A 118307-nucleotide genomic window follows, 5' to 3' on the forward strand; every position below is an offset into this window, starting at 1 on the left:
ACAAGATTAGTTAGTGTTTAAATATAGAATTAATTAGTTTATAGGTATTTTTTGTTGATTGAATGATGGTATATGAGACAACTGGTGAGTGGTGATAAATTGGTGATAGTCATGTTATTCATTCAATTAGGCTTTGTCATTGGTCCTAATTTTATTTGTTTTCAACGAAACAAACATCATTAATTATTTTCTGAAGCTAACTCCATATACCAAATGAAGATTGATGTTCAGAGAGTTATTTGACTAAGTACTTATAAATTGTGATTAACCCAAAATTTAAATATTTTATTTGAAATTACACGTGTATGACTTGGTGGCTTATTATTTAGTTCCTTAATTAAAAAATTTAGAGTTAGATTCCACCTTAAATATGAAAATATCTTGTGACTGCTGACAAGTCCTTGTTTATGGATCATCCTTGATTGAATGACCTGAATGAATAAAAGTAATAGAAATATTTACTAATATAATTTGTCATTATATTTTTTTATAATTTAATTTTCACACATTATCACTATTATTGTCATAGACAATGAATCATATATTATTATTATATTATAAAAAATAACTAACTTTTAAATGTATTACTTAAAAAATAATCTAAATAAATAAATTTAATTAATTGTTAGTATATTAAAATAATTTTTCCCTAGACAAAAGAAAAAGGATATACAACCCCTTGATTCAAATTTTTAATCACGAAAAACATGAAATATCGTACCATCCAACTTGTTTAATTCTAATTTTTAAAAAATAAGCTCTATATTAAAAAAGAAAATTCCAAAATTGATAATATTATTGGATTACACGTTTGTAATCTATAAAAAAATGTCAATTTTCCGATATCAAATTTGCTTTAACTTTTCTTTTAAGATAAATTTTTAACATTTTAAAATTATTTATATTATTTAAATTAAATATTAACTTTTATTTTTTTCAGTAAATTAAACATAAAAAATTTAGGTACAGTACTAGCAATCACTATAAAAAAAAGAAAGACTAAATAACTAATAATTTTTTTGAATAATATAAATAATTATTAATTAAATTAAAATACATTATATTTTTAAATTATTCACCTAAATTTTAATATTAAAATAATTATCCACACACCTAATAAAATAAATATTCGATATATTCATTATTTATATTATTTAGCATTTTTATTGTCTACTTATACTTTTCCATAAAAAAAACCTAGATACTAAACATTTTTTTTCTTGCAAGCAAGTCCTTATGATTAATTCACGTGCAGAACACAAATAAATTGAGAACATTTTTTATTTTTTTCTTTATAAATTTATTTAATAAGATTCGACCTCAATACTTTTAAATAAAAAAAATTATACCATTTAAATTATAACTATTTTTTTATAAATTTTTTTTAATTAAAAGTAAGATTCGAATCCAAAACTTTTAAATAAAAATAAGAGGAATGTTAGGGAACTAGCAATTTTGGTGTTTTGTAACTATCAATTGGTCATCAATAATATTTTTAATGGTATGAGATTACATCTAATAATAAAAGATCATTCACTTTTATTTTGATAGTTAAGTGCTGGTCAGAAAATACAAAAGTTAATCGTTTAAATTATAACTAGTTAACTTATAAAAACCCCTCCTACCTTCACTTTCTTCAACTCATTCCTTTATCATCTTTCTTTCTCTCTCTCTGTCTCATGGCTGCTAGCTCGAGAAGAAAGCTTACTCTGAACAATGTTTCTGTGAAGCTTGGTTGTGGAAGCTGCAGAAGAAGAAAACCCAAGCTTCTTCTTCACTTCCTCTTCAATCGAAAACCAAACAACCACCACCATAACCATTCTTCTTCTTCTTACGACACAAGCACCACCACCACCACCACCACCACCACATTCTCTCCTTTCTACGACGACGACAACAACAACATGATGAAGACTCATCATCATCAGAAGAAGAAGCAGCATTCTACTGTTAAGGGTTTCGGAAGAGTTGGAAGTGAAGGTAGTGTTGCTGTTGAGAAAGATTCTGAGGATCCTTTCTTGGATTTCAAGCATTCAATGCTCCAAATGATTCTTGAGAATGAGATTTATACTAAGCAAGATCTTAGCGAGCTTTTGAACTGTTTCCTTCAGCTGAATTCGCCTCATCACCATGCTGTTATTCTTAGAGCTTTCACTGACATCTGCAATGGCGTCTTCTCTAATTCACTTCAAACCTTTCATCATCACTTCAACCGTAAGTCACGTGACTTCTAGCTTCACCTCACGTGACTACCTACCATATCCCATTATTAGGAAAATATGTCATGTAGTCATGTGTTTTATAGATTATTACATAATAGAGACGAAAATATGAATATAAATATTATATTTTTGTCTCTATTTTTTTTTATTGTTTTTAACTTTTTAGGTAGACTAATTTCACTTGAATTAAAAAAGAAAGATATTTTTTTATGTAATTTCTTTCTTTTGCATGTTATCTGTAATTTAGGATTTAAAGTTTAATGTTTCCATATTTCTAACTTTGTTTAGTAATGTGCTACCAAATGTATAAAAGGAAGTTCTCTGTTTCTAGTTATGTAAGATCAAAGTGTATTAATTAGTTTCTTCTTTATTTTTTTTTTTCTTTGGAAGAAGTATTTCTAGATGCATTATATGAAAAATATTAGCAGATTATTAAAATTTATTATTTTTTATTAAATTAATTTTTTAATTTAATTTTTTTAGTTTAATAATTTAACAATATATTTTATTTATATTTTTAAATATTAATAATTAAATAATAATAAAAAATAATAAATTTTGATGATTTTAAAATTTTTTTTTGTTATGTCTAAAAGAGCTTTAACTATTGGGCATTGATTCTCTTAATTAGTTTTAACTATCAAGTTAGATAGGTATGAAATGGAAGACCAATGATTCAGGATAAATTAAACCACTATCCAATGAATATAATTTTTAGAAATATAATTATTTATATTTTTTATCAATTAAAGTTTTTATATAAATAATTTTAAAATATAATATTAGATATTCTATAATTAAAAGATATAGAAATGAATTTACCATTTTCAATCTTTTGTTTCTTATTTAAGAATGATATTGAAAATGAACTCTTTCACTATGACAAGTTTCTAAATTAAACAAATCTTGGAAGGTACCAATAATTTTTAACAAGCTAAGAAGCTAAGATATGTAAGGAATTGGTAAAAGTTATTTTTCAAGTGTATATATAAGATGTCAGTTTTATAATGGTGGTAAAATATATGCATTGGGATTTGAGTTATGATAATGAGTATGGTCCAAGTAAGGAGGGACATTTGGTCTTGGTTTGATGCCTTTTGATGGAAATCCATTGTGAATTTTTCATGGTCTTATTTTTTTTGCTTCTCCCAATATTGAGCATTAAAGTTTTGAGTAATCCGTACTCTTTGTTTTTAGTATACTTGCCAGTTGTGAATTATGTGAAATTTATTTATTTATTTATTTATTTATGCTTTGCTTGTTCATAGTGAATAATTAATTAAGCACCTGCACTTTCTTCCATTTATTTATTGATGATTATTTCAACAGTCTATTACTCTATTCTTGTGCATGCATGAATGCATGATGGGTTAGTTTTGCTTCTATTCAATTGTATGTATTTAAATCCCTCAAAGGAAGGTAGCTAGGTTTCATGATGATTTAAGGTCAGCAAAGCATTTATATATCTGACAGGAAAAGACTTCTAATGTTTTATTAATATTCAGATTTAGATTAGGTTAATCAATTAAAATATCAAAAATATTTTATAATAATAAAAAAAGTCAAAAACAGTTTTAGTTTTATTTAAAATTTATTAATTCTAACGATAATTATCAAATATATATACATCAATTTGTTTAAAACTTAAATTGTACAACATCACTTGAAAATTAGTAATAGTTTTTAATAAATAAAAAATAGTTAAATTGGCTCAAATATTCTAGTATAACTTAAAATACCAAAGTTTAATCTTTATATCTTCCTTTTATTGCACAATAATTTTTAGTTTTAAATATTCAAAACATGTTGGATTTAGACTGAATTGAGTGTATTCGCATTTCGCAACTCTCTATTCAATAAGCAACATTCCATCTACATTTGAGTTCAAATAAAAAATTAGGTATTTTTATTTATATAATTTAATATTATTTTATATTTGACTGTTTATTTAATTTAATTTTTTATATGATAAAAAATATTAGAATATTCAATAAGTATTGATACTACTGTATTTGTATAAATTGATAAAAAAATTCAATAAAAATTATAAATTTTAATATTTGTCCTTCTAACTTCTTTTTTACACATTTTACAGGATATATATTCAAATTTTTATATAAAATAATCATGAAAAATTAAAAAATTAATGCATTTTTTAAGAGGAAGGTTAATATTTAAGAAGGAGAACATATAACTTTTACAATATCAACACTTGTAGATAGTTCTTCTATTTTAATGAATCACGAAGAAAGTGAGATATAACCTTCAAAAGTTCAAAGAGTTGCTTTTGATTAGTTTGACCTTAATTTTTTGAAACGAGACCCTGAAAAAAAGCTTCAAATTTGGCAATATCACCCAAATCAGATAGATAGAGTTAGATGAACTTATCTTAAATGAAGTCTATATCAAAATTATATTGACAATTATTTTTTATCTGGCCTCCCCAAAATTTTATTTCAAACTCCGCCATTGATACTTTTATATTTTATAAAATAAGGTGATATTAATCTAATCTACCCTACAGATATTATATTATTGATTTCCCGATGTTGATAACCTAATCATATATAAAAAAGGTTGATGTTTTAAGTTAAGACAACTAGAACAAAATAAATCACAAAAATTTCTTGATTCATACCGATAAATTACTGTTTTATTTATTTATTTATTTTTATATTAATACATTAGGGTTTTAGAAAATAAATTAAAAGCACGTATTCATATTTTTGGCAGCAATTTTGAGTGAGTTCAATGTTGAAATGACAAAAGCAAAGCCCATAAAGAGATGCTTTTAATAATCTACTATGTTTGCCTTTATACTCCAAAATAATATATATTCATGATTAGATTATGGACTTTAGTGTGGCCAACTTTTAAGGGATGGTCAACTCTGTAACACTCAGAATTCATGATGGTGGATGCATAGTGGGCCATTATTATTCCTAAATCTGAACAGAGAAAAATATGTCATTATTCCAAAAAAAAAAAATTAATTAGCAAAATTTCCATCTCAGCCTTATATATAGAGAGAAATTTGGAAACTAATATGTTGATTTCTTCCATGTTATGTATTTCACTAATAATGTTGAATTCGTGCAATGATGAAGTATGATGAGTATCAAAATCTCACACTTGTGAGGAGATATGTTACTATCAAAATCTTATACTTGTGAATACGTAGATTTTCTAATTAATTTTACTTGTCTATTGCTTATCAAATTTCAAGATGTGTATATTGCAATCAAACTTTTTTTCTGAAAGCACAAAATGCTGTTAAAAAAATGGTGAATTGGGTATAACACTACAACAAACTTGTTTTTAGTGGCTTTTCTTAAAATTTGAGTGGGTTTATATTACACCCAATGATCATATGAAGTGCGAAGTTTTCCTTCATAATAAGCATTTAATAACCAACTTGAATTGGTGGAGTGGTCAATTCACTCATCCGTTTAAATAAAGTATGGAAAGTTCGAATTTTACTTTGTGCACGCAATAACTCATTAATCAGCAGTAAACTCTTAAATAAAATTTAGTTTCGCAACAGATTAATATAACTTAGAAATATTTTTTAAAATTTTGAACAAATTTAAAAAATAAAAAGTATATCTTATTCTTTTAAATATTTTTCTTAAAAAAAATATTATGAGAAGCCAATGTAATTAGTGACTAACGTGTATAATAGAAGTATTTTTAAAATTAACATTAAATAATAATTAAATTAATTAATTATAAAATTATTTTTAATTTTAAATACAAAGTAAATAGGAATTCCAAACAGTCACCAACACCTTCAACCGGTCTCCCTCTTCATTTCTCTCTCCCTCTCCATCCTCTCTCATCACCAAACCGGTGCACGGTTGCTACTCAACATCCATTGCCACGGCGCCACATGACCTCAAGTCTTCATCAGCACCGATCAGAACTGCAGCGGTCAACCCTTTTCGCGCGCGTCTTCCCCCGCTGGCAGCAACTGCTTCGGTCGGCCTCGGTTCTGCACTGCTCACCCATTGCGCCTGCTCGTCTTCCGGCGCCGACCTGTCTCCGCGCCAGAAACACGGTGTGCGCACCCTGCATCTGCCTGGCTCTTGCCTCCTTCATCAGCCAGTTGAAGGCGTGACCATTGGATGGGTCACGGTCGCATTGGTGTTACGGCCCTCTCACACCTACCGTCGTTATCTTCTCCTCGTCTTTTCAAGTTTTTTTTTTTATTTTTTCATTTTATGGTTACATCAAATCATAAGACTCACGTGGCAAATTATACATTTTTTCTTTTTTTTAAATAAAAATTAAATTGTTGGATGATCATAATTGCTTCTTCTGTTTATTCATCTCCTTCTTCTTTTTGTTCTATTTTAATGGTTTATTTAGGATGGTCATTTTATTAGGTGTGCGGATGGTTATTTTAATTTTTATGTAGATAATTATTTTGACTGGATTGAGTTTAGTTATATATAATTAAAATATATTGGATGTTCAATTCATTAAGTAAGCTGATGATAATGATGATTATTTTTATTCTTACGTGGTTATTTTTATTAAGGGTGAGTGGCGTGTGGCAAACCAATCAGCGAAGGTGAAATGGGATGATCATTGATAAAGGTGGGATGGTCGTTGTCGGTTGAAAAAAAAGAGAGTATTAGAATAAAATAGTTTGGTAAATTAAGATTTTGAATGGTTATTTTTTTAAAATAATTAATTATATTTTTTAAAAATTTAAAATTAAAAATTAAAAAATTTTAAAATTGAAATTTAAAATTTGATGTAAAATAATTGAATGAGAATTTTTAAATTTAAGATAATTTGTAAAAGAATTTTTATTATTTATTTCTGTTAAACTAAATAACTAATTTATTATACACATTATTAAAATTTTTTATTATTGTGTTCCTAACGGAATTCTTTTCTTAATTACCTTGTATGTGTTTTCTTCTTATGATGCGGTCCCCAAAGACTAGGGTAATAGAATTGCTCATGCAACTTACTAGCTAGGCATGGCTAGCATATGAAGCCACTACTCAATGTGACTATATTTTACACGCCACTCGTGGACAAAACATTTAACATTTATTAAAAGAGTTATTGATAACACAAATATAGAGGCCCTCAACTTCATTCAATATCCACATCATTATTAGATGTATGCATTTGTTCCCTTCAAGAAAGAGAGAAAAAAAAAGTCCATGTTTGTTGCACACTTGAACCATATAAAATAAAATATTAAAATGTATTCTAAGACTATTTTTTAAAAGTGTAGTTATTTGACTGTGAAGATATGCTTTGATTGGAGTTTTTTATGCAACTTTGATTTGTTATCAAAATGTATTAAAAATTACATTTTCGAGACAACAATAAGCTATATATACCTTTTCATTGCTCATGTGCACTATAATTCAAAAGAATAAACAACAATTATCATTACGTAATGCATTATCTTTTAAGTTTTTAATTATAGCAATATGCCAGTATTGCATACCTATAATTAATAACTATCATACAAAAACGAATATGTATGTTTATGTTGTTCAACCTCTTTTTTAAATTTTTGGAAAAAATATATATTTTATAGTATTTAAATTTACATCTAATACGTTTCAGTTTTACACCTAAAATTTTATAATATTACAATTTTACTCTTTCATTTAATTGTAAAAAGTTAGCCAAATTTTTTATACTCTTTATCTTCTTTTATATATTCCCTAACCCTTCACTGCCACTGTATCATTCTCTCTCAACTCTAGCTTCTATATTATTCCAACATACAACATTGCTTTTCGAATTTTGTTAGATAAACAATTTAAAAGGTTTCGTATGTATCTGTTTTTTTAAAAAATCATTCATATATGATAAATTTAAAAATAATTACTTTTATTGAGTTATCAATAAATAACTAAATACACTTAAAATAAAAATTTTTTATGCATCAAAATTAGTGTGTTCTATATACAAAATGACACAAGAATCCAATTCCATGGAATGTAACAAAAAAAATAACCAAATGAAATTGGCTTTTCTCTTCCTTTCTAAAGCAATAATCATAATCATGATCATATTTCTATTTCTGTTTCTATTTCTGTTTTTGTTTCTGTTTCTATTTCTGTTAGAAAAATATCATGTTTTCTTTTGTCACCACCTTCTATAATAATGTCTCGGAAAACATGAAATCCGTACCATTCATTAGGATCTTCCTTCAAGGTATAGAAAGATTTACTAATTACATTAACGATTAAGAAATCACGCTCTGCTGGGGGATATTCCAAAAGATTAACTTCAACTCCCTCTTTCATGGCAAGACTAAGAACCAAGACACATAAGAATCTATCTCCACAACCATGTTTCCTTTCAAAGCCACATAACATGACACAAACCTTGCCGTCGCCGAGATCAAGAAGAATTGGCTCGACTTTTCGAAGAAACGATGGGATTTCGTCGAAACATCCTTTAATCTCTTGAAAGTACTTAACACCAAGTCGAGTCACCAGTAAGGCGTGGATTGTAAATTCTTCTTCAAGAAAGAAGGAAAGCGTCACGCAACAATCAAAATCAAAACCTGTAATAATTAAGAATTGTTAGATAATTTAACAGATTCAATTAACCTGTAAATATCAATTTTAAACAATTGTATGTGAATTTTCAATTATCACTTTTTTGTAAATGTACTCGTTATCAACAATCATGTTATGTGTACATAAAAAATCAGTTACTCAAATAGAATACGTATTGAAATATAAAACATACATTAGAAAATAAAATAAACAATACATACATTCATATACAACTACATGGTAATTGATTTTTTGTGTGCACATAATATTTTTGAATTATCAAAGTAATGAAAAACTTGATGTGTTTGATACCTGGTAGACATGGAAAGGGAAGAATATGTGGAGTGAAAAATCTACGTTGATCATCAATTGTAAGCCAAAAAGAACTCGTAAAATCATCTTCATCATGATGCAACGTCCACCCCTTCTCTGGATCGTCTGATTCATAATATAAAACAAAAATTCTACCATCTACCAAAGCAATTCGAATGTAGAGAATATCGTAGAAAACAAACCAATGAGTTTGGGCCCCTATACCGGCTATTCCAGGATTCGGAGCAGCCGGCAAAGGTTCCCATTCTCTTGTCTCGGATCTCAGAACCCAAAAATTATTATTAGGTACGGATGCAGGTGCAGCGTCATCTAGTATTAAAAAGTAATGATCCCCTCTAATTTTTGTAACTAAACATTTATCTTCACCAAAGTATGTAGGAGTTTGTGGGATTAATTCGGATTCATTTATTTGCGGTTCTTCTTTGTTATTGTCGTCGTCATCGTCGTCGTCGTCATCGTCCGTGAAATCAAAGTCAAGTTTGTAGACTTTGTTTGATGGTTTATATGAACCATCTTCAGAGTTACATTTTTGACCTCCTATAAGATGAATCTTAGAATCCAATTCCAATGCATGCATGTATCTTAACGAAAGATCTTTGGAAAAATCAAAGCAAAAATTTGGTAGATTTTTCCAATCCTCCACTTCTTTGTTTTGTTCTTCGTTCTCGTCCTCGTCCTGTTCCTCTTTTTCTGGTATTAATTTCTTGAGATTGATACCATAAATCTTATCTTCCGACATCATGCAAAGATATTGTCGGTGTTCCGCCATTGTACTTTTTCCTTTCTCTCTTTTCTAAAATTATTTTTTTTTTCATTGGAACTAAATTATTAATGGCCTTATACAATACATGCAATCAAGGCAATTACCATGGATAGTAACTTCACTGGATCGAGCTGGTGATGATTTCCATGCTCTCTTATTTTGGAGTTTATTAAAGAAATTAATTCAATTTGTGTTGTACTGAATATATATATATATATATATATATATATATATATATATATATATATATCGTTTCTCGTCAGATATGAAAGAAATTACTTCCATTCTCTCTTTTGCTAATTGAGTTTTAACTAAAAAAAAGAGAAAAAAGAAAAATAGTACTTACTTAATATATATATATATATATATTTTCAACAACAAAGAAAATATTAAAAACGTTCATGAGAAGAAAATTACGTTCATACAAAATAAAAATTTCCGTACTTTTTCTCTATCTATGCATAATAGTAAATGGTCCCGCGCAAGAACAAACCGGAAATTTTAATTATGATCTTTAATCTTAATTTTTTTGTATTAGTTTCTTATAGAATCGATGTCTAAATAAGAACATTTGGAACTGAAATTGGAATTGGAAAATGATGATTGTTAACATTCAGATTCCATGTTTGTTTCTTTTGTGATCTCTAAGTATGTTCAAAATTCAGTCTGACTTGCAATTCGATCTATATTTAAGATATATTTTGTCAAATTTAAATTTATCATTTAAATTGTGTTATTTTTAAGTTGAATTCAAATCATATTTCAGGTAGGCTTTTTGATTCAAAATTATATTTTATACTTAAAATATATATTTTAGTATGAAATTAATACTAATAATTTAAAATAATTTATTTTGACCTAAATATAATATAATATTTGTTAAATTTTATTTTAAAATAAAATTTTAAAACATTATTATATAAAATTTATAGATTATATATATTAATTTTATATTAGATCGATCTGATTTATTTTTGAAATTTTTTCAGAAATAAAATAAAAAAATTTATATTTTCTCTAAAAAAAAACCTTTATTTTCGTGTCAACTTAAGATAAATTATTTAAAACAGACCTGATAAAAATTTAGGACCGGACCCAAATCTAATTAATCTAACTCGGCCCGTACATGTACACCCCTAAGGAACTCTCGTTCATGTTTAAACTTGTTTCTGCATCAAGTCCAAAAAAAAAAAAACTTATTTGTGCCTCAATTTTTTTAAGGATTGGGTTGGACAATAAATAGATCTCCATACTTGGTCTGGTCTAGGCCTGGAGGACCCGACCCACACCGGAAACAAAACCACTTTACACCCCAACGCTACAAACATTCCCTACTTTCTTGACCAAAAAAAAAAAATCCCCTACTTTGAAATTAATACCCACATAATAACATTGATATAAGTAACAATAAAACAAAACGCCACTGAGGGAGTGAGCAATAGGGGTGGGAAAAAAAATTACTAATAAGGAAACAGGTGTGATGCAGTAATTTATATTTTTTATATCCCTACTTATCACTCCTCGCCGGTAGTGTCTTCGTCCAGCCGGCAGTGTCGTCCTTTGTTCGGTTTCACCATCGCCGAGCAGCTTAGGTGGCGGTGGAGTTGCAGGCGTCCACGGCTACACACACGAGCGAGGTTAACGGCTGCGGTGGAGAAGGAGCGACGAATCAGGCGCATCTGGGAGAAGGAGATTCTTCTCGCCGGGTGAGGTTTCGGAGATCCGGTTATCGTTCGAAGATGCTGCCGTCCACCTCGTCAGAGCTCTTCCGGTCATCTAGTCGTGTTTGCTGAGGGAAACCCGCTGCAATGGAGGCGGCGTCCACTCTGAGGGAAACACAGGTTTGAATTTCGGGTCGGGTTGGGGGATTGGAGCTCCGGATCCCTGACAAAAAAAAAAAAAAAAGATCTCCATTACTTCTCTGTACCACCTTCACCTACTTTCTGAAAACCTCCATTACTTCTCTGAACCACCTTCACCTACTTTCTGAAAACCTCCATTACTGATTCTCCGTTTTTGGCTTCCATAAATTAGTGTTCAAATTACTGATTCTCCATTTCTGTACCACCTTCACTCCCACCCACCTCCTCGGCTACACTCACTTTCTAACCTTCTTTTCTTTAACTTAGTTTCAAAGAAATGGAAGATTTTTTTAACCGAGTCCATTATGGAACGGTCTTGTACACTCAAACATGTGGTACCAAAGAATCCGGTGACCAATTCGGTTTTATTCAAACGGACGAACCTAGACTCCCTATCTACTTTCACCAAAGCCACGTAAGTCGATCAAATAGACTTGAGCCATTTGATGTAGTCAAATTCAAATTGTACCAACACCCAAATTACCTTACAGAAGCGGTAGAGATTTGTTTCGAGAATGAACAAGTTTATGAAAAAGCAGAGAAACGGCTTACTTACCCACAATATCATTGTGATCGATGCGGTTTTGACGGCCATCTTAAAAACCTCTGCATGCCTCCCCCAGAAAGTTATCGTTTTCGATCGAAAATTGAATTATTTGAATCATAAAGACGGTTGGAGATGCATGTGTGTTGGCAGGTAAATATTAATACTTAATAATAATAATATTATTATTATTATTATTATTATTATATTTTAGTTGGAGATGCAAGCATGTGTTGTTTGTTAACTTGTTATGTGAAAAAATAAAAATCATAGAGAGGTAAATGAACACAGAACTAGGATAGTAGTATAATAGATTTACTTGGTATTATTCCTATTCAAACTTTGAACAAGTTTTTTTCTTTAGAAAAAGAAAGGGAAAAAAAGACAATAAAAGAAACTCTTGAAAGAATACAAAGAACTGCATAATGTGAGCATGCAGTAATTTGATTGTTATTTTGGAATATTATATGGAATCTAGCCTTTTTGATATTTTAGATTGTGATCATTCCCATATCTTGTTAAACAATCACACAAAGCTTGTTTATGTTTGTTGAAATTGCAGATCAAGGACTGAAATCTCTATTATTAAACCAAGTAGGATCTGTACCGAACCATGTCAACTGTCAAGGGCGACTATGTTAGTTTTATTGAATTCTCTAATCTAGCTTATATAGATTCTTAGTCTCAAAATATGTACTCTAACTTTTTAGCAAGATACTAAATATATGTATTTGGTGCATTGTTGTGTGACTGTTATTCTCAAATTAGTAAGTGCTTGGTACTTTTAATCAAGACCTCTTTCTTCAATTCATTAACTATCTCAAAAATGAATCCTGCAATTTTGTTCTGTTTTGCTAATAAGAAAGATATATTAAATCGGTATTGTGATCAATTGTAAGAATGAGAAGAGTAAATCTTGACCATCTAAGATGTTGATTAAATATACAATAATACCATTCTAAGCTATTACATGGTAAGCAAGACTTTAATTAGTGGCATGTATCGTCTTCAGATTTTAAAATTGGGAGAATATTAGAGGACCAAAAGGAGAGTTAGCTAATGTCATTTCAAATCTAAGGCAAAAAATAAAGAGTGTTGGTCATCTAAAATTTCTTTTAAAAAATTCCAAAAAATTTCAGATAGACAACCATATACTGGTGCATAACATTGCTTGATCAACACCCACCTGCAAAAATTAATAAAAGAATTCATATCAATTAGGCATTATAGAAAGGGTTGCCTCATAACATTAGACACAAATTGTTGTTGATGAACTAGCTGAAAATTCAACGATGCCTCAAAAGTCATCCTCTATTTGGATTTTAGTGCCTAACAGAGTAACACCCAATGATATGTTGCAGGCTACAAATCCTCATAAGGCTACCTCTCTTTACATAACACGATTCACAACCAAACAAAGGATGACATTCATGATATCACAGTCCAAATAAGAATAAAGAAATTTATAAGGAAAAACATCTTGAAATAAGTTTGAGAATAAAAGAGAAATTAATTACGGAAACACAACTCAGCAACTGCCAAATTGGCTACAGAGTTCAAAATTAAAATCACAGAAAATCCAAAACATAAACAAATCATCATTCAAAATGTAGTTCTCTTCCCATTAGATTAGAACAAGGCAGAAGTTTACAATGTTGACATCATAATCTATTATAAGCTAGACTAGAGATTTCAAGAAAACTACCACAGTTGTCCTTGACATGAATCTATATAATATTCCAAACTAACAATCAAATCATCGAGAAGAACCTTCATCTATTCATGAATTGAAACAAGAATGGCCTGGATTGACAAATTTACTCACATCAATATGGGCCAAAAACAAATAACAAAGCTACTTTAAGGCACATAAGAAAATGATGACAAAAAACAGAGGCAAGCATTACCTTTGAAGCAAGCAGGCATATTTGGAACTCAAATTTGGCTGCATTTTCTTTTACCTCTCCTTGGGACCTCGTACGCAATGGCTTCATCACAGGGGATGCCAGGGAAAAGAGAGACACTAATCCAATCATCAAAGCCACCTTTTCTGCTGTACATGTTCATGCTAAGGACTTTCCAATCTAAGAACTCACACTCCATTGGTGACCTCACAGAGCTACGGAGGACACGGGAGGGATAGGATACAACCTTCTTTGCAATGAGTTGAAGAACCAACAGGCAGAGGACTGGATCCTGTTTCTGTTCCTTTGCAAAGCCAGGTAACATAACAACAAAAGTGCCTTTGCCATCAAGATCAACCATCACAGGCGTTTTCTCATGAAAGAAGGATGGCATTCTATCTAGGCAGCCTTCAAGCCTTTGGAAGATAACGACACCCAATTCATCCACCTGGAAAGCGCACACCAAGTGTTTTTCTCCAATCCGTTCGCACGAAAGTGCTAGGTATTTCCCAGGATCAACCAAATCTGTAATAATACCAATAACAGAATGATGAAGAGTGATGTTGAGTTAAGAGTGAAAATTGCACATTTCACAATAAGAAAAAAGAAAAACATGTCCAATGCACACTTCTCTAATACAAATTAACTAGAATCTTCACTCTTCATCAAAGAAATTCCCTAACAGAATACGAGTTAGGGTTTAGGGTTTATACCTGGAATATGCACCCTTGGAAGAAAGAAGCCATCGGAATCCACTGGGACACAAAAAGAACGCGTAAAACTATTGTCACCCTCACTGGTTGTCCAATGTGAGTTATGGATATCATACGAGTGGACGAAAACTCTTCCATCTTCGAAACGCATTCGGAGGTATAGCTTACCATAGAAGTCGAACCATGAACTGTGAGCAAGTGAGGAATGTGAGTGTTGGTCAGGATTACCAGGAGCATCAGGCAAGCATTCCCAAACCTTGGTCCCAGAGCGTAGAACCCAAAAATTCTGAGGAGCATCCGCGGGTACGAGACCACCCATCATTATAAAATAATAATCACTTCTGATTTTGTGAAGAGTATAGAACCCGGTAGCAATAAACTTTGGAGCATCATCCATTGATTTCGACTCCTCCACCTTCTTCTTGTCAAGGTCTAGTTCGTAGACTGTTTTGGAAGGATCGGAAGGACCAGCATAATAATGATCAAATTTCATATGAGTGAGTTTGAGACCTCCAACAAGATACATCTTGGGATCCAACTCCAAAGCGTGCATGCGGGCCAGCGGAAGAACCACGCTGAAATCAAAGAGAAACGGAGGTAGATTTTCCCAATCCACAGCCTCCTCCTCCTTCTCGGGTGTTATCAGTTTCATGGGGTCGATGCCGCAGATCCTTTTATGCATTAGCACCAAAAGGTGTCGTTGATTCTTCTCCGCGGCCATCCCTTTCTTCTCACACCACAAGTCAAGCAATGGCGCCAGAAAAGGGAACAAACCCTAGCTTTTAAAAAGAGAGTAACGTGGTAAGAAAAGAGAGTAAGTGTGTAACGAAGGTGTTGGGCTGTGAGCCTGGTAAGAAAAGAGAGTAACGTGGCAGAGGGTTTCATCTTTTTCTTTTAAAAAAACATTTTTATATAATTATAGGGGGACTGGGAGAGTGTGAGAGGGGTGCATCTGGTGGTATAGATTCTTAGTTTCATATTTAATATTTGTGTTCAAACTTTTCAGCAAGATGTATTTTGTGTATCGCTGTTTGACCGTGTTATTCTCAAATTTGTATCTTACTAACCAAAACAAAATATCATTATTCATTAGTAAGTGCTCGGTAAAAGTTATAACCAAGACCTCTTTCTTCATTTCATTAACTACTTTCAAAATGAATCCTGCAATTTTTTTCTGTTTTGCTAATAGGAAAAATATATTAAATCACTATTGTAGTCAAATGTAAGAATGAGAAAGAATAAATCTTGACCATCGAAGATGTTGATTAAATATACAATATTACCATTCTAAGCTATTATGTGGTAAGTAAATGACTTTAATTAGTGGTATGTATCCTCCTCTTCAGATTTTAAAATTGAGGAATATTAGAGGGCTAACACTTCTAGTATTAAGAAAAAAAAAAAAGGAGTTAGCTGATGTTATTTCAAATATAAGGTAAAAATAAAGAAGTGTTGGTCATCTAAAATTACTTTTAAAAACATTCCAAACATTTAAGATCATTAGACAATCATATCTGATTGCTTCAAAATATATTCGTGCACAACATTACTTGATCAACAAACACCTGCAAAAGTCAATAAAAGAATTGATATCAATTAGGCATAATAAAAAGGGTTGCCTCATAGCATTAGACACAAATTGTTGTTGATGAACCTAGTTGAAAATTTAAGGATGCCTCAAAAGTAATCCTTTATTTGGATTTTAGTGGGTAGTAGAAGTAATCCGGATATGTTGCAGGCTACAAGTCCTCAAAAGGCTACTCCTCTTTACATAACATGATTCAGAACCAAACCAAGAATGACAATCATGATATCACAGTCCAAATAAGAATAAAGAAATTTATAGGGAAAAACATCCTAAAATAAGTTTGAGAATAAAAGAATAATTAAAAAAACACAACTCAGAAACTGACAAATTGATAGAGTTCAGAATTAAAATCATAGAAAATCACAGAAAATCCAAAACATAAACAAACCATCATCCAAAAAGTAGTGCTCTTCCCATTGGATTGGAACAAGAAGGCAGAAGTTTACTATGTTGACATCATAATCTATACATAAGATAGATTAGAGATTTTAAGAAAACTAGCATAGTTGTCCTTGACATGATTCTATATAATATTCCAAACTAACAATCAAATCACCAGGAAGAACCTTCATAAACTCATGCATTGGCAAACTTATTCACAGCAGCCGATTATGTGTGTTAATGTTTATTGGGCAAACAGAATTATAGTACAGAATGGTCGAGCACAAAAGCATTCACATTTCACAGCCAACCAATCAATATAAATAATAAAGCCGCTTTAGGGAACATAACAAAATGATGACAAAAACATAGGCAAGCATTACTTTTTCGAAGCAAGCATGTTCTAAATTCAAATATGCCTATTTCTTTTTCCTCTCCTGGGCATTCTCTTCTTCCCACTGGATGTCAGGGAAAATAAAGACAGCAGACAAATAATCTCTTATTCCCCACTTCGGGACCTCCATGCTGTACATGTGCATGCTAAGGACCTTCCAATCTAAGAACGCACACTCCGTTGGGGACCTCACAGACCTACGGAGGACCCGGGAGGGATGGTTGACAAACTTCTTTGGAACAACCTGAAGAACCAACACAAAGAGGACCTGGTCCTCTTTTTCTTCCTTTGCAGAGCCAGGTACCATAACAATAAACTTGCCTTTGCCATCAAGATCAACAAGCACAGGCGTTTTCTCATCATACAAGGGCGGCATTCTATCTAAGCAGCCTTCAAGCCTTTGGAAGAAAAGGACACCCAATTCATCCACCTGGAATGCATATATCCTTTTTTTCCCTTCAATGCATTCGCATGAAAGTGCCAGGTATTTGCCAGGATCAACCAAATCTGTAACAATATCAATAACAGAATGGATAATACTACAATGAAGAGCGAAAATTTCAAATAAATTCAATAAGACAAAGAAAATCATGTGCAATGCACACTTTGGAGAGTAATTATGAATACCTGGAATATGCACCCTTGGAAGAAAGAAGCGACGCTGGCCATGGGATGCCAGTGGGACACAAAAAGAACGCGTAAAACTATTGTCACCCACAGTCGTTGTCCAATGTAGGTTATGGGTGTCATAAGAGAAGAGGACAACTCTTCCATCATCCAAACAGAGTCGGATGTATAGCTTACCATAGAAGTCGAACCATGAACTGTGATCAATTATGGAATGGTAGAAAGGAATATCAGGAAGATCAGGAGCATCAGGCAAGTGTTCCCAAACCTTGGTCCCAGAGCGTAGAACCCAAAAATTCTGAGCACCATTGTCGGGTAGGAAACCACCTAGACCACACATCCTCATAAAATAATAATCACTTCCGATTTTGTGAAGAGTAGAGTACCCGGAAACAGATAACTCTGGAGCATCATCGATTGATTTCGACTCCTCTACCTCCTTCTTGTCAAGGTCTAGTTCGTAGACTTTATTGCAAGGAGTATAGAAAGCATTATCAAAAGAATAATCATAGCTGGACATATATTTGACACCTCCAACGAGATGAATCTTGGAATCCAACTCCAAAGCGAACGTGCGGCCAAGTGGAAGATCCATGCTGAAATCGAAGGGTAACGGAGGTAGATTTTCCCAATCCACAGCCTCCTTCTCGGGTGTTATCAGTTTCATGAGGTCGATGCCGCAGATCTTTGTACGCATTAGCACCATAAGGTATCGTTGATTCTTCTCCGCCGTCATAGCTTCCTTCTCACAGCACAAGTCAATTAACGCAATTAACTGCCCAAAAAAGGGAACAAACCCTACTGTAACTCGATTAACAACGTACTACAATGCAATGTGCAAATTCTAGGAGAGTATTCGGATTTGGCAAATCTTCTTCAAAGGATATATTATATATATACTCGTAAGATTTAAGACTGTGTTTGGAAACTTTTTTTTTGTTTTAATATCAAATCTAACCTTTCTATTAATATTTTTCTCTTAATTCATTGTCTAATAAATATTAAATATGTATCTGTTATCAATTATATAATTCAGAATATTTTTTTTTAATTTATTAAAAAAATATAATTTTATTTTTTTATTTAACTTATTAATATATTTTATAACTTATTTACAGTAAAAAAAATCATATATCCTAAATGAAAATTTTAAGCTATTACTCTTCTATTTGATAATACCTTTTTTTATGATGGATTATTTCTACTCTTTGATCTTTTTATAAATTATAAATTTTATTATTTTATTTTATTCTTTTATTTTATTCTTATTTAATTAAGTTTCTATCAATTTTTATTAAAAAAATTATTATTTTTATCTTATACAAATTAATTTATCATAATTCTTCATATGTTGAGTTGGACCACAAATTATGTATAAATCAAATTACTCATTTGATTTATTACTATTATAGACAACATATATGCATAAATCGAATCAGCTCAATTCAATTTGCACAAAACCTGAAAAATCGACTCACTTTCATTCCATTTACTACCAATCTCTTTAAATCGAATATAGCTCATTCGATTTATATAGAAATGTGGTTATAAGAGATACACCAAATGTTTTCAACTTTGAGGGATCTACGTAATTTTTTTTCTTCAACTAGTTTAATTATGTTTTTTATGTATAAAAGATAAATATAAACTTGATCCTATCTTTTCTTAGACTTAGTTTGGTAAAAGTCTTTTCAAAAGTAGTTTATAAAAACTAATTTTTAAAAAATAATTTTTAAAAAGTTGTAGTATTAATATTTGGTAAATCAAATTAAAAATAATTTTCAATAAGCATAAATAACATCAATTATATTTGATTAAATAACTTTTAAAATATACTGTATTAGACATAACGTAAGAATTAAATTTAAAAATTAATATATAAAATTATATTAGACTTTTTAATTTTGATAAAAAAACAACTCATCATCTTTAAAAGAAACTCTATCTTAAATGCTTTCAAGAACATCCTTATCTTTTAAAAACTGCAAACATAAATACATAATCTTTTTAATTTACCAAATATCAAATAAGAAACTTGTACTTTTAAAAATATAAGCACCTTTTTAAAAAATTTCACCAAGCTAAATCTTAGAAAAAATTTTATTGTCTATCCTAACAAAAAATATTGTAAATTACTTTAGATTAATAAATTTCTCATCATTATAGACATAAGTAAAATTTTGAAAAAAATTATAAAACATTATTATTTGTTATTATACTCTATTTCTTTTATTTTGTTCCTATTTAATTAAATTTTTATAATTTTATTATAAATTTTATTACTTTTTTATTCTATACAAGTTAATTAATTTATTGAATCTTCTCACGTTGGATCAAAACTTTTTCTACAACACCACCTAACATTGCAGACTATAAAATTAGGGACAAGTTATTAAGACAGGTTTGTAAACGACAAGACACAACAGTATTATATAAATATAAAATATCATTAGTAAGTGCTAGGTACTTATAACCAAGTAAGACCTCTTGCTTCAATCATTACTGCCTCCAAAATGAACCCTGCATTTTTGTTCTATTTTGATAATCAAGATGTTGATTAAATATACAATATTACCATTCTAAGCTATTATGTGGTAAGTAAATAACTATATGTATGTATCATCTTCATATTCTAAAATTGAGAATGTTAGATGACCAACATTTTTAAGGGTAAAACAAGAGAATTAGCTAATGTTAATTAAATGTAAGGTAAAAAAAAATGTTGGCCGTCCGTATCCGATTGCCTCAAAATATGCTGGTGCATAACATTACTTGATCAACAAACACCTGCAAAAGTCAATAAAAGAATTCATATCAATCAGGCATAATAGAAAGGATTGCCTCATAGCATTAGACACAAATTATTGTTGAAAATTAAAGGAAGCCTCTTATTTAGATTTTAGTGCCTAATAGAAGTAACCCGAATGATATGTTGCAGGCTACAAGTCCTCATAAGGCTACTTCTCTTTACGTATATGTTGTGAGCAATGCTACATCAGAATTCAACACATCTTATTAAGAATATCTATGGCTACTTTACTATGGAACTCAGTATTTTGATGAATATTGGCTTTGTCCAGTAACCTTGGATCAGCAATATAATTGAAGTTTCTTTGTTTGGTGGATAGGGTTCTAAATAAGCTTGAACATGTTTTGAATTTTTGATGCACTACATATTTTAAACCTTTCTAATATTTTTATTAAACAACAAAAAAAAAAGACTAATTTCTGCATAACATCATTCAGAACCAAACAAAGAATGACAATCATGATATTACAGTCCAAATAAGAATGAATGAAATTTATAGGAAAAAGACATCTTTTGAGAATAAAAGAGAAATTAAAAACTGACTATTGGATTCAATATAAGTATATAACACAATAGTTCAGAATTAAAATCACAGAAAATTCAACACATAAAAAAATCATTACCCAAAAAGTAGTGCTCTTTCCCATTGGATTGGAAAAAAAGCAGTTTACTTTGTTGACATCGTAATAGTTGTCCTTGACATGAATCTATATAATATTCGAAACTAACAATCAAATCGTAATAGTTGTCCTTGACATGAATTGAAACAAGAATGGCATGCATTGACAAACTTACTCACATCAATATGGGACAACAACAAAAAACAAAGCTACTTTACTTTAAGGTACATAAGACAATGATGACAAAAAACAGAGAGGCAAGCATGCATTACCTTTGAAGCAAGCAAGCATGTTTGGAACTCAAATTTGGCTGTATTTTCTTTTCCCTCTCCTTGGAACCTCGTACACAGTGGCTTCATCGCAAGGGATGCCAGGGAAAATAGAGACAGTAGACCAATCTTCGATGTCTTCCTTCATGCTGTACATGTGCATGCTAAGGATCTTCCAATCTAAGAAATCACACTCCATTGGGGAGCGCACAGATCTCCGGAGGATCCTGGAGGGGTGGGATACAACCTTCTTTGCAACGACTTGAAGAACCAACATGCAGACGACTTGGATCCGGCCCTTTGCAAAGCCAGGTAACATAACAAGAAACGTGCCTTTGCCATCAAGATCAACAAGCACAGGCGTTTTCTCACAATTGCAGGATATCATGCTATCTAACTCACGATAGAAGGATGGCATTCTATCTAAACAGCCGTCAAGCCTTTGAAAGATAAGGACACCCAATTCATCCACCTGGAAAGCACATATCACTTTTTTTCCTCCAATCCGTTCGCACGAAAGTGCCAGGTATTTGCCAGGATCAACCAGATCTGTAACAATACCAATAATAGAATGGATAATGCTATGTGAAGAGCGATGCTGAGTGAAGAGTGAAGATTGCACATTTTACAATAAGAAAAAAAAAATCATATGCAATGCATACTTCTTTAATAAAAATTAACTACAATCTTTCTTCTTCATTGGAGAAATTCCCCAACAGTTGTTGAAACGAAAATATATTATGGAGAGAGTAATTATCAATTAGTGCACCCGAACAAATACCTGGAATATGCACAGTAGGATGAAAGAAGTGACGCTGGCCATCGGAACCCACTGGGACACAAAAAGAACCCGTAAAACTGTTGTCACCCTCACTCTTTGTCCAGCCCTTGTGTGGGTTATCTGTGTCATAATAGTGGATAAAAACTCTTCCATCATTCAAACAGAGTCGGAGGTATAGCTTACCATAGAAGTCGAACCATGAATTGTTAACTACCCAGGAACCCGACCAAATGTCGGGATGACCAGGAGCATCAGGCAAGCATTCCCAAACCTTGGTTCCGGAGCGTAGAACCGAAAATAAATGAGGAGGATGCTCCACGGGTGCGAAACCACCCGTCGCTATGAAATAATAATCACTTCTAACTTTGTAACAAGTTATGAACTGGGTATCAAAATTCCTTGGAGCATCATCGATTGATTTCGACTCCTCCACCTCCTTCTTGTCAAGGTCTAGTTCGAAGACTTTTTTGGAAGATTGAAAAGCACCACGATGACATGGATGATATTTGAAGTAATATTGGCAACCTCCAACGAGATGAATCTTGGAATCCAACTCCAAAGCGTACATGCAGATCCGTGGAAGATCCACGCTGAAATCAAAGGGAAACGGAGGTAGATTTTCCCAATTCACAGTCTCCTCCTCCTCGGGTGTTATCAATTTCATGGTGTCGATGCCGCAGATCCTTTCAGGCGTTAGCACCAAAAGGTATCGTTGATTCTTATCCGCCATCATCCCTTCCTTCTCACGGCACAAGTCAAGCAATGCAATTAACTGCGCCAGGAAAGGGGACAAACCCTAGCTGTAACTCAATTAACAAGGTGCTAAAATAAAACAATTAAAATTGAGAAACGAGAACTCGTAAGTATGTGCAAATTCTTCTTCGTAGTATATATATGCTCGTAAACTTAAAGACTAGTTTTTAACGTAATGAGTAAAAGAGGGCATTATAAATTGTAACCCTAGTTTAGCAGTTACAAGTAGATCATTATGCTCTGAAATTACAATCTCTTTCTCAAAATAGATTAGATAAAAACTGGCAGAAAATTCCAGTACAAAAACATCAGAAATGTACCCACCACAGAACAGAATGGCGGAGCAGATTCACAGACGCGAGCGACGATGATGCCGAAGCATAAACGAAGCAACCGGGGCAGAGAGAAGACGAGGACGCGAAGAAACGCAGGCAGAGCAGACGAGGTGATCACGGCAGGTGAGGTTTTGAGTTTTAGGCTTCAGAAGAAGAGAGAGTAACGTGGAAGGGGGATTGACCTTTTTCTTTAAAAAAAAAACCCTTAATTATTCACATAACAGGTTAAAAAATGAATTCCGTTACAGAGTTAATAAAGGATCCGTACATATGAAAAAAAAAATAAAATCTTTTTATATAATCATAAAAACTTTTAAGTGTCATTCATTTTTTTATACCTTTTTTAACACTACTACTGATCTAAAAAGAAATGAATGAAAAAAAAAAAACAGTATGTGGTATCAAATAGCAAATTCTAAAAGTCACCAAAAAAAAAAAATAGCAAATTCTAAAAAGATCTCATTTTTATTGGATGGGATTGTTTTTTTTTCTTTTAAATTCGTACAAAAAAAATAGATTCAGTTGTATAATTAGTCATCAATAGTATATTTAATGGTATGAGATTTTATCTAATAATAAAAAATTACTCATTTTTATTTTGTTGACAAAATACTGGTTTTAACAAATTTGATGACACCTTAGACTTTTTCTTTAAATAACGAACAACGAACTTTTAATTTTTTTAATCAAATAATTATCTCACCTAATTGGATGTTAAAAATATATTAGTGTTTGATGCAAAAAAAAACTTTTTCGTAAATAGATTATTTATTTTTGTTATGAATCCTAATTATTAACTATTTTCCATTATGGAATGAGGATAAATGTGTAGAGAAGAGAGTATATTAATAAAGATATTTTTTTTTTCAAAATCAAAAAAATAATTAGGCTGATAAAATAAAAGATTTTTAACTAATTTGTTATCCTAAAACAATTTGGTAAAAAAAGCAAGTGGAGAGAATAGGAAAGGTATAGTAAATTAGTAATACTATGAATAATTCAGTATCAAATACTGGTAATAATATCAACAAAAGAATCCATATATTATTGTATAGTCAAAGGGGATCGATTCCATAAAAGATAAGAGCCGTTGGTAGAAATTTACTGAAATTCATTCTTGTTAGATCGTCAATATAATATTCAAGGTGTCTTTCGAGTATTCCAAATCAGTATAGTTATCTTTCTTCGAACACAGCAACAAAATTAAAAGATTCATACTGAAATCAAGTACTAAATTCTGTCTAACTTGTTTGTTGTATTAATATAATGCACTCAATACAAAATTCCGCCAAATTTAAATATCTAAGGAATCTTTATAGAATAAAATAAAAGTTCTCTACATATTAAATAAATTAAATAGAAGTATTTGAATATAATTTGTAAAACAAGTATTTTATTAAAAAGTAATTATTCATATCAACATAGTTAATGTGATATTGAGAAAATCTTTAGAATTAGTTTCTCAAAAGAAAATCTTCCTTTTAAACAAATGATCATTTTTTACTGATTTAGTATAAAAACAAATCATATAAATCTCTATTTATTGATTTGTTTTACTTAATCGATAAAAAAAATCATAAACAAATCTATCCAAAACTTTTGCATTCCAACGTCCCTTTCCTTTCATTATATTTTCATTTTTAAAAATAAAAATTGTTGAAATAATTTTATCAAATCTTAATATTTAGAATTAACTTTGAAAATCAATTTTTTCTTAAAGATAATTTGAAATTCGAAACTCATGTCTAATATTAAATTATAGAATAAAAGCTCCACACGAAACTCAACTCTATTGTTTATGCAAAACAACAATTTATACAAATAATCTATATATAAAAATATAAGAATATTGGTAATGAAAAAACATAAAATAAAACTTTGACAACATATTATTTTCACAACGGTTAATAAAAAATCAATCCTAAAAAAATAGACAATATAGCAATGGTAAAAATCTTAATGTTTGTTGGCAAGCAAAAATCATTACAAATTTTTCTTAAACTGCGTGTTAAATTTTTCTAAAAAACTAGGTTTTGATCCAACTACACCCAAAAATAAAAATGCTTTGTTTTCCAAGTTTTTATAATTTGAAAGAAATTGTTGGGATCATGTCGCTAATACTAAAAAAATAAATATAATTAGTAAATTTTTCTATTATTAAATTTTGATTTATTTTTATAATTCATCTGTGTTTACAAGTATTTTATTTTTGTAAACAATAACAACTAAGAAAAAGAGTGCTGTATTAGACATTAGCACACACTAGATTAAGAATTAAAAAAATCTCTGGCCATATTTCTTTGAAAAGCTTCATGAACTATTGTTTCGTCATTTTATCCCTCTATTAATCTCTATCCTTTATATATCTTATTAATATTTAAAATTTGTTATTGAAATTTTATTATTATTATTTTATTTAGTAAAATATTGACGCAGATTCTAATAGAAATTACTATCCGGATATCTCAACAATTCACCATATTTATTTAAGATAAGGACTAACTTGAACCTATTTATTTGTAATTCCATGTTTTTACTCTTATAACTAAACCAAGACATTACATATTTGTTAAGATATTTGAGAGTTTCATTAAATAGAACTGTTCTATATATTTACTGAAATCTTCTAACTCACTATATTTTATTCAACGGAAACAAAATTTCTAATATTCTATTTAAACCCGACACACTCTTAATTGCTTAATCACACTGAAATTAGTGAAGGAGAATGCTATGTAAACAATGACTATTTTAAACAACATAAACTACCAATTAAATAAAAATAACTACACTCTAATTTAATGTTATTGATTAAATTTACTCTTTTAACCTTATTAATTCGCATTATACACACATTGTTCAAAAAATTTGTTAGTTATCTATTGTTCAAAAAAATTGTTAATTATCTATTCTTTTCCGTTAGTGAATTACCATCAAATGACATCATTTGTTCTCATTGGATGTGGTCTATCTATCATTTTATGTTTGTCATTATATTATTTTATTTGCTAATATCTTATTTAAACATGAAATAGAAAATATTGTATTTATTTTTCATATATGTTAGTCATTCTTATAACAGGTTGCAGTATCTTCTTTCTTTCTTCTGTTGAAATTTCAGCTTCTAGAGACTTTACAACACCACCCAACAACAAACAGCTTCGATTATCACATATATAACAAAATTGTCGCATTTAAATTTTTTAACATATATATTTGTATTACAACATATATGCATAAATCGAAATAGCTCAATTCAATTTGCACGAAACCTGATAAATCGACTCACTTTCATTCAATTTACTACCAATCTCTTTAAATCGAATATAGCTCATTCGATTTATATAGAAATGTGGTTATAAGAGATACACGAAATGTTTTCAACTTTGGGGGATCTACGTAATTTTTTTCAACTAGTTTAATTATGTTTGTTATGTATAAAAGATAAATATAAACTTGATCCTATCTTTTCTTAGACTTAGTTTGGTAAAAGTCTTTTCAAAAGTAGTTTATAAAAGCTAATTTTTAAAAAATAATTTTTAAAAAGTTGTAGTATTAATATTTGATAAATCAAATTAAAAATAATTTTCAATAAGCATAAACAACATCAATTATATTTGATTAAATAACTTTTAAAATATACTGTATTAGACATAACGTAAGAATTAAATTTAAAAATTAATATATAAAATTATATTAGACTTTTTAATTTTGATAAAAAAAACAACTCATCATCTTTAAAAGAAACTCTATCTTAAATACTTTCAAGAACATCCTTATCTTTTAAAAACTGCAAACATAAATACATAATCTTTTTAATTTACCAAATATCAAATAAGAAACTTGTACTTTTAAAAATATAAGCACCTTTTTAAAAAATTTCACCAACCTAAATCTTAGAAAAAATTTTATTGTCTATCCTACCAAAAAATATTGTAAATTACTTTAGATTAATAAATTTCTCATCATTATAGACATAAGTAAAATTTTGAAAAAAATTATAAAACATTATTATTTGTTATTATACTCTATTTCTTTTATTTTGTTCCTATTTAATTAAATTTTTATAATTTTATTATAAATTTTATTACTTTTTTATTCTATACAAGTTAATTAATTTATTGAATCTTCTCACGTTGGATCAAAACTTTTTCTACAACACCACCTAACATTGCAGACTATAAAATTAGGGACAAGTTATTAAGACAGGTTTGTAAACGACAAGACACAACATTATTATATAAATATAAAATATCATTAGTAAGTGCTAGGTACTTATAACCAAGTAAGACCTTTGCTTCAATCATTACTGCCTCCAAAATTAACCCTGCATTTTTGTTCTATTTTGATAATCAAGATGTTGATTAAATATACAATATTACCATTCTAAGCTATTATGTGGTAAGTAAATAACTATATGTATCATCTTCATATTCTAAAATTGAGAATGTTAGATGACCAACATTTTTAAGGGTAAAACAAGAGAATTAGCTAATGTTAATTCAAATGTAAGGTAAAAAAAAAAAATGTTGGCCGTCCGTATCCGATTGCTTCAAAATATACTGGTGCATAACATTACTTGATCAACAAACACCTGCAAAAGTCAATAAAAGAATTCATATCAATCAGGCATAATAGAAAGGATTGCCTCATAGCATTAGACACAAATTATTGTTGAAAATTAAAGGAAGCCTCTTATTTAGATTTTAGTGCCTAATAGAAGTAACCCGAATGATATGTTGCAGGCTACAAGTCCTCATAAGGCTACTTCTCTTTACGTATATGTTGTGAGCAATGCTACATCAGAATTCAACACATCTTATTAAGAATATCTATGGCTACTTTACTATGGAACTCAGTATTTTGATGAATATTGGCTTTGTCCAGTAACCTTGGATCAGCAATATAATTGAAGTTTCTTTGTTTGGTGGATAGGGTTCTAAATAAGCTTGAACATGTTTTGAATTTTTGATGCACTACATATTTTAAACCTTTCTAATATTTTTATTAAACAACAAAAAAAAAAAAGACTAATTTCTGCATAACATCATTCAGAACCAAACAAAGAATGACAATCATGATATTACAGTCCAAATAAGAATGAATGAAATTTATAGGAAAAAGACATCTTTTGAGAATAAAAGAGAAATTAAAAACTGACTATTGGATTCAATATAAGTATATAACACAATAGTTCAGAATTAAAATCACAGAAAATTCAACACATAAAAAAATCATTACCCAAAAAGTAGTGCTCTTTCCCATTGGATTGGAAAAAAAGCAGTTTACTTTGTTGACATCGTAATAGTTGTCCTTGACATGAATCTATATAATATTCGAAACTAACAATCAAATCGTAATAGTTGTCCTTGACATGAATTGAAACAAGAATGGCATGCATTGACAAACTTACTCACATCAATATGGGACAACAACAAAAAACAAAGCTACTTTACTTTAAGGTACATAAGACAATGATGACAAAAAACAGAGAGGCAAGCATGCATTACCTTTGAAGCAAGCAAGCATGTTTGGAACTCAAATTTGGCTGTATTTTCTTTTCCCTCTCCTTGGAACCTCGTACACAGTGGCTTCATCGCAAGGGATGCCAGGGAAAATAGAGACAGTAGACCAATCTTCGATGTCTTCCTTCATGCTGTACATGTGCATGCTAAGGATCTTCCAATCTAAGAAATCACACTCCATTGGGGAGCGCACAGATCTCCGGAGGATCCTGGAGGGGTGGGATACAACCTTCTTTGCAACGACTTGAAGAACCAACATGCAGACGACTTGGATCCGGCCCTTTGCAAAGCCAGGTAACATAACAAGAAACGTGCCTTTGCCATCAAGATCAACAAGCACAGGCGTTTTCTCACAATTGCAGGATATCATGCTATCTAACTCACGATAGAAGGATGGCATTCTATCTAAACAGCCGTCAAGCCTTTGAAAGATAAGGACACCCAATTCATCCACCTGGAAAGCACATATCACTTTTTTTCCTCCAATCCGTTCGCACGAAAGTGCCAGGTATTTGCCAGGATCAACCAGATCTGTAACAATACCAATAATAGAATGGATAATGCTATGTGAAGAGCGATGCTGAGTGAAGAGTGAAGATTGCACATTTTACAATAAGAAAAAAAAAATCATATGCAATGCATACTTCTTTAATAAAAATTAACTACAATCTTTCTTCTTCATTGGAGAAATTCCCCAACAGTTGTTGAAACGAAAATATATTATGGAGAGAGTAATTATCAATTAGTGCACCCGAACAAATACCTGGAATATGCACAGTAGGATGAAAGAAGTGACGCTGGCCATCGGAACCCACTGGGACACAAAAAGAACCCGTAAAACTGTTGTCACCCTCACTCTTTGTCCAGCCCTTGTGTGGGTTATCTGTGTCATAATAGTGGATAAAAACTCTTCCATCGGTCAAACAGAGTCGAAGGTATAGCTTACCATAGAAGTCGAACCATGAATTGTTAACTACCCAGGTACTCGACCACATGTCAGGATGACCAGGAGCATCAGGCAAGCATTCCCAAAACTTGGTTCCGGAGCGTAGAACCGAAAAATAATGAGGAGGATGCTCCACGGGTGCGAAACCACCCGTCTCTATGAAATAATAATCACTTCTAACTTTGTAACAAGTTGTGAACTGGGTATCAAAATCCGTTGGAGCATCATCGATTGATTTCGACTCCTCCACCTCCTTCTTGTCAAGGTCTAGTTCGAAGACTTTTTTGGAAAATTGAAAAGCACCATGATTATGTGGATGATATGGGAAGTAATATTGGCGACCTCCAACGAGATGAATCTTGGAATCCAACTCCAAAGCGTACATGCAGATCCGTGGAAGATCCACGCTGAAATCAAAGGGAAACGGAGGTAGATTTTCCCAATTCACAGTCTCCTCCTCCTCGGGTGTTATCAATTTCATGGTGTCGATGCCGCAGATCCTTTCAGGCGTTAGCACCAAAAGGTATCGTTGATTCTTATCCGCCATCATTCCTTCCTTCTCACGGCACAAGTCAAGCAATGCAATTAACTGCGCCAGAAAACGGGACAAACCCTAGCTGTAACTCAATTAACAAGATACTACAATAAAACAATTAAAATTGAGAAACGAGAACTCATAAGTATGTGCAAATTCTTCTTCGTAGTATATATATACTCGTAAACTTAAAGACTAGTTTTTAACGTAATGAGTAAAAGAGGGCATTATAAATTGTAACCCTAATTTAGCAGTTACAAGTAGATCATTATGCTCTGAAATTACAATCTCTTTCTCAAAATAGATTAGATAAAAACTGGCAGAAAATTCCAGTACAAAAACATCAGAAATGTACCCACCACAGAACAGAATGGCGGAGCAGATTCACAGACGCGAGCGACGATGATGCCGGAGAATAAACGAAGCAACCGTGGCAGAGAGAAGACGAGGACGCGAAGAAACGCAGGCAGAGCAGAGCGAGGTGATCACGGCAGGTGAGGTTTTGGGTTTTAGGCTTCAGAAGAAGAGAGAGTAACGTGGAAGTCTGGAAGAGGGATTGACCTTTTTCTTTAAAAAAAAAAAAAACCCTTAATTATTCACATAGCAGGTTAAAAAATGAATTCCGTTACAGAGTTTTGGGCGCCATTATTTTGTTAAAAAAAAGATCTTTTTTTATTTTTTAACGTGTTTTACAAATTTCTAGTAGTAAAAATAAAAGTATTAATAAAATAAAAAAGATCTTTTTTGAAAAACTGTAATTTACATCTTTTTTTAAAAGATCTTTTTTTCTTAAAAAAAATATGTTTTTCATGTAATAAATAAACAAAAAAGTACTTTTATATTATTATACCCAAACATAATTGATATATAAAAAGACCTTTTTACATAAAATTACTTTTGCTTTTCAATAAGATCTTTTAAAAAAAGATAACTCGAAAAAAGATCTTTTCTTAAAAGCTCACCCAAACAAGCCCTTAATAGAGGATTCTTACAATATGAAGAAAAATAAAATCTTTTTATATAATCATAAAAACTTTTAAGTGTCATTCATTTTTTTATACCTTTTTTAACACTACTACTTATCTAAAAAGAAATGAATGAAAAAAAAAACAGTATGTGGTATCAAATAGCAAATTCTAAAAAGATCTCATTTTTATTGGATCGGATTGCTTTTTTTTTTCTTTTAAATTCGTACAAAAAAAAAATAGATTCAGTTGTGCCATTAGTCATCAATAGTATATTTAATGGTGTGAGATTTTATCTAATCATGAAGAATCACTCATTTTTATTTTGTTGACAAAGTGCTGGTTTTAACAAATTTGATGACACCTTAGACTTTTTCTTTAAATAACGAAGAGGTAGAACTTGACAACTCTACCTATAGAAAAATAGAAAGCAACGAACTTTTAATTTTTTTAATCAACTAATTATCTCACCTAATTGGATGTTAAAAATATATTAGTGTTTGATGCAAGAAAAACATTTTCGTAAATAGATTATTTATTTTTGTTATGAATCCTAATTATTAACTATTTTTCATTATGGAATGAGGATCAATGTGTAGAGAAGAGAGTATATTAATAAAGATATTTTTTTTTTCAAAATCAAAAAAGTAATTAGGCTGATAAAATAAAAGATTTTTAACTAATTTGTTATCTTAAAACAATTTAGTAAAAAAAGCAAGTGGAGAGAATAGGGAAGGTATAGTAAATTAGTAATACTATGAATAATTTAGTATCAAATACTGGTAATAATATCAACAAAAGAATTCATATATTATTGTATAGTCAAAGGGGATCGATTCCATAAAAGATAAGAGCCGTAGGTAGAAATTTATTGAAATTCATCCTTGTTAGATCGTCAATATAATATTCGAGGTGTCTTTCGAATATACCAAATCAGAATAGCTATCTGTCTTCGAACACAGCAACAAAATTAAAACAAAATTAAAAGATTCATACTAAAATCAAGTACTAAATTCTGTCTAACTTGCTTGTTTGTTGTATCAATATAATGCACTCAATACAAAATTTCACCAAGTTTGAATGTCTAAGGAATCTTTATAAAATAAAACAAAAGTTCTCTACATATTAAATAAATTAAATAGAAGTATTTGAATATAATTTGGAAAACAAGTATTTTATTAAAAAGTAATTATTCATATCAACATAGTTAATGTGATATTGAGAAAATCTTTAGAACTAGTTTCTCAAAAGAAAATCTTCCTTTTAAACAAATGATCATTTTTTAATTGAGTGATCTTTTCTATTTATATAATAAAATAGAACACATTAATGGCTTCTTAAAATTAATTAAAGATAGCCTTTTAATCCATTTACATCCCAAAAACCATGATCGATAATTCGATATAGCTAAAACAATAAAAAACCTAAGGTAGAAACACAATTCAGAAACAGACTAATTGGATAGAGTTCAGAATTAAAATCATAGAAAATCACAAAAAATCCAAAACATAAAAGAAATCATCATCGAAAAAGTAGTGCTCTTCCCATTGGATTGGAACAAGAAGGCAGAAGTTTACCATATTGACATCATAATCTATACATAAGATAAATTAGAGATTTTAAGAAAACTAGCATAGTTGTCCTTGACATGAATCTATACAATATTCGAAACTAACAATCAAATCACCAGGAAGAACCTTCATCTATTCATGAATTGAAACAAGAATGTCATGCATGGACAAACTTACTCACATCAATATGGGACAACAACAAAATGAACAAATAACAAAGCTACTTTACTTCAAGGTAGATAAGACAATGATGACAAAAAACAGAGAGGCAAACATTACCTTTGAAGCAAGCAAGCATCTTTGGAACTCAAATTTGGTTGCATTTTCTTTTTCCTCTCCTTGGGACCTCGTATGCAATGGCTTTGTTGCAGGGGAGGCCCGGAAAAGAGAGACACTAAACCAATCATCGAAGCCACGTTTTATGCTGTACATGTTCATGATAAGGACCTTCCAATCTAAGAAATCACACTCCATTGGGGACCTCAAAGATCTATGCGGGATCCGGGAGGGATGGGATACAACCTTCTTCACAGGATATATACTTGTAAGACTTGAGAGTATTTGAAAACTTTAAAACGAGATGGTAAAAGAGGGCATAATGTCTACTATATTTCTTTTTAAAAAAAAAAATCAAATCTAACCTTTTTATTAATTTTTTTATAATATATTGTCTAATAATTATATTCTACTATCAATTACATGGTTCTGAATATTTTATACATTTAAAATAGCAAAAACAATTTTAAAATTATTAGTAAGAACATTACAATAAAAGTAAAAAAAAAAAAAAGCACACTAGAGACCAAGATATAAAGACTAAATAAACTTCATATCATAACTGGTCCATATCTATCACAGAAATTGTTACCTGATGCTAACTTACAATTGAATTTGTATTTATAAATCAAAAAGAATAATCAAAAGCATGGCTTAAGTATTTGGCGGAGCTTCTAGCGAAAGTTCTATTTTGATGGAGCTGTCTAAATATTTACATATTTGTTCTAATTTATCTTTAAGTGCTTATCCATTAGACAAAACTTTTAAAGTTAAACAACCCACATATAAAAAATAAAAAAGAGCAACACTCCAAGCTAAGAACAATAAGAACAGAGACAAACCATCAACTCCATCCAAAGATGACCAGTTAGCCCTCAACGGCAAGACCATGCCGGTGGATGGAACCCGAAAATCCCTTTGGAATAACTTCATGTGATATCCACTCTTCCCTCATCTCCTCTATCGATCTCTGTGAGCTGAACAAAGTTTCTGTTTTTAAGCTATTTCTAGCTTTGTTTTTTTATCATTTGTAGCACTTTAGATTACATGATTCGATTAATTAATTTTTTAATTTGAGAGAAGGTAAAATTCAAGAAATGAAATTTGGAACCAAAAAGTGAAGAATTGACATTACAAGTAAATATTAATTCGAGAACTCTACCACATGAGGATACAGGAGTGGTTTGGGAAACTTCTGTTGGTTATCCGAAAATAATGTAGAGCTATATCTAAATCTCTTGGAGGAACGAACAACATATGCAAAAAAATAAATACACACTCCTATTTTATTTTTAAACAAACTATTAGCAAATAAAACAATGATACAATAACAAATGTAAAAGAATAGATGGACGACTTTTGATCAGGACAAAGGATATCATCTAATGATAATTCACTAATCCTAGTGTGGTTAATCAGTCAATAATTAGTGGCATTTATAATACAACACCAAAAATTGTTGCGAGTAAGTAAATAAAATATAATGAGAAAGAAATTTTCCGTAAATATTTAGAACATTTCCATTAAATGGAATTCTAGTAAAACGTTCTAACAAATATTTTATCAAATATGAAATGTTTTGATATAACTGTAAGAGTAAAAACGTAAAATTGCAAACAAATAGAATCAAATCATCCCCTATGACCTACAATTATAGTAAATTATTAAGATATTTAGATAACAACTTCGACTAGAATCTACGTCGATCTTTCTTGAAAAAAAACAAATTTATTTAAAAAAATAAGAATAACAATGAAATTACAATAACAATTTTCCAAAATTAATAAGACATGCAAAGGATAGAAAGGAACAGTATGACGAAACAATAGTTTATGAAACTTTTGAAAAAATTTTAGCATACATATTTTTCAATTCTTTAACTAGTGTCTCGCTAATATCTAAGACAGTACTCTTTCTGTTTAGTGGTTACTGTTTACAAGAATAAAATAATTATAATTACAGACAAATTACAAACATAAATCAAAATCCAATAAAAGAATAACTCACTAATAACATTTACTTTATTAGTATCAGCGATATGACTCCACCAACTCTTTTCAAATAGTAAAAACTTACAAGATAGAGAATTTTTATGCTAGAGTGTAGTTAGATCACAGTCTGGGTCTTTAAAAATTCAACACGCTGTTTAAAAAAAAGATTTACCATCGATTTTGCATGCCATCGTACACAAAGATTTACAATATCGCTATATATTGTCTACTCTTTTAGAATTAATTTTTCATTAACTGCTATGAATGTGATATATTGTCAAACTTTTATTTTATATTCTTCATTACCAATGTTCTTATATTTTATATTTTTATATATAGATTGCTTACTGAAATTGTTATTTTGCATAAAAAATGAGTTTCATGTAGAACTTTTGTAATATAGTTTAACGTTAGACATCTGTCTTAAATTCCAAATTATTACGAAAAAAAGCTAATTTACAAAAGTGACCCAAATTATCAAAATATGATAAAATCATATCAACAAGTTTTACTTTGAAAAACAAAAATATAATGAAAACAAAGACAAGATAAGAGATAAATGTTTTGGCTGAATTTGTTTATGATAATCTCATTTTTTTTTACGGATGTAGTAAAGAAACAAATCATATAAATCTCTGTTTATTGATTTGTTTTTACTTCGCCCGTAAAGAGATAAACTCATGATAAACAAATCTACCCAAAACTTTTGTCTCCTAACGTCCTTTTCCTTTCATTATATTTTCGATTTAAAAAGTATAAGTTGTTGATATGATTCTATCATATTTTGATAGTTTGGGTCAACTTTGTAAATCAGTTTTTCCTTCATGATAATTTGAAATTTAAGATATATATCTAATGTTAAATTATATAATAAAAGCCTCACACGAAACTCAATTCTCTTTCTTATGAAAAACAACAATTTATACAAATAATTTATATATAAAAATATAAAATAAAAGTTTAACAATATACTACTTTCATAGCGGCTAATAAAATATAAATCTTAAAAAAATAGACAATATAAACAATGGTAAAAATCTTGATGTATGTTAGCATACAAAAGTCATAGTAATTTTTTTTAAACTGCGTGTTAATTTTCTAAAAAACTATGCTCTAATCCAGCTACATCCAAGTATAAGAATACTTTATCTTTAAAGTTTTTACTGTTTGAAAGAAATTGTTGAAAGTCTCTTAATTTAACTAAAAATTATTTTTTTGTAAATAACCAACATATATCTTAATTTATATATACTCTTCTTGAATAAGGATAATGTTATTATCATTACTTTTTAAACTATATTTTTTCTAACAATATATATACCTCTCTATTGTGAATTTTTATAATTTAACATTTTAAAATTTTTATGGGACAACAACAAATAACAAAGCTACTTTAATTTAAGGTATATAAGACAATGATGACAAAAAACAGAGAGGCAAGCATTACCTTTGAAGCAAGCAAGCATGTTTGGAACTCAATTTTGGCTGCATTTTCTTTTTCCTCTACTTGGAACCTCGTATGCAATGGCTTCGTTGCAGGGGATGCCAAGGAAAAGAGAGGACCGACATGCAGAGGACTGGGTCCCGTCCTCGTTGCTTTGCAAAGCCAGGTAACAACAAGAAACGTGCCTTTGCCATCAAGACCAACAAGCACAGACCTTTCTTCATGAATGAAGGATGGCATTCTATCTAAAGCAGCCTTTGGAAGATAAGCACACCCAATTCATCCACCTGGAAAGCACACATCAAGTATTTTTCTCCAATGCATTAGCATGAAAGTGCAGGTATTTGCCAGGATCAAACAAATATGTAGCAATAACAATACCAATACGAATAACAATACTCAGGAGTAAACAACATGACAAATGCAGGAAATTAGCTGATACCTGGAATATGATTGTCACCCTCACTGGTTGTCCATTGTGAGTTACGGGTGTTTTAAGCATGTGCAAATTCTAGGAGAGGAGTCGGAATTGGCAAATCTTCGTCACAGGATGTTTTAAGAGTGTGTTTGGAAACTTTAACGAGATGGTAAAAGAGGGCATAATGTCTATTATATTTCTTTTTTTTGTAAAAAAATCAAATCTAACCTTTTTATTAATTTTTTTTATAATATATTGTATAATAATTATAAAGAGGGCATAATGTCTATTATATTTCTTTTTTTTGTAAAAAAATCAAATCTAACCTTTTTATTAATTTTTTTTATAATATTTTAGAAATTTAAAATAGCAAAAACAATTTTAAAATTATTAGTACGAACATTACAATAAAAGAAAAAAAGAGCACACCAGGGACTAAAATATAAAGACTAAATAATCTTTATATCATGACTGGTCCATATCTATGACCCACATTGTTACCTGTGGCTAACTTACAATTGAATGTGTATTTATAAATAAAAAAGAAAAAGCAAATGCATGGCTTAAGTATTTGACGGAGAAAGTTCTATTTTGATGGAACTGTATAAATATTTACATATTTGTTCTAATTTATCTTTTAGTATATATCCATTAGACAAAACTTTATATATTCTTTAAAGTTAAACAACCTCACATAAAAAAAATAAAAATTAAAAATGAGCAACACTCCAAGCTAAGAACAATAAGAACAGAGACAACAGGTGGATGGAACCGAAAATCCCTTCGATACCTGTGGGCCGAACAAAATTTCCGTTTTTAAGCTATTTCTAGCTTTGTTTTTTTATCATTTGTAGCACTTTGGATTACATGATTCGATTAATTAATTTTTTAATTTGAGAGAAGGTAAAATTCAAGAAATGAAATTTGGAACCAAAAAGTGAAGAATTAACATTACAAGGAAATATTAATTCGAGAACTCTACCACATGAGGATACAGGAGTGGTTTGGGAGACTTCTGTTGGTTATCCAAAAATAGTGTAGAACCAAATCCCGGAGAGCTATATCTAAATCCCTTGGAGGAACGAACAACATATGACAAAAATAAATACACACTCTCCTATTTTAGTAAATAAAACAATGATACAATAACAAATATAAAAGAATAGATGGCCGACCTTTGATGAGAACAAAGAATATCATAATTATAATTCACTAAGTCTAGTGTGGTTATAGTGAGTGAGATTTAAAATAAAATACCAAAAATTGTTGCGTGTAATAAAATATAGTGAATAAGAAATCTTCTGTAAATATTTAGAACATTTTCATTAAATGAAATTCTAGTAAAAAGTTCTAACAAACACTTCATCAAATATTAAATCTTTTAATATTGCAAACAATTAGGATCAAGTCATCCCCTATGACATACAATTATAATAAATTGTTGAAATATTCAAATAACAACTCAAACTAAAATCTACCTCAATCTTTTTTGAAAAATAAATTTACTAAATAAAATACAATAATAATGAAATTACAATAACAATTCTTCAATATTAATAAGACATACAAAGGATAAAAAGAATATATCGCCTAACAATAGTAAACTATTAGATTTTTCAATTTTTTAACTAGTGTCTCGCTAATATCTAAACAGTACTCTTTTTGCTTATTTGTTACTGTTACAGAAATAAAATAATTATATTTACAGACAAATATAAAAGATAAATCAAAAACCAATAAAAGAATAATTCACTAATCACATTTACTTTATTAATATCAACGATATAACTCCAACAACTTCTTCCAAACAATAAAAACTTAGAAGATAGAGAATTTTTATACTAGAGTGTAGTTAGACTACAGCCTAGGTCTTTAAAAAAAATCAACACGTAGATTAAAAAAAGATTTACCATAGTTCTTTGCATGGCAATGTATACCAAGATTTACAAATCGTTTTATATTGTCTACTCTTTTAGAATTGATTTTTCATTAGCTGCTATGAAAGTGATATATTGTTATACTTTATTTTATATTTTTTTATTAACAATGTTTTTATATTTTTATATATAGATTGCTTACTGAAAATGTTATTTTGCATAAAAAAAATTGAGTTTAGTGTAGAACTATTGTTATATAATTTAATATTAAATATGGGCTTTAAATTTCAAATTATCATAAAAGAAAAACTGATTTATAAGACCATAAATATCAAGATATAATAGAACCATATTAACAAGTTTTACTTTTTAAATAGAAAATATAATAAAAAAATAAACAAGATGGGAGACAAATATTTTGAATAAATTTGCTTATCATAATTTCACTTTTTTTTTTACTGATATAGTAAAGAAAGATTTATATGATTTGTTTTACTTAATCAATAAAAAAAATAAAAATTGTTGAAATAATTTTATCAAATCTTAATATTTAGAATTAACTTTAAAAATCAGTTTTTTCTTGAAGATAACTTGAAATTTGAAACTCATGTCTAATATTAAATTATAGAATAAAAGCTCCACACGAAACTCAACTCTATTGTTTATGCAAAACAACAATTCATACAAATAATCTATCTATAAAAATATAAGAATATTGTAATAAAAAAATATAAAATAAAAGTTTAACAACATATTACTTTCACAACGGTCAATAAAAAATCAATCCTAAAAGAATAAACAATATACAACAATCGTAAAAATTTTAATGTTTGTTGGCATGCAAAAACCATTACAAATCTTTCTTAAACTGCGTGTCAAATTTTTCTAAAAAACTAGGCTTTGATCCAACCACACCCAAAAATAAGAATGCTTTGTTTTCTAAGTTTTTACGATTTGAAAGAAATTGTTGGGGTCATGTTGCTAATACTAAAAAAATAAATATGATTAGTTAGTCTTTTTATTATTGAAGTTTGATTTATTTTTATAATTCATCTGTGTTTACAAGTATTTTATTTTTGTAAACAATAACAACTAAGAAAAAGAGTGCTGTATTAGACATTAGCCAGACACTAGTTTAAGAATTAAAAAAATCTCCGGCCATATTTCTTTGAAAAGCTTCATGAACTATTGTTTCGTCATTTTATCCCTCTATTAATCTCTATCCTTTATATATCTTATTAATATTTAAAATTTGTTATTAAAATTTTATTATTATTATTTTATTTGGTAAAACATTGACGCAGATTCTAATAGAAATTACTATCCGAACAGTGGCGGATCCACGGGGGACCTAAGGTGGCCATGGTCCCCCCCAATTTTTTTTAAAAAAATAGTAAATAGTAATATTAATAATATTAAATTTTTTTATATATAATATTAAAAAAAATATAACTTACAAAATTTTATAAATTAAAAAAACTAAAAACTGCATTATGTATTAGATATTTGAATTATTGTTACTCTTGTTAACAAATAGCCCATTCTAATAATTAATAAAAATGGTTCTATTATACTAGCCCAAGCCCATACTATTAATTAAAGTAACCCTAGTACATTTTTCAAATATTTGTTTCAAACTATCATAGGCATAGCGCCACTTTTCTCTCTCTTTTAGTGATTCCCAAACTTTTGGTCTTCTACTCTTCTCATTCTAATTTTCTTTCCATACCAAAACAAGACATACGAAGAAAAACCATTGAAGAGAAGTGAACAACAAAATATTAACCATTGAATGCACAACAAAGATTCAAAGAGGTATATTTCAATTTTTTTTAAGTTAATGACAATGTCAAGTATTATTTACATTATTTATTTAAAATAATTAATTTATTTTTTTTATAATGGACAGTGTTCAAAGATTGAAGTGAGGACAAAACTCAATAGAATTATTTTTTTGTGAGACTTGGAACAAAAAATAATCAGGTAAATCAATAACTTTATTTTTGGTTATTATATATTTGTGTTTCTAAAATTATTTGTTATTGCTCAATAGGTTTAATATTTTTTTTTTAAGAAAATAATATATATGCAATTATTTTTGTTTTTTTTTGTTAGATAGTTCAAGTTAAGTTAAAAATGTCAAAGATGAAAACAATTCACTCATTTTTCAAGAGAAAAGAGAGAATATATGATGAACAAAATTCAGCTTCAGATTGTTTGAGTAATGTTCAAAATATTATTGAACAACCTGTGACACAACTTGTCGAGCAAGATATTCAACCCCCTGCTTCCAAAATAGCAAGGACTGAAATAGATCAAGTTAATATTGATACATTGATGCGTGATCCCGGAAAGCGTCCGCAAATTTGGAATTATCCTATCAATCAACAAGATGAAATCCGTAGAGCATACATAAAGTTTGGACCATATCAATTTATTATGGATGAGTACCCTCTTTCTGGTCTAGAAAGTCATCCTCGTCGTTTCAAAGCTCATTGGTTTAAGAGTTTTTCTTGGCTAGAATATTCGCCAGAAGTGGATGCTGCATTTTGTCTTCCATGCTATTTATTTTCTAGAAAATCAAGTCCATTCACATCAGGAGGATTTCGCAATTGGAAAAAAGTGAATAATGGAAAGGATTGTGCATTTTTATCTCATGTGGGTAAATCTCTTAATTCTCCTCATAATATTGCTGTTAAGTCTTGTAAAGATTTGCTTAATCAATTATGTCACATTGACAAAGTATTGGCTAAGCAAAGCTCACAACAAGTTTTAAGCAATAGATTGCGTCTTAAAGCCTCTATTGATACTGTCAAATGGTTAACGTTTCAAGCTTGTGCTTTTAGGGGACATGACGAGAGTCATGAGTCTTAGAATCGAGGAAATTTTCTTGAAATGTTAAAATTATTAGCTTCTTACAATAAAGAAGTGGATGCAGTTGTTTTGGATAATGCTCCTCAAAATGCAATATACACATCACCTTCTATTCAAAAGGAAATTCTACATGTTTTTGCTAGAAAGGTGCAAAATGAAATTCGCAATGAGATTGGTAATGCAAAGTTTTGTTTGATTGTTGATGAAGCTAGAGATGAATCTAGAAGAGAACAAATGGCACTTGTTGTTAGATTTGTTGATAAGCATGGATTTGTCAAAGAAAGGCTAATAGATGTTGTTCATGTCAAAGATACTACTTCTGCTACTCTAAAACAAGAGATTTGTTCTGCATTATCTCATCACAATCTCAACATTCAAAATGTTCGAGGTCAAGGGTATGACGGAGCTAGTAATATGCGTGGAGAGTGGAAAGGGTTACAAGCTTTAATTATTCAAGAATGTCCTTATGCATATTATGTTCATTGCTTTGCTCATCAATTACAGCTAGCTCTTGTTGCTGCGGCTAAAGAAGTTGTTGATGTTCATGCTTTTTTCCAAAGTTTGAGTAATATTATCAATGTTGTGTGCTCTTCTTGCAAACGCAATGATGAATTACGATCTGCTTATGCAACTGAAATTTCCCATTTAGTTGCAACTAATCAAATTGAAACAGGAAGAGGAGCAAATCAAATTGGCACATTAAAAAGATCAGGAGATACCAGGTGGAGCTCTCACTTCAACTCAATTTGTAGCCTTTTACGTATGTTTGGAGCAACAACTTCAGTTCTGGAAGATTTGGCTACTAATGGATCTACATATTCTCAACGTGGTGATGCTACTTATGCTCTTAAATCTTTATTATCATTTGATTTTGTTTTCATTTTGCATATGATGAAAGAAATCATGGGAATCACTGATAAACTTTGTCAAGCATTGCAACAAAAATCTCAAGACATTTTGAATGCTATGCATCTGGTTTCTAGTACAAAGTCATTGATTCAACAGTTAAGAGATAGTAGTTGGGGAGCACTTTTGGAGAAAGTTAGTTCTTTCTGCAATGATCATGCTATTCAGATACCTGATATGGGTGCTTCTTTTAGTGACATAATTCGGTCTCGTCGTAAAAAAGATGTTGTCACTGTTGAACACCACTATCGTGTTGACATTTTTACTAGCATGATAGATTTTCAATTGAAAGAGCTAAATAGTAGATTTAGTGAGCAAGCAACCGAGCTCCTCATACTGAGTACATCTCTAGATCCTAAAGATGCTTTCAAGTTATTCAGTGTTTGCAACATACGCAATCTTATAAAGAATTTCTATTCTTTAGATTTTTCTGAGCAAGAAAAGATTCAATTGGATTATGAGTTACAACATTATGAACTTGATGTGGTTAAAGCTCCAGATTTTCAGAATTTGTCTACTCTTGCTGAATTGTGTCAAAAATTGACAGAGACAGGAAAATCAAATATATATCCTTTAATTGATAGATTAATTCGTCTTGTTTTGACTCTTCCTGTAACAACAGCAACAACTGAACGGGCCTTTTCAGCTATCAAGATTATTAAAACAAGGCTTCGAAACAAGATGGAAGATGAATTTTTAGCAGATTGTATGATTGTATATATTGAAAAGGAAATTGCTTCAAAATTCACTTCAGAGATGATAATTGATGATTTTAGTTCCATGAAGCATCGTCGAGCAAGTTTAAAAATATCAAAATCTTAAAGTATGTAGTTGAACATTGACTTTTATATAATATAATTACTTTTTTGATATATATATGCTACAAATTATATTTTGTTAATTTTTTGTTATATTTTATATTTAATTGGCCCCCCTCTTATTAAGATTTATATGATTTGTTTTACTTAATCAATAAAAAAAATAAAAATTGTTGAAATAATTTTATCAAATCTTAATATTTAGAATTAACTTTAAAAATCAGTTTTTTCTTGAAGATAACTTGAAATTTGAAACTCATGTCTAATATTAAATTATAGAATAAAAGCTCCACACGAAACTCAACTCTATTGTTTATGCAAAACAACAATTCATACAAATAATCTATCTATAAAAATATAAGAATATTGTAATAAAAAAAATATAAAATAAAAGTTTAACAACATATTACTTTCACAACGGTCAATAAAAAATCAATCCTAAAAGAATAAACAATATACAACAATCGTAAAAATCTTAATGTTTGTTGGCATGCAAAAACCATTACAAATCTTTCTTAAACTGCGTGTCAAATTTTTCTAAAAAACTAGGCTTTGATCCAACCACACCCAAAAATAAGAATGCTTTGTTTTCTAAGTTTTTACGATTTGGAAGAAATTGTTGGGGTCATGTTGCTAATACTAAAAAAATAAATATGATTAGTTAGTCTTTTTATTATTGAAGTTTGATTTATTTTTATAATTCATCTGTGTTTACAAGTATTTTATTTTTGTAAACAATAACAACTAAGAAAAAGAGTGCTGTATTAGACATTAGCCAGACACTAGTTTAAGAATTAAAAAAATCTCCGGCCATATTTCTTTGAAAAGCTTCATGAACTATTGTTTCGTCATTTTATCCCTCTATTAATCTCTATCCTTTATATATCTTATTAATATTTAAAATTTGTTATTAAAATTTTATTATTATTATTTTATTTGGTAAAACATTGACGCAGATTCTAATAGAAATTACTATCCGAATATCTCAACAATTCACCATATTTATTTAAGATAAGGCCTAACTTGAACCTATTTATTTGTAATTCCATGTTTTTACTCTTATAACTAAACCAAGACATTACATATTTGTTAAGATATTTGAGAGTTTCATTAAATAGAACTGTTCTATATATTTACTGAAAACTTCTAACTCACTATATTTTATTCAACCGAAACAAAATTTCTAATATTCTATTTAAACCCGACACACTCTTAATTGCTTAACCACACTGAAATTAGTGAAGGAAAATGCTATGTAAACAATGACTATCTTAAACAACATAAACCACCAATCAAATAAAAATACAGTTCACTCTAATTTAATGCTATTGATTAAATTTACTCTTTTAACTTTATTAATTCGCATTATACACACATTGTTCAAAAAAATTGTTAGTTATCTATTCTTTTACGTTAATGAATTACCATCAAATGACATCATTTGTTCTCATTGGATGTAGTCTATCTATCATTTTATGTTTGTCATTATATTATTTTATTTGCTAATATCTTATTTAAACATGAAATAGAAAATAGTGTATTTATTTTTCATATATGTTAGTCATTCTTATAACAGGTTGCAGTATCTTCTTTCTTTCTTCTGTTGAAATTTCAGCTTCTAGAGACTTTACAACACCACCCAACAACAAACAGCTTCGATCATCACATATATAACAAAATTGTCACGTTTAAATTTTTTAACATATATATTTGTATTACGGATGTCTTCAACAGCAATCATATAACCTAATACATAACATCCCAATTTATTTTCATCTAAATTTTTATCATTACGCTGGAGTGAGCTTCAAATTTCAGATAGGGGTGGGGGGTGGGGGGTGGGATGGGATTGGGGTCCTTTGAGCCAGCATCAGGGTCTTCTATTTTTTTTAGAAGTATAAAACGAGGTCGTTTGGGGGGAGGAGAAAAAAAGATAGTATCAAAATATCCAAATACGTAAAAAAAAAACCTACTTCCTACCTGAAAAAAACAGAGAAACAGAAGAAACGGCCTACCTGTAGATGCACGGTGAGGTAGGGAGGCAATTCGAGCAGAACGGTGCGACGAGACTGCATGGAGAGAGGGCGAGACTGCGGAGTTTGGAGGCGGCGGATGGCAGTAGCGAGGAGACACTGACAAACTGATGGAGGCCGGATACAGAGTGAGTGAAAGTGGCCGGCGGCAGCAAACCGGTAGGGGGATCAGAGAGATAGAGTGAGCCAAATATCTATCAGGACCTGAAATAAAATCATATATTCAAATTTTAAACTGTAAATCGCAGAAAACAAAATAAAGACAAGGTAATAAACAAGAGCAACAGCATAAAACAGTACTGGGAGGAGAAGCTCGAGTGCGGGAAAAAGAGCTCCGTGTACTTGTTTTCATTCGATAGCAAGAATTTGTGCAAGTTTCCCAAGACTTCAAGTAGCTTGTGTGTTTTATAGTTGAATTTCGAAGCCAGAAGAGAGAAAAAGAGGGGGGGTTAATACATGGTGAATTTTAATATGATTATGTTGCGATGGTTATAGTAACTAAGTGTTGTTAAAATTAGAGTCTACCTTCTACCACTCCTGCCCCTGTGACAAGTGTTATTAAATTGAATATATATTCCAAAACAGCATGTTTAAGCCCCGATACCGTAAAGACCAAGAAAAACATAACTCTAAAGGGAAAGACTTTGACTCTTTGATAATATAAACACAATAAATTTTTATTTTGTAGAATTACAAAAATATCAATATTGAAATACAAATATCTTGCTTTTCTAAAATTTTTATTTTGTAAAATTCTTAATATAAACCTACTATTTTTCTCATCTTTTGTTTTCTTCATAGCAGGAATGGAAAATCAGAATGGACATATATAACCATGCTGAAATATCGTAACATATTTTGTGCAATATATATTCAAACAGAATCAACAGATCCAAACACTAAAACGTCCAAACAATTTATTCCAAGTATTATTTACATATAACCAACTAATCAAGACACCAAAAACATTATGAAGACACAAATGAATCAGAATACAACGGAATATATTATAAAAATAGCTACAAGGGCTTCACCATTGCTCTGAGAATCCTCAGCTTGATCTGGTTTCGGCCCTTGCGATCTGGTTCCGTTTGCCAGTACCTCCATTTTTGTGCTTCCATGAACGAAAAAACTGGCCAAGATCTACGAGAAATACGAATCAGAAGCTGGAAAACAGGGTTGAAGAGATAGGGTTTTGGAGTATGAAAGAGAGAGAGAGAGAGAGAGAGATTTACCTGAGGGATTGAAGTTCTCTGAATATATTTTGCGAGTGAGAGAGTGAGAGGGATGCTCTGCCGCTGGAGTGAGCTTCAAAGCTCAGAGAGAGTGAGGGGCGATGGGATTGGCCTTTGAGGCACCATTAGGGTTTTTTTTAGTTACTTGAGAGTTGAGAATAATGAGGGAGATATTTATGGACAAAAGGGAACATGCGTGAAGATGGGAAGCAATTAAATGCCCTGGCGCTGGTTCCCAGTTCTTTCACACTCTCATGACATGTCTATTTCACACCGTACACAGTTTTTTTGTAATGTAACCACTTTTGAGTTTTGTCCGTTTACTATATATTTTTCTGTATATAGCATTTTTTAAGTTTAAATAACTAATTTGTAATTTCAAATTCTTCATTTAAAAAAAATTAAATATATAAATCTTATTAAATAATTATGTAAAATTTCTATATAATATAAATGTATAAAAATGAAACTCTTTTTCAAAATATTCGTGATTAAATAAGATTTACATCTATAATCACATGTTAATAATAATAATTTATGGTCATTAATCTTATAGTGTTTAGGTAACATTATTTATATTCTTTTTTAGTTTAGTTTTTATGTATTAAAACTTATATATATATAGGATAAATATTTTTTATTAATATGACAATATATTATTATTAAATCTTTATGTAAAATTCTTAATAAAGATTCTTATGTTAATTCTTATACTTAATGTTGAATTAGTTCATTAGTTGATAACATCATTATTTATATACATAAAAATTGAACTTCATATTTATGAAATTGAATTTTGATGAAAGAGGAAAAATAATTAAAATATATTAATAGATAGATGCCTTCATTTCCCAATGAAGAGATACATGCAGAAAGAGAGAGAGAGATGAGATAAGATCTGTCCAATTGGAGAAGACACATAAACCTTCCTGGGCAATCGTGTTTCAATCCCCTCCTCACACTTTGCATCCCTCACACACCCATCCTTTCTATTTTATTTCAACAATATAAATTTTAAAAAAAAACTATATTAAGTTTTAATTATTCCATTTCATTTATCTTGATTTTTATTTTATTTTAGATTTCTTTTTTAGTTAGATTGTGTCCTTTCCATGACCTAAAGACAAATCTCACCTCTATTTTCAGGTAGAGTCAGACACTCTTTTCTGCTCTCCAAAAGGTTAAATTGTATTTTGTTATAGTTTTGGTACTTTAGCTTGCTGGAGTCACTACCATAATTAATTAATTATAGTGCATTTTGTGGCTAAAAAATTTTGATATGGAAGTAACATGAGTGATACACTTTAACATGGTAATTTTTGGTTTTTTATAAAAATATGGGAGTACACAAATCGGACCCTCCGATTTGTGTTTAAAAAGTTGAAAACAATTCAGAGTACACAAATCGGAGGGTCCGATTTGTGTTAAAAAAATTGAAAAAACTCAGAGTACACAACTCGGACCATGCGAGTTCTTTGGTAATGAAATTTGGCTTCACAAATCGCATGGTCCAATTTGTAGCTGATGGAATTTGAAATCTGAAAAGTGGAATTCGGATCCTCGGTTTTCTTTTATCTGCGTAAATTTTTTTTTACATCCTGAGAGACACAACTCGCAGGGTCCGAGTTCTGCTTCATCTGATCCCACAACAAGGTAAAACACCACTCTTCCCCATACAGAAGTCCAATACTTCCTTCACTTCCATATTCAAATTAAATTTCCGCATTTTGTTTGGCGTTTTCTTATCCTATTTCTCTATTCTTCTCTTAGTACCAACAACTCTCCTCATATGTTAATATGTTATTTCACTCCAGGTATATACTTTAATAATATTCACTCTTAAAATATATTTAATATATTAATTATAAATATTAACAACCAATTAATTATATTTTAATATTATAAATTAAACAACAATTTAATGTGAATACTAATTTTTAATAAAATACATGTCAAATATATGTTTTTAAAAAATCTACTAGAGAACTAATTTTTTAATTAATATCATTCAATTTTTAAATTATTTTTTATCTTAAATTACAAATTTTATATTTTAATTCTGAAATCTGAATTTTAAATCTTAAAACATTTAAACATGAAAGTTAAAAAAAACTTTAAAATAAAAAATAATTAATATTTACTAATTAAAAATTAATTTTCTACATTTATTTTTTAAAAAATATTTTTCCTTTCAATCCGGTGATCAGCATAGAAATGAGTAATAGAATTGAAATGCATATGCATTTTCTCTCACCATCTATCACCATAATTTAGAGACTAATATATGTAGGCATGCAACTTAATGCTTCCGATGCATTTCAATGAGAGGAGGTTGAGAATTTAATTCGAAGTTTCATAAATATAGTATTACAATTTATGGTTTCAATCTGCTTGGTCTATGTACAAAATATGGGTCAATTCTATGGACTTCTGTCCAAATCCTGCAAAATAATAAGGTGAATATTATGATGTTTAAAAGATGATGTTTATTTATTAAAAAAAATTGAAAATTATTGTTTACTTAAAAAATATAAAAATAAATAATTTTTATAAAATTAAAATTTATTATAAAAAATAAATTAAACAAAATTTAAACAACAATTTATAAACACCATAAAATTGGTCAAATAATAAACACTGTACACAAAGACCTGACATATTATTTCAGAATCTTTGTACTTTTGCAAGTACATCATTATTATCTTTTACCAGTCTCACACACAACCCTTCCTCCCCTTCTCTTGCAACGACATATTTGAGACAAAGACAAACAAAACTCTTAAAAAAATTATTTTATTTTATACATTTTTAGGATAAAATGATTTATTTAACATTTAATTATGCATTGTTTGTCAATTTTCCATTATATATCTAAATTATTTTTATTTGCATAAATAATAACACTTAATTACATATCATCGGTGCAAAAGAATCTTGTACTAAATAATACATATAAAAAAATGAAACCTTAAAAAAACATAATAATTATAATAGTGGGCCAAATAATTAGTTATTAGAGTAGATCTCACTTAGAAACTAATTAATTATTAATCATTATTGGTAAATATAGTATTAAAAAATTTTCACATGTACTAGCTACTCTAATGATACAGCAGTCTATCATGTACGGATCGGTGGCAAGTAAAATTGTTGTCGTTTTGCATGGTGCGTAAAGACAAAAAAGCCCATAAAAAGATAGGAAAAAGACGCAAAGGATATTATAGTAGAATGGAATATGTGGCTGAGTCATGAATCATGATAACTTGTATTGGTGAGCTTGTAACGAATTGGAAAACTTTGATGAACTATTAACGATGAATTATTGTTTCAATAGTAGATATTTATTAACAATTGTTTATTTGTTTTGAATTGATATTTTTTCTAAATTATATATGAATATTTGATTATTTATTAAAATTAAAAAATAAATATTATCACTTTTATTTCGATATTGTCACTTTTTTTTATGAATTTATGGACACATACAATATAAATCATAAATAGTTTGACATTATTAAAAAATAAAAATATTAATATTATTTCCTTTAAAATTATGGTTAATGGCTGACTTAATTCAACGTTACATGTATAACTTGCTGAGTGGGTTCAAATGAAAATTTTTATTAAAATATTAATTTTAAATTTAAATAAAAGATTTTAATAATTTTTTATAATAGAGATATTATAGTTATTTTTATAAAAAAATATTAATTTAAACCAATTTAAAATTTAGTTCATAAATTTTTTAACCAAACCAATTTGTTCAATCTAATTTTGACAAAAAAATACGATTTTTAATAGATTATATATATTAAATTTTAATTAATGAAAAATATTTTAAAAAATGATATTTGAAATGTTTTTATATGAGTAATTCCGTTAGCTAAACCCTGAACATAATCGGAATAGGAAATGGTGGGTGGTGCATGGTAAATTAATGTAGTTGGATGAGAAGGACAAGTGAGTGAGCGACGGAATCAAATATGAATGATCATTTTCAAGCTATGTTTGTTTTGGTGGGTATATAATAATTGTCTTCCTTTCTTTTTAGGAACAAGAAAACATTTGCGTGTGACTCTATGGGACCCACCTTTCCCTATGACGAAGCCACGCCTGCCGCCTCTATCCTGCTGACGGCTGATTACCGGCGGATATGGTGCCGGCAGAATCCCCCCCTTCTCTCTCTTCTGCATATATGCATTAATTCATTTACATATATGCATGCATATGATAGACCCTATTCACTGACCCTTCATTTTCTATTTTGTTTTATTCCCTATTTTTTCTAAGGGTAAAGTAAACCATGAGCTGTTGCTTTTTGAAGATTTTTAGTCCCAAATTCAAAATGGAAGCGGGACAGATAGTTATGATTTTTAAAAAGAGCAATGTTAGAACTAACAATTTTTGTAATTTGTAATCATTAAATAGTCATTAATAATGATTTTAATAGTGTAAAATTAGCATGAAATTTTATCTAATGACTCACTTTTTTTTTGCTAGTTACATGCTGAGCAGAATTTAACAAAGTTACTAGTCTCCTAAATTTTTCCTTTCAAAGATTCTAAGAGCATCTCCAATGAAGAAGCCCTGCTACTGTTTAGTCAGAAAAAGAAGAAATTGAACCGTTGGAGAGAATTAACGTGAAGTCCTTCACGTTTTTCAAGAGGAGAGAGAGAAGAGGGAGTCCCTCTGAATGGGGACTCCTATAAAGTAATAAACAATTGCCATTTGGCATTAAAAAAATAAATAAATAATTATATAAAATATTAATTAATTAAATAATTATATTATATAATTAAATAATAATTAATTTAATAATAATTATAATGACTAATTAAATTAAATATTGATAATTTTATTTAATTAATAATTTATATTAAATAATTAACAAATAATTAATTAAGTAATTAAATTACAATTAAGTTACTAATAATTATAATAATTAGATAAATTAAATAATGAAATATTAATTTAATTAATAATTTATATTAATTATTTATATCATAATTAATATTAAATATTATTTATATTTATATTATTATATTAATTTAGCCGTTGTAAAACTAGCCGTTGTAAAAATAGCCGTTAGAAACTAGTCGTTACTATGTTACCGTTATTATTAATAAATTAATATTTTGTTACTCTATATATACCACTTAGATACACTTGTATTCTCACACTCTCTACAACTCTTCTTCATCTTCTTCTAAGTTCACAAAATCATCATTCTGCTACTATTATTTTTTGTTCGAAAAAATGGATCCAAACCAACTCAACTCTTTCTTCAATTACTTACAAAACTTTCCTCAAATTCCAAATACCCAACAATCTCAAACCTCAAACTCTTAAGTTCCAAATCAAAACTTCATACTACCAAATACATTTCAAAATCCAAATCCACAAAATCTCTCTAATTTCAATTTTCAAACTCCTTATAATAATCAATTTCCTATATTCCAACCACAAAATCAAAATTCACAAACACCCCAGTTACCATTTTCATCCATATTTAACCCTTCTATCGGAAATGTTACTCCAACTTCCTTGCCGTTTCCAACTCAATTTAGTGCATCAAGACATAACTCATCTGGTGTTAGTGGCTCTTCTAACCCATCCTCTCAGACTCCTATACAATCTAGTCCAAATTCGCAATATTCAGATTTTGCCAACCCTCATGGATTAGATGCTATCGACCTCAATGATGATATTGAAGATCGGAGGCAAGATAGTATTCAACACTGGCATTGGAAAGAGGATGAGATGTTGATCAGTGCATGGTTAAATATTTCAACTGACCCTGTAGTTGGTACCGATCAAAAGGGGGAAACATTTTGGAGTCGAATTCATAGCTACTGTGTAGAATTTTGCACCGACATGACAAGGGGGGTAGTTGTATGTAAGAAACGATGGTATAAGATCAACAAGGCTGTTGCACAATTTGCTGGTTGCTACGATCAAGCTAGTCGAAACATAAGGAGTGGTTCGAACGCTGATGATATAAAGGAGTTGGCTTATAAACTTTATTCCACAAATTATGGTCAAATGTTCACTTTTGAGAGGCATTGGAACATGCTTCGATTGGAGCAAAAATGGAGAGGCCAACTACCTACACAGAGTGGCGGCTCAAAGAGAACCAAGGTTAGTGCAACTGGAGCATACTCATCCTCATCAAACCCAGAAACACCGTTGGCTGACGAACCCGGTGTGGACTCTCCCGTTCGCCCACAAGGATCAAAGAAGAGCAAGCGAAGAGGTAAGGGAAAAGCACAGATGTCTAAAGATTTTAGCGAAAGAAAATCATCGGTTGTCAAAAAATTATCTCTCATGGAAGATATTAAGAATGTTAGAGAAAAGGAACTAATGGAAAGGGAAAAAGAAAGAGAAGAGGAGAAGGAACATAGAGCAAAGATGATGGCAATCAAAGAGAAGGAGATACAAATTCAAGCGGCAATGAAAGAACAAGAATTACAAACTCAGAGGTATATTAAAGAAATGGAGATAAAAGCAAAAGAAAGGGAAATGGATATGCAAATACTTAATGCTGACACGTCTACAATGAGTGAGAAACGACGAGCTCTTCATGAGATTGCATGTGAGAAAATAATGGCCAAGTGGTTTACTTAATGGTTCCTTGTATTCGTAGAGTTATGTAGTATGTTCTTATTTATTTATTGCGTATTACTGGTATGTGATGTAGTTTGTTTTATTTATTTCTGATGTAAGATTTGAAATTAGTCAATATTATTGTGTCGTTGTTGTTCATTAAAGTGACCGTTGCAAAACTAGCCGTTAATTAGCCGTTGCAAAACTAGCCGTTAAGTAGCCGTTAAGAAAAACTAGCCGTTGCAAAACTAGCCGTTAATAATAAAATTGTTAGTTAACTTTGTGAGATGTCTCCAGTAATCAGTTTCAATTTCATGTTGATGTTGCTGGTTCAAGATATTTAGCCAATTTCATGATATACTAATTGCATGAAATAAATATCGCTTTCTCATAAAGCTTCACTAAGCTTCAGCCACTTCCTCCTTCACTAACACAAAATTCTCATTCTACTCTCTCTGGAATATTGTTATTATTATTATTATTTCTATAACATGTTATCACCGTCTTGATCGCTGTATATTCTCTATTCATTTACGATTGATTTTTCATTGGCTGCTTTAAAAATTAATTCTAAGTACTATTGTCAAACTTTTATTTTATATTTTTTTCAATAGTAATATTCTTATATATTTATATATAAATTACTTGCAGGAATTATTGTTTACAACGAAAAAAGAGAGTTCAGTTTCGCTAGGAGCCCTTGTTATATAATTTAACATTAGAAATGGGTTTCAAATTCCAAACTCCCATTAAGAAGTACATTTACAAAGTTGATCATAAATATCAAGATCTGATGAAATCATATCAATAAAATTTTATGTTTGAAAATGAAAACATAATGAAATGAAAACGGACAACAAGAGACGCATGTTCGGGAAGATTTGTTTATGATAACTTCACATCTTTGACGAATGAAATATAGTAACAAATCATATAAAGCTCTGTTCATTGATTTGTATACGAGGTCATCATAAGCAAATTCACACAGAACATCTGTCTCTCAATATTCATTTCCTTTCATTATATTTTCACTTTTAAAAATAAAACTCTTGATATAATTACATCAGATGTAATATTTGGAGTTGACTTTGTAAATCTACCTCTACTTTGTAATAGTTTAAAATTCAAAATCATGTTAAACTATAGAACAAAAATTTATCCCAAAACTCAAACCTCTTGTTTATGGAAACAAGCAAATAATCTATATATAAAACTATAAAAACATAAAATAAAAGCTTGAAAATAGCACGTACAATCAACATCCATAACAACCAATAAAAAATAATCAAAAAAATAAACAATATACAACTATCAAAACAGTGATAACTTAATCCAAAAATAACAACAATAATGTTCTACAAAAAGAATAAAGAGAGTTTTGAGTTGGAGAGGAAGGAAAAACCTGAAACATGTTTACTTGAACCAGCAGGATCAACATAAATATAGGATGAAACTGATTATTATAGCAAAGTCAATTAACAACAATTGCATCACTAATTTAAGATATAGTCGCAAAAAGTACAAAACCCCCTAAACCATTTAAATTTGAATAATAAGATTCAATTGCACAAGTGAACCAATAGGTCTAAGTAGTATTGTAATACTAGATTTGTAGTGGAAAAAAATAAGTATAGGCGCAATACAAAAAAAAAACTACACACGTCGAATTAATATAAACAATTTTCTACTCATACAGCATAGCAAAATCAAAAAACAAAACATCAAGTCATTTACCCAAAAAAAATAAAAACATAAAAAGTCAAAAGCTCAAGCCTTGCCAAAACGACGTTTTTAAACTAACAATGATGAAATGCATAGTTAACTTAAAAAAAAAATAAATGATAGAAGATGAGAGACTAAAAATTTTAAAGAAAGTATGAAAGAATAAATAAATACGAAAAAACAACAAAGGAAGAATCCAAAATAGAGAGAACAGTAGATCTTTTTTATTTTAAATTTTTTGTAGGGTTTATTTATGGAATCATCCATATGTTTCATATCACATGTAAATGTTATCTTATTTTAAAGTTCTTCAAGTAGAAGCTTCTACTAGCCCAATAATTAATAACGAGATTCTTGGTATCAAGTGATTTAATTTTCTAAATCGAACTATATGCAAGTATAAAAATTCTCTATGTTCCAAGTTTTTACAATTTGAAAGAAATGGTAATAAAGTAAGTGTAATTAATGAGTCTTTCTTTTATTAGATTTTGATTTATTTTTTGAAATTCATCTAAGATCAATTATTTTATATTTTTTAAACAACATCAGCTACACAAAGAATTGAAAATCTTTGGTCCAGATTTTCTGAAAAGGTTTCATAATCTATTGTTTCATCATTGCGTTCTTCTCCATCCCTTAGATGTCTTATTAATATTAAAAGGTTGCTATTGTACTTGTATTATTATTGCTATTTTATTTAGTAAAATTAATTTATCTTTTTTCTAGGATAATTTGGCTTAGATTCTAGTAAAGGTTGCTATCTAAATATCTCACCAATTTGCAAGATATTAAGTGTGATGCTGTTTTACTCCAACATTTTAAGAAAGACCTCCACAACTTAAGATATGCATACACCTTTAATTAATAAATATGGATCATAGGAAGATATGCAAAGAGATCATAACCAGATAAACCAAACCTGGAAGAGAACATAAAAGAAGCATGTCTTCAGATTGGCGTTGTTTTCAGTTACAGGCTGCACAGACGTTAAAACTTAATTAATTATTAATTACTCAAATCAAGTAATAAACTAAATCCTCCCTAAATTCATTCTCTCCAATAAACTAAAGAGTACGACAAAGTCTAATTCATAGTTACCTATGTTCCACAATTTGAATCCACAAATAAAGATCTATTTTGCATATTCCAATTATCGAAAATCAATTCTTCTAGGTTGTTGAAATTAAGTAAAATTACTAAACAAACATATACCTTTAAGGAATCATGGACAATCCTAATCAGAAAAGATTGCTTTCAACCTGTTTTTTCTTATTTCAAACACATAAAAACACGCAGAATTAATCTTTATCTCAAGACATTGATCTTACCAAAGCAGTTCACACACAGATCATCTATACTTACCGGAAATTAACATAACCTCAACCAGGCAATCAGCGAGTGGTCAAGTATTTGTATGATGAAGGTCTTCAACAGCAGTCATATAACCTAATGCATAACATCCACATTTTTATTATTACATACTAATTTTAAATAATTATAATCATCATAAAATCTCTCACTGATCGAATGAAAATCCTACCTATTAACTAAATCTTTATTATTTTTAAAAAAAAGTTATATTAGTCAACCTCAACACCATGTGCAAAATAATTCTTTGTAGTTTTTTTTGTTTTTAAGGTATTTATACGATGACCTTCTAAATCGACAATTAAATTATACACTTTATAGCCCCAAAACTAGTCTTTTCTGGTTCAAATTCAATTTATAAAATATAATTTGATATAACAATACATAATATTTGTACCGCATGTGATGTAAAGGACAAAATAACTAAAATAAAATAATTCATAAAATTATAACTTGGTATAACTACTCGCAAAAATATTTAACAATATCGCGTACTAAATACATCAATGATAATGCTTTCACTAATGAAGATAAAAAATGAAATAAAAAACATAAAAATTTAACATATACATAAAAAAATATAAATCCATTAAAATTTTCAAAAATTAATTTAAAAAACTATATCAAACCAAAATCACAAGGAAATTTAGAATACATTAAAGAAGCAATAAAATAGGAATACTAGAAGTTAGATATAACTCAGCTATTCACTTGAAAGTGAGTAGGGTGCAAAAGCTAGATAAGAGAAAATAATGGTTGAAATATCAGAGGTCATTCTGTTGGGCTCGAGGACACTATAGTGAAGGCACAAACTTGCTCTAGTATAACTAGAAATTTGCTTTCATTGGGAAAATTTTAAAATACTTAACCGAGTGACTGAAGTTCTCTGAATATATTTAAAAAAAATAAAGAGAAAAGAATGTAAAACATACCGTTGATTTTGTCCTGCGAAGATAAAAAATATAAAATAATTAATATCTTACCAGTAAAAATGAAAAAAAAATACATATTGTCACCTTAACAAACACATTCTCAATTTCTAAAATAAAATACAAAAATAAAATAATAACCGTTGGACAATATAGAACTGCACCAACTCTACAAAACAGCAACTGAATTCATAGAGCCTATGCACTATTCTACAATATAAATTTACAGCAACATAAAAACAGAATCAACAATTTCTAAACAGAAGCTCAATTCACCATAATCATGTAGAAACAACAAATCAACAGGTTATAATCAAATAACTGAAAAACTATAAAAAATTAAAAGATTTACCTCATGATGTGAAGGCAGAATCCAAGCGGAGAAGAGGGAGACCAACCAGCACGATGCACGGAAGCGAGAGTAAGGCAGAAAATTCTTATACTTGGTATAGTTAGATTAGAGTCTGGCTTTTTAGAAAACTTTAACACGCGATTTAAAAGAAAGATTTGTCATGACTTTTCTATGCCAACGCACACAAATAATCTGATTATCTATTGTTGAGGTAATAGAAACATTATAGTTAAAATAAGATAACCATTCCATTGATAAAAAACATATGGATATTTTTATAAATAATCTCTACAAATAATTCTTAATTATAGTGTAGACAAATACTAAAAAGCTCGAAACACACCAAAACCACATTTTCAAACTAACAAGGATGAAATGAGTAGTTAACTTAGAAAATTAAAATAAATGATAGAAGAATATATGTTAAAAATCTCAGAGAAAGTAATGATCGAACTACAAACAAAAAAATAAAAAAGGAAAAAACAACAAAGGAACAATCCAAAAAAGTGAAAAAAGCAAAAAGAACAATAGATATTTTTTAATTTATATTTTTTGATTTTAATTTTTTCCTATAAATTATTTATTGAAACATCCATATGTTTCTTACTATATGGAAAAATTATCCTATTTTAACTTTAAAAGGAATGTTTCTATTAGGCAAAAAATAAATAACAAGATTGTTGGTGTGCAAGAGCATGCAAAAGCCATAGCAAATACTTTTTAAACTGCATGTTTTAATTTTCTCAAAAAAATAGACTCTGATCCAACTATACTCAGGTAAAATTGTCTACCTTCCGATTTCTTCAATTGACTTCTTCGCTTTACTCACTCATGTGTTCGGAGAGTGAAAATTCATGCTTTGGTAGTGCATGAGTTGAGATTTGATTTCAGGAGAAGCAAAATCGGCAATGAGAGAGAGAGGGAGAATGATAAATTTGAAATTTGAAAGATAGAGAGAGAAGCAAAAAAACCAATTCTTGCCGGAACACTGTTACCAGGTATATAATAACTCTGTTCAGTACAGTGCAGCTTGGGTTTATCGTTGAAGCTAGAATACAATCGGACCAGACACGTGTCGCTCATCGGGAGGCCAAGCATAGGCACAGTTGGCGATCTCCTCCTTATAGTATCAACCAATCAGAATTGTCCATATGGCTTCTCAACAAATTCGTCCTCCTCCCTTTAACCAAAAAAAAAATAATATTATAATAGTGAAGTTTGGTTTTACAAACATTTTTCTTTTAAAAACACAAACGCTTGGTAAATTAAAAATTAAAAAAGTTACTTGTACTTGTGTTTGTCATTTTTAAGAGAATTTAAGGTGATATTTTTTAAAATTTACTTATATTTATTAAAATTTTAAAAATTAATATCATTTTATACATTAATTTCTTATATTTATATTTATTGTAATTTAAAAAATAAAAATTAATTTGCTAAACATAATTTTTGATATTTTTATTTATTAAAATTTATTTTTAATTTGATTTACTAAATATATTTATATTTTTAAAAACGGCTTATTATGAGCTACTATTACCTCAAGTACTTTCATTTGCTTAATTCGTTGGAGAAAAGCTTATGACACATCAAGGTTAGGTAATGGAAAGTGCTTTTTTTTTTTTTGGGTCAAGGGTAATGGAAAGTGCTGAATAATCCAAAAAGCCATAGAGTTTTCTGCAATAGAAGACTAGGCTTTATATTACCAAAAAAAAAAAAGAAGACTAGGCTTTATATTACCAAAAAAAAAAAAGAAGACTAGGCTTTCTGCACACTTTTTAATTTGTATATGGTTTCTCTCATATCATCAAAAAAAAAAAATTTTGTATATGGTTTTAGATTTAGTGATTTTCAGAATAATAGTGTAATATCGTCATTAATATATGATATTTAGAAATTGTCTTTAGCATAGTGTATTTTTAAAAGAAAAAAAAAACAATTCACGTCGACGAATTGTATTTTTAACATTTTAAAAATAAAAAAATAATTTGCTGTTGCCAAATTCGTCTTTGAAATTAAAAAAATAAAAAATAGAATTCGTCGTCCATAAATTCACTTTGTAAAAAAATAAAAAATAAAATTTGACAATTTACTTCTGACAAATTCACTTTTTGAAAATTTAAATTAAAAATTTATATTTTATCCCAACAAATTTTATTATTTTTACATTTAAAAAGAAAATTCTGGTAGAAAGACAACGAAAAATTTTGATAATGTATATAATATATATATAATGAGTTTTAAATTTGGTCTAATACAACAAAAAAATTAACCATCCCAACTCTAATTTACCAATAGAATTTACCCAAACATTCTCTCTCCCAACCGTCTGCTACTCCATCCTCATCAATCATTCTTCCGGCTTCAAACAACCATCTACATAGTTATAGTGAAATGATCATCCACGTAAAACAGGCCATTTTTGAAGTAAGCTACGTTTGCATGTACAATAATTAGAGTATTATGAACTAAACTAATTGCTTGCACAATTATTGTTGTGCTATCTTACGTCGATCTTTGACCTATACCTATGTAGGGGGAGGCGACGTCGTTGAAGGCAGCGGCAGCCATGGCGGTCTTGGACTGGACGACGGACGCAACGTATGTGAAGGGAGTGTCTCTATTTACGATCTTGTGAGGCGTGATGGATGTATGAAAATTAACACACTTGTGTGTCCCCTATATGTCACGAATGACGACGTTGAGAGGGAGAAATCGCCGGTGCGAGGGAGGGGCTACACGACTGGCGCGATGCGAGACTGCAGGAACGACGCAAACTGCACGACGGTATAGGGTGGTTTGTCCGACCTCTTCTGCGGCGGTTTTTTTTAAATTAGATTCAAAGAATACTTAAAGATGTTAAGATATTTTTAATTATAAGTATAGAATATGTAACCACATTTTTTTAGTAGCTCTACTTTTAATGGTAGATAACCGTCTCATTTGTTTGGGGAGGTTGTTGAGATCTCTCTTATAAATAAATGAGAGATAGCAGGAGTTAGTTTATTGAGTTCGACCTCCGCAATAAGTTCAAGTAAATACCAGTGAATCTCTTATATGTTAATTGAGCTTTACTTACTTTAAATTTGACTAAATTTTAAATCAGAATATGATAATAATATTTACTAATCATGTAATATTGTCATAAGATATTATTGACAGATTATATTTTTCTGATGAAACGTCATTCATAAATTATATTTAAATTAAAAAAAATTCACATGCATATAAAAGTAATGCAAATCTTTAGTCTAATAGTAATCTTTGTCTTGTAAAAGTACATCCAAATTTGTGACTGGACTATAAATTTGGATGCGTGAATTTATAATGTGAGTATTATGATATTATAATACCAAAAGTTGGAGGTTATCTAATTCACCATTCTGACACAAAAATAAAATAAATAAAAAAAGAACGGCCAGAAATATTAAAATTATTTTGGAGTAATTATATTAAATTGTAGACATCTTTTGGATAGATTTAGCTTCAAACAATTATCTCATATAAAAAGGATCATAGATTCAGTTGTTCGTAACTTAGCAAAATTAGTCTTTAATGTATTAAATCGATTATGGGTAAATGAGTTTCCCACGAAAATTTAAAATTTGGACCTTTTACATAGATTAGGCTCTTTGGATTAATAGAAACATCAATTTTAAAAAAATGCGTAAGAGGTAAAAAATTGAAAGAAAAAATAATAAATAAATTTTTAATTTTTCGTTTAGAGTAAATAAAAACTTACAGTTATTTTTATATAAAATTAATAATTATTAGATAATTTAACATATTTTTACATGTGAGTTTTTATTCAAAAAGTAAATTAGTCTTTCGTTATCTTTCTTATTGTTATTTAAATTATTCAAACATTATTCCATACATAAAAGTTATTTAAATTATATTTTTATAAGATGCATGTATTCTAAGGATAATAATTTGTTATTGCTGTTATTTTTCGAAAGTGTTTTCTTTTTTCAAATTAAATAACAAATTAGATAAGGGAATAAGTAATAACCCACGAGTGATGCAGCTACAAGTGTATATGGTATGCATTTGCCTAAAGCTTATATATCTTTTTTTTTTATGGAGAAAACACCAAAATTGTCACTATAAACAAGAATTCGTCACATTATTATATCATATATGGATCATTAATTTGTCTGTACGAAATCATAACATAGTCACATGAAGTCTATAGTTCACAAGATTTATGTTGCATTTTAACAAGTTTTGTCCCCATAACCTAATAAATTTTTTATTTTTCATTTTTAATTTTCTTTTGCCACGATATAACTCTATGTCATAAATGAGAGATTGCCGTTGAAGCAAAAGCATCACCTAACAAGACCTCATTTCCTTTCACTATATTCATGTTTCGGACATTTATTATTATTATTATTATTATTATTATTATTATTATTATTTTCAAATCAAACTATGTTCAATTTGAGAAAAAGAGTTAGACTGTCTGCAGTGAAAACTACAGATGATTTTTCTATTGTTTGTTCATTTAGAAGTATATATATATATATATATATATATATGTGAGATGATAAGATGATAATTAATATTCTTCTTTTAACCAAAACAGAAAGTTCACAATATAATTTAGATAAAAGTTGGAAATATTTATTTGTTGGTCTATTACATTTAATCCAATAAGCTTAAAAAATATTTATTATATATTATTGTTATTATTATTATTGCATATATAATTCTATAACCTTTTTAACAAATATGTGTGACCATGAATATTTCTTAAAAAAACACATTAAATATACACTCACAAATATACAAAAATCTTTCCATATATATATATATAGAGAGAGAGAGACGTTGAAAATTAATAATAATAATAATAATAATAATAATAATAATAATAATAATAATAATAATAATAATAATAATAATAATAATAATAATAATAATAATAATAATACTTTTCATTATTCAAAATTTACATTCAACTTCCTAATACCTTATGCATTTCTAGTAGAGGAAGATGAAGCCTCATCAATAATATCTTCATGAAGAATAATCTCTTCCTTAACTTGTTCTAACAACAATGAAGAACTGCCACTAATACATGAATTAGAAGCATAAAGGGTAGTGCTAGTGCTACAAGAAGAAGAAGATTGAAAAGTACTATAACAAGATAAATTATTATGAGAAGGAGAAGAAAGAATATTAGGAGATAAATATGAATTAGAAGAAGAATTATTATTTTTATTATTAATATTATTATTAATAGAAAATTCAAGACCTACCAATAAATCAACAAAAGCACCAACAATATAGCCATGATTGGATTTTTCATTAACCTTCAAATACCAAGACAAGAGATCTTCAAGACCCTCCCAATCCTCCTTCAATCCAAGAGCTTCAACCATTTCCTCCATTGATTTCTTGAAATCAACAAAAGGGTCATTAGAATCCAAGGACAAAACAACACTATCCTTGAATAATGGACCCTTTGAAGCCTCAAAAATGGAACTTGTTTCATCAAGCTCAAAGAAAATCCTATTGTTGTTGTTGTTGTCATCATTATCCGAACACAATTCATGGATCAATGTCTCTATTGGATCATGATCCTCAGAAGATGTAGAGAAGCTAGTAGCACACTCAAAAGATTGATCAGTGAAAAGGGATAATTCAGGGCTTAAATCTTCATCAATAATGTCAAAGGCTGAATTAATAGTTTTGAACATGTCATTGTTGTTTTTGTTGGCTAAAGCTTTGAAAGAAAGTGTTCTAGGTTGTTGGTGACAAGATGGCAAAGAAGACCTAATTCTTTTGCTCTTGAGAAGTGATGAAAGAAACTTCATTTTCTTGAGCATAATTTTTTTTGAGTGTAATAAAAATTTTTCAAATGATGTTGAGGGTGGTGGAGGAAAAAAATTGGAAAAAAAATTGGGTTTTTTTTTTTTCCAAATGAATTTTGGAGGTTGTGAAAATTTGTGTGTTAATAATAACTCCATAGAGAGGGAGCATTAATGGGACAAAATCAGAGATGGGATTGGGAAGATTTTAAAGAAATTGTGGGGACATAAGATTGGGAGAAAGTTGAATACCTCTATTTTAAGGGCAGGTTTTGGTGGGGTCAAATCCCAATATATATTATTATCTTACTATATTATTTTTTTATGTATTTTTTTACAGGCTTTAGAAATAAATGTAATGTATAATTCAGTCAGTCCAATTTATTGGGTGCCATTTATTGCTACCCTTATTGGTGTTTATACATATTAATAGTGAGAAATGGGTACGTGCTTTGGGGCACTAAATGCAATAGAATATGAATAACAAAAGTTTTTACTTTTTAGTTTTTACTAGTATTTTATTTATTTATTTTTTTGAAGGGTATAGTCTTTTGTCGTTTTGTTAGGGAATGAGGTCAATTTTATTTTGAGTATAATTAAATTCATTTTTTAAGAAAAAAATTGTGCCGCAAAATTTGGATTCTTTCTTAAGTCATAATATGTGTAAACAAAATGCATTCTCTTCAAAGAAAAACGTTTGAATGTTAAGGCTTGATTTTGACTATGTGAGTAATGAGATGCTAGCAAGTATTTTAAAGGCACTTATTAATATTTTTAAAACAAACCATTTCCATCAGAAAATACTAAATGAATTATGATGTTGAATATCATTAAATGCCTTGATTTTTTTTTAAAAATAAATCTTATTAGTATATACTTATTTCAAAAACTCCTAATATGGAATTGAATTAACAAATGTAATCATAAATATTTTGTTGACCAATAGTCCAATAATATTATTGTAATAATGATATATTAAGGTTTTGCTGACCAATATCCTAATGTATTAAAACATTTTAAAAGTTTCAAATTTCAATACATTATAGTCAAATTTTAATATAATGTCCATTCGGAAATGAATGTACTATGTATGATTTTGACGATATATTGTTAAAATTTATTTTAGATAGTCAACCTTGAGAAATGATCATATAGGAAATGTTAGATGACTAATACTTCTTTTTTCTATTTTTGTCTTATATTAACTAATTTTCTTTTTTAAATATTAAATGTATTAGTTTTCTAGTATTTTTTTAATAAAAAATTTTATTTACATACTGAAATTAATTATCAAAATCAAATTATTATGTATCTATGTATAAATATATAATTTAATTTATTTTTAATATATATTTTATATTTTAAAATATACTACGCACTAATAAATTTTAGTGATTAATTTTAATATATATTTAACGTGATTGTTTTCTAATACTTACTTAAAGTAATACTAGTGTCATTTCATCTAATTATACGTATATGACTTAATTTCTTAAGTATTCTGTTTGAAGTTCGATTCTTAAATTAACGAAAGAAAAGTGTATAATTTTTTTCTTTCAAAGTTTCGAAAGAGTATTACTCATTATTGTTTACATATATTTATGGACAATGAAATAATCTCTTCTTATATTAAAGTCTTCGGTTAAAATGTAACCTTATATGTTGCTCTTTAACTTCTTCAGTTGGCCTATAAAAAAGGTTGTTGATGTAGTTCAAAACTCCCTTAAAGTTTTCGTTTTATTAATAAATAATAGTAAAATAAAACAATTTTAGTTAACAATAAGTTACGTATTATAATTTCCCTTCTACGAAAAGGATATTTCATTCTGTGACCTGAAGAGACCTTGAGAATTATTATTATTATTATTATTATTATTATTATTATTATTATTATTATTATTATTATTATTATTATTATTTGCTTTTTCATAGAAAGTAATCTTGAAAATATGACAAACTTAAAATTTTTCAATTTAGCATTGAGCTATTGAAGATCCTTTTTTTACTTCCAAAACGAAAAGAATAAAATATTATACATCCACAAAAATCATTCATGAATAATTCATGAGAGAGGATAAATATAAAATAATGAACATGAAAATTGAAAGAATTAGTTGCATCATAAATAAATTAGAGAAAGAGTTGTTAAATGACAAGAACTGGAGAGAAAAATCGAGATATAAGTAGCTAAAAGAGAGAGACAAATTACTAGGAAATTTCAAGCCAGAAATTGACAAATAGAATTTGGGGATTAATTAGAAATAATGTAGTAGTGTCAGATCCTGAAGACATCACCTCGATGGCTGAAAACTATTTCAAAGAGCTATTTTCATCCACTAATCACTTTGATCCTGGAAAGGTGTTTGATAATTTCAGCCCTATATAAGTGACAGCTTCTATGAAGCGTAGGCTGCTGAAACCAGTATCAATGGAGGAAACAAAGGAGCCACTTTCAGTGTTTGCTCTCCAAGAGCTCCAGGTGATTAGGGATGGTAACGGATTTCCATGTTTCCATGGGACGGGAGGATCCCCCGTCCCCGCCACCCATAATCCGTCCTCACCCCGTCGTCACATCGGATAACGGGGGTTAAAAAAACTAAAAAAATAATAGAAATATGCACTATCACCAGCAACATTCAGTCATAAGTTCACAAACCATATCCAAACCAAATCAATCGGACACCAAAAAACACCTAAACCAACAAAACTTTCAAATTCATTCATTCAATTCTAAATCCATTTCAGTCAAACACAACTACATACCAAATTAATCAACCAGCCACATCAAACACCAATTTACATCCAGCCATCACTAACCAAAAACAAAATTTAAACCAAATCTAAAACTGTTTACCCTACCTTATACAAACCAGCCATCAACCATAAAAAACTACCAGATCCTCTGCAAACCCGTCTCAACCTTCATAAAAAAACAGAAGCAGATTTGAAAAAAATTAGAACAATATTTGTTAGTAGTAAATAAATCAATTTATGAAAAGAAGAAATTAAATCTGTTTTGAAAAAAAGAAGAAACACCTTTTTCTTCGCCAACTGTAACATCGTTGATGCCAGAACCTCCATCAGCAACGTCGCCTCTTTCTTCTCCAATCTCTCTTTACCGAACGTTATTTCTGCATGCAGCAGCCCCACGACCCTTCTCTCTTATTAGGCGCACGACGATGACGTTCTCCTCCGCTAGGTCATGGGCGCGATGAAGAACGATCTTGCTGGAAGCGGCAAAGATGACCCTCCTCTGACGCAACAAAGATGACGACGCTCTTTGACGCGACGGTGTTGCCTCTGACGCGACGATTATCCTCGGACTGGGTCAGGGTGGTTACGACGACATTCTCCTCGGCTCAGTCAGGCGCATGACGATGACGTCCTCCTCAGCTGGGTGAGACGCGTGACAGTGCAACGCAATATTCTCCTCGGGCAGGATTCTCAGGCATGCGACTGTTGTGGTGAACAGTGACCTTGAGATCAAGAGGGGAAAGCAGTAAGAAGGGGAAGCGCAGCGGTGAAGGTGGAGGAGGGTGGCGGCGCCGCAGCGATGAGGGGAAGGTTGAGATTGAGAGAATCGCTTAGGTAGCGTTTGATTTGAAGTATTGAGACAGAGACTGAAAGATTGAGACTCAGTATCATGTTTGTTGGCTCCTGGTACTAAAATTTCTGTCTCTATCCCTAAAATTTCAGTATTTCAATACCTCCAAAAAGTGAAGACACAGGGGACTGAAATTTTTAGAGACAGAGACTGAAACTTTAATAACACTTTATACATAAAATACTCTCATTTCAATTAATTAATTCCAATTTTACCTTTTGTACAAATTAAATTAGAGTTTCATTCTTGTTCTAATTCCGTCTTCCACTTTGCACCAAACAGAATACTAAAATTTATTTCTATCTCTGTCTCTTAGTCTCTGTCTCTCAATCTCAGTCTTTTAATCTCTGTCTCTCCACCAAACGCTACCTTAGGTTTTCAAACTTGATGAACTGGGAGGTGAGAAGTGACGGTTTAGAATTTTTGAAAGTGTAAAACTAATATATAAATCAAGGGTATTTTAGTCATTTCTTACGATGGTATTATACAGGTACTCACAGGACGGGGACCTCTATCCCCACTCCCTCCCTGTTTTTTATACAGGTCCCCGCCTCCTGCAGGGAAAAATAGCCTCCAAAACCATCCTTGCCATGCCTATAGGTGATGATGGGTTCACTGCAAAATTTTTTATTTCTCTTGGGATGTAGTATGCAATGATGTCTTTTAGAGCAGCAGGGAAGTTTCTTTGGTGGAGGAAGAATCTTAAAGGGCTTTAACATACTTAAATATGTTTGATTTCAAAGATTCCAGATGCCAAAGACATGACACAGGTCAGACCAATTAGTTTATCCTCAGTTTTTTATAAGATTATTTCAAAGAATCTAGTGCATAGATTGCAACATTTTATGAATGATCTTATTAACCTCAATCAAAGTGTTTTCCTGAACGGTAGACTGATTTCTGACAATATTCTTGCGACTCATGAATGTATGCATTATTTAAAGACTAAGAAATTTGGTTTGGAATATGAGATGACCATTAAATTGGACAAGAGCAAAGCGAATGATAGAGTTGAGTGAAGTTTCCTATAGTTTATAATGGAGAGAATGGGGTTTGATGCTAGATGGATATTTTGGATTTGGGAACTTGTCACTATTGTTTTTTACTCTGTACTTATGGAAAGACAACCTTATGACTTCTTTAAGCCAACAAGGGGAATCCATCAAGGAGAACTCTTGTCTCCATACCTCTCTCTTTTTTGTGGAGAAGATTTTTTTTCATACTACCCAGGGCAAAATAAGATGATACAAGGTATTCAAATTTATAGAAAAAGTCTAGCAGTTAGCCACCTTTTTGTGGATGACTCAATTCTGTTCTATAAATCTACAGAGAAATCCTGCACTAATATCCTAGCTCTACTCTATGACTACGAAAGACTCACTGGATAGAAGGTTGAATAGACAATGAAATTTTAGCTATAGTAATCCAAAAATCAAAACATATTAGAATTGGACATTTGAACATGGTATACATGCTAAGCTCTTCAGTTATTAAGTTTTTTCAACCAAAGAATTAGGAGTCATCCAAAATCATAGAAGCATGTGCATTTACTATTCTATACTATATTCTTCAACTAAGCAGCTCTTGCATTTCAAAAATCATCAAAGTAGCAAAATAAAAAGAGGGAAGGTTGTTGTCAACAGATGGTTTCAACTCAACTAAAATGCTTCTGAGCCAATGCATACTTGGATAGGGCATCCCTTTAGTCTCTTCTGAGGAAGAAAACACTACTATTAAAGATGAATTGATATTTTCTAATAAAAACTACATCAACCTGCACAGTACTAAGTAATGAATCTGCATCAGACACAATCTTATTTTCCGAGGCAGAAATAGCTATATGATTCAATAAAACATTATCTGAATTCTTGAGTATACATTAGCACAAACATTTCTGGAAAATATCTATTCAATCGTATATAATACTAACTACTAAGTAATGAGTATATGCAGAACGTACAATTTTTGAGGCATAAAGTAAGGCCAGAACTGCTTGCATTCATGTGCTCAACATTTTTTGTTACTCTATTATCATGTACAAGTTTTATAGGTAGCCCTAAGAATAGATGAAAATCTGCCCCCTTTGAAGATGTGAGTAAAGTATGACTTACAAACCATCAGTGACTCTTCCTCTGCTTCCATTTGAAGCAAAATTGGCCTCAACAACATCATCCATGGTTGCCTGAGAAGCAAAAATCAGAATCCAAAGCATTCCTCATCTAAGCGTTAAAATCCCACTCTACTTGAAATTCATTACTTCTAAAATGCACACTTCCAACAACAATGCTATCAATCTACTATTAACAAAAACACAATCAAAACGTAAAATCGAAGCTCATCTACACATACATGCATAATTTAAAGGAAATTTTCATTATTAAGGACTAACCACTTGCAAAGTCTACACAATTATTAAAACAAAAAGTTAAAAAGAAAAACTCGGAAAAATATCAAAAAATCTCTTCCAAACCATATAATACCCCAGCATATTTAGCCAAACCAGCATCATCCTCTTTACCGAAGTAAACTTCTCTTATCCTCCGGAAACCATGCAGGGTCAGCAAGCTATCTGAACCAGCTTGGTGACTCTTTCCAACAACCCGGTCCACCTTCAACATCTTGCAAACCCGGTCCAATCCTCCATACAGATTTGAACAGAACCTAATCAAGTGTTTCACATCAAAAACCCTATCCCCAAAGAAGACCCTAACCAACCCCAAAAATTTCCCCAATTCCACCGGCAACTGCTTCTGCGTCAGCATCTTAACCAAGTATCCGAAATCGTAAGCGCTGTGGAACGTTATCCACGAAACGTCGTCGTTGCAGACGAGCCCCGACGACATCATGAGCTCGGCGAAACGCCTCGACTCGATGCCGAATCTCAAATTACGGTCGAAATCGATGCCCTGGCGGCGGAGAAGCTCGACTGAATCGTGCGAGTGAGGGTCACGCGCCACGTCGAAGTCGTTGAAGTTGAATTCCCAAATGAAGTTCTCTGAGGTTCCGAGGTTCGGTAGGTTTCCCTTGTTGTCCGAAAAAGCGAGTCCAATCTGTATGATTGGGAGACTGTCGACGTTGGATTTGAGGACGGCGTAGTGGGCGGAGGGGCGGCGGAGGTTGGAATCGGCGAGGCGGCGAACTACGACGCCGGGGAACTCTGTGTCCATTGAGATTAGAGGGAAGGAACCGATGATGGAACGGATCAACTTGAACTCCGATTCGAGATTCGATGACCACACTGATCGTGTGACGATGACGGGGACGGCGGAGGAGGTGCCGTGTAGTGACGGCGGAGAAGGCACGATCATGGTGTTTAGCTGAAAAGAATCTCCGATTTTGTTTTTTGTTTTTTTTTTGGGGGAACGGTTACATTTTAGGGTTTGTAATAATGAAAATGAGAAGAAGGAGAAGACGAAGGAAGAGAAAGAGAGAGAGTGATTAAGAGTGTCATTGAATTTTTATAGGAAGAGAAAGAGATGAACAACATTTTGGTGTTTACGTAACTCTCCTTCCTTCTAATTACCGCTTTGGTAGCCAACTAGCCATTGCCCTCTTTCTTATTTCTTTCAACCTTTTTAATTAATTATAAATAAATTATTATGAATTACGTTAGTCGGTCCTCAAAATCTTTGCTACCTTTTTGTGTGCTGTGTGCATGTAATTACTAATTAGGACTCGTCAAGTGTGTTTAAAAATAAAAGTAAAAATAAAAATGTGTTTGTAAAATAAGAAAGTAAAGATTTAATTATTTTTAAATCAATGCAATGTGATTTATACGTAATAAAAATTATAATTATATTTATTATTATTATTATTATTTTATTTTTATTAATGTTCTAATTTTAAGTTTTGTATATTTTTATATATTTATGCAGTGTAATAATATCAACTAAAATATTAATTAAAATAATAAAAATGTTATGTTTTAATTAATTAAAAGGATAATTTATTATTCAAATTGATGACTATATGTATTATTATGTTGATTGGTTTTCATTTATGAGATAACAATCATGTTACATGATGGATAGATTAAAAAAAAAAAGTTCTACTCTAAAGTAGTTTTTGAGATTTATAAATTATATTAATTTAGTCTTTAATTTATTAATTATATTATTTATATTTTTAATATTGTAAAAAATGTATTTAGTTGATCTTTCGTTTTATTTTTGACTATTTAATATTGTTAGCGGCAATGACATGACAAATGAGTCTCACGTTATACATCATAAAATAATGTCGTACAGATTATGGCACTAAAATACTTTTAGAACAACATTGTTTGACAAATTTTGCGAGTTAAAATTTTAAAATCTCAAAATCTATGATCACTTCATCTTCTTCTTCCTAAGAAATTAAACACTTAACAATATACAATCTTCTGTAAATGTTGTTTAGGGTTTAAAAGGTGAAACTATTTGACGGAGTGGAGTTTGCTCGCACTCTGAGCTTTGTGTACTTTGAGAAAATGATGGTGAATTTAGAGAGCTAAACTATGATTAAGATGATGACTAAATATTATTGAATTATTTGTTTGTGTGATTTGTTTGGTTTAGTGTGCAGAAAAATAAGTTAAACAAAAATGGACCAACAAATTTGAGATGCAGCCCAAACTCCGTATGACCTATGCATGCACACAATATGTCTCACACATTAATCATTCATTGAGCAAACCCATTCTATAACTTCAAGTCTTTATCTAAAATGGGAAACGGCTGAACCAAGAAAAAGAAAACAAACCACATGTGTAAAAAATAAAAATAAACAAGTTGGTCAAAGTGATAGAAGCCCAGTTTAGTTACTAAACATGTTTAGTCCAATAATAATTGTTCACTTCAAGTGGCTAAAAGACAAAGAAGCTCAAATTGGCCCAAAGCCTTCATAAACCATTCGGTGATCACAAGGAAGCTTCCTCCAGAAACCAAAAGTCTAAAACGTGACTTTATGCCTTAGGAACTGGAAGCTAAAATTCAATTGAGTTTAATGTGCTTTGAAAGCTTCACACGTTATTTTATCTCTTGGGTAATGGAAATGAAAATTCAATTCGGTTTAATTCCATTTAATGCTTTCTTTGAAAGTTTTCTCTCTCTTCTCTCTCCTCTCTCTTGTTTTCAAACACTTCAATCTATCAAAGAAGAAGATAGAAGAATTAAGAAGTCACAGAAAAACCTATGAAGAAGAAAGGCTATGAAAGATATTTGCTACAGAAGGAAAGATTTGGAGAAAGACTTCAAGATTTTTGTTGCCAAGAAAAGAAAAGGATCAGCCTCGGCCAGAAAACAGATATTCCTTAGTAAAAAGTTTATTTTCGTTTTTGTTCCACCAAGACAAAGATAGCCTTTGAGTCTCAAGCTGGAAGAAGCAAAACTAAAAAGTTTGAAACTAGCTTGGGTCAGACACTCATCAACGCTCAGAATCAATTCGTAAGGCCAAAGTCAAGATCAATGGCCAAGATTGAAGAAGATGGAAGAAAAAAGATGAGAGAGATGCATGCAACAGATTCGGGCGATCTCTCTCTCTCCTCTAGTGAAGCTGCCGCTACTCTAATGTTGGAGAAGAAGACAGTGCTAGAGTTGAACGTGATTCAACCTTGGAAGCTTTACTCTTCTATATTAAGGGTGAACGGCTAAGGTTTGAAGGCAAGGAGTGAGAGCACACGTTTGGGTTTCCATAGCTCTTTGAGCTGTTTATTCTTCTCCTTCATGACTTTCATTGAATACTTCCTTTTCTCAATTTAGTCTGTCTATGTTTCATTGAGAGAAGGCAAAATGTGAGATTTTGTAAGAAAAAGTCAATGAGTGAAAAAAAACAAATAGTTAAAAAAAAAGCCATAGTTATCTCAAAAATTATTTGTATGTATTTCTGTTTTGTTGTCATGATCATGGGAAGATTCTATTGCAAGTTGGGTTAGCAATTTGTTGTTGAAAGTTAGGTTTTAGTCCTAGTCAAGTTTAGGTTGGGTTAGAATGTGGACTTGTTCCCTTACAAGTTGGGTGAGTACTTTGCTGTTGAAAGCTAAAGTGAGTCAAAGTCAAGTTCAGGTTGGGTTAGAATCTGTACTTGTCCTATATAGAATTGGGTAGATCCTAGGGAGAATTGGTGAATGTAATTATGTTAAAAGATAGTGAAATTCCATCATTGTTGTGATGGAGATTGGATGTAGGCTGCATTACACTTAGCAGCTGAATCAGGATACATCTTGGTGTGATTCTCTCTTCTCTGCTTCGTTTCTGCTTCATGCACTCAGGAGACAAAATGAAAATGTCTCTCAATCTATTACGAGACAAAATGAAAATGTCTCTCAACTTCTTATGAGACAAAAGTAAAAATATCTCCTGAAATTTCTGTACAAGGACAAAAGTAATGTTCTGCAAAAAGGGTAGCTAAGATTTAAATCCCCTTCTCTTAGCCACTGATTACCATAAAAAAAAAAGATGTAGTAGATAATTTTTTTATGCTTTTCTTCTACATCATCATTCCAGAGGAAAACCTCACGCCATGTTTTGTCCCTAATTTGTATGAAGTAGGGTTAGAAGTTATGAACATACAAACACTTAACAATCATTTTTAAGAAAAAAAACTTACATTGTAATTGAGATAATTGAAGAAGTGTTTATTTTGGTTAGTATCTGTTGCAAATCATCGGAGCACAGAACAACAATTGCACCCACAATATTTTGCCACCCATAAACCTGGAGTCTGACTTAGAGTTCTTAATGTTAATAGCATAGCGTTTTTTTTTAATTATGACTCACTTCCAATTATAATTCTACTTTTAGTTTTAAATAAAAACAACAAAAAAGAAGAACATTGGTGAACAAAGGCTGCGTTTGTTTTTTGTAAACAGGACAAGACATGACACTGAGACAGAGACATTAAAAATTACTCTTTATGTATTATGTTTGGATACAATGGACAGGACACTGATGTAATGTCTAGTATTCTGTTTGGATACATATAAACAAGACTAAAATATAATGTAAAATTACTAAAATAGGCCCATCTAATTTTAATTTTTATACCCATCTCTCACTGTCTCTGTCTCTGTGTTGCACTCCTTGGCTGCCACCCTAACTCTTCCTCTTCTCCACGACGTTGCCTGTTTCTTGCGCCGCTTCCAACTCGTTTTCCGTTAACAACACCTTCCTCCCCAATGTCAATTTTTCACTCTCTCTCTCTCTCTCTCTATTCATTTTGATTGTCGTTTTTGCTTCTTTAATTGTCGTTTTGTGTTTCTTGTTTCTTTCAAGATGCGTTCGAGAGACACCGCATGGTCTTCACGGTTGGGACTTCCATTGCCTCCGTTGCCACTGCTTGGATTGGTCTCTTTATTTCTCAGTGCTTTCCATTCATATCATCTGATTTGATTATTTGATTGGGTTCAATGATTGTAAGATTGGTTAATTTCTTGTTTCAGGGTATTCATTGCGCCATTTCCATGATGAAAAGGTTGAATAAAGGTTTGAATCAATTGAAAATGCTGTGAGTCTTTCTATATCTCGTTTTTTTTTCTTCTTAATTCTAATTCTAATTCTAATGCATATGTCTATTTCATATGTTTCTGTGTGGCAGATGAAACACAAGCATAATCTAGAACCACCTTGATCATTGGGATTGTTCCTTATTTCTAGTCCTTTTTGGTTTTTAATGATACGGTTATTCATTGAAGAACAAATGCACAATGGTGCTGTAGGGTATTGTAAGGTTAATTTGTAAGATGAACTATCATTGCTGTTAAGATTTTGAATGTATTGAAATTTAAAGGATTTGTAGTTTACAAACTTCCTATTTGAATTGCTATTGCTATTGCTTAGTCAAAACTGTGCTTGATACTGAAGATGCTACAGGTAGGAGTATTGCTTTGAATAAGCCAGCCTTTAAAAAAAAAAAAAACAGAATAGCAATACAGATATGACAAACCACAGTCAAAATTTTGTACCATTATTTAATATTTATTCATATTCCTCATCTTTGGTGAGATAGTTGCTTAAGACACTTATTTTGTTGTTTTCATTATTACATTTATAATGCATTTTTTTTTTCTATGTTGAGCAATGCTGCAAATTAAAGAAAAAGGTTTGTTTCATCAAATTTTATGTTATGGACAACACAAATCATTTCTTCTTGGTTCAAATTTATAATGGAAGAAATAAACAAACTCCTTATGATATAGGTATTTGGCAAGTGCGTCTCAATTTTCCCTTCAGGATAATTATGATATAGATATTCACACTTTTTTTAACTTTCTTGTTTAATTTAGTCAAAATGTGAAAGAAGAAAGTATCATTGCCTTGCTTTGGAAGCATGGATTAGTATTCTCTTTAGTGGGATAAAAAAGCAACTAATAAAAACTCAATCTGCACTAACAAATCAATCTCTCTAATAAAAACTCAATAACAAATCAATCTGCACTAATAAAAATCTGCATTAAAAAACTGCAGTAATAACAACTCAATGCAATAACAAATCAATCTTCATCTGCATTAACATTCTACATTATAAACTCAATGCAAAAAGGATACAAAATCCTAAATTCTGCACAAACATAAAGTCAAAATCTGCATTAAAAAACTGCACTAATAACAACTCAATGCAATAACAAATCAATTTCCATCTGCATCAACATTCTACACTATAAACTCAATGCAAAAAGGATACAAAATCTTAAATTCTGCACAAACATAAAGTCAAATTCTGCATTAAAAAACTGCACTGATAACAACTCAATGTAATAACAAATCAATCTCCATCTGCATCAACATTCTACACTATAAACTCAATGCAAAATTAAAACAAAATCCTAAATTCTGCACTAACATAAAGTCAAACTCTGCATTAAAAGTCTGCACTAATAAAAACTCATTGTAAAATACAAATTAGAACCACATAACTAATAAATGTATCACATGTCACATCCTAACACACAAATTAAACATAAACATAATACTAATTTCAGTCATTTGTTTATTGAGAAGAGATTAACTCTAACTCTAACTATACAATATTGCTCTGACAAATCCAGCTTTCTGAGTATGTCCTAGTGACCAAAAGGTTTTCTCCAGTTGAGGATTTGTGGAAAACTTGAGTGCAATCGAAATAATTTCATCATCTGTGAAGCCAAGTTCGCTAAGCATGTCACCAACCTTTTTTTCTTCATGAGTGTTTATCATAGCCTGAGCAAATGCATCCAAACGTTTTCCATGTTGATCAAACACATATTTTAGGGTCTCAGTTAGCTCCTTCATCATGTTGGTGTCCTTCGTCGCCTTAGATGAATGTGGCTTCTTTCCTTGTTTCCTCTCAGAGGATGAAGCCATAGAGTTAGATTGTTGGGGAACAGATTCACTGAAATCCTGAGTTGAATTGAACATAAAAAATTCTTCGTCATCCATTTCTTCATCTCCATCTTTTTGGACTTCTTCTTCAGCGTCATTGCCACTTACAGCATCCACTCCACTTGCTCTTTCTTTACAAAATATTTTCTCCAAACGCGGATACAGAGGAAAGGGCTTTCCTGGAGTATACAACCTTTGTCCTTGTTTCTAGGGAAAGGAATTACAAAAATATCATAAAAGGACAAAAATACATGTTGCACAAAATAAAAAGAATTTAGTAAATTCAATCTAGTAAACCAACCTTCAAATATGCAGCTAGGATCTCTTTGTTATCCACAACCACACATTGCTTCACATCATCCCATCCAAAACCGCTACAGGCTGCCATGTCAGCTGCAAATTGATACTTCTCTTTTAGCCTTTTAACTTTGTTCTTGCAATGGCTTATTTGAAAACTACCACCTGGAAATTTCTCATTCATTTTTGCCGTAAGCTTTTCAAAAGAACCAGGTCTAAACTGACCCGCATCAGCTCTTCTGCCTTCAATGACAAGCTCCTCCATAAAACCGACAAATGCTTCTGTCTCTTCGTCAGTCCAGACATGTCTGTCCATTTGTCCTTATAATCTAGATTAACTCAATCAAAATTCAAGTAAACATTTAAGATATACATAATGTATTCATTGTAATAACTCATAAAATATAATACATTTAATAAAGTGCTACATGTAATTCACATAATTAAAGTTTTACAATTAGCTCTTACAACAAATGTCCAACCAAATAAATTGAAAGATTCTAATAAAACACACATCTAACAAATAAATTAACTAATTGATTCGGGAATTCATCCAATCATTGTACATTTCGTTTGCTAAATTGTCTCGCCAAGCAGTCCAATCGTTGCTGCCCTCTATGCTCTCAATCATGTCATCATCGCCATCTTCATTACCACCATGATCATCTCCAATAAGCATTTGCTCCTCTTCAAGAAGTGTGTCCTCTTCAGGGTCGAATTCCATATTAAGCCGAATAAAGTTTTGTAGTAGACAACAAGCAATAATTATTTTATTTTGTGTCTTAATTTTGTAGAAACAAGGACTCCTCAAAATTGCCCATCTCTTCTTCAATAAACCAAAGCAGCGCTCAATAATGTTTCTAGCCGAAGAGTGCTTCTTGTTAAAATATTCTCGAAAATTCCTAGGAGCATTTCTACCATGAGCCCATTCTTGAACGTGGTATCGAGTATGCCTATATGGTGCTAGAAATCCCTTGCAGTTACTATAACCCGCATCTACTAAATAATAATTTCCTATAAATCGAAAGAGATACATTATGAGGACTATGGAATTTGAATGAGCTAAAAACATTGAAATGTTTATGTTACCCAAAAATTAATACTTACATACCAATTGGTATCTTGAGGTTATTACGACGTGAAATGGCATCTCTAAGGATTCTTGAATCCGAAGCGGATCCTTCCCATCCACTAAGTACGTACACAAAGTTCATATCTCGATTGCATACGCCTAGGACATTAGTTGATATCTTACCTTTTCTTGTTCGGTATCTTGATTTATCTTTTTCAGGGACAGTCACATCTATATATGTTCCATCTAATGCTCCTAGACAACCCTAAACCAAAGAAATTGAAGTGTCAAGACTAATTCTAGACAAAATTATAGATTATACAAAACTACTACCTCAATTATTTACTAAATTTACCTTAAACCATTTCCATCTGGGATCTATGCAGTCATCTGGAACAGGAACAGCTTTTGCAAACAATAGACTTTGGACACGTATGACCGAGGATAACACCTTATTGAAATACCTACTTATTGTTTCTCCTGACCTATAAAATCTAACTTGAAGCGTGCGATTCTTTTTATGATGAGCTAGTATTATTAAAAACGTAATCACTTGTTCAGGTATACTTACACGACATTCATCTCTTAATCCACCTTGAACTTTTAGTAACTCGCACAATCTTCCTAATGCATCTACGCTCATCCTTAATTCCCAAATACAATTTCTATCGCCCCTTCCTATTAAGCGGTTTAATACATTCCGTCTTAAGGGATTAGTATTAATTTCTCTATTTCTAATCAACAAATGTCCTCTTCTCCTTTTTCTCAAATATAAAAATACAAACATCAAAACTAATATCGTTACTACTTCAAGCTCAGCCTGAATCATAAAATAAAAAAAAATAAATCGTCTAAATTGCTCAGAGCGATCCGATGGTTCCATTCTTTCCTAAACAACACATAAAAAATAACTTATATAATTAACACATTCTAAAAATTATCAGCAACAATAAACATAGCAGCCATAAGAGCAACAGCAACAAAACTCACTAATTATATTAATTTTTAGTTCAAACTAATAATAAGAGACAAATTCAATACAATTTTTTCATTCATTCTTTTATTATGAACATAATACATCAACATATTAAAATTCAAAATAATTTTTTCATTCATTCACACTATCATTGTAAACATTTGAGATTTTATCAAAGAAAATAATGTAGCTCTTATTTTTATATGATTTTCAGATTGAAAAATCATAAAAAAATTAAAAACAAAAAAAAATGAAAATAAAGCAGAACGAAATACTTTTTAATAGAAAAAAACAAAAATAAGAAGCAATAAGGAGAGATGCAAAGTAATACCTGGTTATGTGACCGATAAAGAGAAGAACAGTATTCCAAGAATTGTAACAGGAACAAGCGATAATTGGCTATTAGAAATATTGGTATTAGATTAACTGCACAAAAAAATCAATAAGAAAGAGATAAGAAGATGAAAAACCAGAAAAGAGAAGAAGATAAAAAAAAAACAAGACAAGAATAGGAAACAAAAAATAAGATACAGAATCAGAAAGAAGAAGAAGAAGAAAGAGAGACAGAAACAGAGAACAAGAAGAGGATATTATTGTGAAAGAAGTGAAGGAAGAGGAAGAACAGAACGAAGTACAAAATCACGATAGAAAGAGTAAGAAGAAGATCAACAGTCGAAAGAGAGATCAAGACGAAGAGAGAGTACCTGGAAACGCCGGCAGAAAAGTTTAGGTTAGGTTTTTCACAAGAAGAAGATCAAGAGTAGAAGCAGAGAGCAAGAAGAAGAGAGAGTATTGGAAACGACGGCAGAAAGCTTAGGTTAGGTTTTTCACAAGATAATAAAAGGGGGTAATTGGGGAATAATGAAAAATTACTATGGGCAAAAAAGGAAAAAATTTTCATTAAAAATCCCGTGTCCACCTTCTTATTTCCGTGTCCACCAGTGTCTTTCGTTTAAAAGTGGACACAAAAATGAAAAAAAGTGTCCCAGAGACACTGTGTCCACTGTCCATGTCTCTCTACCCAAACACGTTTTACATATGTATTGTCCATGTCTTTGTGTCCTGTCCACCATAAACAAACGCAGCCAAAGAGAATAAGAAAAATGATAGAGAAATGCTGTTAAAATTAGGGTTAAAATAGATAGAGAAACTACATCGAATCAAATAGTTTCAACTGGCAATTCAACTGTCCGTTACATACTCTAACGTGACATGCCAGTGCCATATCACTGTCGATGACAAGATTAAATGGCCGAAAATAGGATGAGGGACTAATTAAGTACATTTTTTACAATATCAAAGACATAAATAGTATAATTGACAAATAAGAAACCAAACTAGTATAATTTGTAAATTTCATAAACTATTTTAGAGTTTAGCTAAAAAAATCAGTTATTAAGTATAAAAAATATAAAAAAATACTATATGCATAATTTTTTGTCAATCAAATTTAACTAAAGTAAATAATAAAATTTAAATGAGTAAATGAGTGAGAGTAATAAAAAATGATTTTTAATAGTCTTAAACCATTTTAGTTGGACTTAATTAATAAAACAATTTATACATTTATTGTTACTCAAAAATATATATTTAATATCTTATAAAAAAGTATTATCAACTTATCATACTATTTTAAATACAATAAACTATTTGTCTGATACGTAGTTAATTATTTTATTAGGCATATTTTTACCATTCTAATAATTGATTATTAACTTAAAACAATGTGTGAACTAATATTATAAATATTCACACAAATACATAATACTTATCTTTTATGTAAATTGAACTTTAATATAAAATAATTATATACCTACATTAAATATCACGTTAATAACAATAATTACTATACATGAATTGATTAAATAATTATCTAAAAAATAAAATTAATTAAATAATCATGTAAAAGATTGTATACAATAAATAAATCAAAATTAAAGTCGTTTAATATACATAAAACATTTTTATTACGGCATCTACTTATTTCTTTTAGTAACATTACTTTTGAAAATATCACAAAAAAATATCGTTTAATTTTAATGTACCAAAATATAAAACGTTTTATACAGTGTATAATTATATTAATTTTTTTAAATAATTATTATGTAAAAAATAATTATTTTTATTAATATGACATTATATAATTAGATGTAAACATAAAATTATTTTATAATAATAATATATTAAAATTAAATTAAAAAAATATTATTTTTAAAAATTCTAAAACAAGCGAGCTTATTAGAAGCAAATGGGCCCTTTGGTCCAATAGGAAGAAATTATGCGAGTTAAGTTGGTTAAATGATAATTAAGTTGGGTTGGTTTAGTAGTTAGCTAAATAAGTGTCAGAAGTTTGAATTTTGTTTTGTGCATGTAGCAATTTATTGGTCAGTGATAAATTCTGAAATGAAACTCAATACCACAGCGTATTAGTCTTTGACCTGTCGGGTTGGAGGATATCGTAAAAAACAAAAAAAATTGATTAAATAATCAGTTTTTATTTAAATAAGTGTTTGAATTTTAATTTTTGTAGATAAATGATTTATTGGCCAATAATAAATCTTGAAATAAAAAATAAGACGCATTATTTTTTGTTTTTGTTTTTCTCTTATTCTCTCTCTCTTCAATTTTCCATTTCTCATCATTAAGTAGACAAAATCCATAATATTACTACATTACCCTCTAGTCTCACATTTTTTTCCTCCTTTTTCCTTTGTTCCCTTATTCGTCAGTCGCGCACACACACACACCCTATTCTTTCTTTTCTTCTCTTCCCAATTCCCAATTTCACCGCACCCCAGATTCTCTCCTTCGCCTCTCTCTGCGTCTTCCCTCACCAAACTTCGATTCTCTTTCATCAGATCCGCAACATCCACATCGCCAAAACCCCTCTTTCTGCTATATCCATGACGCTTGGCTCAGCAGGATCCAGTGTCGTGGGTGAGAAACCCTTATTATACACCTCAACCGTACCTTTTCCTTTATAATATCTCTCTCGTTTTCTTTATTTTTTCTTTTTCTTTGTTGATTTTTTTGTTTCTTCGAGTTTCTAGATTTTGCTCATGTTTGTGTGCCGTTGACCTAGAACATTCGATGCGTTATTTTTTTCTCGTTAAAAACAATAATTAATAAATATAATATGTATGTTTTCTTGTTTCGTTTTATGCCGGTGGAATTTTGGATCGTGATTTCAGTTTTCTCAGCTGGGGCTTTTATTTGTTGATATTTTTTTGTGGGTTTACTTTGATTGATGTATTAATAGATTAGCCTTTTGTTTGATTTTGTGCATTTCGTTTGTAATTTGAATTTTTATTCGTGGGGTTGAGAACTTGAAAACTTGAAATGATGGTTAGTCATTAATAATACCTTGATTGAGTGATAAATGGATTGTTGCATGAGTTAATTCTGCCATTTTAATTACTGAGATTGTTCATGAAACATGTTTGTGATGATTTTGAGGTTTAATAGATATGTTACACTTGTTTTGGGTTTAAATAAATACGTTTGTGTATAAGTATGCATTATTGAAATGTTATTATGAACCACTGTGTGGCAATGTAAATTATTTCTCTTTGATATTAGAAGATGCTAATTTTTCAGCTCAATTTAAGATTGGTAGTGTGAGTTGTTAAGTGTGTGTTGTTTATTCTCGGTTGCAGTTCCTAGGAACTTCAGATTGCTGGAGGAACTTGAACGCGGAGAAAAAGGTATTGGAGATGGCACAGTTAGCTATGGAATGGATGATGGAGATGACATTTACATGCGCTCTTGGACTGGAACCATCATCGGCCCCCACAATGTAAATAGCTATGTTGCCGCATTACTTCAATTTTTCCTTTTGTATGTGTGCATTTCAGCTTATTTTGTTTAAACTATTGAATTAACATGAAGCAATTAGCTTAATCCTCAATGCTAGAATCAATTAAAGTGTGGAAGTTAGACTTTCTAAAATTTGAGACCTTACTCGCAGCTCTTAGCAACGGAGCATGTGTTTGTGCAAGATTCAACTACCCTGTCTATCTTTCTGAAACTTAAGTATGCATGATGACGTTGATGACTGCTAACTTATAATTGGTAGTGTTATTGATAATAGAATGACATAGTGTATCATATATATATATATATATATATATATATATATATGACCTTTTGTTGGGGTGTTGGATCGTTGCTATTGCCTGATTAATGTAGCGTATTTGCTCCAGTTGTAGAGAATTCTAGATTATAAGCTATTTATCTATCTATAAATTTCAAAGTTTAATTTAAGTACATCTTTTTCTCTGTAATTTACTTGAAATAATTGTGTAATTTTTCAATTTTTTTTCTCTGTTAGACTGTTCATGAGGGAAGAATTTATCAGTTGAAGCTGTTCTGTGACAAAGACTACCCAGAAAAGCCCCCAAGTGTTCGGTTTCATTCAAGGATCAACATGACTTGTGTTAATCATGAAACTGGAGTGGTATCATTTATAATTCCATACATGCTTTCAGCTTTTAAATATTTCTTGTTTAGAGCATGATGTTTTCTGATACATAAACTATGCTTACTACGACGTTTTCCACTTGAATTCTCTTTCGATAACTTTGAGATGAATGATAGCATATAGTTCTAACTAATGAGAGGAATATCGAAATATATTCCTCCTTCCCGGTGATGAGAAAGTGCAGGGTTGCCTCATCCCCATCCCTTATCACTTACGGTTTATACATGGTTTTCTGATTTAACGAACTTGATGGCAAATTTTCTTTGTAGCAAGATTTATAGACTTGTGAATGAAAACAGGTTGAACCAAAGAAATTCGGCCTTCTCGCAAACTGGCAAAGAGAGTACACTATGGAGGACATACTTACCCAGCTGAAGAAGGAAATGGCCGCCCCTCATAACCGGAAGCTTGTCCAGCCACCAGAAGGCACCTACTTTTAGCGTCCAAGGTCGCATATAGATGTCGGGATCATATTGCATTCGCAGTATGCAATATATAGTGTGTCATGCCTTTTGTGGATCATTCTGAATTCAAGATCATATTAGGGGAATGCCCCCCTCCCCAACCTCCCAAAAAAAAAGCTTCATATTTTCCCTCCCATGGCTTCAGAGTTGTTTTTAATTATCTTTGTTAACTGTGCTGAAGGGGATGCTGTTTGATTAAAAAAACAAAAAATCAAAACTGTGTGTGTCAAATATTGAAAGCAACTCTTTTTAAGTAGTAATGTTCCCTTCGGATTAATGCTTTCAATTTTCCGCTTTTATTTTCTTTCTTTCTTTATTTTTATGCATTGTAACATGTAAGTAAGCTGAAGCCAAATGGAAAAGGGGCTATTTCGATTTAGGATGGATTTGTTGCTTACTCATATATGAGGAGAAAATCGTGCATGCTCTTAAGACGTTAGAGTATATTTAACAAGTGTTTCAAACTTTTGAGTATGTAGAGCCACTTGTTTGAGATTCTATGTACTCATTTCTATTATTTAAATTTGGCAATGTGATCCTTGAAGAGGATAATAGCCATTGGTGTTTGAATTGAGTTCTATCCTACTCAAGAGATGTCACTTAGACTTTTGGATTAAGTAATCTCACTGTTAACTAAAGAAAAAATTTAACTCATTCTCTTAATAGGATATTGTGTTGATTTATTTATTATTTGATGGTGAATTTTATGATGTAGAAAGAAAGATTCTTCTACATGTATGTTTGTATTGTCAAAAGGGTAGTGTAACAAGTGTTTAGAAAAAGAGTAAATCAAGAGACAAGATTTGACATGTAATAAGGAAAATGTAGTGTATTTTGTCTTATGTAACATGTAAATAATGTATTAATTAAATAGGTTAATTATATTTATGTTAATTAATTATTAAAGATAATATTAGACCTTGTATGGTTTTTTTATTTTTGGATTTTTTGAATGTAGGCTCTCTTTTTTCAAAAATATTAACTTTACACACAAAAATTATTAATATTTATTTATTTTAATATATATTTTTTTTCTTTTTTGATGACTTAGATATATTCAGTTTCACAAATATAAAAATGTATTTACATATTTTAACCAACAAAAAACATATAATTTTACGTATTTACATACATTTAAATTAATGGTAATATTTATATATATTTAATTTAAATATTATATCAATGTATCTGTCAATATTACTCTGGGTACATATAGATATTTATAAAAAAAATATTATTCAAACATCATATATTCTTGACATCTTATAAAAATAGTTTGTTATTAATTATTTATATATTTAAATTTTTTAATTAATAAAACAAAAAAATTATATTTAATTATTTAAAAATATTGATGTCAAAATAACATTTGTAATATTGTCATTTTTATGGTGTAAAAAGAGAGAATATATATTTTGGGAGAGTTGAATTTTTTTAAGAATGAAAATTATAATAAGAAATTTTGGTTTTTGTTATAAAGGTAAATTAAAAATAAATTTAATTTTAATATAGTGTTAGTATAAAATAATTTTGGTCTTAGTGGCTTTATTGGGCCAGGTTGAACCCAATTGCTTTTGGCGTGTACTAGGGCTTGTTGCAGATGTTTTGCCACGTTCCTTTTAGAGAGTGGATTAGATCCTAACTTTATGTAACAGTGAAGTTGGTCTAGTGGTTAGTTTATAAACAAGTATTATGAATTTAAATTTTGTCTTATGCATACAGTAATTTATTAGTTATCGATAAATCCTTAAATGGCTCAGGATTCGGTGGTCCAGGTAACTTTGGACTACTTAGTGATCCAAGTAAAAAACATGTTTTTAAAGTTTTTTTATCAATTGCTATGTAGTCCTTGAACTATTTTTAATTGCAAATTAACCCCTTATATTTTATTTAATTATAGAAACTATTTTTTATTTTACAAATTATTTATTTATCATAAATCTATCATGTTCATTAACAATCATTTACAAAAACAACAACAATTATATCTTCCATGGATCCCAATTGATTAAAATATTACATTCGATCCGAGACGTTCTTGAGGAGTCATGAAATCGTGTTTCGCTGAAATCCAATCGATTGGACTATCGAACCAATCGATTGAAATTTAACCCAATCGATTGGATTTCAGTTTATCACTAAACAATCGATTGGATATTCCTGGTAAGCATGGTTTTACATAAATCAATCAATTGGTCAAAGTAACCAATCGATTGAACAATGAATTAAATGTGAAATTTATGTAATTCAATCGATTGTTTATGATTTCAATCGATTGAATTCTTCCAAACAATCGATTGATTTCAATATTCAATCGATTGGTTCTGGCTAAAAATCGATTGAACTTTGCACGTAACTTCTAATTCAATCGATTGGTTTGAAACTTCAATCGATTGGGAAGTGTCCTAAATGTGTTTTTTTCAGCATTCAATCGATTGGTATTGTAATCCAATCGATTGAAATTTCAAAATCGCTATATATTAAACCCAAACCATGCGTATTGAATTAGAAGTAACGTTTTAAAAACATTCGAACCCCCATTTCTGCACCGCTCTCTTCTCTCATCGAACCAGAAAGCTTCATCTTCTTCTCTCTTCTTCTCCAATCTCACCAACATCCACTCCGTCCTACATTCGTATTATTAAACCTCAACCAATTCATTACAAAACCCACAAAACCAGTATCCCCAAAATGGCCAGAACTAAGAACACCAAAAGAGCCAGGGTTGAGGGAGAAAGCTCTGCTTCCGCCAGACTGGTTGCTTCATCACACTACATGGCAAGGTGGCTGCCGTCTCAAAGGGCACTGAAAAACTATGTGGAGAAGTTCGAGTCTAGGCCAATTGTTCCTCCCAGGTACATAACAACCGAGTTCCTTCAGGATAGACATTTTAATTTGGTGTTGAATGCATTGCAAACACACCACTTAGTTGATTATGTACAAACTAGGGATGAGTATTACCCGCACTTGGTTAGGGCTGTTTATAGTACTTTGAATTATGTTGTTCCTGAACCTGATGAAGAGGGTGAGGTAATGCCGCTGATTGAGTTTGATTTAGGGAAACAGCATTATAGAGTTACTTTGCAAGAACTAGCTGAACAATGGAGTCTAGTTTATCATGGGGCAAAATTTACTGGTGGTCTTGCCGCAGATGAGGAATGGGGTGAATACAACAGATTAGTTGGTTTGCAGAGTTTACAATATGAGAATCCACAAATGGATGCTAGAGGTAATATAAGTTGCAGTGGGTTGGGGATTGAGCAGCGTATATTGATGTATTTGTTTTCATACATGTTGATTCCAAGAAAACATAATCATGGAATCTTGTTTAACGAAGATATTTTAGTGCTTTGGGCTATGGTGACTGGAAAGGAGATAAACTGGCCTTATTTTATGGTTCATCATATGCTTGAGATGAAGAAAGGAAAATCAAGTGTTGGTTTAGGATATGCTTGCCATTGGACCAAGATTTTCAAATGGCTTGGAATTGACTTAACTGAAGAGAAAAGTGTTGTCTTGACTAATGTAGCCAAGATTGATGACAGCACTCTAAGACAGATGGGAAGAGATCCGGATGCCCAACAACCCCAGGCTCAAGGGCAACCACAAGACCAGGTGCAAGCACAAACAGAGCCACCCCCACCACCACCCCCTCCTTCGCCAACAATGCAAGATTTGATGGATGAATTGCGAAGCATGAGAGTATATATGGAGGAGCAATTTGCTGATATGAGGCAGCGTCAAGACAGGCAAACGGAAGCTATCAATCGTCAGGGAGAAGCAATTGACTATCTATGCACTAATCTGGGCATCACAAACCCAAGGGGCATCATCCCAAGGCCTGGACCATGAAGAAATTGTTTTATAGCAATATTCTTGTACAGCTTTGATTTTTACAATTCGTATATAGAGTTCTTAAAGGTACTAGGTTTGTTTGAATTGTAAGACCTTCTTGGATGATGGAATCAATTTAGCTGACGGCTTTTTTAGTTTATCTATATTCTTAAGATGCAATCAGGTCTTGAAAACAATGTGTTTGTATGGATTCAATCGATTGTTTTGATAGTGCAATCGATTGAAGTACACTTAAACACTGTTCCAATCGATTGTTTTGTTATTTTAATCGATTGGAGTGCACTTAATAACTGTATCAATCGATTGTTTTCTAAGTGCAATCGATTGAATTATCATCAATTTCAATTTCAATCGATTGCATATAAAACCAATCGATTGATACTGTAATTAAGTGTATTCCAATCGATTAAAATAACAAAACAATCGATTGATCCGTCTAAGATTATTATTATTATTATTTGCCAAAAGCATGATTTTCGCATAACTCAGTCGATTGGTCATACGATCCAATCGATTGAATGATGAAAAAAAATTGGATTTTTGTAATTCAATCGATTGTTTAGAATTTCCAATCGATTGAATGATTCAAAACAACCTAGGTCTCACCAAATTCAATCGATTGCTTTTGTGACTCAATCGATTGAATTTACCCAAACAATATGAGTTTGCCAATTTCAATCGATTGTAGTGTGTGTGAATTCAAATTCAATCGATTGAAATGATCATTCAATCGATTGGAACGCGATGTATTACGCCTATGTCGGTCTTGTTTTCGTTTTTAAACATTATCATCTTATTCATCTATCTTATCTTTAAAATTCTATCTTCCTTTTTTAAGGTTTTATTTTGATTTAGATACTCTAATCTTATCTTTTCCTTAATATTAACATTATAAATTGGAGAATAATCCATCACCAATTATTCAATCCCACCATTAAAATCGTGTATCATTCTCTTTATAAAAAATTTCATTGTTTTTCTTTCGAACATCCATCCATCTACTGAATATCCATTTTTTTTTATTTTTTATCCGTCTTCATCGTTAATTGACAATCACCGTTGCAGCAATCAGCAAAGGTCCAATCAATTTTTTTCATTGTAGTGTTCAGAAAACAATCCATCGTTTTGATTACAAAATCGAGGTAAGTGGATAGAATCTCTAATTTTCCAATTATTCGTTTCGATACTTTATTCGTAAAAATTGATTGTGTAATGAATTTTTTTTTTATCTTTTATTAACTGACAAGACATTGAGAATAACTAAAAAGTGAATAGATGTTTTTATTTTTTATTACTAATTAGCTAGCAATCAGGGACGGACCTAGAGGGGGCGAGTAGTGGCCTGAACCCCCCAAAAATTTAAGAAATTATACTTATATATAAAATTTGTGTTTAAAAAATAAAAACAAATATTAGGTAATTTAATAGTTTTATATGTATTATTTTTCAATATGTAATAGATTTATGTCTTAATTGTTAATTCACTAATATTTTTACCTAACTAATTTAATATCATACCCTCAAGTCTTTGTACCTTTCCAATTAGTTTTTATATAATAATTTTTATATTTATTTTTTTAAAATTAATTGTTTTTTATATTAATATATTTAACATTCATATATTTATATTAATAATAACTTAAGTAGTTATGTTTTGGTAATCACATTATGTACTGTAGATATTATTTTCAAATTTTTTTAAAACTTTTGAAAGAATGAATTTTAATTAATAAGTTAGCAAACTCCCGTTATAAATTATATGGTATTTTATAAATTTGTAATGTACAATTGTTAAAGTTATATTTTATTTATGTAATTATCATATTAAAACTAAAATTGTTGGAAAAAATTATAATTATATGTATCTTAATAAATCTATTAAAAAACTAACTCCAATACCTATATGTTAATTATTTTTATAGATTAAAAAAATTATATAAAAATTGGCACCTCAATATTAAAATCTCTGGATCCGTTCCTGCTAGCAATATACGAATCTATCTATTGTATGTAATGTTATAAAATGGAGCCTACTGATTTTTTTTTTCATTGGACATTTTAAGATGTCAGGTATATTTACGGACACTGAGATGAATGAGCAATACCAGGAGGACGATGACTTTAACCAACAAGAAGAGCTAGTAAGTGACCAAGATATGATGGATGAACAGAATGAATTCGAACAAGATTTCAGAGATGAATTTACCGATGGAGCGTTTTTTTCTGAATCTGATGTGTCAGATTATATTGTTGAAGCCGCTTATGCGGTTGACTCCGTGCAAGACATTACATCTTTGAGATTTAGTGAGAATTTTGCGGAGGAAATTGGCAAATACCACTTTTCTACTTTGCAGCTTGCATTTGATTTTTATATGAAGTACTCAAAGTCGAAGGGCTTTAGTGCAAGGAAGAGCAAGACCTTCAAAAATAGTAGTTGCGAGATTTACAGACAAATGTTTGTATGCCATAGGCAAGGATTCAGGATGGAGAAATATTACACGATGGAAAAGAGGAAGAAGGAACCTAGATTGGAAACAAGAACTGGATGTCAAGCCCGAATGGATGTTAAATTTGTACCAGAAAGTGGAAGGTGGCATGTCTTTTATTTCTCTGACCAACACAACCATGATCTATTGGATACACAATTCAGTGCTATGTTGCCTGCCCACAGAAAAATGTCAGAGGCAGATAGTATGCAAATGATGAACATGCTAAAGTCAGGGATCAGCACCTCACAGATATTTGGTCTTCTAGCTAGTCAAGCAGGCGGGTACGAATTTGTTGGCTATGGTCCCAGAGATATGTACAATGAGATTGCTCGGCAAAGGCGTCAAATTCCTGGAGATGCAGCACGAGTGTTGAAGAAGTTGGAGGATATGCGGTTGAAGGATCCCCAATTATATTTCAAGGCATGTCACGATTCAAGAGGTTTGTTACGTAATTTGTTCTGGTCTGATGGGATTAGCCAACTAGACTACCGACTCTTCGGGGATGTTATAGCTTTTGATGCTACGTACAAGAAGAACAAGTATAGTTGTCCATTAGTAATATTCAGCGGGGTTAACCACCACAACCAAACAATTGTTTTTGCTGCTGCGTTAATTGCGGACGAAACTACTGATACATATGTTTGGCTCCTGCGTCAGCTCATGTTTGCAATGAGGGGCAAGACCCCGACCTCAATCATAACTGATGGGGCCATGGCGATTAGGAATGCAGTGAGAGATGTATTTCCCGAAGTCAGACATAGATTATGCGCTTGGCACCTTATTCGAAATGCAACTAGCAATGTTGGGAATCCATCGTTTACATCTAAATTTAGAAAAATTATGACAGGAGACTACGAGATTCCCGTGTTTAAGCGTAAGTGGGTTCAGCTTATTGAAGAATTTGGCATTGAGGATAAGCCCTGGGTGATCAACATGTACGAAGAGAAGCATATGTGGGCTACTGCATATCTAAGAGGAAAATTCTTTGCTGGCTTTAGAACTACATCAAGATGTGAAGGTTTACACTCAGTTGTGGGAAGGTATGTGGGGTCGCGGTATGATTTGACAAGTTTTGTAGAGCATTTTCAAAGGTGTGTAGCACACATGCGCTTTAACGAATTCAATGCTGATTATGAATCTACACGTGGGGTGCCCGTCATGCAAACTTGTATAGAGCTGCTAGAGAGATATGCTGCTGAGTTATACACTCATGAGATATTTCTTTTCTTTCGGCCATTTCTCTCCAGAGCTGGATCAATGCGAGTTCTGAACATAGATAATACCGATGATTGCATAAAGTACACTGTGTGTAAGCATGGGAGGCCCGATTTTACGTGGACCGTTGATTTTCGTCAAGAAGAAATGATCTTCATGTGTACCTGTTTACGAATGGAGTCATTTGGTATTCCCTGCGAACATATTGTGAAAGTTCTGGTTGACAGAGACATCCGTGAGATTCCCCGGTCATTGGTATTGGATAGATGGACAAAAAAGGTTAAATCAGCACTCAATGATCCAAGTGGGTTCACCAGGGATGCTGTTGTTATTAGTCGTCAAAGTGCTTTGGTGGAATTTTCTAAACAACTGGCTGCTGTTGCTGCTAAAGTACCAGAGAGATACGAAGAGACACGTGATTTAATTATGGGATTGTACTCATCTTACAAGGCTGCAGACGAAGGAGATAATCAACCTCACTCAGGTGTAGCTAGAAGTAGCAATCCGTATGTGCATCCAACCACTGGAGGCTCAGGACAGCCATCTAAGAGGAAGAAGCGGCAACGTTGTAGTGTTTGTCAAATGGAAGGACATAAGAAGACAACATGTCCTTGGCAAAAGGACATTGACAACAACGTTATAGAAAATGAAGCAATCGGTTCGGACGATGGAGACATGTGTACCGAAGCGACGGCTGAGTTAGATAGTGATAGTTAGCAACGTCCATAAACTTTAATGTTTTTGGGTAGAAAATCAGTTCCGTAACTGTATTTTTTCTTTTTTACTATATTGATGAGATTTTATACATTCTTCCAATAGTCGTGCTTATGCTTTCTAGGTGTAATGAGATTTTATTAATATTTTTTGTCTATTTAGAATTATCGTAATTAGTATTCAACTGTTGTTTAGTGCTGCCGTGCTGGCTACTTATATATATTAATTATTTGATAAATCATAATCAAAGTTCTGAAAACCGGACCGGACCGTCCAGTCGATTCCGGTTCAATTGAGAACCAGCAATGTACGCGATCCGGTCCTTTATTTATAACCGTTCGAAACAAAACCGCTGAAAAACCTCTGAATCGGCTGAGAACCGGTCGGGTGGACCGGACCGGTAACCGGCCGGTTCAGAAAAAACGACGCCTCTCTTAATTAAAAAAAAAAAAACGGATCCACTCCACCTCTCCACCCAAACCCCCCCTTTCCCAATCATTCATTTATTTCATTTCACTAATCACTCCCTGGAGAACTCTGAAGCAAAGGAACCCTAGCCCTCCATCGTCGCCGCCGCCGTTTCCAGTTCCTCAGCGCCGCCGCCGTCTCCAGTTCCTCAGCACCGCCGCTTCTTCCTGTTCCCCGTGTCCGGAACCCAGTAAATCGACAGGTCCTCGACGGCTCTTCATCTTAACTCACCAAACCAAAACCCTAGGTTCTCTCTGCAATGTGCAACGGTTCTGCCGCAGTGCTGCCGCCGTCCGTGCTGTCGGCGCCGTCCGTGGCCTGGCCTTCTCTTGTAGCTCGGCGTCCTGCTTTCCTGTCATCCGTCCGACCTCCGTGGCTATCTCTGTTTTGTTGGCTTGGAGCAACTTGCTGCCGTATCGCCGCTCGCCGTCGTCTCCCGGGTAGCCGTCGTCTCCCTGGTCGCCGTCCGTGCCTCCATCGAAGGTTAGTGTCTAGGGCTTTTTTGTTCGTGTCTCCGTCTTCTCTCCCCAGAGCCTCTGTTTGTTGATCTTTAATGTGAAATTGTGAAATTGATAATCTTTGCTGTTTGGTACTTGCTGCTGCTGTTTTAGTGTTTTTTAACTTGACTCAACTGTTTATGAATTTTTGTTGATAGATTTATCGATTTTGGTATTTAGGGTGATTATTTGGTTCTGATTGTTGATGATTGTTGTATTTGTTTATGCTGTTTGTTGTATTTGGGGATTTTAGCTTTTGAATGTGTATTATCTCTGATTGTTAGGGTTCTAGGTTCTGATTGTGGTGTTTTTAAGAGACGTTCTTGAGGCACACTAGTCCAATCAGCCGATGTTGCTTCTCTGCTTCCGGGAACAATATTGCTAGTGCTTCTCTAGATGGAACTGTTAGGTAAGCTTGACTGGTGATGAAGACAAACATATCAAGATTATTACTCGGAAAAATGGAGCAGTCTTGATAATTTCAGTTTTGACTGTACCCATTCTAATACATGTGGTTTTGCAGTGTCTTGGACATAAAGTGCAGTCATGTGGAACCTATTTTTGTATCTGCAGCAGCATCTGGAGGGTATTTATAAAATTTTGTATCATTTTTTGGTTGACATATTGATTTTTTTGTTTGGTCATTTGATATTCTATTTTAACAGTATTTTACTCCAATTTAGTTTCGATATGTACATTTACTGGTTTGTTCATACTGACATTGCTGTTCATACTGAATTATGAAACTGCCTATGGGTTGTTCATACTGAATTACTGAAATTACTGTTCTGTTTGCTGTTCATACTGAGATTATTGTTCTGTTAGTTATTATCTGATAATATCCGAAAAATTGATATGAAACTGCTTCTGGTTTATTATTATTATTAGTTATTTTGAGAAAATAAAAAATTAATTTTGAACTGATTTAGTATGATTTAGAATGATTTATTACTTTTGTTTCCAATTCTATATATATGGGGAATTGGTTTGTTATCAGCAGGATAAAGTAGCACAATTACAGGAACATATGCAAGACAATTCTATATATATGAATGCATGGCTCAATGTGGTTCAATCAATTTAACTTTCTTTTGCACTCATTCCACTTCTTACATTGGTGTCTAAGGAAGAGGTCATGGGTACTTTTAGAATAGGCCTATTGTAGAGGAAAGCTTTGTTTGCATTCTAACTTTTGTAGAATTGATTTTGATGTATACTAATAATGTTTGGTAATTCGTCTAAGAGTGATTTCTTCCTTCCAAAAAATAAATGATTCGAAATATATCATGTTATGACTTTGTGAAATAGTATAATAGTATTTTTTTTAATTGACTAAAAAAACTGAATAAACCGAACCAAACCAAACCGATTTTAATTGGTTTGGTTTGGTTCGGATGGCTTCGATAAAAAAATCGAACCAAACCGAACCGCAGTTTAATTAGACAATCGGATCGGATGACTTTTCACTCAAAAACCGAACCAAACCGCACCGCGAACACCCCTAGTTGTAACGAACTAAGATTCGGGTTTTAAAACTAATCAGTCACAAATATAAATAACGATTACAAGAATTTATTTTCATAAACACGATTAAAATGGATAAATTTAAGGTTGGAGTAGAACAAAAATGTGTTTTCATTTTTTCTACTTTAATATTTTTTCATCATTTTAGAAACAAGAAGTAACAAAATAATATTATTTTCTTAATAAGTAAGAGAACATCGTCATGGTTTTATTTTGCTTTATTTATTTACAAATTTATCACTTATAGTTTGAAATAATATTTGTATGGGATGGTTGTTAAAATAATGTTTGTATGAGATGGTTATTGAAATAATCAATGGGAATGACATTAAAAATATGTGTTTCTAAAATCAATTAAACTAAAACTCCATACGGTGCATAGAAATAGAGTAAAATTGAGAAAAGTAACGAAGCAATACATTTCTGTTTAAGAAGTCATTTAAAGAAATTTGCAAGAAGTACATCCACTAACTCTAACAAATAAATACGCACTAACCAAAGTATTACACTCTATCTAGATTAATTATAAGAACTGTGCATATTCCAAAACTTCTCGACCGATGCTATAATCTGTGGCTTCTTATAGTTGATCCGACTCCGGAGTATATGCACCGCGGTTATCATGCGAATATCGTGATCATCAAGCTAGAAATTATACATTATGAATTAGTACCAAAAAATAGGGATTAAATATTAGAGATTTGTTTTATAAATGCTCACCTTGTTGTTACCATATGGCTTAAATTCATAAGTCATATCCATCCACTTCATCACCCAAGTTGCAGAGTTCAAGCTTGAGGAACATTGAGGTATATCTTCTGGTCTTTCAATTTTGTAGTCATGAAATTGTTTATTATACTCTTGAATGCCATCATCCTTGTAAAAATTCGACGTGATGACTTGCTCCAGTACGTGTGCCTGATTTCATTTCACTGGTTAAATAATAAAAACATAATAAGATCTAATAAGCTTATGTAAATTTTTCCACGGACTTACTAGTGTCTTCATAACACGTTCACGATAGCGAATTCTGTCATCATTAAAATGGGTGTCCATGTGATAAATTGTATGCTCGCAAACCGATATTACCATTAGATACCAGTGGTCATCCTCTTGAATAGGAACGTATATCTAAACCATAAAAATTTGCCCCTCGGTTATGTATGCTGATAATGGAAAACTGTATCCAACAATGAATCTTAAGAAAAAATTCTTACAAATTTTAAATCAGCAGTAGGTTGCATAAATTTATAAATGTAGTCTTCCATCTTCTTCTTTAAATCTTTCTTGTTGAAGACATCCACCTAGTTCATTAATGCAAACCAATATAGTCTTTAGTACATGATAAAGAAGTATAGTTCTATTTCATCATTACATTTGTAACTAAAGATAAATGAACTTATCTTTTCAGGGTTATAGAACATACCACAAATCTCGGTGGAAGTTGCCATGTTGTCTTGAAACTTACATCAGATTGATCATCAGTGCATTTCAATGCCGCTAATTCAAGAATCTGGATCACAATCCAAATATATATTAAGAGATCATGCCCAGAACCGAACGTAGATTACCTAATAGATTACTTCTGTACCTTATCAGTAATGGCTCTGTCAGGTATGAAATGTGCAAAGTCTGATCTAGTTGCTCTGATTGTATTTGTTACGACAAGTTCTTCACTGTATCCATTAAAAACCGAAACACATTAGATTGGCCCTCATTCATCGACAACAAAGAAAATATCAAATTAACTTACGATGGATCTAGCGATGCTGAAAATATATATGCACAGGCCTTTATCTGATCTTCCAAAAGACGCATGGTTGGAGTTGGCATAAATTGACACTGCATTGACTACAAATTTTAATACAAAAGTATTAGCAACTCATCACTAAATGTAATAATTAGCAGTGCCCATAAGAAACTATATAATTTAAGTGGTAATTACGCTAGTAATGGAAAAGAAATAAACAGCTCTTCTATAGTCTTTTGTGGGTTGGCTCAGTGCATAAGACGCCTTCGATTTATTGACTGATTTGGGCTCAATCTTTGGCTTTCTAATTCCGCCTGGGTGAGTGAACGGTAATTTTTTCTGCGTCTCCATAATGCTCTTACCCTAAGAAAAAAAAACAGTTTCAGTATATTCTTATTATCATGTTAAGAATATCAAATAATAAGAGTTATGAAATTTTACTATACATGCATATACCTTTGACATATTTTTCTTTTTTGGTGCGGATCTTATAGATGGAGATACTGGTTTGTCCATATTGATCTTGATGTGGAACGGATCATCGTGGGTGAAAGACATATGATCCAGTACAGTAAGATCATCCTCATCGTCTGATATAGCCGTATGAATATCAATAGTTGAACTCTTAGCCTTCAATCTTGAGATCGGATGTGTGTTTTGTACAGAGAGCTTGGTCGGAGTCTCGGAATCATTGTTCAGACTGAGTTGTGATATCATTGTCTCAATGCGGCTTACAGATTCAAGGATTTTATCAATTATTACGTCTCGAGCAATGTTTACAACTCTTATTGACTGCAAAAAAGAATGGTAAAAAAGGTTATAATATATAAATTATTTAACATCATATATATTAATTACTGTTTGTCACATCAAATTACCTCTATGCTAGAGAGGACATTGTCCACTTTACTAGACAATTCTTGAATTTTATTTAGATTCTCGCTTTGAATAACATCGTCAAAAATAACTTGGTCATCCTGTAGAAAATAAAAAACATAAAATTTTAAATTACTCGTAATACATTATACTAGAAATTAAAAACCCATTAAGTCTTACCTTAGCACTAGGAATTGTAGTTCCAAGTTGGTCACCAAAATCAACTTTGATAACATCACAGTCCAGTGACAAATTCTGTGTGTTACATGCATCATTGGAGACCCCTACTATATCTTCTTTAGAAGGAGTATCCATAATTATTATCAACGGAAGAATATATTACGAGTAGACTTAGTTGAAAGGCAAATATTTAAAATAATTTGTCAACGTATAAAAATTTAGTCGGCTTGAACACATATATATACCCAAAAAAGATAACAAAATTTTAATTCTATCTTTTTAAAATTTTTTAAATCAACCGAATAATCTTAAAACTCTTTAAGATATCTTATCTTTTAATTAAAAACAATTACATTTCAAATTTTAAATTAATTTTTATTTCCAATTTAAGAAAAATTAAATTTGAAGAATTCATATAATTATATCTTATCTATAATTATTTTTAAGTAGATAAATAATAATAATAATAATAATAATAGACGCATTAGATTAATAACTAAATAAAACAAGATTCAAAACTGGTAGATAGGCCACCAATCGATTGAAATAATAAAAGATTCTCATTCAATCGATTGCACTTAGAAAACAATCGATTGAAGCAGTAACTAAATCGACTCCAATCGATTACTATAACAACACAATCGATTGAATGAGAGGTGTGTGTATTATTCAATCGATTGAATTAAAATCCAATCGATTGAAATAGTATATATAAGAGTACTCCAATCGATTTCACTGAAAATTCAATCGATTGCAATAGAAATAAATCGATTGCATTAGAAAATAAGTTTACAACAATCGATTTTACTACCTTTTCAATCGATTGTTTTGTTATTTTAATCGATTGGAATACACTTAATTACAGTATCAATCGATTGGTTTTATATGCAATCGATTGAAATTGAAATTGATGATAATTCAATCGATTGCACTTAGAAAATAATCGATTGATACAGTTATTAAGTGCACTCCAATCGATTAAAATAACAAAACAATCGATTGGAACAGTGTTTAAGTGTACTTCAATCGATTGCACTATCAAAACAATCGATTGAATCCATACAAACACATTGTTTTCAAGACCTGATTGCATCTTAAGAATATAGATAAACTAAAAAAGCCGTCAGCTAAATTGATTCCATCATCCAAGAAGGTCTTACAATTCAAACAAACCTAGTACCTTTAAGAACTCTATATACGAATTGTAAAAATCAAAGCTGTACAAGAATATTGCTATAAAACAATTTCTTCATGGTCCAGGCCTTGGGATGATGCCCCTTGGGTTTGTGATGCCCAGATTAGTGCATAGATAGTCAATTGCTTCTCCCTGACGATTGATAGCTTCCGTTTGCCTGTCTTGACGCTGCCTCATATCAGCAAATTGCTCCTCCATATATACTCTCATGCTTCGCAATTCATCCATCAAATCTTGCATTGTTGGCGAAGGAGGGGGTGGTGGTGGGGGTGGCTCTGTTTGTGCTTGCACCTGGTCTTGTGGTTGCCCTTGAGCCTGGGGTTGTTGGGCATCCGGATCTCTTCCCATCTGTCTTAGAGTGCTGTCATCAATCTTGGCTACATTAGTCAAGACAACACTTTTCTCTTCAGTCAAGTCAATTCCAAGCCATTTGAAAATCTTGGTCCAATGGCAAGCATATCCTAAACCAACACTTGATTTTCCTTTCTTCATCTCAAGCATATGATGAACCATAAAATAAGGCCGGTTTATCTCCTTTCCAGTCACCATAGCCCAAAGCACTAAAATATCTTCGTTAAACAAGATTCCATGATTATGTTTTCTTGGAATCAACATGTATGAAAACAAATACATCAATATACGCTGCTCAATCCCCAACCCACTGCAACTTATATTACCTCTAGCATCCATTTGTGGATTCTCATATTGTAAACTCTGCAAACCAACTAATCTGTTGTATTCACCCCATTCCTCATCTGCGGCAATACCACCAGTAAATTTTGCCCCATGATAAACTAGACTCCATTGTTCAGCTAGTTCTTGCAAAGTAACTCTATAATGCTGTTTCCCTAAATCAAACTCAATCAGCGGCATTACCTCACCCTCTTCATCAGGTTCAGGAACAACATAATTCAAAGTACTATAAACAGCCCTAACCAAGTGCGGGTAATACTCATCCCTAGTTTGTACATAATCAACTAAGTGCTGTGTTTGTAATGCATTCAACACCAAATTAAAACGTCTATCCTGAAGGAACTCGGCTGTTATGTACCTGGGAGGAACAATTGGCCTTGACTCGAACTTCTCCACATAGTTTTTCAGTGCCCTTTGAGACGGCAGCCACCTTGCCATGTAGTGGGATGAAGCAATGAGTCTGGCAGGGGCAGAGCTTTCTCCCTCAACCCTGGCTCTTTTGGCGTTCTTAGTTCTGGCCATTATGGGGATACTGGTTTTGTGGGTTTTGTACGGATTTTGATTAGGGTTGGAATTATGTATCTAGTTTGGAGTGGGTGTGGGTGAGAATGGAGAAGAAGAAGAGAGAAGCTTTCTGGTTTTAGAGAGAAGCTTTCTGGTTTTTAGAGAGAGGAGAGAGTGGCGTTCGAATGAAAAGGTGGAGAGAATGGGTGTGAATACGCAGGGTTATCAGCTTTAATACACAGCACATTTCAAAATTCAATCGATTGGATTACGCCACCAATCGATTGAATTTGGCAAAAAGTTCACTGTCGTCACTTTTCAATCGATTGGATTGAATTATCAATCGATTGAATTTGGCCAAAGAAATCAAAGTCATCACATTTCAATCGATTGGGTAACATTACCAATCGATTGAACTCGGCAAAAAATTCGACTTCATCACCTTCCAATCGATTGGATTAAATTACCAATCGATTGAATTTGGCTAAAACTTCAATGTCATCACTTTCCAATCGATTGTATTTGGCAAATCCATGTTGTTTTCGTGAATGCAATCGATTGAGTAACAAAAACAATCGATTGTTTTGAGGCATTCAATCGATTGTTTTGTGATACACTGTAATCCAATCGATTGAGTATCATTCAATCGATTGTTTTGATAAACCAATCGATTGAATTTCAAGGAAACACGATTTGAAAGTCATGGAGGAACTTCACGAGATCAAACATAATATTTTACTCGACTGGAATATAATTAGTTGTTGTTTTGTATTTTTTTGTTAATAAATATAATTTTTAATTGATAAATAAATAATTTGTAAAATAAAAAATAGTTTCTATAATTAAATAAAATATAAGGGGTTAATTTGCAATTAAAAATAGCTCAAGGACTACATAGCAATTGATAAAAAAACTTTAAAAACATGTTTTTTACTTGGATCACTAAGTAGTCCAAAGTTACCTGGACCACCGAATCCTGAGCCTCCTTAAATATAGTTTAGTACTACTGCGAATTAATCCTTGATATGTCGGATTGAGGAATACCATAAAAAAATATAATGTTTATTGAAAATATAAAATTTTGAAGCTTTCAATGTTTTTGTAATACATTTATCAAAATAAGTCAAAGATTTATTTTGAGTGACTTTAACGTATGTCTTTTAGCAACACTATTTTTATTATTTTTGTTTCTTTTTAGTACTATAACTAAGACAACCAAAGTAGTTTTGGTTCATTATAATGACCTGATAAATGTTTTAAACCCTAAATTAAAATAGAAGTTGTTCTATCATACAATTACTACCAAGTTACATTCTCTATCTAAGGTCAATTCATATTGAATCTCATCCTTATTCTATAGTCATTTCATGTTAAAAAATTTAATTGATTATGCAATAAGTTAGACTTTTAGATGACGGTGTGAAAGTCATGAATGAGTACGTAGGTATTCTAATTATGTTACTCAATTGTTTGGCACCCACTAATTGCGCATATGGTATCATATTATTGTAGGTGTCACATGTCACATGACCAAATTAAAAAAAAAGGTTATTCTAATAATATAAGCAAGTGGCTTGGGACATAAATTTGCAATTAGCCAATTGGCACCAAATGTGCGTCAGTGCGTGAGATTAAAGTATTATAAAAAAGTATCTAACATTTTTTTTTTAAAGAATATTTTGTTTGTACGGCAACCCACAATGTATCTTTGTGAATTGTTAAGAATTTTTAGGAGGATTCTCTATTTCTCATTCACATTCTCTCTATTTTTTATTTTTAAATTGCAATAGGGTTTACATGTTTATTTTTAGGTGGATTCTCTATTTCTCACTCACATTCTCTGTATTAGTTGTCTTTTTGGCATTCTTTTTGGAGTAAAAGAATCACGTTTTATGCATCTCTAAAATGTTGCATTTTTTTATATTTACAAAATGTACAAATTCTTTATATATTTTGAAAGGATTTTCTCTTCGGGAATCGCGTTTATACTTTATATATCTTTAAAATGTTGATTTTTTTTTATATTTTGAAGAATGACCAAATATAAAACAATAAGTAAAATAATAATTATTTTCTTTACCACCTCACTCTTATTTTAACTTCAAACTAGGGGTGGCAACGGGGCGGGTTTTTGCTCTACCCGATCCGTACCGTTTTACAACAACCCGCATAAAACTCGTTTCATTTCTATTCGTGGATAGTAAAACATTGAAACCTAATCCGCTCATGTGGATACTCATCCCGCCTCTACTGTCCCTATAATTATTAAAATCCAACAAATAAAATTAAATTTCAAAATTTATATAACTATCATCACATACATAACATAAATTAAAGTAAAAACTTAAATATAATACAATATTATTAATCATTTATTAATTATTTTACATATATTATACGTATTATATATTAAAATTATATATATTATATATATACAGGGGCGGACAGGAGCGGATATTACCTAAGGATATAATTCTCCACATAAAAGCGTTTTTTTATACAGGTCTTTACAAGTCATTTATATTAACGCGCTTCGAACTGTTACTGCACGTTTTCATTGCACCTTCTTCTTCTTCTTGCTGCACATTCTTCTTCCTCTTCCTCTTCTTCTTCTTTTCTTTCTTTTCTTACCTTCTCTTTTTCGTTCTTCGTTTACATGCTTGTCTCTCTGTTTTCTTTTTTCGTTATTCTCGATTTCCATTGTTTGTTGACATCAAGCTCTGAAATCGTTTTTGAAGAAGAAGAAGCAGCAGAAGATAAGGAGGAAAAAGAGAAAGAATTCTGAATTATGCATAAGGTGTACTTCAACGAATTTTGGGTGTATTTCTGTAATCGTTTGGGTGTATTTCTGAAGTTCCATTATCTTCAAATTTGACAAGAAACTTGTTTTCATGGAGGAAGAAGAAGAAGAGTCGTTCATAATGCATGGTGAGTAGCGCGCTTTGGAAACATGAAGTGGTTGAATAACGTGCGTTTATTTACTCTTGAATGTGGGAGTATAATGCGTGTGTTTTGTTGGGCTTGTGCCAACTTGTAAGACTTGTAAGCCAAAAAAATTTATATGTGTAGCAGGTCTCATTACCTAAACCTGACCCCATCCCGCCACTCCCAAGAATCCACCTCGAGCGGGTAGGAACGGAGTGGGTATCTGCAGATTCGGATGGTGTTGCTATCCCTAGTTCAAACTATTATTTTATATTTTTTTTGTTTTTGACCAAAAAATAAGAAGATTTAAACTGGTGATTTCGTAACTGAATATGAGGAGACTATGTCATTTGAACTATAATTCATTAGCTGTTTTATGTTTATATTATACTAATTAAGTGTTAATAGTTTAATTTTTGTCTTATAAGTAAAAAAAAATTAAAATTTTAAACTAATAATTTCACCCATTAAGATTTAAAATGCTTATAAGCCATCGAAATAATTAATCATTATATTCAGTAGTAGGTACTAAATCCTGGAAGAAAAAAAAAAAAAAAAGAAGTAAGTATACAATATCAAATATAATAGTGTAGTTTTTAACATTAAAAAGTTGCAAGTTACGAAATATATTTGTTTATAGAAAGTGATTGAATACCACCAACAATTAACAAATCCATCCTTCAGGATTGAATAAAGCAAATCCACGTCAATAATAAATAATTTGTGTCCCCATATATAAACATTCACAATTACCCATGCGCGCCTTTTCCGGTCAATGCTTGTTTAATCATCAAAAATCAACCCTAAATAATAAACAATTGAATCTTATTCTTTCAAATTATTTTATACATGCATCTATTTTATATTATTACATTAATAAAAACAAATAAATACATATATTTACTTGAATAAATGTATAAAAGTATAAAATATAATAATTTATGTGTATATTCTTAGTCAATTTATATAAACAAATTTGTTATGTAGTATATAAATTATATTAATTTATACATGTATATATATATGTTCAAAAATTGATAAAATACTAAAAATTTAGTTTACTAAGCATTTTTGAAAAAAAAAATTATTGATTCTCTTATATTATTATTATTAGAACAAAATAACTAATATCAATTAGTCGAATAATCAATTCACTAGTTAACTTAAATAACTACCAAAATTTGAATTTTACGTATATTGTAATTCATTGACAAAAAATAAACACTTAATAAAATTTTAATTTGCTGTATATTAATCTTTAATTTGCAAAGTATAAAAAAATATTATGGTAATATTAAAATTATTAATTAATTAATTAAAAGATTACATATACGAATATAAAAAAATTATTTATATATTAAAATTAGTTATTAATATATTTATGTATAAATATATGGGTGCTATTCTAAATTTTTTTTAAATAATGTTTTTTTAAAAGATCTTCTACAAAAATAAAAATAATTTTAAGTTTGAATATCTCATGTAAAAAAATATTTTTATTTATTAATTATATTTAAATAAAATAAAATAAAAATACTTTTTTGTTTATTTATTATATGAGAAATATTTTTTTAAAAAATATAAATTGTAATTTCTCAAAATTTTTTTTTATTTTTGTTATATTTTTACTTTTATTATTAGAAATTTACTAAATACACTAAAAAATAAAAAATAAAATCTTTTTTCATTAAAAAATATATTTTTTATTGATTTATTGAGCCTGAAACAAACACATAATCTCTTCTTTTTACCTAAAAATCTTGGATTCCAATCTGAATCCTAATTAAAAAAAAATAAAAAGGAAAGATTACATATACAAATGCAAATAACAATAAACAATTCAATTAAATAAACAAATTTATTGACGTAGCTACACTTTTATATTATTTATATTTTTTTAGAAGAAAAAGGAAAAGGTCGTTGCTAACTGAGTCAGAAGACTGAGAGCTTAGAACACAGAAACAGGTGGAGCATTCTTCTTCTGATGTGAGAGTGAGAGAGACACTCAATCCATTAACCAATCAGCATTCACAGATTTTCCGGTGAACAAACAATGGACGAGTTTTTGAACACCTGCAAGGTCTCCGGCGACGCCGCTTACGCCGCCCTAAGGTCGGTGCTTGACAAGCTCGAGGATCCGAAGACTCGTACGGACACTCGGATCTTCTTGTCGGAGCTTCAGAAACGGTTTCCGACGAAGGAAGATTGTGATAGCTGCTTTGAAACCTACCACTTCCGAATCGAAGACGTGCTTTTGGACCAAAACGAAGGTATACACTTTTTTTTTTCTTTTCCTTTTTTGTCGTTTATAGCCGCAAAACACAGTCATAAACGCACCAACCAAAAGCCACAACGTAATTTGTTTGGATTGGATTTGATTGGATTGAGTTTCACTTTGACTCTGTTTACTAATTTCACTGTTCAATTTGGAGGTTTTACATGTGATATAATGACACTACAACTCTGATTTTGATGTTGATGTTGAAGGTTAATGCATGGCTCTGTAAAAATTCAAAAGTTAAGATTAATTAATTAATAATAATAATAAATGACTAAAAGACAAGAAAATTTTATTTGTAGTGTTGTGTTGTCAAAAATAAAGGTGTGTAGTTTTTGTGATGGGTTGATATTTATGTTAATTTCTATGCACTGATAGGGTAAACGAGTTTTATAGTGGCAGCTAATAAAATTGAACTGAGAAATCATGGTGGTTAGTTATCTAAGTTGATTTTGACACTTTCTAACAATGTTACTGGTCAGCAGTGTAAAATTTTTTGTATTATATTACTGCGTATACATTAATTCCATTTTTGATGTGCATAATGGGAAACTTGTTTGCTTTGTTGCAGGACACAAGGGGAGAAAGAAATTGACTACGATGGTGATTCCTAGCATATTTCTGCCAGAGGACTGGTCTTTTACTTTCTTTGAAGGGATTAATAGGCACCCGGACTCCATTTTCAAGGACAGGACTGTTGCCGAGCTTGGCTGTGGAAATGGGTGGATATCCATTGCCATTGCTGACAAGTGGTTGCCTTCCAAGGTTTTTTCAATCATGTGCAGCATTTTTTATTTAAGGCCTCTTTAATTATAGTGGCCATCACTATTTTTTTCACATAATTGTGAATGCATAAACACACAAGATGAAACAATGAAATGAAAGTGGTAACTGAACAGACTCTTAAAAATTCATACAACTGCCTAGAAACACTCTACATGCATTTTTTTTTTTCTGTCAACTATTCCTTGAAGTCACTCATAGCACAAGCTGTAATTTTTGCAGGTTTATGGCCTTGATATCAATCCTAGAGCGATAAAGATTTCCTGGATAAACTTATATTTAAATGCTTTAGATGATAAAGGCCAGCTCATCTATGATGAGGAGAAGAAAACTTTGCTGGACAGGGTAGAGTTCTATGAATCTGATCTTCTGTCATATTGCAGAGAAAATCATATTCAACTTGACAGAATTGTAGGATGCATACCACAGGTACAGAACCATTACATATTTCCAACCAAGCACTAAGTAGGTTACTATGATTAATGATATAGTTACTTCTTATCAGTATGCCTAGTACATAGAAGTTTCATTGAGGTGCCTCTTCGCGGGCCACTTCTCTACCTGCTCTTTTCTACGTTGACCTTTTGACATGGTGATACCTTTTAGTACTGTGTGGCTTAGTGGCAAATTATTGATTCTAAATTATACCTTAAAATATTTTATGCATAGTGTTTTTCATTTAGATTCCTTTGTTGAGTGTTGTTGAATTAAAGTTACTGAATATAGATTAGTGCAATTTTGATTTGACTACAGATGCTAATATGTCTTTTATGTTATTCTTCATGTTCTTACTTTCTAAGCTATGCCTGCCACTGCTATTGAGTCTTGGTTCTTTAATTTTGTGGAACACAGTAATCATTTTGGTATTGGATATATTAACATCTACACGTGTAATCATTATTTTTAATTGTGTTTCTAAAAGCAGATAAACCTTTTTTAGCTAAAAGAGTGTCCCGAGAGACAAATAATTGTTGTTGTTGTTGTTGTCATTGGTAGCTTTTACTGGCAGTCTTATAAGTTGGATTAATTGCAAACTTTGGCTCATAAAAGAAAATTATCATGGCTGGAGAATCTTTTTTTTTTCTTTTTTTTTTTTTGCAAGTGATATTGTAATGTTTTTTAATTCAACTAAATATCAGTTATTCTTGTTATTGGCTTTATGCAGATTCTTAATCCAAATCCAGATGCAATGTCTAAGATGATAACAGAAAATGCAAGTGAAGAATTCCTTCATGCATTGAGTAATTATTGTGCACTTCAGGTAAATGGATCTTTATTCTATTATGATGGTCATCTGCTCTTTTGCTGGAGCTTGACAATTATGTCTTGCATTCTTTCATGCTAAGTGCTTTAATGTGAACCTCATCAATTTGAAAGGAAAAAAGTTATACACCACTGGATTTTTTTGTTGGCTCCAACTTTCTTTAAGTCACATGCTTAGTTATTATTGTATATTCGTATTGTTCCTTAGAGCAAGCCTTTTCCATTTATTCATGAAATAATTCATAAATGTTCCAAGCCACTAGAAGTCTAGAAGAATCTTGTTAATAAGATTTTACTTCTACCTGCACAACTTATCCTTGATACACTCTTGTGATAAGATGTTTTGGCTTTGTAGAAATGTCTTTGATTGATGTATTAGATGATCTAATGCAGCATTCTCATATTTACTTTACTTTGTATATAGGGTTTTGTGGAGGATCAGTTTGGCTTGGGTTTAATTGCTAGGGCGGTTGAAGAGGGGATATCAGTAATCAAAGCTGCCGGAATTATGATCTTCAATATGGGAGGCCGACCAGGTCAAGCTGTTTGCAAAAGGTTGTTTGAACGACGGGGTTTCTGCATTACAAAGCTTTGGCAAACCAAAATTCTTCAGGTTAGAATTTAGAAAACAGATATTTGGCTATACATCAATTCTCCAGTGAAAGTGCAATCTTACTGAGAAATATTGGTATAGGCTGGTGACACAGATATTGCAGCATTGGTTGAGATTGAGAAGAACAGCCCCCACCGATTTGAATTCTTTATGGGACTTTCTGGTGATCAGCCTATTTGTGCACGGACAGCATGGGCCTATGGAAAGGCTGGTGGCAGAATTTCCCATGCTTTATCAGTTTACAGTTGTCAACTTCGTAATCCTACGCAGGTGGGTGCTTCTCTAAAGCTTGATATTTCAAGAAGATAATATCTGTTTCCCTGAAGGAAATTGATGCAAAATTCATTTGTATATGACAGATCAAAGTTATTTTTGAGTTTCTCAAAAATGGATTTCAAGAGATCAGCAGCTCTCTAGATTTGTCCTTTGAGGATGATTCTGTTGCCGATGAGAAGATTCCTTTTTTGGCTTATCTTGCAAGCACTTTAAAAAATAGTTCTTATTTTCCATACGAGCCACCTGCTGGAAGCAAACGTTTTCGCAATCTCATTGCAGGGTTTTTGAAGACTTATCACCATATTCCACTCTCTGCTAATGTAAGATCCCAAATATGTTATTAGTTCTACTTTAGATCCTGTATAACTCTGCAGGCCTGCATTCTCTTCTGATTTTCTGGCTGTCTTTGATTTAAGCATGAAATTCTGCTAACATAATATTGACTTGATCTGTTGAAATCTTGTGCAAGAATGTTGTCATTTTCCCCTCAAGGGCTGCTGCAATTGAAAATGCTCTTCACTTGTTCTCGCCTCGCCTTGCTATTGTTGATGAACATCTAACTCGACACCTCCCTAGGAAATGGTTGACATCTTTGGCCCTTAAGGTATGGAGTAGCTGTTCCTTCCTCCCCTTGTTTCTCATACTTTTCCGAATGGCATATACTATTTGCAATATTATTTCTGTGAATTTTAGAATTTGATATGTCAATGAATGCAGTTAATTGTATGTTTGTCCTTGCTGTGAAGTTTCTGCTATAGCAACAATCATTTAAGAAGTTCTTTAGATGAGCAGCACTATTGAGAAAGAAATGTAGCTTCATGCCTGTTTGCCTTTTCAAAGTTTACCATTATGGTTGCTGATTATGTAGCTTTGGATTCCATAAATTGATAAAAGAAAACAAAGGATTGAATGATTTTCTTTGAATATTCTTTTGTGAACAATGTAGTTTTATTGTTTGAGTCTACTTTAATGATTTTTCTCTTTCTTGCAGGGCACAGAAACTATTGAGCCTTTAGATGATGCAATTACTGTAATTGAAGCCCCTCGGCAATCAGATTTACTGATAGAACTAATAAAGAAATTGAAGCCTCAAGTGGTGGTGACAGGGATTGCTCATTTTGAGGCAGTTACTAGTTCAGCTTTTGTGCACCTTCTAGATACAACACAGGAGATTGGGTCTCGTCTTTTCTTGGACATATCAGATCACTTTGAGCTATCCAGTCTTCCAGGATCAAATGGTGTCCTTAAGTATCTTTCAGGAACTCCTTTGCCATCTCATGCAGCAATCATATGCGGACTGGTAAAAAACAAGGTGATGTTCCATGCTAACTTCCTGGCTTTCTTAGTCTGTAAGATATCATTCTATTTTGGTTTGATTTTCGCAATTTCTTATTGATTGCATTCACATGGTTCTCAGGTTTATCCAGATTTAGAAACAGCCTTTGTCGTTACAGAAGAAGAATCCCTCTTTAGTGCACTGTCCAAAACTGTGGAATTACTAGAAGGCAATACTTCATTGATTAATCAATACTATTATGGTTGTATTTTTCATGAGCTGCTTGCATTTCAGCTTTCTGGCCGACATGCACCAGCTGAGGTTTGTCACTCTTTTCTTTTTGCCTATAGTTGAACTTTCCTAGTAGAATTTTAATTGCCATCATTACGTAAATTTCATTCCTGATATAATATAAATATTAGTTCTTTCTTTTTGCTCCAAATGAACCATAAAAGAACCTTGTTGAATATGTGGCAAAAAGTTGAATATGGAATACATATTCCAAGAATTTTCCTGGTACAATTTTAATTGCCTTCGTTACATAAAATGCATTTCTCTTTATCTTTGCCTCTTATTAAATTCAAACAAGGAATCATGTCAGTGCTATTATTCTACTAGCGGAAGAGCAAAGGCCATCACTTAATCTAGTAAGTAGAAAAATAAGGGCAACCTGGTTGTTGAGATTGTTGAGATATTTGTGAAAATATTTTCTCCAGCATACATGATCTGATATGATGCATGGCTAATTACTGACCTGAATATCATAAACACCCTGGGTCCTGGGACTTTGTAAGATTAGAAACTAAAGGCAGAATTTGTTTGCTAAATTTTCCAATTCTGCACATTTTTATGGCTGTTTTTTCTAAGCTTATTGTTGCTCAGAATGGCAATTATGCCAGAAAATAGGAAAGGCATCTCTATGTTATTTATTTATGTCATATCTGCTGCTAAGATTCTCATTGCTTTCATTTTTCAACTCATCCTTCAGAGAAAGAGCCACAATGCCAAATCAGTAGATATGATAGGATATTCCGCAGCAGCCTCATCAGTGCTTGATAATGCTGAGCTTTCAATTAACGGGGTGGAGAGCGACTCTGTTATTCACATGGATGTTGATCAAACCTTCTTGCCTGTTCCATCTCCTGTTAAGGGTGCTCTTTTTGAAAGTTTTGCTAGGCAAAACATGTCAGAATCCGAGGCTGATGTTAACACAAGCATCAAAAACTATGTTAAAAGCAACTATGGTTTTCCAACTAAAAGCGGCACTGAATTTATATATGCTGACAATTCAAAGGCTCTTTTCAATAAGCTTGTCCTCTGCTGCATCAAAGAAGCTGGCACCCTCTGTTTTCCGGCTGGATCAAATGGGAACTATGTTTCTTCTGCCAGATTTTTGAAAGCTGACACAGTGATAGTCCCTACAGATGCCAATGTGGGTTTCAAGTTTACGGAGAAGGCACTCACCAAAGTCTTTGGGACTGTGAAAAACCCATGGGTGTATATTTCTGGCCCTACAGTTAACCCAACAGGCTTAGTTTATAGCAACAATGAAATAGGAGAGATTTTGAGCACTTGTGCTAAATTTGGCGCAAGAGTTATAATTGATACATCGTCTTCCGGTCTCGAGTTTGACAGCAATGGCTGGGATTTGGAGCAGTGTTTATCTAAGTTAAAGTCTTCATGCAACCCATCATTTTGTGTGTCTCTTCTTGGAGGGTTGTCTCTGCCAATGCTAAACGGTGTTCTCAAATTCGGGTTTCTTATTCTAAATGAGCCGCATTTGGTTGACACCTTCCATAGTTTTCCAGGATTAATCAGGCCTCACAGTACTGCTAGATATGCTATAAAGAAGTTGCTGGAGCTTAGGGCACAAAAACCTTCAAGTTTATCAGATGCTATTGTTGAATACACTGCAATATTGAAAAACAGGTCTAAGTCTTTGAAAGAGGTAATTCCAGATCTGTCAACGTTTATGTTTGAGATGTATTTAACATGTATATTACATTGATCCCTCTCAAGGTTAAGTGATATTACACTTTTCACCCTTTGATTTGTCATGTTTACAACTGAGGTCAATGCTACATTTATAAATCCAAGGGTATCAGTTGTAAGTTGTAACATTGGTTAAACTTAAGGTGAGGTTAGTGTATGTTGTACAAATTAAGAGATGATGCATGTAATATCACCTAATCTTGGAACTGGTCTGTGTTTTAATTGGTTTGTTTTCATAGCTTTAATTCTTGCCATTTTTGGGTTATGATCTTAGGCACTTGAGCAAAATGGGTGGGAAGTGCTTGAATCGTGTGCCGGTGTCTCCGTAGTGGCAAAGCCCTCTGGCTATCTCAACAAGACTGTTACACTAAAGATTTTGCCACAAGGTGAAGGTGGACAAGACAATGCCACCATGAAAATCACACTTGATGACTCCAATATTAGGAATGCCCTTCTCAAATCTACTGGACTATGCATCAATAGTGGCTCCTGGACTGGAATTCCTGGATACTGTCGTTTCAACATTGCGTTGGAAGAGAGCGATTTCAGCAAAGCATTGGATTGCATTAAGAAGTTCAAAGAGATTGCACTACATTAAACAAGCTCTGTCATTAGTGCACACGTATTCTTTTAGCTTTGATCATTAGTGTTTGTGGTCCTCTTTTTGTTTGAGGAAAAAAAAAGCAGTGGCTATGATGCTTGAAAGGTTATGCCCAACTTTTAATTTCTGTTCTTCCACTTAGTGTAGCATTGTTTTGATATATACACATAGTATAATGACCACTCAGCATGCAGTAACTCACTGCATTGTGAATTGTGAACTTCCAACGTTAAAATGAAATTGTTTCCCCTTCCCTTAATGTTAAAGGTTTTAGGATGTATATTATTGTCCTTAATCTTTAGTATCCTATCTTCAAGTTGTATCTTGATTTAAAAGTCTAAGTTCTCAAGCAGGCTAATTATCTAAAATTTTTAGTCTTTTAAATATATCCTTTAACCAACTCAATGTTGATTCCAAACTTTTTTACTCTAATAATTAAATATGTTTTTTGTTTTTACATTATTTTTTTCTTTATACCTATTCAAGTAGGGATTGGTTCGATATCTTTAATTTCTCTTGCTTAGTGAGAAATTAATAATAGTATATAATTTCAAAACGATGGACATAGTTGGAGCATAGTTGGAGCATATAAGGAAATAGATCATCTCCAGCGAAAAAAATACTTGAGAGAATAAAGTGTGATATTTTACTTTTAATTTTTTAAGTAGGACTAAAATTAAATAAAAGAGAATAAGATATAATTTTTTATCTTTAATTCTTTAAATAGGACCAAAATTAAATAAGAGAGAAAAAATAATGAAAGATTAGATTAAACACTGAATAGTATCATTCCATTACTAATATGAAAATTTTAGTATTTAATTTAACTACAAAGGGATAAATGAAGTTGAAAAAGAACAAGGTGAAGGTAAATTCAATAGTATATTATGATATTAATATCTTTCTAATAAAATATGATATATTTCAAAATTATAAAGAAATTCTAATTTAATAAAATTAAAAATAATCTTTTCGGAAAAGGGTAACATAATAATAATAATAATAATAATAATAATAATAATAATAATAATAATAATAATAATAATAATAATAATAATAATAACAACAACGTGCGTGGCTCGTGACTGAGCTGAGGACTCATGAGGAGTGCCATTTTTCATTTTTCACTGCACTTTCATATTCCTTCCTTTCCGAGTGCTGCTTCTTCTTCTTCTCCTTCATTCCACTCCACTCCACTACGCATTCTACGCTTTCGAAACGCATCGTTTTGCTCACGCCGATTCCAACTCAAGTGAATAACAGCGACTCGAGTTCCGCCAACTCCTTCACTGACAGAAGGGGAAAAAAAAAAAGAAAGAAAAAACAGAGCTACCAAACGCAACAAACTCCACTGACTTCTCCATCGCTTCTAGAAGGTTCCACTCCTTAAATCTTCATCTACACGCACTTTGCACCTGTAAATGATTTCTTTCACTGAATTAACACACGTGGATTGATCCTCGTTTTGCCTTGCACTTAGGGTTTTCTGTTCTCTCCTTTTTATACCTTATGCGTTTTACGTGTTCGACGAAATTCCTGTGACGATAAACCCTTATTTTTTTTATTATTCTAGTGAAAAGAAAAACCACTGAAAATAGATTTGGATTTTCATTACTTGTCATTATACATAGTTTATGATATGTAGAGCAATGGTGTTATTGATACTTATGTTGCATAGGACGTGATGATAATTTAGAATGTGTATCTAGCTATCTGCTGAGACTTCGAAAGTTGAAAATTCTGCTTGGTATGTTATTTGTGCTTGTGTTTTGAATGTGGTTTTGTTCCTGTAACCATGCAGATGTCTTTGTATATTGGTAATATGTCCGAGCACACCCGAAAGGATGAGCTCGAGCATGTTTTCCGTAGGTTTGGGCATTGTAACGTTCAGCTGAAAAGGGAAGGATATGGGTTTGTGGTGTTTGACTTTCCTCCTAATGCGACGAAGGCTTTGAGGGCATTGAAAGGTAGGAATATATGTGGGGAACCACTTACTCTGACGTGGTCCAATAAGCAGCCTGTTGGGAGTTTTCAGAGGTTTCCTAGGGGTGGTGGTAAGATCTACGAACCAAGACGTGGAAGGAATTCTGAGAGGATAGGGCATGTGAGGAGGAAAATGGGTTCCGATGGATGGAGGGATCAGGAGATGGGCAATGATGGTAGGGGTGGATCTGTTGGGGTTCCTAGTGAGGAGAGAGGATATCATCAAGATGATTTTAAAGACTATGTTAGGGAAGAAAGAGATTATAGGGAAGAGTTTCGTGATGATGGCAGTGGAGTTGTGCCTGCCTTGGAGGAAAATGGAAGATGGGGTGAGCCAATTCAGGACACATCGGCTGGCAATGGAAACGAAAATGCTCTAGAATTTGATCGATATGAACCTTACCATGGCTATGACATGAAGCATGATGATAATCATATAGGTTACCGCGGTAGTTCTCCTAGAGCAACATCCTTAGAGAATATGGCCAGAGTGCGGATTGGTGAGGAAACCGTGAATCGTCCGAAGGACTCAAAATTCCGGCAAACATGCTATAGATGTGGTGAGCCAGGTCACAAAATGCGAGATTGTCCAAAACAGAATTCTTCACGGAGAAAGTATGAGAGGTTGGATGGTAGGCGAAATAATAAAATAGATGGAAATCATAGAATTGAAGATGAAGATAAATTCAGGTCTGAATCCTGGTCGAAGATGCGGTCAAGTAGGGATGCTTTATCAATGAGGAACCAGAGAGATGAACGGAGGGGGTCTGCATCACGACAATACCATTCACCATTAAGAAACAAATTGTCCCCTATGGCAAAGGAAACCGACAGGCACCGAAGAAGGGAATATGGAGGGAAGAAGCGGTGCAGAAACGAAGTAGAATCACCTAAAAGACCTAGGGGAAAAAGATCAAGACGGTCAACCAGTTCTTCCTTGCATTCAGATTACTCTACTTCTCACTCACTCCCAAATTCTCGATCACCCAAGTCTCTGCGGAAGTCACGTTTCCGTTCCAGATCAAGATCAGTGTCTTCTAGATCACACTCCTCATCTTCAAAGTTAATATCTTCTTCAAAATCTCCACACCGCAATGGCAAAAGTTCAGATTATAGGAGGTCAAGCTCTCATAGATCTTTGTCTGTCTCACTCAATCAGCCTTTGCCATCATCTGCGAAAAAGATCGAACCCAATTCAAAATCATCTTCCATTAATGCTACCGCGCTTGAATGTATGGATCATTTGGTTGTACAGGGACATAAGAATGGGAGTGCAATGGAGTCGGAAAATGTTCAATCCAAGGATGAAGGTCTTGCTGTAAATGGAACCTCTGCAGTGCACTCTACAGTGGTGGATGACATTGAAAATGACCAATGCGTTCAGGTGGACAATGATAAAAATAGTAGTCTAAGACCATCAGATACATTAGCAGATTTAACCAAATCGCTTGTTACCAGGAATTTGTCTACAGAGGTTGTGAAAGAGAAAGAGCTTTCTTGTCACACTGAGACACCATTGGTGCATGATATTCAGAAGGGAATTCAGAACCAAGTTTCAGAAACTTGTGTCAATTCCCATTCTCGTCATACAACAGCCATATCCACAGAGGAAATGTTCATGGTTCTTAAGAATTATGGGTTGGAACTTCCAAAAGACAATGAAGAAACTTTATCAGTGGATGCATTCTTTGGTTCTGCTCGATTGTGGCCTTGGCATATCGTTTATTACCGTAGGTTGAAGAAGGGCCCAATTTCAGCTGAGAACTATGCTAGGCGTGTTGCACAGAATCAGGAATTTGGCATTGTTGATAAGTATATAAGAAGCAGCAGTGGATGGGGAGAAGTTGATCTTGTGAATTCTTAATACTGCAGCTACAAGTGATCCCCTCTTTAGTAGATTTATCCTCGTTGAGTGCACTACATTGTGATGTTCTTCTTTTCGGCATGGCTCTGTATTTGCCCAGGTAATTTGCAAAACATGCTGTATTGCTTTGCCAACTTATTTCCGGTTACTATTGGCACAACACCATTTAAAAGTTGATAAAAATATATTAGAAATGTAGCATGCCAAATGCAGAGATTGTAGATAACCGATGATAGTTTTTTGGAGACAACTATGGTTAACATCAATTAATAACTGAAGTAAGAACCAAGTTACTTGTTCATCGTATAGCAAATCAAACATTATCCTTTCATTCTTCCATGTTTTGTTTCAAATGGTCAAAGTGTCAAATCCATTTTATTGTGGAACATCATTTTAACTAAGCGTTTGTTGGACAAGCCTTCATATATGATGTAATTCTTTTGAATTTCATTATACTCGAGTTGTTTTTCATCCTTAGTAATTATGTTGTGTCAGATTTTCTGATCGATGAAGTGAGGCCCTGTTTATTACCTTGCAAAAATATGAATACGTGCATTTATTATGATAATTAAGAAAACATTTAGTGAGGCTTTTATGGTTGCAGGCTTGCCATGTCATGGAGGAAAAAAAAAGGGTGTTGCTCATCATCCTAGGTTATCTCATTGACTGGTGGACTATAGCTATTTCCTTTCCTTTTCAAGTAGGCTGGGTTTTGGATTGAATAACATTAGCATATCTTCATGTAAATAATAACTGAACTAATCTTGTGCGGAATCAGAAAATCAAGAAATAACTATAGTATGGGTTAATCACATGTTTGCTTTGCTGGTAAATGGCATTTTGTATCTGTAATGTGTTGGGTAGAACAATAGGATAATAGTTTTTCTTTTCTTCTTTGTCTGATGATGGACTTAATTGAAGGATTGTTGCCATTGAGCTTATCAATTTAATTCTTAGAAAAGAAAGAGAAGAGGGGTGTCAGAAAGAAAAGGAGGGGAGTGGGGGGGAGGGGGGGGTCTCAGTATGTACTACGTACACATTGCTAAAAAATATGATAAACATTTGTTCAGTTCAAATAGCTTGGCACTTTATTTTTTAAAAAAAAGAAATAGACTTAAGTTATTGGCTTGAAAAAAAAAAATAACATTCTCATTCTTTTTAGTGAAACCACATCTATCTTAATAGAGAAAGCAGTCCCTTTCAGGCATCACAGTGTTGTTAGTTAAACCAGTAAACTTCATATATTATTTTTATGATAGTTAAAAGAGAAAAAGAATTGACATGGGGTTATCCTCAAGAAGTAATGGTGGATAAATTAATTTTTGAATGCAACTGCTATGATTAAATCAATCCCCAACTATCCTTTTGCTGTTGTGACTTATGAGAGTAATACAATATTTTCATTCTGATGTTTTTGGGCAAACTGAACATTTATTTGCTTCCCCAAAATGTATTCTTTTATATCATATCATGATGCCTTTCTTATACTTTTATTATTATTATAACGATGACTGATTCAATGCATTCATATTCATTCATTTGACCCCATCCACAACTTAGTATTAATCTCCTGATCTGTAGTTTCGGTTCTGACTTCTGATCCTTGGTCCCTCGTGTTGTTGATGTTGCCCTCTTTTATCTCCCTCACCTCTAATGTTTTCACCTCTGAACTTTACCCTTGTCAAATTCCCCTTGTTTATTGCTGACACTGGGTAACAACATTGAGACCCTTGGTGTGGGGTTTTCATCAAAATCAAATCAAACACATGAATCCAAAATAAAAAAGGAAAGGAGAAATGAATGGTAGGTTAACAAAAATGGATGCTAGTTTTGGGGTATTGCTTTGTGTTTTTTTGGATTGAAGTTATTGTAACCAATGCATTGCAGTTGAGAAATGCTTAAATGAAAGTGCAAAGGATCATGGAGATTGGAGGTGTGTATTGGGGAAAATAAGCAAGAGAAAAAAAAAATGGATGGGAAAAGGTGGGCATTAATAATCTGAACTAAATATCTCCCTCATTATTCTCAACCGCCCCAATTACTATTGCATTTATGTGATTATAAATGGTCTTAATAGATCGCCTTCTTTTTTTTCAATGCTTGGAACTACCCAACCCACCCTCCACCATCCCTTAATTCAATTTAATTGATCAGATTCTTCTCTTCCAAACCCACAATTAAGTTTTTCTAATTCATGCCATTGTTCTCATTATGCTCGTGGATCATGGTTGTTACAGGTCATAAGGATAGTGATTGAAACTATAAAATTGATTTTTCCATGGGCGTGCCCTTAATAAATTGTTAGCATTTAATCTCATCGACAAAGTCAACAAAAACATTATCTCTTCCCATTAGTTGCAAACCATATGTTTGAGTTCAACAAAAATGCTTCATTACTTAATAGTTAGGTATGCACTAAAGACATGTCTATTACCAGAAATTCTACTCAACAATGAGTTTTTACCATTGTTAGTATTTTAATTCAAGAGCTCTATCACTGCACTATTTCGGTGTTAATAATCATGATTGTTTCTCACTATTGTGGACTGAGACATAAAAATGGGTTAGGTCGGTGTGGCAGCCACATGATTCATGATTTTTACAACAACCTTAGTGGGCCT

At 31.4% G+C, this 118307-nt stretch overlaps 11 protein-coding genes and 2 long non-coding RNA genes across 31 annotated transcripts; 5 read left to right on the top strand and 8 right to left on the bottom strand.

The window, feature by feature from the left end:
• Positions 1-8119: 8119 nt before the first annotated feature.
• On the bottom strand, positions 8120-9950 carry LOC112728790 (uncharacterized). The gene is made up of 2 exons (XM_025779082.3): positions 9077-9950; positions 8120-8769 (listed from the first exon to the last, which is right to left on the bottom strand). Exons 1-2 carry the CDS (start codon positions 9864-9866, stop codon positions 8267-8269), a joined length of 1293 nt encoding a protein of 430 aa, XP_025634867.1. The 5' UTR covers positions 9867-9950; the 3' UTR covers positions 8120-8266.
• Positions 9951-11263: 1313 nt separating this feature from the next.
• LOC112728792 (uncharacterized) lies at positions 11264-13058 on the top strand. The gene is made up of 2 exons (XR_003166327.2): positions 11264-12419; positions 12829-13058. It is a non-coding gene; the product is annotated as an uncharacterized lncRNA (long non-coding RNA).
• A 124-nt stretch (positions 13059-13182) lies between these two features.
• LOC112728791 (uncharacterized) lies at positions 13183-16448 on the bottom strand. Of its 2 annotated transcripts, none has more exons than XM_025779086.3 (3): positions 14884-16448; positions 14174-14695; positions 13183-13452 (listed from the first exon to the last, which is right to left on the bottom strand). In XM_025779086.3, the coding sequence occupies exons 1-2, from the start codon at positions 15602-15604 to the stop codon at positions 14202-14204; spliced, it is 1215 nt and encodes a 404-aa protein (XP_025634871.1). In that variant the 5' UTR covers positions 15605-16448; the 3' UTR covers positions 13183-13452; positions 14174-14201. The 2 variants fall into 2 exon arrangements, with proteins under 2 accessions (XP_025634871.1, XP_072066406.1); XM_072210305.1 differs by lacking the exon at positions 13183-13452 and adding an exon at positions 13757-14069.
• A 564-nt stretch (positions 16449-17012) lies between these two features.
• On the bottom strand, positions 17013-19593 carry LOC140172871 (uncharacterized). Its single transcript, XM_025779085.3, has 2 exons — positions 17874-19593; positions 17013-17753 (listed from the first exon to the last, which is right to left on the bottom strand). Exons 1-2 carry the CDS (start codon positions 18607-18609, stop codon positions 17272-17274), a joined length of 1218 nt encoding a protein of 405 aa, XP_025634870.1. The 5' UTR covers positions 18610-19593; the 3' UTR covers positions 17013-17271.
• Positions 19594-20340: 747 nt separating this feature from the next.
• LOC112728794 (uncharacterized) lies at positions 20341-23667 on the bottom strand. Of its 3 annotated transcripts, none has more exons than XM_025779087.3 (4): positions 23430-23667; positions 22353-23124; positions 21575-22120; positions 20341-20660 (listed from the first exon to the last, which is right to left on the bottom strand). In XM_025779087.3, the coding sequence occupies exons 2-3, from the start codon at positions 23083-23085 to the stop codon at positions 21603-21605; spliced, it is 1251 nt and encodes a 416-aa protein (XP_025634872.1). In that variant the 5' UTR covers positions 23086-23124; positions 23430-23667; the 3' UTR covers positions 20341-20660; positions 21575-21602. The 3 variants fall into 3 exon arrangements, with proteins under 3 accessions (XP_025634872.1, XP_025634873.1, XP_025634874.1); XM_025779088.3 differs by having other exon boundaries at positions 22353-23152; positions 23430-23662; XM_025779089.2 differs by having other exon boundaries at positions 22353-23174; positions 23430-23662.
• Positions 23668-27715: 4048 nt separating this feature from the next.
• LOC112728796 (uncharacterized) lies at positions 27716-47125 on the bottom strand. 11 transcript variants are annotated; one of them, XM_072210312.1, is made up of 10 exons: positions 46855-47125; positions 46654-46762; positions 45602-45823; positions 37136-37204; positions 36697-36980; positions 34101-34235; positions 33262-33507; positions 29729-30500; positions 28951-29496; positions 27716-28034 (listed from the first exon to the last, which is right to left on the bottom strand). In XM_072210312.1, exons 6-9 carry the CDS (start codon positions 34110-34112, stop codon positions 28979-28981), a joined length of 1548 nt encoding a protein of 515 aa, XP_072066413.1. In that variant the 5' UTR covers positions 34113-34235; positions 36697-36980; positions 37136-37204; positions 45602-45823; positions 46654-46762; positions 46855-47125; the 3' UTR covers positions 27716-28034; positions 28951-28978. The 11 variants fall into 11 exon arrangements, with proteins under 11 accessions (XP_072066413.1, XP_072066411.1, XP_072066414.1 ...); XM_072210310.1 differs by lacking the exons at positions 34101-34235; positions 37136-37204 and adding an exon at positions 45920-46014 and having other exon boundaries at positions 29729-29848; positions 29912-30500; positions 33262-33504; XM_072210313.1 differs by lacking the exon at positions 37136-37204 and adding an exon at positions 45920-46014 and having other exon boundaries at positions 33262-33504.
• LOC140176909 (uncharacterized) lies at positions 41884-46810 on the top strand. The gene is made up of 2 exons (XM_072208474.1): positions 41884-43149; positions 46718-46810. The coding sequence occupies exons 1-2, from the start codon at positions 41884-41886 to the stop codon at positions 46808-46810; spliced, it is 1359 nt and encodes a 452-aa protein (XP_072064575.1).
• Positions 47126-49160: 2035 nt separating the features above from the next.
• On the bottom strand, positions 49161-58802 carry LOC112728797 (uncharacterized). Of its 3 annotated transcripts, XR_011869053.1 has the most exons (6): positions 57829-58802; positions 57480-57492; positions 56542-56625; positions 56392-56447; positions 56099-56155; positions 49161-49295 (listed from the first exon to the last, which is right to left on the bottom strand). It is a non-coding gene; the product is annotated as an uncharacterized lncRNA (long non-coding RNA). The 3 variants fall into 3 exon arrangements; XR_003166329.2 differs by lacking the exon at positions 49161-49295 and having other exon boundaries at positions 56018-56155; XR_011869052.1 differs by lacking the exons at positions 49161-49295; positions 57480-57492 and having other exon boundaries at positions 55030-56155; positions 57829-58800.
• Positions 58803-62804: 4002 nt separating this feature from the next.
• LOC112729485 (uncharacterized) lies at positions 62805-64380 on the bottom strand. Its single transcript, XM_025779663.3, has one exon. The coding sequence runs from the start codon at positions 63801-63803 to the stop codon at positions 62805-62807; it is 999 nt and encodes a 332-aa protein (XP_025635448.1). The 5' UTR covers positions 63804-64380.
• Positions 64381-69602: 5222 nt separating this feature from the next.
• On the bottom strand, positions 69603-70854 carry LOC112728800 (probable CCR4-associated factor 1 homolog 11). The gene has a single exon (XM_025779103.3). The coding sequence runs from the start codon at positions 70554-70556 to the stop codon at positions 69699-69701; it is 858 nt and encodes a 285-aa protein (XP_025634888.1). The 5' UTR covers positions 70557-70854; the 3' UTR covers positions 69603-69698.
• Positions 70855-81526: 10672 nt separating this feature from the next.
• LOC112728803 (ubiquitin-conjugating enzyme E2 variant 1C) lies at positions 81527-84251 on the top strand. The gene is made up of 4 exons (XM_025779104.3): positions 81527-81865; positions 82585-82724; positions 83259-83384; positions 83708-84251. The coding sequence occupies exons 1-4, from the start codon at positions 81832-81834 to the stop codon at positions 83846-83848; spliced, it is 441 nt and encodes a 146-aa protein (XP_025634889.1). The 5' UTR covers positions 81527-81831; the 3' UTR covers positions 83849-84251.
• Positions 84252-104432: 20181 nt separating this feature from the next.
• Positions 104433-112119, top strand: LOC112728804 (methionine S-methyltransferase-like). 3 transcript variants are annotated; one of them, XM_025779106.3, is made up of 12 exons: positions 104433-105027; positions 105607-105800; positions 106041-106247; positions 106984-107079; positions 107506-107694; positions 107776-107964; positions 108054-108290; positions 108440-108574; positions 108962-109282; positions 109388-109567; positions 110235-111194; positions 111513-112119. In XM_025779106.3, exons 1-12 carry the CDS (start codon positions 104811-104813, stop codon positions 111834-111836), a joined length of 3249 nt encoding a protein of 1082 aa, XP_025634891.1. In that variant the 5' UTR covers positions 104433-104810; the 3' UTR covers positions 111837-112119. The 3 variants fall into 3 exon arrangements, with proteins under 3 accessions (XP_025634891.1, XP_025634892.1, XP_025634893.1); XM_025779107.3 differs by lacking the exon at positions 104433-105027 and adding an exon at positions 105362-105467; XM_025779108.3 differs by lacking the exon at positions 104433-105027 and adding an exon at positions 105364-105512.
• Positions 112120-112926: 807 nt separating this feature from the next.
• LOC112728805 (uncharacterized) lies at positions 112927-116519 on the top strand. 2 transcript variants are annotated; one of them, XR_011869054.1, is made up of 3 exons: positions 112927-113215; positions 113641-115786; positions 116291-116519. XR_011869054.1 is itself a non-coding variant. In XM_072210317.1 (2 exons), the coding sequence occupies exon 2, from the start codon at positions 113641-113643 to the stop codon at positions 115684-115686; it is 2046 nt and encodes a 681-aa protein (XP_072066418.1). In that variant the 5' UTR covers positions 113073-113215; the 3' UTR covers positions 115687-116025. The 2 variants fall into 2 exon arrangements, 1 of the variants encoding a protein (XP_072066418.1); XM_072210317.1 differs by lacking the exon at positions 116291-116519 and having other exon boundaries at positions 113073-113215; positions 113641-116025.
• Positions 116520-118307: the final 1788 nt, after the last annotated feature.

The sequence above is a fragment of the Arachis hypogaea genome, chromosome 12, assembly GCF_003086295.3.
Source record: "Arachis hypogaea cultivar Tifrunner chromosome 12, arahy.Tifrunner.gnm2.J5K5, whole genome shotgun sequence".
Taxonomy (NCBI): Eukaryota; Viridiplantae; Streptophyta; class Magnoliopsida; order Fabales; family Fabaceae; genus Arachis; species Arachis hypogaea.

Excerpts from the sequence above, each read along its gene's own strand:
- LOC112729485 (XM_025779663.3), bottom strand. The coding sequence starts at position 63,803 with ATGGAGTTATTATTAACACACAAATTTTCACAACCTCCAAAATTCATT.
- LOC112728796 (XM_072210308.1), bottom strand. The coding sequence starts at position 36,933 with ATGCCATCCTTCATTCATGAAGAAAGGTCTGTGCTTGTTGGTCTTGAT. Across the intron at positions 33,505-36,696 it reads CATGCTTGCTTGCTTCAAAG|GTTGTATCCCATCCCTCCCG; the intron begins GTAATGCTTGCC and ends CCTGTGAAGAAG. Across the intron at positions 30,501-33,261 it reads GATGCTTGCTTGCTTCAAAG|TTAATTGCATTGCTTGACTT; the intron begins GTAATGTTTGCC and ends TTTCTGGCGCAG.
- LOC112728791 (XM_025779086.3), bottom strand. The coding sequence starts at position 15,604 with ATGGCCGCGGAGAAGAATCAACGACACCTTTTGGTGCTAATGCATAAA. Across the intron at positions 14,696-14,883 it reads TCCAAGGGTGCATATTCCAG|ATTTGGTTGATCCTGGGAAA; the intron begins GTATAAACCCTA and ends GTATTATTACAG.
- LOC112728794 (XM_025779087.3), bottom strand. The coding sequence starts at position 23,085 with ATGATGGCGGATAAGAATCAACGATACCTTTTGGTGCTAACGCCTGAA. Across the intron at positions 22,121-22,352 it reads TCCTACTGTGCATATTCCAG|ATCTGGTTGATCCTGGCAAA; the intron begins GTATTTGTTCGG and ends GTATTGTTACAG.
- LOC112728803 (XM_025779104.3), top strand. The coding sequence starts at position 81,832 with ATGACGCTTGGCTCAGCAGGATCCAGTGTCGTGG. Across the intron at positions 81,866-82,584 it reads AGCAGGATCCAGTGTCGTGG|TTCCTAGGAACTTCAGATTG; the intron begins GTGAGAAACCCT and ends TCTCGGTTGCAG. Across the intron at positions 83,385-83,707 it reads TTAATCATGAAACTGGAGTG|GTTGAACCAAAGAAATTCGG; the intron begins GTATCATTTATA and ends GAATGAAAACAG.
- LOC112728790 (XM_025779082.3), bottom strand. The coding sequence starts at position 9,866 with ATGGCGGAACACCGACAATATCTTTGCATGATGTCGGAAGATAAGATT. Across the intron at positions 8,770-9,076 it reads TCCCTTTCCATGTCTACCAG|GTTTTGATTTTGATTGTTGC; the intron begins GTATCAAACACA and ends TAATTATTACAG.
- LOC112728805 (XM_072210317.1), top strand. The coding sequence starts at position 113,641 with ATGTCTTTGTATATTGGTAATATGTCCGAGCACACCCGAAAGGATGAG.
- LOC112728804 (XM_025779106.3), top strand. The coding sequence starts at position 104,811 with ATGGACGAGTTTTTGAACACCTGCAAGGTCTCCGGCGACGCCGCTTAC. Across the intron at positions 105,028-105,606 it reads GCTTTTGGACCAAAACGAAG|GACACAAGGGGAGAAAGAAA; the intron begins GTATACACTTTT and ends GCTTTGTTGCAG. Across the intron at positions 111,195-111,512 it reads GGTCTAAGTCTTTGAAAGAG|GCACTTGAGCAAAATGGGTG; the intron begins GTAATTCCAGAT and ends TTATGATCTTAG.
- LOC140172871 (XM_025779085.3), bottom strand. The coding sequence starts at position 18,609 with ATGACGGCGGAGAAGAATCAACGATACCTTATGGTGCTAATGCGTACA. Across the intron at positions 17,754-17,873 it reads TCCAAGGGTGCATATTCCAG|ATTTGGTTGATCCTGGCAAA; the intron begins GTATTCATAATT and ends ATATTGTTACAG.
- LOC112728800 (XM_025779103.3), bottom strand. The coding sequence starts at position 70,556 with ATGATCGTGCCTTCTCCGCCGTCACTACACGGCACCTCCTCCGCCGTC.
- LOC140176909 (XM_072208474.1), top strand. The coding sequence starts at position 41,884 with ATGTTAAAATTATTAGCTTCTTACAATAAAGAAGTGGATGCAGTTGTT. Across the intron at positions 43,150-46,717 it reads ATGCTTTCAAGTTATTCAGT|TACCTCCATTTTTGTGCTTC; the intron begins GTTTGCAACATA and ends TCCGTTTGCCAG.